The sequence below is a fragment of the Lithobates pipiens genome, unplaced genomic scaffold (genome assembly GCF_037356315.1).
Source record: "Lithobates pipiens isolate NorthernLeopardFrog02 unplaced genomic scaffold, aLitPip1_a1.2 Scaffold_10, whole genome shotgun sequence".
Classification (NCBI taxonomy): domain Eukaryota; kingdom Metazoa; phylum Chordata; class Amphibia; order Anura; family Ranidae; genus Lithobates; species Lithobates pipiens.
This window is the reverse complement of record NW_027507686.1, coordinates 107882741-107983686: the sequence shown is the minus strand read 5'-3', so window position 1 is coordinate 107983686 and position 100946 is coordinate 107882741. Positions and strand designations below refer to the sequence as shown.

Genomic DNA, 100946 nt, shown 5'->3' with positions numbered 1-100946 from the left:
CTTCGTTCTTCTAGCATTATAAATAAAGACTTCGTTCTTCTAGCATTATAAATAAAGACTTCGGAGAGATGGTGGAGTAAGGCTGTGTTTCTTGTGAGCTCCCGGTCCCGGCCTGTTTCCCGCGGCGATCCGCCATCGTATCCGGCATGCAACCAGCCAAGGGCTGCAAGACGAGAGCCGCCGTCAAGGGAGAACGATCTGGAGCTTCCTCCGGGTCCCTACACCGCTTTTTCAACCCAGCGCAGCAGCGCACGGCCGGCGCGGACTCGGCGGCGCCACGTGGTTCGCCGAGCAGGGCCCCCGCACCAGCCACTCAGCGTTCTGATCACGGCCCGGACCGAGCGGTACCGGCGAACCCACGTCTAGTCTCAGCTATCCAACCATCCGCTGCACTGACCATGGAGGCAACGGAGGGCTCCCGAACGCCTGATCGGGCGGAGCAGGATCTCAGGACTTTGATTCAAGCCCTCCCCACTAGAACGGACATCAAGGCCCTGATCCTCCGCCTAGAGGAAACACACCGCAGGGACATTCAGGAGGTGAGAGAGGATGTGTCGGCTCTGACGGAGAGGGTGACTGTGGGGGAGGCCTCATTCTCTACCTTAGAGAACCGGGTGTCAGAGCTGGAGAGAGCCAGGGACCACCACCGTGACACCGCTATCGCCCTCCAGCTCCACCTGGAGGATGTTGAAGACCGGAGTCGCAGGAATAACTTGCGGCTCCGGGGTCTGCCCGAATCTTTGGAAGGGGAGGACATGGAGGCCGCGGTGCTGGAGATTTTCCGCAACTTGTTAGAGGACCCTTCTTGTGTGGTGGAGATTGAACGGATCCATAGGACCCTGGGTCCCAGAATCGCTGACCCGGAGCGCCCGCGAGATGTGCTGTGCAAACTACTGCGTTTCCCGCAGAAGGATGAAATCCTGAGGAGGGCGTGGGAGCAAGGGCAGATGGATGTGGAAGGGGTTCCTGTCACCATCCTCCCTGACCTATCCAGGGCGACACTGAGACGCAGAGCCATGCTCCGACCCGTATTGGACCTGGCAAAGGAGAAGGGCTGTACTTACCGTTGGGGTTACCCCCTGGCCGTCATCTTCCGTAAGGAAGGGAACAGATACACCCTACAGTCGCCGGCGGACCTCCCCGGCCTATTTCGGTTCCTGGACGTGGACCAGATCCCGGTTCCGGATTGGCTTCAGATACTCCCGCGCCCGATGGGCAGAACAGGGCTCTCTATGTACCGGGGCCCGTTGCAACCTAGACTTCAGTGGATCAGGAGAAGGCCGCGGTTGGCCCAGAGGGAAAACCCAGGACACCGTGAGTAGATTCCTCCCACATGGCGCCTGAAACCCGATTTTCCTCAGCTCCCCCATGTTAACTTTTTTACCGTGCCCTGAGCACTAGGTCCCCCCATGACCTGATGGCTCCACCCCGGGAAGGTGACATTTGGAGCGTTTCCCCCCCGCGCGCCCTGGGTGCCCCCCTCCCCCCCTCTTTTGTCTCTTTTTAGGGTTTTTCCCCCTTCAGTGTTCTGGCCGAGGATTTGGGTTGATCTAACCCCACCTGGGGGGACCCCTGTGCGTTGGCCGGGGTTGATTTTGGCTACGTCGGGACGCTGGGGGCTGGGAGGGGGGGGAGGGGGGGAAGCCTTTAAGACCTACTGTATGGATAACCGGCCGGCTGGCTTACAAGCTCCCCGCATCCGATGAAGACTTGAGGCGGGGGGAGTGGTCCAAGCGATGGCGTTGTATAACAGTTACCCCCGCACGAGACATTGTTGGACCCAGCCCTTCAATTGACCCATTGCGGCATCGGATAGCCGCTGGACGTTGGTGGTAGCAGACTGGCGGGGTTTACGTGCTCCTCGGGAGGGGGCGGGTGGGATGTTTGTCGCCCCGAGGGCAGATTTCAGAGCTAATTATTGTTTTTTGAATGCACCTACGGAGCACCTGAGGGACTGGGGAATCGACATACGGCACGGAGATTGTCATTACCACTCTGGTGCGGACACGAGGGAGGGGATGGAGCACTATTTGCATATATTGTCGGGGAGTGGGGTTGGGGGCGCATTGCTGGGTTGATGTTTGTCTAGAATTGTTTCCTTGTTTATTTTTCTGCATATTTACGGTCCTATTTCTCTCTGGTTTCAGATGCGATTTGCTTTACCAATGTTTTGGCTCTTTTAGCGCAGCCTATGTTATGTTATGTGTTATGTCATATGTTATGTATACTGTTTTATAGTTCATGGGCTGTGATTGTTGCTGTGACTAATTATACTATATTTGATTGCCGGGGGTGACGGGTGGGATCGGGAGTCTCATTTCTCGGCCCTGTCCACTCACTACCCCACTTAGGCCCGCGCTCAATTCCCGGTACACAACTGGGGAGCGCTTTAGCTATATTTAGCACTGTTAGACACTTTTCGGCGCTGTTCCCCTCTTTGGACGGCGCCCTAATTCTAATTCTTTTTCTCACTACTTTTTTTTCTTTTTCTTTCTTTCTTTTGTTTCTTCTTTTTTCGAGCCGAACAAGAGGCCCACCTGCTGACTCTCCTCTTCTCTCTTCAATCCCCCCCACCCCCCCCTTTTTAACCTAAGACTTTTCCTGTCCCCCCCCGGACTCACGAACATGGCTGAACTTATTGTGATCTCACTGAACGCTAAGGGGCTGAATATCCCAGAGAAGAGACGTATGTTACTTCATGATATGAGACGCATGAAGGCGGACATTGTATTTCTGCAGGAGACCCACTTTAGGGCTAATTCCTTACCACTACTCAAGAATAGATTCTACCCTACGGTCTACCACTCCATGTATACTGAGGCTAAGTCCAGAGGTGTTTCTATCTTGATGTCGGCTTCAGTGCCATGGAAGTGTATAGACATCCAATCTGATCAGGAGGGACGGTTTTTGTTTGTGAAGGGGAAGGTAGGGGAGGCGATGATGACCTTGGCGAACATTTATGCCCCAAACGACCGTCAGGACACCTTCCTGAAACGTAGACTGACACACCTTACACGGTTCACGGAAGGACAGTTTATTGTTGGCGGGGATCTGAATGTACCCCTTACGCCTGCGGAGGATACCTCCACGGGTCTCTCTGCTACCTCTCGAGAGATGCGCAAACGAATCTCAACGTCCCTGCATGAGGCACAGCTTATCGACACATGGCGTCTTTTTCATCCCGGAGAGAGGGACTATACATTTTATTCCAATCCGCATCAGACATACTCGCGCATAGATTATTTTCTAATCCCCCACAGACATTTGCACGCAGTAAAGGGCACCACGATCGGGACGATCACTTGGTCGGATCATGCCCCGATCACCCTGCGGTACGCCGTGACGGATATATACAAAACACAGAGACCGCCCTGGCGCCTAAATGACAGCTTACTCCAAGACCCAGAGGTCCTCGCGGACGTGACTAGGGAAATCGGCCACTATTTTCAGGCTAACTCGACTACAGGGAGCGACCCCGGGGTGGTGTGGGAGGCACACAAGGCCGTGATCCGCGGAGTACTCATTAAACATGGCTCTAGGATACACAAGCATAGGACAGCGCGGCTGGAGACGTTGCTACATCAAGTGCGGACTCTCGAGTTGCGCCACAAACACTCCCCCACTCCGCAACTGGGTGCGGAGCTTGACACCGCTCGCAGACAGGTCACTGACCTACTTCATTTCAAGGCTAAGGCAATGATTCAACTCTCTCGGAAAAAAATGTATGAATCGGGAGATAAATGCGGGAGGTTTCTGGCTCGTACCCTAAAGGAACAGAAATTAGCTTCCTATATACCGCACCTAACCTCTCCACGAGGTCAGAAAGTTTCTCTGCCCCAAAAAATTTTGCAGGAATTTAGAACGTTCTACGATTCCCTGTATAACCTGAACACGCCCCCGCCCTCTGCGAATGATACCTCTCGCTACATAGCTGCCTCCCTAATACCAACCCTACCGACAGCGGATATAGAATTGCTAGAAGCGCCCATCACCTTACCAGAACTTCAGACGGCACTAGGCGCTACCAAATCGGGTAAGGCACCTGGCCCGGACGGTCTCACTGCCGCATATTATAAGACCCTACTCCCTTCTCTAGGTACCCATATGGTTAACCTATTTAATATTCTGAGCACGGGCTCACGTTTGCATCAGTCCACGTTACAGGCCCAGATATCGGTAATACCGAAAGAAGGTAAGGATTTGTCGCAGTGTGGGAGCTATCGTCCCATCTCTTTGCTGAACACGGACTTAAAACTGTTTACGAAAATTTTAGCTATTAGATTACAGCGACATTTGCCGTATCTGATCCACTTGGATCAGGTCGGCTTTGTTCCAACCAGAGAAGCGAGGGACAATACTATTAAGGTCCTGAACTTGCTCCATGTGGCAAACGATAAACGCATTCCGTGTGTGTTCCTCGGGACGGACGCTGAAAAGGCGTTCGACCGAGTGAGCTGGCAATTTATGTTCTCCACATTGGAGTATATAGGTCTGGGTAACCGGATGATGCATTGGATCTCTGCGGTGTACTCTAACCCGACGGCCAGGGTCAGAGCAAACGGCATTTTATCGGACTCATTTGGGATTGCCAATGGGACCAGGCAGGGGTGTCCACTTTCTCCCCTGCTGTTTGCCCTGACCCTGGAACCGTTTCTTTGTCACGTTAGGAACAACCCAGACATTATCGGGATCGGAACGACGGGAACACAGTACAAAGTCTCGGCATACGCGGATGATTTGATGTTTACATTGGTCAGCCCGTCCCTTTCACTCCCCAATTTAATGCGCGAATTCGACGTTTATGGCAAACTCTCCAATCTCCGTATAAATTTCGGCAAGTCGGAGGCTATGGGCATAGGTGTACCCGCGCCACAGCTGGCGACTTTACAAACTCGTTTTCCTTTGAAGTGGACAGATGGGGCCCTGAAATACCTGGGCGCCTATATCCCTTCAAGACTAAACCGTCTCTTCCAGCTTAACTTTCCGCCCCTACTCCACAAAATTAGAGCCTTGCTGAACCAATGGAACAGCGGTCTGCACTCGTGGATTGGCCGCTGTAACATTCTTAAAATGATGATACTCCCGAAATTTCTCTATTTACTCCAAGCACTCCCGATACAGATCCCAACGTCCTACTTCGCCCAAATACGCTCTGCATTTATCTCGTTCCTTTGGGCTGGGAAGAAACCCAGAATACATAGCAAGATACTGTCACTTCCAAAGCGATGCGGGGGTCTGGCAATGCCGGATGTCCACACCTATTACAAGGCGATTCACCTAGGCAGACTGGTTGATTGGTGCCGCCATGAGAAGGTTAAACTCTGGACGCAAATTGAGCAAGCCCAGAGCGAAATTCTTCTACGGGTTGTTCCGTGGTGCTCTGATGAGGTGCCGCTGGCCATTAAACGCCATCCACTCATAGGCACCACTGTTAAGATATGGGGGCGGCTGTTGTCCCGGGCTCCCGTATTCCCTCGAAATTCACCGCTACGCCCAATCCTGGATAGCCCCCGCTTCATTCCTGGTACGACTGACATAGTATTCCGAGCCCTGGGGGAATCGGGGATTTCTAGGGCGGCGCATTTCAGCATTGCGGGCAGGTGGAGAACGACTGCGGAACTGACAGACCCGACTGGATGTTATCGCCTAGACTTTTTGAGAGCGGCCCAATTGCACCATTTTTTAGATACCCTGACGCCACCCAACGCCGGGGATTCACCCTGCACGACTATGGAGGAACTGTGTTCTGGGAATGGGGCGGTGGCCCATACCTTGACCTTGACTTACGCGATGCTGAATGCACCACCGACGGACTACCAACTACCCAGCCTTTCTAAATGGGAGAGGGAATTACAATGCAATTTCACGGACCACCAGAGGCAGAAAATTATTACGTTTACACACAAATCGTCCATCTGTACCAAGATACAGGAGACGAATTACAAACTTCTCACGCGCTGGTACAGAACCCCGGAGGTGCTGCACAAGTTCTTCCCGGAGGTGGCAGAGGTATGCTGGCGCTGCCGGGAGGACAGAGGTACGCTGCTGCATATCTTCTGGTCCTGCCCCAGACTTCGGTATTTCTGGGGGGAAGTGCGCCGAATCACACAGAAGTTTACTGATCACAATATCCCTAATGACCCAGCGTTTTTTCTATTGCATGCAACCGATATACCTACACGCTCCTACAAAAAATCTTTAGTTCGGCATCTGGTGGATGCGGCAAAGGCTTGTATCCCCCTTCTCTGGAAGTCTCAGCTTCCGCCGACTCTAGATGTCTGGATTGGGAAAGTGGAAGATATTAATAAGATGGAAGACCTGATCTTGACGAGTCAGCATAGAGAAGCGTTGTACTCCAAAACATGGCAGCTCTGGAATATGTTTAAATACTCACAAGAGGGGCAGGCTCTTAGAGGGTCCATTGGTACCCCTCCGTGAGGCCACTAGCAGCAGGCTGAACCATGGAGATGGACTGCCTTTTTCGAGCATAGGCAGGACACCCATGTTCGTGAGTTCCCCTTCCCCATCCCCTCTTCCCTCACCCTTCTCTCTCATGTACCCCTAACCCCCTCCCCCCCCCCTTTTTCTTTTTTCTTCTCTTTGTTCTCCACTCTTTTTCTTTTCTGGCTTCTCTTAGCATTCCAGGGCTTACTACTAGCTCTTACTGTTTTCTATATATCCCAAAAAATATGGGGGGAGGCCCCGCCGGGCCGGGACGACTGGTCATGGACTATAGGTCCCAGGGCATAATTCCATCGATACTTTGTTATGTGATTTGTTTCCTTTTTCTTTTATTTCTTTGTATTGCTCTGGACTGTGCCTGTATGGTGTGTTATTTTATTTTATTTTGTCTGCTTCCATGTTGTGGCCTGGTTGGTCCTCTTTTCCAGTTATAAATAAAAAATTAATTAAATAAAGACTTCGTTCTTCTAGCATTATAAAGAAGATGCGCTACATTTAAACGAGCACAGAATTTGCAGCATGACGAATGTGCTACTTCCAATACGAACTCCGTCTCGTACTTGCTTCAGAGCATGCGTCGTTTTAGGTCTGTCGGAACAGCATACAGACGAGCGGACTTCTACATCGGAACTGGGTCCGACGGAGTTCCGTCGGAAAAATTTGAAGCATGTTCAATATTCTAAAGTCCGTCAGACTTTGGTGAATCAAAAGTCCGTTGCAGCCCACACACGATCGAGTAGTCTGACGGACTCAGTCCGTCGGACTTTGGATGTTGAAAAGTACGCTCGTGTGTACGCGGCATAAGTGGTTCCAGTGTCAGAATAAAAATTAGGGGAGACAGAGGGCACCCCTGCCTCGTCCCATTAGTGATGGGGAAAGAGTCCGAGCACCACTCGTTCACCCGTACCGCTGCCGACGGCGTGGAGTAAAGCGACATTACCCAGCTCATCATGTTGGAGCCAAGACCTATATGTTCCAGGGTGGCCTGCATAAAGTGCCAGGCCACCCTGTCAAAGGCCTTTTCCGCGTCCATTGACAACATAAGCAAAGGCCTTCCCTGTACATGCGCCGCATGGATTAAATTGAGGACCCGGGCCTTATTGTCTCTAGCTTCCGACTTATTTTTTATTTTTTTGCTTGTTTCCCAAGGTGACCATCTTGGCGTTTGTCAAGAGGGTTGAAAGTGCCTGAAGAAATTGCCTACGGGCACATCACCCTGAAAGCACCCGATCTCGTTTGATGTTGGAGGCTAAGAAGAGTCGGGCCTTGTTAGTACCTGGATGGGAGACTGCCTGGGAATACCAGGTGTCATAGACTTCTTTTTATGTTGTTGGCGTTGACCTGTTTTTTTTTCGCTTGTTTCCCAAAGTGACCATCTTGGTGTTTGTCAAGAGGGTTGAGAGTGCCTGAAGAGATTGCCTATGGCCACATCACTCTGAAAGCACCCAATCTCGTCTGATCTTGGAGGCTAAGAAGAGTCGGGCCTGATTAGTACCTGGATGGGAGACCACCTGGGAATACCAGTTATTGTAGGCTTCTTTTTATGTTGTTGGCGTTGATTCGTTTTTTTTTGCTTGTTTCCCAAGGTGACCATCTTGGCATTTGTCAAGAGGGTTGAGAGTGCCCAAAGAGATCGCCTACAGCAGCATCACCCTGAAAGAGCCCTATCTCTTCTCTTCTCTGAGGCTAAGAAGGGTTGGGCCTAGCTGGTACCTGGATGGGAGATGGCGTTGGAATACCAGGTGCCGTATTCTTCTTTTTATGTTGTTGACATTGACCTGTGTTTTTTCGCTTGTATCTCAAGGTGACTATCTTGGCATTTGTCAAGAGGGTTGAGAATGCCCAAAGAAATTGCCTATGGGCACATAACCCTGAAAGCGCCCGGTCTCCTCTGATCTCAGAAGCTAAACAGGGTTGGGCCTTGCTAGTACCTGGATTTGAGACCACCTGGGAATAAGGGTGCTGTAGGCTTCCTTTTATGTTGTTGGCCTTGACCTGTTTTTTTTTTCACTTGTTTCCCAAGGTGACCATCTTGGCGTTTGTCAAAAGAGATCGCTTACAGCAGCATCACCCTGAAAGAGCCCTATCTCTTCTCTTCTCTGAGGCTAAGAAGGGTTGGGCCTAGTTAGTACCTGGATGGGAGATGGCGTTGGAATACCAGGTGCCGTATTCTTCTTATTATGTTGTTGACATTGACCTGTTTTTTTTCGCTTGTATCTCAAGGTGACTATCTTGGCATTTGTCAAGAGGGTTGAGAATGCCCAAAGAGATTGCCTATGGGCACATAACCCTGAAAGCACCCGATCTCCTCTGATCTCTGAAGCTAAACAGGGTTGGGCCTTGCTAGTACCTGGATTGGAGACCACCTGGGAATTCTAGGTGCTGTAGGCTTCTTTTTATGTTGTTGGCCTTGACCTGTTTTTTTTTTCACTTGTTTCCCAAGGTGACCATCTTGGCGTTTGTCAAGAGGGTTGAGAGTGCCTGAAGAGATCACCTACGGCCCCATCACCCTGAAAGCACCCAATCTCGTCTGATCTCGGATGCTAAACAGTGTCGGGCCTGGTTAGTACCTGGATGGGAGACCGCCTGGGAATACCAGGTGCCATAGGCTTCTTTTTTTTATTTATTTTTTTATTTAGTAGTATGCGACATACAATGCAAAGGCAACTTCACAGAATGTATTATACAAATAGTTACAAACAAACGATCATATTGCATGGATATCAGAGCCAATGGTAAGGAGTCCGAGGAGAATAGCACGTGTACAGCTTTGCGGTCATATCAAGATGAGATTAAAGCTCCATCTCGTTGGGATCCTCTACCACTTAAAATATTATTGATACTAGCCCCGCTACCCTCGAAGAGTTTAGATATCCATAGATAGGGGAAGAGTATTGTGTAGTAGTCAAATGGGGTCGGAACATACCATTTTCTTTTCCCTTTTTTGAGTTAAGAAGGGAAATAGTAGAACTGAAAGGAGGGAGAAGGGGAAAGAGAAGATTGGGGAAGGAAATGGCAGAAAAGGAAAAGAAGGGGTAAGGGGGTGTCGTGGGTAGAGTGGATAGGATGAGGTCCCCTCCCAGGGAGCAAGAGACGCCCTCGGCTCACCAGCTCATCAGCTGTCCAACGTTTGGAACAGCGATCTCCAATGATCACCATGAGCTTACTATGTCTCGCGGAGGTATTCTTCCGAAAAGCGAAACTGGGTCCAGTAGAACCATCTGTTCCCATGCTCCTCCATTTTATCCCTCATTGTGGAAGTCAGGTCTTCCATTCGTTCAATATCATTTACCCTTGCGAACCACTGGGTCACCATTGGAGCAGATTGCTCTTTCCACTGACTTGGGATGCAGGCCCTAGCTGCATTGAGGAGATGTTTAAGTAAGGACTTATGATAACGCTTTCTCGACATAGGAGTTAGATTGAGAAGAACTGCTGCAGGATCATTGGCTAAGGAAATGTCTGTGAACTTGTGGATGAGTCTCAGGACAGGCTGCCAGAATGTTTGTAATTTAGGACATTCCCCGAAAATGTGGAGAATGGTGCCAGCCTGTTGCCCACAGCGACAGCAGCGGTCAGATTGACCGGGGAATATTTTGGCCAACACCACCGGTGTATGATACCAGCGTGTGATCAGCTTATATGATATCTCCTGATATTTACTGCAGAGTGACGACTTATGGGCGAAAAAGAGTATTCTGTCCTTCTGTGGTTTGGAGAATGTAGTTTGTAAGTCCCTTTTCCATTTAGCTAGGAAGGGTGGATCCGTGGAGGATTGTGCGTCTGTCAGGATTTTGTAGGACCTAGAGAGGGAACCACGAATTGGGCCATCATCCAGGCAAAGTTCCTCGAAGGGGTGGAATTGTCTAGAGAAGAACAAATGGTTAGGTAGTGATCCGAGGAAATGGATTAGCTGTCTAGCTCTCCAGCTATCCAATGCAACAGGTACTTGCTCTAGCAGTATGGTCCCCATGGGAATCAAGCCCGTGGGTCCAAGAAATAGGGCTGCTCTCAAAAGCCCTTTCGGGGCTTGCCTGGTAAAGGCCTGGTCAGACACGCCCGGAGGGAATCTAGGATGTCCAATAATTGGGGTCATAGGAGAAGGGAAGTTAGTCAGGTGGGAAAGGTGAAAAAAACTATCCATCTCGGCGAGCGAGGGGCCAATTAACGGGTGAGTAGTCACACAGGGCTCCAATGGCCTCCCCGCCCAAGGCAGACCAGCCAGTGGAACCCGCGCCATCTCCTGCGATAGCTTGACCCATAGCTTCAGTTCCCCATGCCGGTGTCTTATCACATATGGTCCCCCATCGGATAGTGTCCGCTGTGTACTGTGCATGCGCAGTACACAGCAACACAGATTCCGAAAATTGCAGAGCATGAACGGCGCCTGCGCACTGAGTCCAGGTTCTATCCTCACTATCCAAGTGGACATAGAGTAAGAATATAAAAGAGCCGAGCGCAGCGAGGCCGAGCCCGAAGCGTGGTGAGCGAAGCTCGCCTGCGAGGGGCCCTCTAATATTCACAACCCTATGTCCGCTTGGATGGTGGGGCTACCACCTCCACTCACCGCGCAGGCGCCGTTCAGCTTCAGAGATTTTCCGAAGCTTCGTCTGCTCCGTACTGCGCATGCGCAATATGGCACAGACACTATATCATGGCCGGACAGTATATGGCAGAACACCGGCACCAGTCAACCACCGGTGTCATGTGCGTCGCTGTGTAATATAGAGCAGGGTCCGGGAAGCCAATACCTCCCCGCAATTTCGGTCGCAATAGCATTGCCCTACCAATACGCATATGTTTTCCGCGCCAGAGGAACTTGATAAAGATTGAGCGAACCGCATGAAAGAAAGTCTGGGGTATTTTGATAGGTAAGGCTTGTAGTAGATACAGAAGTCCTGGCATCACGTTCATCTTCAACACATTACAGCGTCCGAACCATGACAAAGCTAGTGGGTCCCATCTTTTAAGGTTCGCTGTAAGCCCATAGGCTTCTTTTTATGTTGTTGGCTTTGAACTGTTTTTTTTGCTTGTTTCTCAAGGCGACCATCTTGGCGTTTGTCAAGAGGGTTGGGCGTGTCTTGAGGAGAACGCTTACGGGCCACATCAACCTGAAAGCACCCGATCTTGTCTGATTTCAGAGGCTAAGCAGCGTCAGGCCTGGTTAGTACCTGGATGGGAGACTGCCTGGGAAGACCAGGTGCCATAGAAGGATCTGGTCTGGTTAGTGTCTTGATTGGGAGATCGCCTGGGAATACTGGATGCCGTAGGCTTCTTTTTATGTTGTTGGCTTTGACCTGTTTCGTTTAGCTTGTTTCCCAAGGTGACCATCTTGGCCTTTGTCAAGAGGCTTCAGAGTGCCCAAAGAGAGTGCCTACGGCCAAATCAGCCTGAAAGAGTCCAATCTCATCTGATCTCGGAGGCTACGCAGCGATGGGCCTGGTTAGTACCTGGATGGTAGACAGCTTGGGAATACCAGGTGCCGTAGGCTTCTCATTATGTTGTCGGCGTTGATCTGTTTTATTTTCCCTTGTTTCCCAAGGTGACCATCTTGGCGTTTAACAAGAGGGTTGAGAGTGCCCAAAGAGATCACCTACGGCCCCATCACCCTGAAAGCGCCCAATCTCATCTGATCTCAGAGGCTAAACAGTGTCGGGCCTGATTAGTACCTGGATGGGAGACCGCCTGGGAATACCAGGTGCCATAGGCTTCTTTTTATGTTGTTGGCTTTGAACTGTTTATTTCGCTTGTTTCTCAAGGCGACCATCTTGGCATTTGTCAAGAGGGTTGGGTGGGTCTTGAAGAGAACGCTTACGGCCACATCACCCTGAAAGCACCCGATCTCGTCTGATTTCAGAGGCTTAGCAGCGTCAGGCCTGGTTAGTACCTGGATGGGAGACTGCCTGGGAAGACCAGGTGACATAGAAGGATCTGGCCTGGTTAGTGTCTTGATTGGGAGATCGCCTGGGAATACCAGATGCCGTAGGATTCTTTTTATGTGTTTGGCTTTGACCTGTTTTTTTTCCCTTGTTCCCCAAGGTGACCATCTTGGCATTTGTCAAGAGGGTTGAGAGTGCACAAAGAAATTGCCTACGGGCACAACACCCTGTAAGCGCCCAATCTCGTTTGGTCTCAGAGGGTAAGCAGGGTTGGGCCTGGTTTGTACCTGGGTGGGAGACCGCCTGGGTTTTCCCAATGCCGCAGGCTTCTTTTTATGTTGTTGGCGTTGACTTGTTTTTTTGTTTGTTTCCCAAGGTGACCATCTTGGCGTTTGTCACGAGGGTTGAGCGTGCATTTGATCTCAGAGGCTAAGCAGGGTTGGGACCTGGTTAGTACCTGGATGGGACACCGCCTGGGATTTCTCGATGCCATAGGCTATAGTTTTAAGTTGTTGGCATTGACTTATTTTTTTTATTTTTATTATTCTTTTATTAAGTAGAACAACATAAATATAACAGTCAACCATACAGCATGACCCAGGGTCACAATTACATGGTAACAAAAAATAGGCAGCCAAATAACTCTGGGTTCTCAGAGGGGAGTCCTACAGTTTCATGCAGAAAAGAGAGAAACCCCACCTCTGACATGTAGTACAGTATAACTAGTGCAGCTCCGTTCCGACAAATGTAATCATGGAGAACAACTGGGACCACAGCGAGCCAGCTTATCATGAGTAAAATATGAGCCGGTCATGTCCAGAACCCTGGTGTTCTTCTGGGTCCCGAAGGCTAGTAAGGAGACAAGGCATAGTCAAAAGGGAGGACGGGGGAAGAAGAGAGTGCAAAGACGGAGAGAGAGGAGGTGGGGGGATGGCGGCGGGGAAAAAAGAAAAATAAAGACAAAAAGGGAGGGGGGGAATGCCACCCAGGGCAGACATGGCCTACGTAGGTAAACGTTAGATGTTCAGTCGTTTTCTGGGACAGAGGCACTGCTCACCTCCCGAATGTAGTAATGCAGGCCCGGGCGGCATTCAGGAGTTGCATCGTGAGAGTTTTTTTGTATTTTCGAACAGGCTGTTCGGTCAAGTGTAGAAGGCACGCTGCTGGAAACCCAAAAGTTCCTCAAGGCCGGGCATGCCCAGAAAAGGTGTCCCATGGTCCCTGTATCTGAATTTCACCTCCAACAAACATCCGGGATTGATCTATCCATTTTATTCAGAAGGTATGGGAATCTATACCAGCGTGAGACTATCTTGTATCCTGATTCTTGATATTGGTTTGCGATGGAAGCTTTATGTACTAAGGTCAGGATCTTCCCTATCTGTTGTGGGGTAAATGTGATGCCTAAGTCCCTCTCCCATTTGTGGATAAATGGTGGGGGTCGACTCCTCTTCCTGACTACTCAATAGGTTGTACAGGAGGGAGAGGGTGTGTCGCACAGGTTCCCTTTTGTGACAGATGGATTCATAGGGTGTCAGGTCTCTAGGAGTTTAGGGGGCCCTTTGTATGGCCAGAAGAAAGTGACGAAGTTGATAAGCACTAAACAAGTCAAGCGGAGGGTCAGAAAGCTCGGCGACAGTTTGCGTGGTCGGGAGCCCTCCCGAGGGCCACACCTCTCCCAGACGCTGTTTCCCCACCACTGTCAACTGTCGCAGTTTCTTGTTGGTAAATCCCGGTGGGAAGTCTGGATTAGCTATAACCGGAGTCATTGGTGATGGCAGGGGAGCAATGTGTGTGCAGCGGAACAACCTCCGCACAACAGCCAACGTAGCTCCCACTACGGGGTGACCTGTGAGGTCTTTTGGTAGGGAGGACAGGAGCCACGGGGAGGTCAATAGGGGAATGGATCCATCCTCAATCTCCATCTCCACCCACTGCTTGTGTGGGCCATTACAATGCCAATCAACGACTCTCGCTAGCAGAGTCACTCTGTAGTATTGACTGAGATCTGGGAGACCCAGACCCCCCTTGTCCTTTGGTCTGGCAAGCAATTGCAAACGGGCTCTGGGCGGTTTGCGCGCCCAAATAAAGTCCCGGAGCAGCACCTGCAGTTGTCTGAAAAAAATTGGGGGTAACCGGATCGGTAATGTCTGGAACATGTATAAGATCCGCGGGAGGGCCATCATTTTGAATGCATTACAGCGCCCGAACCAGGTCAGTGTTAAAGCATGCCAGTTTCCCAAATCAGATTTTAGTCTATCCAGGAGAGGGACAAAATTAAGCGGGTACAATTGCGCTAAATCGGCTGCAATGTCAACGCCCAGGTAACGTATAGATTTTTCAGCCCAGTAGAATGGAAAAGCGGAGCAGAGCCTCTTGGCCTCACCATCCGGGACCGATATATTCAATACAGCCGACTTGGCGCAATTGATTTTATAGTTTGATAGGCTGCCGTATCGCTGTAGAGACGCAAGTATATTGGAAAGCAAAATGTGTGGATTGGAGACGGAAAAAATTAGATCGTCAACGTGACCATCTTGGCATTTGTCAAGAGGGTTGAGAGTGCACAAAGAAATTGCCTATGGGCACAACACCCTGAAAGCGCCCAATCTCGTTTGGTCTCAGAGGCTAAGCAGGGTTGGGCCTGGTTTGTACCTGGATGGGAGACCGCCTGGGTTTTCCAAATGCCGGAGGCTTCTTTTTATGTTGTTGGCGTTGACTTGTTTTTTTTGTTTGTTTCCCAAGGTGACCATCTTGGCGTTTGTCAAGAGTGTTGAGCGTGCATTTGATCTCAGAGGGCTAAGCAGGGTTGGGACCTGGTTAGTACCTGGATGGGAGACCGCCTGGGATTTCTCGATGCCATAGGCTTTAGTTTTAAGTTGTTGGCATTGACTTATTTTTTTTATTTTTATTATTCTTTTATTAAGTAGAACAACATAAATATAACAGTCAACCATACAGCATGACCCAGGGTCACAATTACATGGTAACAAAAAATAGGCAGCCAAATAACTCTGGGTTCTCAGAGGGGAGTCCTACAGTTTCATGCAGAAAAGAGAGAAACCCCACCTCCGACATGTAGTACAGTATAACTAGTGCAGCTCAGTTCGGACAAATGTAATCATGGAGAACAACTGGGACCACAGCGAGCCAGCTTATCATGACCTACGTGAACCAGAGTAAAATATGAGCCGGTCATGTCCAGAACCCTGGGGTTCTTCTGGGTCCCGAAGGCTAGTAAGGAGACAAGGCATAGTCAAAAGGGAGGACGGGGGAAGAAGTGAGTGCAAAGACGGAGAGAGAGGAGGTGGGGGGATGGCGGCGGGGAAAAAAAGAAAAATAAAGACAAAAAGGGAGGGGGGGAATGCCATCCAGGGCAGACATGGCCTACGTAGGTAAACGTTAGATGTTCAGTCGTTTTCTGGGACAGAGGCACTGCTCACCTCCCGAATGTAGTCTCGAGTACCAGTAAAATACCTCCAGGGCCTCCATGTAACACTAAATGCCTCTTCAGTGTTGTGAAGGGTGGCTGTCAATTCTTCTATCCGGAGAATATGATTGACTTTGGAATACCACAGCACCTTGGATGGGGGCTGAGGCTGCCTCCACAGTGCGGGAATGCAGGCCCGGGCGGCATTCAGGAGTTGCATCGTGAGGGTTTTTTTGTATTTTCGAACAGGCTGTTCGGTCAAGTGTAGAAGGCACGTTGCTGGGAACCCAAAAGTTCCTCAAGGCCGGGCATGCCCAGAAAAGGTGTCCCATGGTCCCCGTATCTGAATTTCATCTCCAACAAACATCCGGGATTGATCTATCCATTTTATTCAGAAGGTATGGGACTCTATACCAGCGTGAGACTATCTTGTATCCTGATTCTTGATATTGGTTTGCGATGGAAGCTTTATGTACTAAGGTCAGGATCTTCCTTATCTGTTGTGGGGTAAATGTGATGCCTAAGTCCCTCTCCCATGTGTGGATAAATGGTGGGGGTCGACTCCTCCTCCTGACTACTCAATAGGTTGTACAGGAGGGAGAGGGTGTGTCGCACAGGTTCCCTTTTGTGACAGATGGATTCATAGGGTGTCAGGTCTCTAGGAGTGTAGGGGGCCCTTTGTATGGCCAGAAGAAAGTGACGAAGTTGATAAGCACTAAACAAGTCAAGCGGAGGGTCAGAAAGCTCGGCGACAGTTTGCGTGGTCGGGAGCCCTCCCGAGGGCCACACCTCTCCCAGACGCTGTTTCCCCACCACTGTCAACTGTCGCAGTTTCTTGTTGGTAAATCCCGGTGGGAAGTCTGGATTACCTATAACCGGAGTCATTGGTGATGGCAGGGGAGCAATGTGTGTGCCGCGGAACAACCTCCGCACAACAGCCAACGTAGCTCCCACTACGGGGTGACCTCTGAGATCTTTTGGTAGGGAGGACAGGAGCCACAGGGAGGTCAATAGGGGAATGGATCCATCCTCAATCTCCATCTCCACCCACTGCTTGTGTGGGCCATTACAATGCCAATCAACGACTCTCGCTAGCAGAGTACTCTGTAGTATTGTCTGAGATCTGGGAGACCCAGACCCCCCTTGTCCTTTGGTCTGGCAAGCAATTGCAAATGGGCTCTGGGCGATTTGCGCGCCCAAATAAAGTCCCGGAGCAGCACCTGCAGTTGTCTGAAAAAAATTGGGGGTAACCGGATCGGTAATGTCTGGAACATGTATAAGATCCGCGGGAGGGCCGTCATTTTGAATGCATTACAGCGCCCGAACCAGGTCAGTGTTAAAGCATGCCAGTTTCCCAAATCAGATTTCAGTCTATCCAGGAGAGGGACAAAATTAAGCGGGTACAATTGCGCTAAATCCGCTGCGATGTCAACGCCCAGGTAACGTATAGATTTTTCAGCCCAGTAGAATGGAAAAGCGGAGCGGAGCCTCTTGGCCTCACCATCCGGGACGGATATATTCAATACAGCCGACTTGGCGCAATTGATTTTATAGTTTGATAGGCTGCCATATCGCTGTAGAGATGCAAGTATATTGGGAAGCAAAATGTGTGGATTGGAGACGGAAAAAATTAGATCGTCAGCGTACTCCGCAATTTTGTGGTGTGCCGATGGTTTGGCTATGCCAGTAATATTCGGGTCATTCCGAACGTGACACATAAGTGGTTCCAGTGTCAGATTAAAAATTAGGGGAGACAGAGGGCACCCCTGCCTCGTCCCATTAGTGATGGGGAAAGAGTCCGCGCATCACTCGTTCACCCGTACCGCTGCCGACGGCGTGGAGTAAAGCATGGTCTAGTTATTAAAAGATGGGACCCACTAGCTCTGTCATGGTTCGGACGCTGTAATGTGTTGAAGATGAACGCGATGCCACGAATTCTGTATCTACTACAAGCCTTACCTATCAAAATACCCCAGACTTTCTTTCATGCGGTTCGCTCAATCTTTATCAAGTTCCTCTGGCGCGGAAAACATATGCGTATTGGTAGGGCAATGCTATTGCGACCGAAATTGCGGGGAGGTATTGGCTTCCCGGACCCTGCTCTATATTACACAGCGACGCACATGACACCGGTGGTTGACTGGTGCCGGTGTTCTGCCATATACTGTCCGGCCATGATATAGTGTCCGCGCCGTACTGCGCATGCACAGTACGGAGCAGACGAAGCTTCGGAAAATCTCCGAAGCTGAACGGCGCCTGCGCGGTGAGTGGAGGTGGTAGCCCCACCATCCAAGCGGACATAGGGTTGTGAATATTAGAGGGCCCCTCGCAGGCTTTGGGCTCGGCCTCGCTGCGCTCGGCTCTTTTATATTCTTACTCTATGTCCACTTGGATAGTGGGGATAGAACCTGGACTCAGTGCGCAGGCGCCGTTCATGCTCTGCAATTTTCGGAATCTGTGTTGCTGTGTACTGCGCATGCGCAGTACACAGCGGACACTATCCGATGGGGGACCATATGTGATAAGACACCGGCATGGGGAACTGAAGCTATGGGTCAAGCTATCGCAGGAGATGGCGCGGGTTCCACTGGCTGGTCTGCCTTGGGCGGGGAGGCCATTGGAGCCCTGTGTGACTACTCACCCGTTAATTGGCCCCTCGCTCGCCGAGATGGATAGTTTTTTTCACCTTTCCCACCTGACTAACTTCCCTTCTCCTATGACCCCAATCATTGGACATCCTAGATTTCCTCCGGGCCTGTCTGACCAGGCCTTTACCAGGCAAGCCCCGAAAGGGCTTCTGAGAGCAGCCCTATTTCTTGGACCCACGGGCTTGATTCCCATGGGGACCATACTACTAGAGCAAGTACCTGTTGCATTGGATAGCTGGAGAGCTAGACAGCTAATCCATTTCCTCGGATCACTACCTAACCATTCGTTCTTCTCTAGACAATTCCACCCCTTCGAGGAACTTTGCCTGGGATGAGGGATAAAATGAGGGATAAAATGGAGGAGCATGGGAACAGATGGTTCTACTGGACCCAGTTTAGCTTTTCGGAAGAATACCTCCGCGAGACATAGTAAGCTCATGGTGATCGTTGGAGATCGCTGTTCCAAACGTTGGACAGCTGATGAGCTAGTGAGCCGAGGGCGTCTCTTGCTCCCTGGGAGGGGACCCCATCCTATCCACTCTACCCACGACACCCGCTTACCCCTTCTTTTCCTTTTCTGCCATTTCCTTCCCCAATCTTCTCTTTCCCCTTCTCCCTCATTTCAGTTCTACTATTTCCCTTCTTAACTCAAAAAAGGGAAAAGAAAATGGTATGTTCCGACCCCATTTGACTACTACACAATACTCTTCCCCTATCTATGGATATCTAAACTCTTCGAGGGTAGCAGGGCTAGTATCAATAATATTTTAAGTGGTAGAGGATCCCAACGAGATGGAGCTTTAATCTCATCTTGATATGACCGCAAAGCTGTACACGTGCTATTCTCCTCGGACTTCTTACCATTGGCTCTGATATCCATGCAATATGATCGTTTGTTTGTAACTATTTGTATCACACATTCTGTGTAGTTGCCTTTGCATTGTATGTCGCATACTACTAAATAAAAAATAAAAAAATAAGCCTATGGCTCCTGGTATTCCCAGGCGGTCTCCCATCTAGGTACTAACCAGGCCCGACTCTTCTTAGCCTCCAAGATCAGACGAGATTGGGTGCTTTCAGAGTGATATGGCCATAGGCAATCTCTTCAGGCACTCTCAACCCTCTTGACAAACGCCAAGATGGTCACCTTGGGAAACAAGTGAAAAAAAAAACAGGTCAAGGCCAACAACATAAAAGGAAGCCTACAGCACCTAGTATTCCCAGGTGGTCTCCAATCCAGGTACTAGCAAGGCCCAACCCTGTTTAGCTTCTGAGATCAGAGAAGATTGGGCGCTTTCAGGGTTATGTGCCCATAGGCAATCTCTTTGGGTATTCTCAACCCTCTTGACAAATGCCAAGATAGTCACCTTGAGATACAAGCGAAAAAAAACAGGTCAATGTCAACAACATAAAAAGAAGAATACGGCACCTGGTATTCCAACGCCATCTCCCATCCAGGTACTAACTAGGCCCAACCCTTCTTAGCCTCAGAGAAGAGAAGAGATAGGGCTCTTTCAGGGTGATGCTGCTGTAAGCGATCTCTTTGGGCACTCTCAACCCTCTTGACACATGCCAAGATGGTCACCTTGGGAAACAAGCAAAAAAAAAAAAACGAATCAACGCCAACAACATAAAAAGAAGCCTACAATAACTGGTATTCCCAGGTGGTCTCCCATCCAGGTACTAACCAGGCCCGACTCTTCTTAGCCTCCAAGATCAGACGAGATTGGGTGCTTTCAGAGTGATGTGGCCATAGGCAATCTCTTCAGGCACTCTCAACCCTCTTGACAAACACCAAGATGGTCACTTTGGGAAACAAGCGAAAAAAAAACAGGTCAACGCCAACAACATAAAAAGAAGTCTATGACACCTGGTATTCCCAGACAACCCTCTTGACAAACACCAAGATGGTCACCTTGGGAAACAAGCAAAAAAATAAAAAATAAGTCGGAAGCTAGAGACAATACGGCCCGAGTCCTCAATTTAATCCATGCGGCGCATGTACAGGGAAGGCCCTTGCTTATGTTGTCAACGGACGCGGAGAAGGTCTTTGACAGGGTGGCCTGGCACTTTATGCAGGCCACCCTGGAACATATAGGTCTTGGCCCCAACATGATGAGCTGGGTAATGTCGCTTTACTCCACGCCGTCGGCAGCGGTACGGGTGAACGCGTGGTGCTCGGACTCTTTCCCCATCACTAATGGGACGAGGCAGGGGTGCCCTCTGTCTCCCCTAATTTTTATTCTGACACTGGAACCACTTATGTGTCACGTTCGGAATGACGCGAATATTACTGGCATATCCAAACCCTCGGCACACCACAAAATTGCGGCATACACTGACGATCTAATTTTTTCCGTCTCCAATCCACACATTTTGCTTCCCAATATACTTGCGTCTCTACAGTGATACGGCAGCCTATCAAACTATCAATTGCGCCAAGTCGGCTGTATTGACTATATCGGTCCCGGATGGTGAGGCCAAGAGGCTCCGCTCCGCTTTTCCATTCTACTGGGCTGAAAAATCTATACGTTACCTGGGCGTTGACATCGCAGCGGATTTAGCGCAATTGTTCCCGCTTAATTTTGTCCCTCTGCTGGATAGACTGAAATCTGATTTGGGAAACTGGCATGCTTTAACACTGACCTGGTTCGGGCGCTGTAATGCATTCAAAATGACGGCCCTCCCACGGATCTTATACATGTTCCAGACATTACCGATCCGGTTACCCCCAATTTTTTTCAGACAACTGCAGGTGCTGGTCCGGGACTTTATTTGGGCGCGCAAACCGCCCAGAGCCCGTTTGCAATTGCTTGCCAGACCAAAGGACAAGGGGGGTCTGGGTCTCCCAGATCTCAGACAATACTACAGAGTGACTCTGCTAGCGAGAGTCGTTGATTGGCATTGTAATGGCCCACACAAGCAGTGGGTGGAGATGGAGATTGAGGATGGATCCATTCCCCTATTGACCTCCCCGTGTAGCTCCTGTCCTCCCTACCAAAAGATCTCAGAGGTCACCCCGTAGTGGGAGCTACGTAGGCTGTTGTGCGGAGGTTGTTCCGCTGCACACACATTGCTCCCCTGCCATCACCAATGACTCCGGTTATAGGTAATCCAGACTTCCCACCGGGATTTACCAACAATAAACTGCGACAGTTGACAGTGGTGGGGAAACAGCGTCTGGGAGAGGTGTGGCCCTCGGGAGGGCTCCCGACCACGCAAACTGTCGCCGAGCTTTCTGACCCTCCGCTTGACTTGTTTAGTGCTTATCAACTTCGTCACTTTCTTCTGGCCATACAAAGGGCCCCCTACACTCCTAGAGACCTGACACCCTATGAATCCATCTGTCACAAAAGGGAACCTGGGCGACACACCCTCACCCTCCTGTACAACCTATTGAGTAGTCAGGAGGAGGAGTCGACCCCCACCATTTATCCACAAATGGGAGAGGGACTTAGGCATCACATTTACCCCACAACAGATAGGGAAGATCCTGACCTTAGTACATAAAGCAGACCAATATCAAGAATCAGGATACAAGATAGTCTCACGCTGGTATAGAGTCCGATACCTTCTGAATAAAATGGATAGATCGATCCCGGATGTTTGTTGGAGGTGAAATTCAGATACGGGGACCATGGGACACCTTTTCTCGGCATGCCCGGCCTTGAGGAACTTTTGGGTTCCCAGCAGCGTGCCTTCTACACTTGACCGAACAGCCTGTTCGAAAATACAAAAAAACCCTCACGATGCAACTCCTGAATGCCGCCCGGGCCTGCATTCCCGCACTGTGGAGGCGCTGTGTGAAGGTGCTGTGGTATTCCAAAGTCAATCATATTCTCCGGATGGAAGAATTGACCGCCACCCTTCACAACACTGAAGAGGCATTTAGTGTTACATGGAGGCCCTGGAGGTATTTTACTGGTACTCGAGACTACATTCGGGAGGTGAGCAGTGCCTCTGTCCCAGAAAACGACTGAACATCTAACGTTTACCTACGTAGGCCATGTCTGCCCTGGGTGGCATTCCCCCCCTCCCTTCTTGTCTTTATTTTTCTTTTTTTCCCCGCCGCCATCCCCCCACCTCCTCTCTCTCCGTCTTTGCACTCTCTTCTTCCCACGTCCTCCCTTTTGACTATGCCTTGTCTCCTTACTAGCCTTCGGGACCCAGAAGAACCCCAGGGTTCTGGACATGACCGGCTCATATTTTACTCTGGTTCACGTAGGTCATGATAAGCTGGCTCGCTGTGGTCCCAGTTGTTCTCCATGATTACATTTGTCCGAACGGAGCTGCACTAGTTATACTGTACTACATGTCGGAGGTGGGGTTTCTCTCTTTTCTGCATGAAACTGTAGGACTCCCCTCTGAGAACCCAGAGTTATTTGGCTGCCTATTTTTTGTTACCATGTAATTGTGACCCTGGGTCATGCTGTATGGTTGACTGTTATATTTATGTTGTTCTACTTAATAAAAGAATAATAAAAATAAAAAAATAAGTCAATGCCAACAACTTAAAACTAAAGCCTATGGCATCGAGAGGTCCCAACCCTGCTTAGCCTCTGAGATCAAATGCACGCTCAACCCTCTTGACAAATGCCAAGATGGTCACCTTGGGAAACAAACAAAAAAAACAAGTCAACGCCAACAACATAAAAAGAAGCCTGCGGCATTTGGAAAACCCAGGCGGTCTCCCATCCAGGTACAAACTAGGCCCAACCCTGCTTAACCTCTGAGACCAAACGAGATTGGGCGCTTTCAGGGTGTTGTGCCCGTAGGCAATTTCTTTGTGCACTCTCAACCCTCTTGACAAATGCCAAGATGGTCACCTTGGGAAACAAGGGAAAAAAAACAGGTCAAAGCCAACAACATAAAAAGTATCCTACGGCATCCGGTATTCCCAGGCGATCTCCCAATCAAGACACTAACCAGGCCAGATCTTTCTATGTCACCTGGTCTTCCCAGGCAGTCTCCCATCCAGGTACTAACCAGGCCTGACGCTGCTAAGCCTCTGAAATCAGACGAGATCGGGTGCTTTCAGGGTGATGTGGCCCTAAGCGTTCTCTTCAAGACACGCCAAACCCTCTTGACAAACGCCAAGATGGTCGCCTTGAGAAACAAGCGAAAAAAACAGTTCAAAGCCAACAACATAAAAAGAAGCCTATGGCACGGGGCATGGCCTGGACAGCAATGGAGTAGGACGCTTGTGACCTGAGCTCCGCTCCTACCGCGATCTCCTGTAGTGATCCTGGGTGCCCTCTAACTGTTTTACCTACGATTTTACCGGTGTAATACCCGCTACCTTCTTGTGTATACATTGGGACGATGTCTCCGACGAAGAAGCAGTCTGCAGCGGCGGCATCTCTTGAAAAGTTCCGGCGGGACTATGAGGGCCAACATGGCGGACAGTCCACTCCGGCTGCAGAACCTGCTACCTCAGACACGGCGAAGGTGCTTGAGGCAATTTCTACCTGCCAGACCACACTGACAACTAAACTTGAGGAGGTTAGGGTGGATGTCTCACTTATCCGACAGGACATGGCTAAACTGCGTGACAGAGTGAAGGAAACTGAAACCCGGATCAGTCAGGCCGAAGATGACCTGTTCCCTCTGCAGCATGCCCAACAGGATGTGCAAAGGCAGCTCCAGCAGCTGGCCCAGAAACAGGACGACCTTGAGAATAGGGCCCGCAGATCTAACCTCCGCTTTATCGGCCTGCCGGAGGGCTCCGAGGGGGCTGACCCGGCGACATTTTTGGAATCTCTCCTGATTAAGGCCTACGGTAGGGAAGCGTTCTCTACCTCATTTATTATTGAAAGGGCCCACAGAATGCCCGCCCGCCCGCCGCCGGAGGGGGCACCTCCTCGCACGTGCATTGCTAAGCTGTTAAATTTCCGGGATAGGGATGCCATCCGTCGCCTTACTCGTGAAAAAGGCAACATCCCATTTCAGAACGGACATATCTCAGTGTTTCCTGACTTCTCCGCAGAAGTTCAAAAACGCCGTTCCCGATTCGTGGAAGTCAAGAGGCGTCTTAGGGCACCTCACCTCAAGTACGCCATGTTGTACCCAGCCAGCGAAGACTTAGGGGACGAATGGGGGTTTTTCTTTACTACTAATCAGGGGACGGCTCCGGTTGACTGTACCTGGGAGGCTTTTAAACTGCACGTACGCTCCAATTTAACACACCGGATTAACCGGTTGAAGCGTACCTCCAAGACTTTGCTATCTAATGCCCTACGGGAGCTGGACTCGGTGACCACTGACTTCACTACTGAACCCACAACTGCTAAGGCCCAGGTATTACGTCACCACACAAGGCTAGTAGATCACCTCCACATTGAACAGGCTAAGCAAAAGTTGTTTTTTGTTAAGCAACGGGTGTTTGAACAAGGAGAGAGGGCGGGAAAGTTGCTGGCCTACTTGACTCCAAGCCCTCGGTGGTGGTTTCGTTGACTGACAATGGGGGTGAGGAGTTGACTGGTCCACCAACAGTGGCCACCATGTTTCGTGCTTACTATGCTGCCCTTTATGAGTCGCAGGTGCATAGGCCGAGAACTGAGAAGGGGGCGTACCTCCGAGATATCTCTCTTCCCTACCTGTCTGAGGCTCAGGTTGAGTCTCTTGAGGCCCCGATATCGGCAGATGAGATTAGGCTAGCAGTGGCATCCCTTGCAACAGCTAAGGCCCCTGGACTGGATGGTATTCCCCTGGATTTCTATGCCCACTACTCTGAGACACTAGTGCCAGAATTGTTGAGATTATATACACACATATTTGACTCCGGGTCCCTACCTGATACTCTACGGCAGGCAGTTATTATAGTGATACCCAAGCCAGGAAAGGATACCCACTTCCCGGATTCCTATCGCCCCATCTCGCTGCTCCAAGCAGATATAAAAATTTTGGCTAAAGTCCGAACGGAGCTGCATTAGTTATACTGTACTACATGTCCGAGGTGGGGTTTCTCTCTTTTCTGCATGAAACTCTAGGACTCCCCTCTGAGAACCCAGAGTTATTTGGCTGCCTATTTTTTGTTACCATGTAATTGTGACCCTGGGTCATGCTGTATGGTTGACTGTTATATTTATGTTGTTCTACTTATACTTAATAAAAGAATAAAACAAAAAAAAAAATAAGTCAATGCCAACAACTTAAAAAACAAGCCTATGGCATCGAGAAATCCCAGGCAGTCTCCCATCCAGGTACTAACCAGGTCCCAACCCTGCTTAGCCTCTGAGATCAAATGAGATTTGGCTCTTTCAGGGTGATGCAGCCATAGTAGATTTTTTCAGGCACGCTCAACCCTCTTGACAAACGCCAAGATGGTCACCTTGGGAAACAAACAAAAAAAACAAGTCAACGCCAACAACATAAAAAGAAGCCTACCGCACCTAGTATTTCCAGGCGGTCTCCCATCCAGGTATTAACAAGGCGCGACCCTTTCTAGCCTCTGAGATCAGCGGAGATTGGGCGCAATCTCTTTGGGCACTCTCATCCCTCTTGAAGAATGCCAAGATAGTCACCCTGGGAAACAAGCGAAAAAAAAACAGGTCAACGCCAACAACATAAAAAGAAGAATACGGCACCTGGTATTCCAAGGCCGTCTCCCATTCAAGTACTAACTAGGCCCAACCCTTCTTAGCCTCTGAGATCAGAAGAGATAGGGTGCTTTCAGGGTGATGCGGCTGTAAGCGATCTCTTTAGGCAATCTAAACCCTCTTGACAAATGCCAAGATGATCACTTTGGGAAACAAGCGAAAAAAACAGGTCAACACCAACAACATAAAAATAAGCCTGCGGCATCTGAAAAACCCAGGTGGTCTCCCATCCAGGTACAAACCAGGCCCAACCCTGCTTAGCCTCTGAGACCAAACGAGATTGGGCGCTTTCAGGGTGTTGTGCTCGTAGGCAATTTCTTTGTGCACTCTCAGCCCTCTTGACACATGCCAAGATGGTCACTAGTGTATACAGATAGGCTAGATTATACAGAAGAACGTCCTGGGTATGCAGAGATGGAGGCTAGGGTATACAGAGAGAGAGGCTAGAGTATGCATACTTGCTAGTGTATACAGGCGGACTAGTGTATACAGAAGACCGGTTAGTTTATACAGAGAGGCAAATGTGTACAAAAGACAGGCTAGTGTATACAGATAGGCTAGATTATACAGATAGGCTAGATTATACAGAAGAACGTCCTGGGTATGCAGAGATGGAGGCTAAGGTATACAGAGAGAGAGGCTAGAGTACGCATACTTGCTAGTGTATACAGATGGACTAGTGTATACAGAGGACCGGCTAGTTTATACAGAGAGGCTAATGTGTACAGAAGAACGGCTAGTGTATACACATAGGCTAGATTATAGAGAAGAACGTCCTGGGTATGCAGAGATGGAGGCTAAGGTATACAGAGAGAGAAGTTGGGTTACAAAGAGAGGCTAGTGTATGCAGACTTGCTAGTGTATACCGGTGGACTAGTGTATACAGAAAGGCTTGGGTATACAGAGAGCTAATGTATAAAGAGATGCTAGTGTATACAAAAGACAACCAAGAGTAAACAGTGAGGCTCGTGTATACAGAAGACCGGCTACACAGAAGCTAATTTGTACAAAAGACAGGCTAGTGTATACAGATAGGCTTGATTATCCGCTTCCTGCCCGCCCTATAGCCGAATGACGGCCTTAGGGCGGGCGGCTTCCCTCGCCTGGCCGTCCCTGGACGGCCTGGTGTTTACTTCCGCAATGCGCGCCGCCGCGGGCGCGCATCGCGGAAGTTCTGTGTTTGCCGTGTCCCCCGGGGACAGGCAAACACAGATCGCTGTAAACGGCCAATCACAGCGGCCGTTTACAGCGTGATCGGCGTGTCCAATGGGAGATGATCTCATATGTAAACATATGAGATCATCTCTCAGCGCCGCTCTCCCTCCTCACACAGACAGCGTGTGAGAGGGGAGAGAAGAACGGCTGCAGCAGCCGTCAGTGTAAAAAAGAAAAAAAAAAAAAAAAAAGTTAAAAAAAAGTTAAAAAAAAAGTGCCATCCTCCCCCAGAGCCATCCTCCCCCAGTGCCACCCCCCCCAGTGCCATGCCCCCCCCAGTGCCATCCTGCCCCAGTGCCATCCTGCCCCAGTGCCATCCGCCCCAGTGCCATCCGCCCCAGTGCCATCCGCCCCAGTGCCATCCTGCCCCAGTGCCATCCGCCCCAGTGCCATCCGCCCCAGTGCCATCCACCCCAGTGCAATCCACCCCACCCCAGTGCCACCTGCCCGCAGTGCTATCTGTCCCCAGTGCCACCTGTTGTCAGTGCCATTTGTCCCCAGTGCCATCTGTCATCAGTGCCACGTATAAGTGGCATCTGTCATCAGTGCCACGTGTTATTAGTGCCACATAGTGCCATCTGTCATCAGTGCCACGTATTAGTGCCATCTGTCATCAGTGCCACGTATCAGTGGCATTTGTCATCAGTGCCACCTGTCAGTGTCACGTGCCATCTGTTGTCAGTGTCACGTGTCATCAATGCCACTTATCAGTGCCATCTGTCATCAGTGTCACGCGTCATTGGTGCCACGTATTAGTGCCATCTGTCACCGGTGGCGCGTATTAGTGCCACGTGTCATCAGTGCCACGTATTAGTGCCACGTGTCATCAGTGCCACATATTAGTGCCACGTGTCATCAGTGCCGCGTATTAGTGCCACGTGTCATCAGTGCCACGTATTAGTGCCACGTGTCATCAGTGCCACATATTAGTGTCATCTGTCATCAGTGCCACGTGTCATCAGTGCCACGTATAAGTGTCATCATTGCCACGTATCAGTGCCATCTGTCATCAGTGTCACGTGTCATTGTCCTGGTATTTCAAAAGTGTAATAAGTAGTCAACAAGTTAGATGTGTAATTTATGCTTCTAGAACACGTGATGGCGCTACCTGCATGTTGGGCCTCTCTATGTGGCCAGGCTGTGAAAAAGTCCCACACATGTGGTATTGTAATACTCAGGAGGAGTAGCAGAATTTTTTGGGGGGTGTCATTTGTGGTATACACATGCCACGTGAGAGAAATAACCTATTACAATGACAATTTTGTGGAGAAAAATAAAGAAAATGAAAAATCTTCATTTTGCAAAGAATTGTGGGAAAAAAATGACAACATCAAAAAGCTCACCATGCCTCTTACTAAATACCTTGGAATGTCTACTTTCCAAAAAGGGGTCATTTGGGGGGTATTTGTACTTTCCTGACTTGTTCGGGTCACAAGAAGCGAGATAGGCCACCAGTACATCAGATGTGATCAATTTTGTGCGATTCGCACCACAGCTTGTAGACTCTCTAACTTTCACAAAGACCAAATAATATCCACTAATTTCGGTTATTTTTACCAAAGATATGTAGCAGTATAAATTGTGGCCAAAATTTATGAAGAAAAATTAATAATTTGCATAATTCTGTCACAGAAACAAAGAAATATGCGTTTTTTTTCAAAATTTTCGGTCTTTTTTCATTTATAGCGCAAAAAATAAAAACCCCAGAGGTGATCAAATACCACCAAAAGAAAGCTCTATTTGTGGGAAAAAAAGGACACAAAATTCATTTGGGTACAGTGTTGTATGACTGAGTAATTGTCATTCAAAGTGTGAGAGCACCGAAAGCTGAAAATTGGTCTGGGCAGGAAGGGTGTTTAAGTGCCCAGTAAGCAAGTGGTTATACAGAGGAAGGTCCTGGGTATGCAGAGATGGAGGCTAGGGAATCCAGAGAGAGACTGTGTTACACAGAGAGGCTAGAGTATGCAGAAGACCGGCTATTTTTTTTTACAGATAGGCTTACACTGTACACAGAGAGATTAATGTATACAGAAAAGCTAGCGTGTAAAGAAGACAGGATTTTATGTTTTGCTAATGCAACTACTTCTGAAACACGTAAAGTGCTTTTTTCATATTTTGGTGATGTTAAAAAGTGGTGTGTTGTCAGTGGTGATATCAATGTGACAGTTAATGTGGAGAACTACAACTATACAAAATAGAGCAAAAGAGTGCTAAGTTTATTTTGTTAAGTCATTGACTGATAGACGTTAAGTAATTGGCCGTTATTGGTTTGGCAGTACATGGTTTATTTTGATGTAAGATAGTTTTATTCTCTACTTATAGCCGAGTTTTAGACGACTTTATTATTAGCATTATTATCATTATTCGCATTATTCATATATATTATGCAGAGTGTAAGTATTGCAGTGAGACGTTATTGCTTTTAAAAGATTTGTATTATTATACATAGCATTGTTAGCATACCAAAATGACAATTTACATGGCTTAATATTGCAGAGCGTAATTTATCAGGAAAGAGATCCAAAGCGTTAGTTGCAGTAGCTTCATAAAACTGAGAAATCGTTGCATTACTCTAAATTTAAAAGTTGTTCCGGTAGCATTGAAAATACGATATTAGATGAGTGATCTACACATTTCGTTTACTATTGCAGAGAGATACCGGCTAAATGTTAATATGTTAATATGTGCTGCGGGTAAGGTAGAAATTAGACGGTTTAGTGTGAGCTGGTTTACCAGGATTTAGAGATAGTAATCTGTTTATACTAATAATAAATATAGCAAAATAACTCTAAAATTAATATTGAGACAGCATATACAGGTCGGGTTTAAGTGGAAATACACGAAATAACAGCAACGACGTGTGTAGGTTTTTATCAATCAGGTTCATTACGTGTCTTTAATCATGTAGTGAAAATACCCCAAATATAGCACAAGGATGAGAAAGCATAATAACTAACAGAGGATGACATGGCAAAAAGACAAACTGCATTAGAAATGTGAATATGAATTAGAGATGAACTGCCAATCCCCAAGGCTACGTACAGCAAAGTGTGAGCTAAGCAGCTAAATATTCTGCAAAAGCAGAGCTTAAGTATTGCAGTTTAAAAGAGATCGGAAGCGTTAGTTGCAGTAGCTCCAAAATGACTGAGAAATCATTTCATTACTGTAAATGTAAACGTTATCCCGGTAGCACTGAGTGGACTGATATTAGATGAGTGATCGTTTAGTTTCCTATAGCAGAGAGATACCAGCTAAATGTGAGAAGAGCAATTAAACTGTTCACATCGGTAGCATTGTATTACTCTTAATATGTGCAGCGTGTAAAGAAGCAATAAGATGGTTTTGTATTATCCTAAAATTAGCAGTATACGTAAAAAAGGTGAGTAGGTAACCTGGATTTAGACATAGCAAACTCTATAATCTAATTTAGCAAAATTAGAAAGGATAATATTGAGACAGTATATATTGGTCGAGTTTAAGTGGAAATACACCAAAATATCTAGCTTACCTTTACATTGTTCAACAGAGCGTTGCAAAGTAATACCAAGGCAGAATGTCGGAATAGCAATTAGATGAGATAATTGCTGTAATCATGAAATATCAGCAACGACTAGGTTTCTATCGGATGAGAAAGTATAATAACTGGCAAAGTATGACATGGCAAAGAGACAAATTGCATTAGAGATGTGAGATAGACATGAAATGTCATTCCCCATTGGTTATTTACATGTAACCATTAATACAGTTAACGCGGCTACATACAGCAAAGTGTGAGCTAAGCAGCTAAATATTACTTAATATTGCACAGATTAAGTATTGCAGTTTAAAAGAGATCGGAAATGCATTAGAGATGTGAGATGGACATGAAATGTCAATCCCCATTGGTTACTTACATGTAAACGCGGCTACTTACAGCAAAGTGTGAGCTAAGCAGCCATAGGGTATTTACGAGTAAATTGACGTAGCTTGAAAATTCCAACGTGTAAATCGTTCCATTAATTTTGTTACGCACGAAGACGGCTTACACTGACTGTTTTCCGTTTACATTGGTTATCGGCTTAATGTATCAGTAACCATGAACATTAATAGTGATAGACAGGTTACATTAGGATGTATGCATGATGTGAATGTAGTTGCATGTATTAATGTATTAATGTATTATTAATGTATTAATGTATTATTGTATTAATGTATGTATTAATGTAATCAAATGAATATAATGAATGTGTTATTAATGTAATCAAACTGTATTGATATGCTTTTGCTACTGCAGCCACTTCTCAATCAAGTAAACCGTCCCACTGCTTTTCTCACATTTTGCTGCTGTTAAAAAATGTGTTGCAAGTGTTATGTGTTACAAATGGTTATCAGTGTGACAGTTAATGTGGAGAAGAAGTAATACACAAAATAGAGTCAGAAAGAGAATCCTATTGCATAGAGGTAGCGAGAGATGGTTGCATTGCTCTTAATGTGCAGTGTGTAAAAGGTTTTAAAAAGATGGTTTTGTGTGACTTTAATTTAACGTAAAATTAGCTGGAGACATTATAACTTGTTACAATGATTTAGAGATAGTAATCTCTATAAAATAATAATAATAAGTATAGGAAAACAAAATAAGAAAATTTTGAGGCAGTATGTATAGGTCGAGATATAGTGACTACACAAAAGGGATCAAGGGATAGTTGCAAAGTCAAAGGTACATTATTTAAGAGTAAATTGACGTAGCTTGCATATTCCAAAGTATAAATCGTTCCATTAATTTTGTTGCGCACGAAGACGGCTTACACTGACTGTTTTCCGTTTCCACTGGAAAGAGAATCCTATTGCATACAGGTAGCGAGAGATGGTTGCATTACTCTTAATGTGTAAATGTTTTAAAAAGATGGTTTTGTGTGAATTTTGCTTTAAGGGATAGTTGCAAAGTAATATCCTCATTAAGGCAGAATGTCGGAATAGCAATGAGATTCGATGGTTGCAACATAAAACGAAATATGAGCACGGCTAAAATACAGAACAACAGTACATAATTTAAGAGTACAGTAGACTATAGTATAAATTATTTCAGATTAAATAGACTTAGAATGAAAAAAATCTAAGTTTAAATCGTTGAGTAAATCGTTGAGTAAATCGTAAATTTATCAGCTAAGTTAACGCTGACATTATGATTAATTTCACAGTTCCATTACGCGGTCCTTTTCCACTGGTATAGTCATTATTTAATATCAGTAATTGCTATCAGTAAATATTAAAATTGTAAGACGTTTCACGGTTATGTGGAATTGATATGGATTTAAAAGCGGTACATTAATTTTCTGAAGTATATGGCAGAAAGACGGCTTACACTGCTTTTCTCACATTTTGCTGCGGTAAAAAGTAATGTTTTGTCACTGTGTTTTAACTGTGATAAGTTAAGGTGGAGAAAAAGAAGTAATACAGAAAATAGAGTCAAACAGTGGAAACGTTTATTTGTCATGACAGCTGATACTGGTTGAGCAATAAAACAGTTTTATTAAGATGTAAGACTAGTTTTATTCTCTGCATATAGGCTTTTCATAGAGTTGTATAATATAGGCGACCAATAGGACATTTAAATAGCTTAATATTGTAGGGAGGAAGTATCGCTTTTCAAAGGTAAGAGATTGAAAGCTTAGCTTGAAAATGGCCGAGAAATAGTTGCGTTAGTCTAAATTTAAAGGATATGCCGGTACCATTGAGAAAGCTTATATTAGACTAGTTGATCTTTGCATTACACAATCCTATTATTATTATTATTATTATTATTAATAAGATCATAGTGCAGAGAGATACTCAGTTAATGTCAGAGATACTCGGTTAATGTCAGAAAAGCAATAAAACTGTTAACAATAAAACTATCGTTAGCGAGCGATAGTTACATTACTCTTAGTATGTGCAGCATGTCTGGTAGCAAATGGATGGTTTTGTGAACATTATGCATTACCGTACAATTAGCGATAGAACTCATCGAAGTGAATAGATGTAACCGGATTTTGAGATAGTACTCTCTATTTCTAATAAGAAATAAAGAAAAATAAGTCAGGATGGTTTGTCAGGACTGTCACATACTCAATGTGACAGTTGATGTGGAGAATTACAAATATGCAAAATAGAGCAAAAGAGTACATGGTTTATTTATATGTATGATAGTTTTATTGCATGCTTGATGTGGATGATTAAAATCGTGTAGTGATCTATATTTAGCATAAGAATGAAAAGGCATAACATGGCAATGAGACAAACTCCATTAGAGATGTGAGCTAGATAAAACGATGAAATGTCTCTGTATAGCCCAGATTGTCTTCTGTTATCACTTAGCCTACCCTCGAAATTCACTAGCCTCTCTATATACACCAGCATGTTTACATTAGCCGATCTTCTGAATAGCCTGTCTTCGATATACACTAGCCTATGTTCTGAATACACTAGCCCGCGTTCTGTCTTCTGTATGCCCTAGCCTGTCTTCTGTATACATTAGTCTCTCTGTATAAACTAGCATCTCTGTATACCCCAAACTGTCTTCTGTAAAAACTTGTCTCTCTTTATAGCCTGTCTAGCCTTTCTTCTGTACACACTAGCTTCTCTGTATACACTAACCAGGCTTCTATATACAATAGCTTCACTCTATGCACTAGCCTCTCTGTATAATCTAGCCTCTCTATATACCCTAGATAGTGTTCTGCATACACTAGCCTCTCCGTAGAAGCCAGCCTTTATTCGGTATTCACTAGCCTTTCTTCTGTATGCTGTAGTCTTCTATATATACTAGCTTCTCTGTACACCCTTGCATCTCTGTAAACACTGTCTGAACTAGCCAGTATTATGTATACACTCACCGACTGTATGCACTAGACTCTCTGAGTACACTAAACCCTCAGTATACCACAGCCTGTCTTCTGTATACACTAGACTGTAAAAACTAGCTAGAATACACCAGCCTGTCTTCTTTACCCACTAGACTCTCTGTATGCACTACCCAGTCTTCTGTATACACTGTCAGCTTGGATGTATACACAAGCCTGTCTTCTGTATACACTAGTCTCTCTATATGCACTGTCCTAACTGTATACACTCGACTCTCTCTATACACTTAACCTCTCTATATACACTAACATCTTTGTATATATTAGCTTCTCTTTAAGCTAGCCTTTCTGTGTACCCCAGCCTCATTGTTTACTCTAGCATCTCTGTATACTCAAGCCTATCTGCATACACGAGTCTGTATTCTGTATTCACTAGCCTTTCTTCTGTATGCTGTAGTCTTCTATGTATACCAGCTTTTCTGTACACCCTTGCATCTCTGTAAACACTGTGTAAACTAGCCAGTCTTATGTATACACTCGCCGACTGTATACACTAGACTCTCTGAATACACTAAACCCATCCGGTATTCCCAGGAGATCTCCCAATCAAGACACTAACCAGGCCAGATCCTTCTATGGCACCTGGTCTTCCCAGGCAGTTTCCCATCACTCGCCGACTGTATACACTAAACTCTCTGTATACCACAGCCTGTCTTCTGTATACACTAGACTGTAAAAACTAGCTAGAATACACCAGCCTGTCTTCTGTACCCACTAGACTCTCTGTATACACTACCCAGTCTTCTGTATAGAATGTCAGCTTTGATGTATACCCAAGCCTGTCTTCTGTATACACTAGCTTCTCTATATGCACTGTCCTAACTGTATACACTCGACTCTCTCTATACACTAACCTCTCTATATACACTAACATCTTTGTATATACTAGCCTCTCTTTAAACTAGCCTCTCTGTGTACCCCAGCCTCACTGTTTACTCTAGCATCTCTGTATACTGAAGCCTATCTACATACACGAGTCTGTATTCTGTATTCACTAGCCTTTCTTCTGTATGCTGTAGTCTTCTATATATACCAGCTTCTCTGTACCCCCTAGCACTGTAACAGTGCTAGGTTCCTGTATTACAGAAACAGAATACCAGCAATAAGGTGTATACTGTGCAGGAGGCACACAATACCCACTCTAACTTCTGCACTGCAGATGCATGTATTGCAGAAATTGAACACCAGTAATAAAGGGTAGCTTCAGGTGTGTACTGTGCAGGAGGCACATAACACCCACTGTAACAGTGCCAGGTTCTCAAGCAGTAAAGACACTGTCCCTGCCTATCGTCCATTGATCGGATGTTATGAACCTCCACCAGGATGGAGGCGAAGTATTGTCTCCTGGGATTAGTTGAAGGAGTTGGAAACCCGGGAAGTAGCCAGATGGCAGTTCTGAGATGCCCATTTCAGGCAAGGAAACTGATTGCCCAACCCTGCTTAGCCTCCAATGTTGGCAATGACTTGGTTTTTTTCGCTTGTTTCCCAAGATGCCCATGTTGGCGTTTGTCAAGATGGTTGAGAGTGCCCGAAGAGATCGCCTATGGCCCCATCACCTTGAAAGTGCCTGATCTTGTCTGATCTCGGAGGCTAAGCATTGTCGGGCCTGATTAGTAACTGGATGGGAGACCATCTGGGAATACCAGGTGCAGTAGGATTCTTTTTATGTTGTTGGCGTTGACATGGTTTTTTTTTTCCGCTTGTTTCCCAAGGTGGTCATCTTGGCATTTGTCAAGAGGGCTGAGAGAGCCCAAAGAAATCTCCTACGGCCACATCCCCCTGAAAGCGTCCGATCTCATCTGATCTCAGAGGCTAAGCAGGGTCCGGCCTGGATTAAAGGTGCCGTAGGAATCTTTTTATATTGTTGGCTTTGACCTGTTTTTCTTTTGCTTGTTTCCCAAGGTGACCATTTTAGCATCAGTCAAGAGTTTTGAGTATGTCCCAAAGCGTTCGCCTGAGGTCACATCACCCTGAAAGCGCCCGATCTCAGAGGCTAAGCAGGTTCTGGATCAGATGGGAGACCGCCAGGGTCTATGTTGTTGGCATTGACCTGTTTTTTTTCACTTGTTTCCCAAGATAACCATATTGGTATTTGTCAAGAGGGTTGAGAGTGTCTAAATAGAACACCTATGGCCACATCACCCTGAAAGCGCACAATCTCATCCGATCTCGGAGGCCTAGCAGTGTACGGCCTGGTTAATACCTGTATGGGAGACCATCTGTGAATACCAGATGCCGTAGGCTTCTTTTTATGTTGTTGGCGTTTACCTGTTTATTTTCGCTTGTTTCCCAAGGTGACCACCTTGGCGTTTAACAAGAGGATTGAGAGTGCCCAAAGAGGTCACCTACGGCCCCATCACCCTGAAAGCGCCCAATCTCATCTGATCTCAGAGGCTAAACAGTGTCGGGCCTGGTTAGTACCTGGATGGGAGACCGCCTGGAAATACCAGGTGCCATAGGCTTCTTTTTATGTTGTTGGCTTTGAACTGTTTTTTTTGCTTGTTTCTCAAGGCGACCATCTTGGCGTTTGTCAAGAGGGTTGGGCGTGTCTTGAAGAGAACGCTTACAGCCACATCACCCCGAAAGCACCCGATCTCGTCTGATTTCAGAGGCTTAGCAGCGTCAGGCCTGGTTAGTGCCAGGATGGGAGACTGCCTGGGAAGACCAGGTGACATAGAAGGATCTGGCCTGGTTAGTGTCTTGATTGGGAGATCGCCTGGGAATACTGGATGCCGTAGGATTTTTTTTATGTTGTTGGCTTTGACCTGTTTTTTTTCCCTTGTTTCCCAAGGTGATCATCTTGGCATTTGTCAAGAGGGTTGAGAGTGCACAAAGAAATTGCCAAGGGCAAAACACCCTGAAAGCGCCCAATCTCATTTGGTCTCCGAGGCTAAGCAGGGTTGGGCCTGGTTTGTACCTGTATGGGAGACCGCCTGGGTTTTCCAAATGCCGCAGGCTTCTTTTTATGTTGTTGGCGTTGACTTGTTTTTTTTGTTTGTTTCCCAAGGTGACCATCTTGGCGTTTGTCAAGAGGGTTGAGCGTGCATTTGATCTCAGAGGCTAAGCAGGGTTGGCTCATGGTTAGTACCTGGATGGGAGACCACCTGGGATTTCTCGATGCCATAGGCTTTAGTTTTAAGTTGTTGGCATTGACTTATTTTTTTTATTTTTATTATTCTTTTATTAAGTAGAACAACATAAATATAACAGTCAACCATACAGCATGACCCAGGGTCACAATTACATGGTAACAAAAAATATTCATATATAACTTTGGGTTCTCAGAGGGGAGTCCTACAGTTTCATGCAGAAAAGAGAGAAACCCCACCTCCGACATGTAGTACAGTAGTACTGAGTAACGGAGTAGTGCAGCTCCGTTCAGACAAATGTAATCATGGAGAACAACTGGGACCACAGCAAGCCAGCTTATCATGACCTACGTGAACCAGAGTAAAATATGAGCCGGTCATGTCCAGAACCCTGGGGTTCTTCTGGGTCCCGGAGGCTAGTAAGGAGACAAGGCATAGTCAAAAGGGAGGACGGGGGAAGAAGAGAGTGCAAAGACGGAGAGAGAGGAGGTGGGGGGATGGCGGCGGGGAAAAAAAGAAAAATAAAGACAAAAAGGGAGGGGGGAATGCCACCCAGGGCAGACATGGCCTACGTAGGTAAACGTTAGATGTTCAGTCGTTTTCTGGTACAGAGGCACTGCTCACCTCCCGAATGTAGTCTCGAGTACCAGTAAAATACCTCCAGGGCCTCCATGTAACACTAAATGCCTCTTCAGTGTTGTGAAGGGTGGCGGTCAATTCTTCCATCCGGAGAATATGATTGACTTTGGAATACCACAGCACCTTGGATGGGGGCTGAGGCTGCCTCCACAGTGCGGGAATGCAGGCCCGGGCGGCATTCAGGAGTTGCATCGTGAGTGTCTTTTTGTATTTTCGAACAGGCTGTTCGGTCAAGTGTAGAAGGCACGCTGCTGGGAACCCAAAAGTTCCTCAAGGCCGGGCATGCCCAGAAAAGGTGTCCCATGGTCCCCGTATCTGAATTTCACCTCCAACAAACATCCGGGATCGATCTACCCATTTTATTCAGAAGGTATGGGACTCTATACCAGCGTGAGACTATCTTGTATCCTGATTCTTGATATTGGTCTGCTTTATGTACTAAGGTCAGGATCTTCCCTATCTGTTGTGGGGTAAATGTGATGTCTAAGTCCCTCTCCCATTTGTGGATAAATGGTGGGGGCGACTCCTCCTCCTGACTACTCAATAGGTTGTACAGGAGGAAGAGGGTGTGTCGCCCAGGTTCCCTTTTGTGACAGATGGATTCATAGGGTGTCGGGTCTCTAGGAGTGTAGGGGGCCCTTTGTATGGCCAGAAGAAAGTGACGAAGTTGATAAGCACTAAACAAGTCAAGCGGAGGGTCAGAAAGCTCGGCGACAGTTTGCGTGGTCGGGAGCCTTCCTGAGGACCACACCTCTCCCAGACGCTGTTTCCCCACCACTGTCAACTGTCGCAGTTTCTTGTTGGTAAATCCCGGTGGGAAATCTGGATTACCTATAACCGGAGTCATTGGTGATGGCAGGGGAGCAATGTGTGTGCAGCGGAACAACCTCCACACAACAGCCAATGTAGCTCCCACTACGGGGTGACCTCTGAGGTCTTTTGGTAGGGGGGACAGGAGCCACGGGGAGGTCAATAGGGGAATGGATCCATCCTCAATCTCCATCTCCACCCACTGCTTGTGTGGGCCATTACAATGCCAATCAACGACTCTTGCTAGCAGAGTCACTCTGTAGTATTGTATGAGATCTGGGAGACCCAGACCCCCCTTGTCCTTTGGTCTGGCAAGCAATTGCAAACGGGCTCTGGGCGGTTTGCGCGCCCAAATAAAGTCCCGGAGCAGCACCTGCAGTTGTCTGAAAAAAATTGGGGGTAACCGGATCGGTAATGTCTGGAACATGTATAAGATCCGAGGGAGGGCCGTCATTTTGAATGCATTACAGCGCCCGAACCAGGTCAGTGTTAAAGCATGCCAGTTTCCCAAATCAAATTTCGGTCTATCCAGGAGAGGGACAAAATTAAGCGAGTACAATTGCGCTAAATCCGCTGCGATGTCAACGCCCAAGTAACGTATAGATTTTTCAGCCCAGTAGAATGGAAAAGCGGAGCGGAGCCTCTTGGCCTCACCATCGGGGACCAATATATTCAATACAGCCGACTTGGCGCAATTGTTTTTATAGTTTGATAGGCTGCCGTGTCGCTGTAGAGACGCAAGTATTTTGGGAAGCAAAATGTGTGGATTGGAGACGGAAAAAATTAGATCGTCAGCGTACGCCGCAATTTTGTGGTGTGCCGAGGGTTTGGATATGCCAGTAATATTCGGGTCATTCCGAACGTGACACATAAGTGGTTCCAGTGTCAGAATTAAAATTAGGGGAGACAGAGGGCACTCCTGCCTCGTCCCATTAGTGGACTTAAAGTGCCAGGCCACCCTGTCAAAGGCCTTCTCCGCGTCCGTTGACAACATAAGCAAGGGCCTTCCCTGTACATGCGCCGCATGGATTAAATTGAGGACTCAGGCCGTATTGTCTCTAGCTTCCGACTTATTTTTATTTTTTTGCTTGTTTCCCAAGGTGACCATCTTGGCGTTTGTCAAGAGGGTTGAAAGTGCCTGAAGAGATTGCCTACGGGCACATCACCCTGAAAGCACCCGATCTCGTTTGATGTTGGAGGCTAAGAAGAATCGGGCCTTGTTAGTACCTGGATGGGAGACTGCCTGGGAATACCAGGTGTCGTAGACTCCTTTTTATGTTGTTGGCGTTGACCTGTTTTTTTTTCGCTTATTTCCCAAAGTGACCATCTTGGTGTTTGTCAAGAGGGTTGAGAGTGCCTGAAGAGATTGCCTATGGCCACATCACTCTGAAAGCACCCAATCTCGTCTGATCTTGGATGCTAAGAAGAGTCGGGCCTGGTTAGTACCTGGATGGGAGACCACCTGGGAATACCAGTTATTGTAGGCTTCTTTTTATGTTGTTGGCGTTGATTATTTTTTTTTTTTTTGCTTGTTTCCCAAGGTGACCATCTTGGCATTTGTCAAGAGGGTTGAGAGTGCCCAAAGAGATCGCTTACAGCAGCATCACCCTGAAAGAGCCCTATCTCTTCTCTTCTCTGAGGCTAAGAAGGGTTGGGCCTAGTTAGTACCTGGATGGGAGATGACGTTGGAATACCAGGTGCCGTATTCTTCTTTTTACGTTGTTGACATTGACCTGTTTTTTTTCGCTTGTATCTCAAGGTGACCATCTTGGCATTAGTCAAGAGGGTTGAGAGTGCCCGAAGAGATCACCTACGGCCCCATCACCCTGAAAGCGCCCAATCTCGTCTGATCTCGGATGCTAAACAGTGTCAGGCCTGGTTAGAACCTGGATGGGAGACCGCCTGGGAATACCAGGTGCCATAGGCTTCTTTTTTAAATTTATTTTTTTATTTAGTAGTATGCGACATACAATGCAAAGGCAACTTCACAGAATGTGTGATACAAATAGTTACAAACAAACGATCATATTGCATGGATATCAGAGCCAATGGTAAGAAGTCAGAGGAGAATAGCACGTGTACAGCTTTGCGGTCATATCAAGATGAGATTAAAGCTCCATCTCATTGGGATCCTCTACCACTGAAAATAGTATTGATACTAGCCCTGCTACCCTCGAAGAGTTTAGATATCCATAGATAGGGGAAGAGTATTGTGTAGTAGTCAAATGGGGTCGGAACATACCATTTTCTTTTCCCTTTTTTGAGTTAAGAAGGGAAATAGTAGAACTGAAAGGAGGGAGAAGGGGAAAGAGAAGATTGGGGAAGGAAATGGCAGAAAAGGAAAAGAAGGGGTAAGGGGGTGTCGTGGGTAGAGTGGATAGGATGAGGTCCCCTCCCAGGGAGCAAGAGACGCCCTCGGCTCACCAGCTCATCAGCTGTCCAACGTTTGGAACAGCGATCTCCAATGATCACCATGAGCTTACTATGTCTCGCAGAGGTATTCTTCCGAAAAGCGAAACTGGGTCCAGTAGAACCATCTGTTCCCATGCTCCTCCATTTTATCCCTCATTGTGGAAGTCAGGTCTTCCATTCGTTCAATATCATTTACCCTTGCGAACCACTGGGTCACCATTGGAGCAGATTGCTCTTTCCACTGACTTGGGATGCAGGCCCTAGCTGCATTGAGGAGATGTTTAAGTAAGGACTTATGATAACGCTTTCTCGACATAGGAGTTAGATTGAGAAGAACTGCTGCAGGATCATTGGCTAAGGAAATGTCTGTGAACTTGTGGATGAGTCTCAGGACAGGCTGCCAGAATGTTTGTAATTTAGGACATTCCCCGAAAATGTGGAGAATGGTGCCAGCCTGTTGCCCACAGCGACAGCAGCGGTCAGATTGACCGGGGAATATTTTGGCCAACACCACCGGTGTATGATACCAGCGTGTGATCAGCTTATATGAGATCTCCTGATATTTACTGCAGAGTGACGACTTATGGGCGAAAAAGAGTATTCTGTCCTTCTGTGGTTTGGAGAACGTAGTTTGTAAGTCCCTTTTCCATTTAGCTAGGAAGGGTGGATCCGTGGAGGATTGTGCGTCTGTCAGGATTTTGTAGGACCTAGAGAGGGAATCACGAATTGGGCCATCTTCCAGGCAAAGTTCCTCGAAGGGGTGGAATTGTCTAGAGAAGAACGAATGGTTAGGTAGTGATCCGAGGAAATGAATTAGCTGTCTAGCTCTCCAGCTATCCAATGCAACAGGTACTTGCTCTAGCAGTATGGTCCCCATGGGAATCAAGCCCGTGGGTCCAAGAAATAGGGCTGCTCTCAGAAGCCCTTTCGGGGCTTGCCTGGTAAAGGCCTGGTCAGACAGGCACAGAGGGAATCTAGGATGTCCAATAATTGGGGTCATAGGAGAAGGGAAGTTAGTCAGGTGGGAAAGGTGAAAAAAACTATCCATCTCCGCGAGCGAGGGGCCAATTAACGGGTGAGTAGTCACACAGGGCTCCAATGGCCTCCCAGCCCAAGGCAGACCAGCCAGTGGAACCCGCGCCATCTCCTGCGATAGCTTGACCCATAGCTTCAGTTCCCCATGCCGGTGTCTTATCACATATGGTCCCCCATCGGATAGTGTCCGCTGTGTACTGTGCATGCGCAGTACACAGCAACACAGATTCCGAAAATTGCCGAGCATGAACGGCGCCTGCGCACTGAGCCCAGGTTCTATCCTCACTATCCAAGTGGACATAGAGTAAGAATATAAAAGAGCCGAGCGCAGCGAGGCCGAGCCCGAAGCGTGGCGAGCGAAGCTCGCCTGCGAGGGGCCCTCTAATATTCACAACCCTATGTCCTCTTGGATGGTGGGGCTACCACCTCCACTCACCGCACAGGCGCCGTTAAGCTTCGGAGATTTTCCGAAGCTTCGTCTGCTCCGTACTGCGCATGCGCAGTACGGCGCAGACACTATATCATGGCCGGACAGTATATGGCAGAACACCGGCACCAGTCAACCACCGGTGTCATGTGTGTCTCTGTGTAATATAGAGCAGGGTCCGGGAAAACAATACCTCCCCGCAATTTCGGTCGCAATAGCATTGCCTTACCAATACGCATATGTTTTCCGCGCCAGAGGAACTTGATAAAGATTGAGTGAACCGCATGAAAGAAAGTCTGGGGTATTTTGATAGGTAAGGCTTGTAGTAGATACAGAAGTCGTGGCATTGCGTTCATCTTCAACACATTACAGCGTCCGAACCATGACAGAGCTAGTGGGTCCCATCTTTTAAGGTTCGCTGTAAGCCCATAGGCTTCTTTTTATGTTGTTAGCTTTGACCTGTTGTTTTTTGCTTGTTTCTCAAGGCGACCATCTTGGCATTTGTCAAGAGGGTTGGGCGTGTCTTGAGGAGAACGCTTACGGCCACATCACCCTGAAAGCACCCGATCTCGTCTGATTTCAGAGGCTTAGCAGCGTCAGGCCTGGTTAGTACCTGGATGGGAGACTGCCTGGGAAGACCAGGTGCCATAGAAGGATCTGGTCTGGTTAGTGTCTTGATTGGGAGATCGCCTGGGAATACTGGATGCCGTAGGCTTCTTTTTATGTTGTTGGCTTTGACCTGTTTTTTTTTAGCTTGTTTCCCAAGGTGACCATCTTGGCCTTTGTCAAGAGGCTTCAGAGTGCCCAAAGAGAGTGCCTACGGCCAAATCACCCTGAAAGAGCCCAATCTCATCTGATCTCGGAGGCTACGCAGCGATGGGCCTGGTTAGTACCTGGATGGGAGACAGCTTGGGAATACCAGGTGCCGTAGGCTTCTCATTATGTTGTTGGCGTTGAGCTGTTTTATTTTCCCTTGTTTCCCAAGGTGACCATCTTGGCATGTGTCAAGAGGGTTGAGAGTGCACAAAGAAATTGCCTATGAGCACAACACCCTGAAAGCGCCCAATCGTTTGGTCTCAGAGGCTAAGCAGGGTTGGGCCTGGTTTGTACCTGGATGGGAGACCGCCTGGGTTTTCCAGATGCCGCAGGATTATTTTTATGTTGTTGGTGTTGACCTGTTTTTTTCGCTTGTTTCCCAAAGTGATCATCTTGGCATTTGTCAAGAGGGTTGAGAGTGCCTAAAGAGATCGCTTACAGCCGCATCACCCTGAAAGCACCCTATCTCTTCTGATCTCAGAGGCTGAGAAGGGTTGGGCCTAGTTAGTACTTGAATGGGAGACGGCCTTGGAATACCAGGTGCCGTATTCTTCTTTTTATGTTGTTGGCGTTGACCTGTGTTTTTTCGCTTGTTTCCCAGGGTGACTATCTTGGCATTTTTCAAGAGGGATGAGAGTGCCCAAAGAGATTGCCTATGGGCACATCACCCTGAAAGCGCCCAATCTCCGCTGATCTCAGAGGCTAGAAAGGGTCGTGCCTTGTTAATACCTGGATGGGAGACCGCCTGGAAATACTAGGTGCGGTAGGCTTCTTTTTATGTTGTTGGCGTTGACTTGTTTTTTTTGTTTGATTCCCAAGGTGACCATCTTGGCGTTTGTCAAGAGGGTTGAGCGTGCCTGAAAAAATCTACTATGGCTGCATCACCCTGAAAGAGCCAAATCTCATTTGATCTCAGAGGCTAAGCAGGGTTGGGACCTGGTTAGTACCTGGATGGGAGACCGCCTGGGATTTCTCGATGCCATAGGCTTTTTTTTTAAGTTGTTGACATTGACTTATTTTTTTTTTTTTGTTTTATTCTTTTATTAAGTATAAGTAGAACAACATAAATAGAAAGGCCAGTATGGTGGCCTGAAATTATGGGAGGAGCCCGGTCGTGTATATAACCCGCCGTTCGCCCATCTTCCTCGTCGGTTCCGGTGCGCGATACCTGATACGTCAGATATCAAGGGCCGACTATCCTAGACCAGACGCAGTGAGCCCGTTCGTGAGTTCCCGCGTTGTTCGTCTCCGTCTTGACCATCTTCCCGTTCATCAGCGTCCGTGGGTTTCGCCGTCGGAGTGTCATCTTACCCATCGAATTTGTCGTTACACGTCGGGCCGGCTGTCGCAGGTAGGGCTTTGGCACCCCCTTTTTTCAGTTCATGTATTACAATGCAAACATTCCCTGAACTCACGAACCGCTCGAATGTTTTACTGTGGCTCTCGTACTCATGTCACTGTTTCTACTTTCGATGTAGTCGTTATCACCTTCGGTCGATCACGCCACGTCAGGCGATTCGTTCGCAGGTACATTCGAAACCGTTCGACTCCCCGAGCATTCTATTAGTATCGGTCGAATCGTTCGACTCACAGCCGACTGCTTGTTACGACAAAGCAAGCAGTCCGCACGTATCGGTTGGTCTGCTCCAGTTCGACATGTCTCATCATTCATGCAGTTGTGTTATGTATCTCATTTTTTCTCGTTCAAGTCATTTCAGTCCCACTCATTTCTACCGTTTCAAGTCATTTCTGTCACTAGCCGCGCTCCGGCGCGAATCTTGTCGCACCTCTGGTGCACCGATTCGCTTTGAAGTGCCCCAGGGTTCGGCCTCATTTCTGTACATGCTCCAGAGACCGAGTCACTCGCAGGATCATGCACGGTCCCTGATTCTTGTCTTTGTCATGGCATACCATTTCTGTCACTTATTACGCTCCAATTCGAATCCTGTCGCATTCTTCTATGCACCGATTCGTCCTGGTATGCCCAGCTGCTACGCCTCATTTCGGTACATGCTCCAGAGACGGATTCTTTGTAACCTACAGTCCAGTCGTTGAATCCTGTTTCTGTCATGGGATATCATTTCTGTCACTTATTACACTCCAGTTCAAATCCTGTCGCATTTTCATGCACCGATTCGTTCTGGTGTGCCCAGCTGCTACGCCTCATTTCAGTACATGCTCCAGAGTCGGATTCTTTGTTGTTACCATCAGTCCAGTCGTTGAATCTTGTCTCTGTCATGGGATATTATTTCTGTCACTTATTACGCTCCGATTCGAATCCTGTTGCACTTATTTATGCACCGATTCGTCCCGGTGTGCCCAGCTGCTATGCCTCATTTCAGTACATGCTCCAAAGACGGGATTCATCTGTTAGGTTCATGGGCTTGTCTTCTGATTCCAGTCTTTGTCATGGGTTTCATTTCATTTCACCTATCACGTTCCGGTACGAATAGTCACATTCGTGGACCAAATTCGTCCCGGCGTGCCCCAGGATTGGCCGCATTTCAGTACATGCTCCAGAATCCGTTTCGTGCTCGGTCGCAAGTTCGTGGCATGGCGATTCGGATCTCTGTCATGGCAGATTCACTCATTTCACGGTCACTCATCGCTTCCCGCTTCTAGTCCAGTTGATTCTTCAATGTTGGATTTTATCGGGGGGCCCTTGCTCATCAGCCTCATTCGCTATGGAGTTGACAAAAAAAAAAAAAAAGGGGGGAAAAAAAAAAAATATATATATATATATATAATAAAAGGGGAGAGAAAGGGGGAAAAGAAAAGGGAAGAGAAGAGAAGATTTCATTTGTTTCTTTCATTGTGTCGTTTCATCTCATGTCTAAATCTCACCTCCACTGTTAGCTAGCCGTTCGTCAGGTGGGAGTCTCAAACAAAACTTCACCTTCATCTCCTCAGGTCAGTCGAGTTTCAGTAGGTCCAGCCTGCACCTGGTCGGACGGTGCCTCCTTAGGTAAGCATTATCATCTGGTAGGAAACGCTCTTCAGCACAAGCATCCTTCTTTAAAAAAAAAAAAAAAAAAAAGAAAAAGAAGAAAAATTTATTTTTCTTTAGGAGTCTCCAACCAGTTTGTAATCCATGTCACCCCTATAGGTCCATATTAGGAGAAAACCCGGATCAGAGGGCTAGTAGCCTCACCAGACCCGCATTCTGCCACCATGTCCCAGGCTGGCAGCGAGGACCTCACGGCTCCATTGTCTCCATCTGTTGTCTCAGAAAATGGCAGCCAAAGGGCCTTCAGAGCGTGGACCATTCCCAGGCTCACAGCCGAGCTAAGACGCAGGGGCGTGCCCTTTCCAGCAACAGCCAGAAAGGCCGAGCTTTTCAGGCTCCTGTTTCCTCCCCCTGCGGCGGTTGAGGCTTGCGCCCAGCAGGCCTCCCTGGGCTCCATCGCCTCCTCAATCTCACAGCTTCACACCCTGGTGTCGTCCCTCACAACCTCAATGACAGAACTGCAGAGTCGAGTGGCCCTCCTCGAGACCCACCCCGCTGTTCCTCTGCCAGTACCAGCATCCGAGCCAGTTGTTATTCCTCCCGCAGGTATCTCCGGATGTGCACCAATAGTGTACCCGTCCCATCTGGTGTCAGCTAACATCAGGAAGGACATCTTAGAGGGCAAAGACGTCAATTTGGCTTCTCTCCTCATCTCTATTCACGAGCTGGCAGAGAACAAGGCGTATACTTGGGGGGACGTGTCAGTGGTCCTCAAAGCCAAGGATTCCAGACTGGACAGGAAACTCTCAATCACCGAGTTTACCTTGGCTTTCGGCATGATGAGGGACATCATTTGCTCAGCCTCCCCTGGCAGGAGGGAGGAGCTGGATCGGTACCTCCATGTGGTAGTTGACCTGGGTTACAAGTACGGCGGGTTTTCATTCTATGATTACCACCGCTCCTTCTCCGCTAAAGCAGCCGCCAGGCTCTCCCAGTTCCAGACACCTACGGACTGGAGCACCATGGATACCGAGCTGTTCTGCCGCCACTTCGCGGGGCTACGGTCCCCTCTGTGTGCGATCTGCCAGTCAGCAACTCATACTGTGGCTTGGTGCGCTAGCTCACTGGCAGCCCCGTCCTTAGACGGTCCATCTACCTCGGGTGCCGCTCAGGGCCTACAGGCACCAGCACGCCTGCCACAGATCGATAAGCTTGGGCGCCCAGTCAAAACCATGGGCGGCGCACCAATCTGCAACAATTACAACAGTGGGTCGTGCAATTTTAGTCAGTGTAGGCTGCTCCATGTGTGCACCCAGTGTCATAGAGCTCACCCCCGGCTGATGTGCGAGCTCAAGCAGCTCAAGAGGTCCTGACTAAGCCGGCTCAACATTTCATGGCTTAGTGTCTACCTCACCAGTCATCCTACCCCCTCACTATCCTCCTACCTCGTCCAGGGCTTCACGCAAGGTTTTCATACTGGACTTGTCTCTCTCCCTCACCTCACGCACGAATGCCAGAACCTTCGGTCAGCAGCCACGGATGAACAAGCCATCGACCTACTGCTGCAATCGGAGCTAGACCAGGACTTTATCATCGGCCCTTTCGTACAGCCCCCATTTAACACCTGGCGAGTCAGCCCTATTGGGCTTGTCAAGGGCAAGTTCTCTAATAAACTCCGATTGGTTTATGATTTGTCAGCGCCTCATTCCTCTACGGTCCCCAGCCTCAATTCCCTTATCCCCTCTGAGGAGTTCTCCCTTAAATATGCATCTGTGGACATGGCCATCCAGGCCATTCTTAAAACAGGCACAGGTACCTGGCTTTCCAAGGCCGACATCTCAAACGCCTTCAAGCTTCTTCCCATCCATCCATCCCTCTGGTGCTGGCATGGCATCAAGTGGAGGCAGCTGTACTACTTTGCCACTAAACTCACGTTCGGATCCAAGAGTAGTCCCTGGCTCTTCGACACTTTTGCGCAGGCTCTCGCATGGATCTTGCTGCACGTAGCCCAGTGTCAGGAAGTCATTTATTATCTGGATGACTTCCTGCTGATAGAGTCACCCGGCTCTCCTCCACGAGATCTGGGTAAATTGAGGGCAGTCTTCAATAATCTTAACGTCCCCATTGCCGAGCATAAGGTGGAGGGTCCATCGCAGGCCATCACCTTTCTCGGGGTCAGCCTAGACACTAACACTATGCAGGCCAGCCTTCCCCCGGATAAACTGACCCGCATCAGGTCGGTCCTGAGGGACTTCACCCGTGCCAGGACTTGTACCAAGAGACAGCTTCAATCCCTTCTTGGCATGCTTAATTTCGCCATGCGCATCATCCCCCAGGGGCGCTCGTTCGTGTCACGCCTGTTAGCCTTACTGTCCCACTCTCAGGACCCGGAGCAAGTACTCAGCCTGGATTCCGCAGCTATAGCAGACCTTGCCATGTGGGAGGAATTCCTATCTTCCTGGAATGGAGTGTCCCTGTTTGTCCCCTCCGTGTCCTCCCTTTCACCTCGGGTGGTGACCGACGCGGCGATCTTTGGCAACCTCTGGCTCGCAGCCCCCTGGCCTCCCCAGATACTGGCTATTCCTGGCTTCACTGAGACGTCCTCCCTGTTCGAGTTATATCCCATTGTAGCCGCTGCACACACGTGGGGCCGCAGCTGGTCGGGCCAGACGGTGGTTTTTTCTACAGATAACCTGGCCACTGCGGAGATCATTAATAAAGGCAGGTCCAGGTCTCTACAGATTATGTCCTTCCTGCGGCGACTGACCCAGCTCTCATTGTTGTTTCAGTTCAACCTTCATTGTTCCTTTGTCCCCGGTAAATTTAATCAGGCGGCGGATGCCCTCTCCCGCTTTAACTTTGTTTCGTTTTTTGACCAGGTGCCCGGAGCCGGACCAACATCAGCAGCTATCCCGGACTGGTCTCAACTGACCTTGGATTAGCCCCACACCTCTCAGCAGCAACTCAACTCATTGATCTCTCCCTCTCAAACAACACCCGCAAGGCCTAACAATCGGCCTGGAGGGCCTTTAGCCGCTTCGCGTCGTCTCACAGCACAGAGTCCTCCCGGGTCAAACAAGTCCTTGCCTTCATTTCTTACTGCCATTCCGAGTTAGCATTGTCCTTTAATACGATCCGGTTGTACTTGGCCGGGGTACAACATTTCACGTCCCTCCAGGACCCTACTAAGCCCTCCTTGTTCACTTACCACGCCGTCCGGGCTCTCATGCGCGGCATTCAGAAGCGTCGGCCGGTGTCCAGCACCAAACGGCTGCCTATCACAGGTGAAGTGTTCAGGGACATGTCAGATATTCTGGCCTCTTCACCTTTCGGTCTCCACGTTAGTGTCGTCCTGCAAGCAGCCATACATCTGGCCTTCTACGGCTTCTTACGACCAGGCGAGTTTACCTGCAGTAGCCCCTCGGCACGCATGCTGTGCAAGCACCATCTAGTCAGGTTCGAGGACCACTTCATCCTACACTTAGCGGTTTCCAAGACACAGCAGCTTGGCTCAGGCACGGACATTCACTTCTATAAGACCTACAACTGCTGGTGCCCGGTCACTGTTCTCACCCGCTTGTTGACCCTTTTGGCCGATCAACCAGGGACTGGCCCGCTTCTGCCCTTTCACACGAAACCTCTCAACGCAGCCCAGTTCATGGAACATGTCAGGATACTCCTGGGCATCCTTCACCTAAATCCTGCCCACTACTCTGGACATTCATTTCGTATCGGGGCAGCTTCGACGGCCTCCCGCCAAGGGGTCCCGGTCCATGTTATCAAAAAGTTGGGTAGATGGAAGTCCTCCTGTTTTGCCCGTTACATACCCAATCCGCAAGTTGAGATGGCCCAGGCCTTCGTCAAACTCACCCAGTAACAGACTTGATTCAATAAAATGCTTCCCCTACCTGAGTGTTTTTGCCCCCTTATTTTGGTATACCGTACGTTAGACCAGGGCACACTTTCAGGTCCATTTCAAGTAAGCGAGTTTATCATCCTTATCCGTATCGGTCAGAGGGCTCTACACCATAAATAGAAAGGCCAGTATGGTGGCCTGAAATTATGGGAGGAGCCCGGTCGTGTATATAACCCGCCGTTCGCCCATCTTCCTCGTCGGTTCCGGTGCGCGATACCCGCCCACCCGCCCCCTTTATCAGGGCTTTTCTCTAGCATACTCCTCATGTGAGTACTCATTTCACCATTTCATATTTATTTCATTTTAAGGTATGCCCCCTTATTTTGGTATACCGTACGTTAGACCAGGGCACACTTTCAGGTCCATTTCAAGTAAGCGAGTTTATGTTATCCTTGTTTGTCATCCTTATCCGTAGCGGTCAGAGGGCTCTACACCATAAATATAACAGTCAACCATACAGCATGACCCAGGGTCACAATTACATGGTAACAAAAAATAGGCAGCCAAATAACTCTGGGTTCTCAGAGGGGAGTCCTACAGTTTCATGCAGAAAAGAGAGAAACACCACCTCGGACATGTATTACAGTATAACTAATGCAGCTCCGTTCGGACAAATGTAATCATGGAGAACAACTGGGACCACAGCGAGCCAGCTTATCATGACCTATGTGAACCAGAGTAAAATATGAGCCGGTTGTGTCCAGAACCCTGGGGTTCTTCTGGGTCCCAAAGGCTAGTAAGTAGACAAGGCATAGTCAAAAGGGAGGACGGGGAAGAAGAGATTGCAAAGTCGGATTGAGAGAAGGTGGGGGGATGGCGGCGGGGAAAAATAGAAAAATAAAGACAATGGAGGGGGGGGGGAATGCCACCCAGGGCAGACATGGCCTACGTAGGTAAACGTTAGATGTTCAGTCGTTTTCTGGGACAGGGGCGGTGCTCACCTCCCGAATGTAGTCTCAAGTATCAGTAAAATACCTCCAGGGCCTCCATGTTACACTAAATGCCTCTTCAGTGTTGTGAAGGGTGGCGGTCAATTCCTCCATCCGGAGAATATGATTGACTTTGGAATACCACAGCACCTTGGATGGGGGCTGAGGCTGCCTCCACAGTGTGGAAATGCAGGCCCGGGCGGTGTTCAGGAGTTGCATCGTGAGGGTTTTTTTGTATTTTCGAACAGGCTGTTCGGTCAAGTGTAGAAGGCACGCTGCTGGGTTGTCTGCGATATCTAGATTTCTGAGAGTTTTTATCGTCCCGGTCACCTCCACCCAAAAGTTTCTCAAGGCCGGGCATGCCCAGAAAATGTGTCCCATGGTCCCCGTATCTGAATTGCACCTCCAACAAACATCCGGGATCGATCTATTCATTTTATTCAGAAGGTATGGAACTCTATACCAGCGTGAGACTATCTTGTATCCTGATTCTTGATATTGGTTTGCGATGGAAGCTTTATGTACTAATGTCAGGATCTTCCCTATCTGTTGTGGGGTAAATGTGATGCCTAAGTCCCTCTCCCATTTGTGGATAAATGGTGGGGGTCGACTCCTCCTCCTGACTACTCAATAGGTTGTACAGGAGGGAGAGGGTGTGTCGCACAGGTTCCCTTTTGTGACAGATGGATTCATAGGGTGTCAGGTCTCTAGGAGTGTAGGGGGCCCTTTGTATGGCCAGAAAAAAGTGACGAAGTTGATAAGCACTAAACAAGTCAAGCGGAGGGTTAGAAAGCTCGGCGACAGTTTGCGTGGTCGAGAGCCCTCCCGAGGGCCACACCTCTCCCAGACGCTGTTTCCCCACCACTGTCAACTGTCGCAGTTTCTTGTTGGTAAATCCCGATGGGAAGTCTGGATTACCTATAACCGGAGTCATTGGTGACGGCAGGGGAGCAATGTGTGTGCAGCGGAACAACCTCCGCACAACAGCCAACGTAGCTCCCACTACGGGGTGATCTCTGAGGTCTTTTGGTAGGGAGGACAGGAGCCACGGGGAGGTCAATAGGGGAATGGATCCATCCTCAATCTCCATCTCCACCCACTGCTTGTGTGGGCCATTACAATGCCAATCAACGACTCTCGCTAGCAGAGTCGCTCTGTAGTATTGTCTCAGATCTGGGAGACCCAGACCCCCCTTGTCCTTTGGTCTGGCAAGCAATTGCAAACGGGCTCTGGGCGGTTTGCGCGCCCAAATAAAGTCCCGGAGCAGCACCTGCAGTTGTCTGAAAAAAATTGGGGGTAACCGGATCGGTAATGTCTGGAGCAAGTATAAGATCCGCGGGAGGGCCGTCATTTTGAATGCATTACAGCGCCCGAACCAGGTCAGTGTTAAAGCATGCCAGTTTCTCAAATCAGATTTCAGTCTATTCAGGAGAGGGACAAAATTAAGCGGGTACAATTGCGCCAAATCCGCTGCGTTGTCAACGCCCAGGTAACGTATAGATTTTTCAGCTCAGTAGAATGGAAAAGCGGAACGTAGCCTCTTGGCCTCACCATCCGGGACCGATATATTCAATACAGCCGACGGTGCAATTGATTTTTTTTTAATTTTTTATTTATAACCGGAACAGGACCCAATCGGATCTACAGAATACAAAAAAAAAATACACACAGTACATAAGACAGAAAATAAACACCTTATGCAGAAAATACAGAGACCAACAGGTCAAGTTGTAATGTCACTGAATATAACCGTAACCTGAGACAGAGTAAAAGGGGCCAAGATATGGCAGGTTTTGGGTTATCGTCTACTCCCTTGCGACCTTATCTAATACAGATTGGTTTTGTTGGTTCAGGTGTCACTGATTGGTCAGAGCCGATTCAGGGCCCTCTGTCTCTTTCAAGGGCAAGTGTGTGTAGTAATAATTCGGTGTGAGTTGTCGAAGGTACGAGTCCAGCTCCTTCGTTTTTTGTTCTTTTATAGTGGGAGGTGGAAAGTAGCTCCCCTTATAAGGGGGGTAGCTATAAAGGGTGCCAAAGAGAAGGCAAGAGAAAGGTACAGTAAGAGGGAGGGGGTGGGGGGGGGCGGCAGGAGGCCGGTTGGAGGGAGGATGGGTGCATGAGAGATGTGGTTGCGTCACTGTGGTGATTAGAAAGGACGTAGCTGCAGGGGTTTTTTAATCTGTCCCCCGTAGAGAAGGGTAGCTATATTAATGATACTCAGGTTGGGGTTAAGGTTGGAGGGGGAACACATGAAGGGGGAGTGCGACCCCCCCCATACGATGCGTTGCCCCTCAGCATCTGGCCTTCGGCCGAGTAGATGGAGGCAATCCACTTCTGCCAGGTTCCCGAGAACGTTTCCTGTCTATGTTGCGCAGTGAGGATTAAATCCTCCATCCGTCTTATGTCTTCCACTCTAGCTATCCATGAGGCTATCGTCGGGGGCCGTGTGGACTTCCACTTTAGTGGTATACAGGCTTTAGCGGCGTCCAGTAGGTGTCTAATCAGAGATTTTTTGTATGTTTTTTCCGGGGCGTCAGAGGCATGTAGTAAGAAAAAGTTACGCTCAGTAAATTTCTGGGTGACCTCCCGCACCACTGTCCAGAAATTGCGTAGATCGGGACATGACCAGAAAATGTGTAACAACGTACCCTTATCTGCCCGGCATCGCCAGCACCTGTCCGACACCACCGGAAAAAATTTATGAAGCAATTCAGGGGTTCTGTACCATCGTGAAAGGATTTTATAGTTCGTCCCCTGAATCTTGGCACAGATAGAGGACTTATGTGTGAATTTGAGTATCCGCTGTCTCTTGGCAGTATTGAAGCGACAATTCAGTTCCGACTCCCACTTAAGGAGGCCTGGGGGCACGAAGTCAGCTTTTGGAACATTCAGTAAAGTGTAGGCTTGAGAGAGTGTGTGTGTTACGACGCCCGTGGCATTACACAATTCCTCCAGTAACGTAAGGGAGGAATTTCCTGCGGGTGGGGGTTTCAGCGAGTGGAGAAAGTGGCTTAGTTGGCGAGCCCTCAGGAAGTCCAGTCCGAACTGACCCGAGGGCTCGGAGAGTTCTGCTATTGTGTACCATCTGCCTCCAGTACTAAAGTGTGAGGATTGAAATAAACCCCTGTTTGCCAGTCTCCGGAATACCGGATCATGTATTCCCGGCAAAAAATTGGGGTTCCCCAAGATGGGAAAAAGAGGCGAGTCAGAAGACAATAAGGAGTTCTCTGTTATAAGGCGGGCGCAAATTTGCAATGTGTTGCCAATCAGTGGGTGTCTCTTGACTTCTGCGGGTAAGGACGCGTGGCACCAAGGGGCTCTGTTAAGAGGGATCTCGCTTTGGTGTTGTTCTAGTTGTGTCCAGAGCTTGGACTCAGTATGCCGGGTCCAGTCTATGAGTCTCCCTAGGTGTGTCGCTCGATAATACGTGCGGATATCTGGCAGCGCAAGTCCGCCATGGTGTTTGGGGAGGACTAAGAGTTTGTGTGAGAGTCGCGCCCTTTTCTTAGCCCAGACAAATTCCGTGAGCGTAGTTCGTACCCGTTTAAAGTAAGACGTCGGTATGTAAATGGGTAGGGCCTGCATAAGGTACAGGAATTTTGGGAGAATCATCATTTTTAATATATTGCAGCGGCCTATCCACGAGTGTAGTCCCCTGTTCCATTTGGTCAGTAGCAATCTAATCGTGTTCAGGAGGGGCGGGAAATTAAGGTCGTATAGTCTCGCGAACTTGCAGGGTATGTTTGTACCTAAATACCTCAGGGCGGTCGTTGTCCATTTCAAATTGAAGATAGATTGTAGGTGGGCAAGCTGGGCAGGCGGGATCTCCAGTCCCATGGCTTCCGATTTGGCAAAATTAATTTTTAAGTTGGAGATAGCTCCGTACGTGTTAAATTCCTGCAGGAGGTTGGGGAGGGAGATCGCAGGGGTGGTGAGTGTAAACATAAGGTCATCCGCGTAGGCGGAAACCTTGTGTTGGGTCCGATGGACCTGCACGCCCGAAATGTTGGGATTGGATCGTATATGACAGAGGAACGGTTCTAGGGATAGAGCAAACAGGAGAGGAGACAATGGGCAGCCCTGCCTCGTCCCGTTAGTGATCGGAAATGGGTCCGCGAGTACACCGTTGGCCCTAACTCTAGCCGACGGGGTCTTGTACGTTGCGGATATCCAATGTAACATATTGTCACCTAGGCTTATATGTCTCAGCGTGGCAAACATAAACGCCCAACTCACCCGGTCGAATGCTTTCTCAGCATCTGTGCTTAAGAAAACGCAGGGTGTTTTGGTGCGGGTGACCGAATAGAGCAGGTTCAGGACTTTTGTGGTGTTGTCCCTTGCCTCTCTTGTGGGCACAAAACCTACCTGGTCCAGATGTATCAGTTGGGGCAAATGGGCCTGTAATCTGGTAGCTATAATTTTGGTGAACAATTTAAGGTCTGTATTGAGAAGGGATATGGGTCTATAGCTTCCGCAGTTGGATGGGTCTTTACCCTCCTTTGGTATAACTGAAATGTGGGCTTGTAGAGTGGTGGCGTGTAAGTTGCCTCTATCTGTAAGGCCGTTGAGCATCTTAACCAGATGACCGCTCAGTGCCGGGAACAGAACCCTATAGTACTGGAGTGTGAGTCCATCAGGCCCAGGGGCCTTACCCACCTTGGTGTTCTTAATCGCCGTTTGTAATTCGGTTACCGTAATAGGAGCCTCTAATAGTGCACGCGATTCGGTGCAATTGATTTTATAGTTTGATAGGCTGCCGTATCGCCGGAGAGCCGCGAGTATATTGGGAAGCGAAATGTGTGGATTGGAGACGAAAAAAATTAGATCGTCAGTGTACGCCGCAATTCTGTGGTGTGCCGAGGGTTTGGATATGCCAGTAATATTCGGGTCATTCCGAACGTGACACATAAGTGGTTCCAGTGTCAGAATAAAAATTAGGGGAGACAGAGGGCACCCCTGCCTCGTCCCATTAGTGATGGGGAAAGAGTCCGAGCACTCTGAAAGCACCCAATCTCGTCTGATCTTGGAGGCTAAGAAGAGTCAGGCCTGGTTAGTACCTGGATGGGAGACCACCTGGGAATATCAGTTATTGTAGGCTTCTTTTTATGTTGTTGGCGTTGATTCGTTTTTGTTTTTTTTCGCTTGTTTCCCAAGGTGACCATCTTGGCATTTGTCAAGAGGGTTGAGAGTGCCACTTTGGGGGGTCTGAGTGATACCTAGTGCGCTGTACTGGAAGGCCTTGACATTCCCGCATATGTGTCCCCTCCCCCTGGTTGCGCCCCTCGTCCCCCCCTCTGGCTCCCACCTACTCTTTGCCGACATTGCCTTCTGCAGCTTTCGGGGACCCTGGATGACTTATTTATTGAGCCTATTGGTACGAGACACTGCTTCCCTCCAGGGTGACTCTGGACCCCCCTGGAGGATTTACCCCTTACTGTTTGGGCGGTCCCAGCCTCCCTCTGGATGCTCTACACAGCCCCCGATGGCGATGCAGGAGAGACACTAATTGGCGGGCCCCAGGACTGCTGCTCGGGTGAAGTCTCCCATTGAATGGAGGGATGGTGGCCCCAGCCCCTTGCCTGCCGGATTTTCCATGCACCGACCAGGGCTGCTCCTCTTATATCTTGATGTGGTGACCATGGAGGGGAGGAGTTGAAATTTATGGGGTCCGGGTGTTTGCTGGTGGGAGTGCGCTAAAGGCGCGGACACTATATCATGGCCGGACAGTATATGGCAGAACACCGGCACCAGTCAACCACCGGTGTCATGTGCGTCGCTGTGTAATATAGAGCAGGGTCCGGGAAGCCAATACCTCCCCACAATTTCGGGCGCAATAGCATTGCCCTACCAATACGCATATGTTTTCTGCGCCAGAGGAACTTAATAAAGATTGAGCGAACCGCATGAAAGAAAGTCTGGGGTATTTTGATAGGTAAGGCTTGTAGTAGATACAGAAGTCATGGCATCACGTTCATCTTCAACACGTTACAGCGTCCGAACCATGACAGAGCTAGTGGGTCCCATCTTTTAGGGTCCGCTGTAAGCCCATAGGCTTCTTTTTATGTTGTTGGCTTTGACCTGTTTTTTTTGCTTGTTTCTCAAGGCGACCATCTTGGCGTTTGTCAAGAGGGTTGGGCGTGTCTTAAAGAGAACGCTTACGGCCACATCAACCTGAAAGCACCCGATCTCATCTGATTTCAAAGGCTAAGCAGCGTCAGGCCTGGTTAGTACCTGGATGGGAGACTGCCTGGGAAGACCAGGTGCCATAGAAGGATCTGGTCTGGTTAGTGTCTTGATTGGGAGATCGCCTGGGAATACTGGATGCCGTAGGCTTCTTTTTATGTTGTTAGCTTTGACCTGTTTTTTTTAGCTTGTTTCCCAAGGTGACCATCTTGGCCTTTGTCAAGAGGCTTCAGAGTGCCCAAAGAGAGTGCCTACGGCCAAATCACCCTGAAAGAGCCCAATCTCATCTGATCTCGGAGGCTACACAGCGATGGGCCTGGTTAGTACCTGGATGGGAGACAGCTTGGGAATACCAGGTGCCGTAGGCTTCTCATTATGTTGTCGGCGTTGACCTGTTTTATTTTCCCTTGTTTCCCAAGGTGACCATCTTGGCATGTGTCAAGAGGGTTGAGAGTGCACAAAGAAATTGCCTATGAGCACAACACCCTGAAAGCGCCCAATCTCGTTTGGTCTCAGACGCTAAGCAGGGTTGGGCCTGGTTTGTACCTGGATGTGAGACCGCCTGGGTTTTCCAGATGCCGCAGGCTTATTTTTATGTTGTTGGTGTTGACCTGTTTTTTTCGCTTGTTTCCCAAAGTGATCATCTTGGCATTTGTCAAGAGGGTTGAAAGTGCCTAAAGACATCGCTTACAGCCGCATCACCCTGAAAGCACCCTATCTCTTCTGATCTCAGAGGCTAAGAAGGGTTGGGCCTAGTTAGTACTTGAATGGGAGACGGCCTTGGAATACCAGGTGCCGTATTCTTCTTTTTATGTTGTTGGCGTTGACCTGTTTTTTTTCGCTTGTTTCCCAGGGTGACTATCTTGGCATTTTTCAAGAGGGATGAGAGTGCCCAAAGAGATTGCCTATGGGCACATCACCCTGAAAGCGCCCAATCTCCGCTGATCTCAGAGGCTAGAAAGGGTCGCGCCTTGTTAATACCTGGATGGGAGACCGCCTGGAAATACTAGGTGCGGTAGGCTTCTTTTTATGTTGTTGGCGTTGACTTGTTTTTTTTGTTTGTTTCCCAAGGTGACCATCTTGGCGTTTGTCAAGAGGGTTGAGCGTGCCTGAAAAAAATCTACTATGGCTGCATCACCCTGAAAGAGCCAAATCTCATTTGATCTCAGAGGCTAAGCAGGGTTGGGACCTGGTTAGGACCTGGATGGGAGACCGCCTGGGATTTCTCGATGCCATAGGCTTTTTTTTTAAGTTGTTGGCATTGACTTATTTTTTTTTTTTTGTTTTATTCTTTTATTAAGTATAAGTAGAACAACATAAATATAACAGTCAACCATACAGCATGATCCAGGGTCACAATTACATGGTAACAAAAAATAGGCAGCCAAATAACTCTGGGTTCTCAGAGGGGAGTCCTACAGTTTCATGCAGAAAAGAGAGAAACCCCACCTCGGACATGTAGTACAGTATAACTAATGCAGCTCCGTTCGGACAAATGTAATCATGGAGAACAACTGGGACCACAGCGAGCCAGCTTATCATGACCTATGTGAACCAGAGTAAAATATGAGCCGGTCGTGTCCAGAACCCTGGGGTTCTTCTGGGTCCCAAAGGCTAGTAAGGAGACAAGGCATAGTCAAAAGGGAGGACGGGGAAGAAGAGAGTGCAAAGACGGATTGAGAGGAGGTGGGGGGATGGCGGCGGGGAAAAATAGAAAAATAAAGACAAAAAGGGAGGGGGGGGAATGCCACCCAGGGCAGACATGGCCTACGTAGGTAAACGTTAGATGTTCAGTCTTTTTCTGGGACAGGGGCGGTGCTCACCTCCCGAATGTAGTCTCAAGTATCAGTAAAATACCTCCAGGGCCTCCATGTTACACTAAATGCCTCTTCAGTGTTGTGAAGGGTGGCGGTCAATTCCTCCATCCGGAGAATATGATTGACTTTGGAATACCACAGCACCTTGGATGGGGGCTGAGGCTGCCTCCACAGTGTGGAAATGCAGGCCCGGGCGGTGTTCAGGAGTTGCATCGTGAGGGTTTTTTTGTATTTTCGAACAGGCTGTTCGGTCAAGTGTAGAAGGCACGCTGCTGGGTTGTCTGTGATATCTAGATTTCTGAGAGTTTTTATCGTCCCGGTCACCTCCACCCAAAAGTTCCTCAAAGCCGGGCATGCCCAGAAAATGTGTCCCATGGTCCCCGTATCTGAATTGCACCTCCAACAAACATCCGGGATCGATCTATTCATTTTATTCAGAAGGTATGGAACTCTATACCAGCGTGAGACTATCTTGTATCCTGATTCTTGATATTGGTTTGCGATGGAAGCTTTATGTACTAATGTCAGGATCTTCCCTATCTGTTGTGGGGTAAATGTGATGCCTAAGTCCCTCTCCCATTTGTGGATAAATGGTGGGGGTCGACTCCTCCTCCTGACTACTCAATAGGTTGTACAGGAGGGAGAGGGTGTGTCGCACAGGTTCCCTTTTGTGACAGATGGATTCATAGGGTGTCAGGTCTCTAGGAGTGTAGGGGGCCCTTTGTATGGCCAGAAGAAAGTGACGAAGTTGATAAGCACTAAACAAGTCAAGCGGAGGGTTAGAAAGCTCGGCGACAGTTTGCGTGGTCGAGAGCCCTCCCGAGGGCCACACCTCTCCCAGACGCTGTTTCCCCACCACTGTCAACTGTCGCAGTTTCTTGTTGGTAAATCCCGATGGGAAGTCTGGATTACCTATAACCGGAGTCATTGGTGACGGCAGGGGAGCAATGTGTGTGCAGCGGAACAACCTCCGCACAACAGCCAACGTAGCTCCCACTACGGGATGATCTCTGAGGTCTTTTGGTAGGGAGGACAGGAGCCACGGGGAGGTCAATAGGGGAATGGATCCATCCTCAATCTCCATCTCCACCCACTGCTTGTGTGGGCCATTACAATGCCAATCAACGACTCTCACTAGCAGAGTCGCTCTGTAGTATTGTCTCAGATCTGGGAGACCCAGACCCCCCTTGTCCTTTGGTCTGGCAAGCAATTGCAAACGGGCTCTGGGCGGTTTGCGCGCCCAAATAAAGTCCCGGAGCAGCACCTGCAGTTGTCTGAAAAAAATTGGGGGTAACCGGATCGGTAATGTCTGGAACAAGTATAAGATCCGCGGGAGGGCCGTCATTTTGTATGCATTACAGCGCCCGAACCAGGTCAGTGTTAAAGCATGCCAGTTTCCCAAATCAGATTTCAGTCTATTCAGGAGAGGGACAAAATTAAGCGGGTACAATTGCGCCAAATCCGCTGCGTTGTCAACGCCCAGGTAACGTATAGATTTTTCAGCTCAGTAGAATGGAAAAGCGGAGCGTAGCCTCTTGGCCTCCCCATCCGGGACCGATATATTCAATACAGCCGACGGTGCAATTGATTTTATAGTTTGATAGGCTGCCGTATCGCCGGAGAGCCGCGAGTATATTGGGAAGCGAAATGTGTGGATTGGAGACGAAAAAAATTAGATCGTCAGTGTACGCCGCAATTCTGTGGTGTGCCGAGGGTTTGGATATGCCAGTAATATTCGGGTCATTACGAACGTGACACATAAGTGGTTCCAGTGTCAGAATAAAAATTAGGGGAGACAGAGGGCACCCCTGCCTCGTCCCATTAGTGATGGGGAAAGAGTCCGAGCACTCTGAAAGCACCCAATCTCGTCTGATCTTGGAGGCTAAGAAGAGTCAGGCCTGGTTAGTACCTGGATGGGAGACCACCTGGGAATATCAGTTATTGTAGGCTTCTTTTTATGTTGTTGCCGTTGATTCGTTTTTTTTTTTTTTTCGCTTGTTTCCCAAGGTGACCATCTTGGCATTTGTCAAGAGGGTTGAGAGTGCCACTTTGGGGGGTCTGAGTGATACCTAGTGCGCTGTACTGGAAGGCCTTGACATTCCCGCATATGTGTCCCCTCCCCCTGGTTGCGCCCCTCGTCCCCCCCTCTGGCTCCCACCTACTCTTTGCCGACATTGCCTTCTGCAGCTTTCGGGGACCCTGGATGACTTATTTATTGAGCCTATTGGTACGAGACACTGCTTCCCTCCAGGGTGACTCTGGACCCCCCTGGAGGATTTACCCCTTACTGTTTGTGCGGTCCCAGCCTCTTCTGGATGCTCTACAAGCCCCCGATGGCGATGCAGGAGAGACAATAATTGGCGGGCCCCAGGACTGCTGCTCGGGTGAAGTCTCCCATTGAATGGAGGGATGGTGGCCCCAGCCCCTTGCCTGCCGGATTTTCCATGCACCGACCAGGGCTGCTCCTCTTATATCTTGATGTGGTGACCATGGAGGGGAGGAGTTGAAATTTATGGGGTCCGGGTGTTTGCTGGTGGGAGTGCGCTAAAGGCGCGGACACTATATCATGGCCGGACAGTATATGGCAGAACACCGGCACCAGTCAACCACCGGTGTCATGTGCGTCTGTGTGTCTGTGTCTGTGTGTCTGTGTAATATAGAGCAGGGTCCGGGAAGCCAATACCTCCCCACAATTTCGGTCGCAATAGCATTGCCCTACCAATACGCATATGTTTTCTGTGCCAGAGGAACTTGATAAAGATTGAGCGAACCGCATGAAAGAAAGTCTGGGGTATTTTGATAGGTAAGGCTTGTAGTAGATACAGAAGTCATGGCATCGCGTTCATCTTCAACACATTACAGCGTCCGAACCATGACAGAGCTAGTGGGTCCCATCATTTAGGGTCCGCTGTAAGCCCATAGGCTTCTTTTTATGTTGTTGGCTTTGACCTGTTTTTTTTGCTTGTTTCTCAAGGCGACCATCTTGGCGTTTGTCAAGAGGGTTGGGCGTGTCTTGAAGAGAACGCTTACGGCCACATCAACCTGAAAGCACCCGATCTCGTCTGATTTCAAAGGCTAAGCAGCGTCAGGCCTGGTTAGTACCTGGATGGGAGACTGCCTGGGAAGACCAGGTGCCATAGAAGGATCTGGTCTGGTTAGTGTCTTGATTGGGAGATCGCCTGGGAATACTGGATGCCGTAGGCTTCTTTTTATGTTGTTGGCTTTGACCTGTTTTTTTTAGCTTGTTTCCCAAGGTGACCATCTTGGCCTTTGTCAAGAGGCTTCAGAGTGCCCAAAGAGAGTGCCTACGGCCAAATCACCCTGAAAGAGCCCAATCTCATCTGATCTCGGAGGCTACGCAGCGATGGGCCTGGTTAGTACCTGGATGGGAGACAGCTTGGGAATACCAGGTGCCGTAGGCTTCTCATTATGTTGTTGGCGTTGACCTGTTTTATTTTCCCTTGTTTCCCAAGGTGACCATCTTGGCATGTGTCAAGAGGGTTGAGAGTGCACAAAGAAATTGCCTATGAGCACAACACCCTGAAAGCGCCCAATCGTTTGGTCTCAGAGGCTAAGCAGGGTTGGGCCTGGTTTGTACTTGGATGGGTGACCACCTGGAAATACCAGTTATTGTAGGCTTCTTTTTATGTTGTTGGCGTTGATTCGTATTTTTTTTTTTCGCTTGTTTCCCAAGGTGACCATCTTGGCATTTGTCAAGAGGGTTGAGAGTGCCACTTTGGGGGGGTCTGAGTGATACCTAGTGCGCTGTACTGGAAGGGCTTGACATTCCCGCATATGTGTCCCCTCCCCCTGGTTGCGCCCCTCGCCCCCCCCTCTGGCTCCCACCTACTCTTTGCCGACATTGCCTTCTGCAGCTTTCGGGGACCCTGGATGACTTATTTATTGAGCCTATTGGTACGAGACACTGCTTCCCTCCAGGGTGACTCTGGACCCCCCTGGAGGATTTACCCCTTACTGTTTGGGCGGTCCCAGCCTCCCTCTGGATGCTCTACACAGCCCCCGATGGCGATGCAGGAGAGACACTAATTGGCGGGCCCCAGGACTGCTGCTCGGGTGAAGTCTCCCGTTGGATGGAGGGATGGTGGCCCCAGCCCCTTGCCTGCCGGATTTTCCATGCACCGACCAGGGCTGCTCCTCTTTCATCTTGATGTGGTGACCATGGAGGGGAGGAGTTGAAATTTATGGGGTCCGGGTGTTTGCTGGTGGGAGTGCGCTAAAGGACTTGACATTTCCGCACTTTTGTCCCCTCTCCCCTGTTTCCCCCCTCCCTTCCCCCCTTCCCACCCTTCCCTTCCCTCCTTTCCCTCCCCCTTTCCCCCCTTCCCCTCCCCCTTTCCCCCCTTCCCTGCCCCTTTTCCCCCCGGGGCGTGGATGGGAGAGAGGGGGTAAGGAGTGGACAATCTGCCAAAGGGAGAAATGCATTTGTTCGGGGACTGCATGTACTTTAGGGGTATGGGACGGGGGGTGGTGGATCTCATTCTGTGATGCCTTTTCTGTTGTGACGGGCTCCCTCGTGCATGCCTACGTTTAGGGCGAGCCGAGGAGACCCCTCAGTGCTGACAGTTATATGCTCTACCTCTGTTTTGGTTATACTATTGTTTTTTGGTTCTATGATGTTACTGATTGTCTTTTATTTGCATACCGGTATCAGACGTGACATTTACCACTGCCGGGACTGGGGGGACTAGGATTCGGGGGCTCCCTCTCCGACCTGTCTACCCACCAACCCAAGTAGGACAGCGCTTTAAACCCAGTGTACATCTGGTAAGCGCTATAGCATAATTGTGCTGTTTTAGTATACCCTTCCTGTACTGTTGAGTGCGGACAACCCTGGGGTTGAGGTGCCCGGCCTCTTTATCCCTTTACCTTTCCTTCCATTTGCCCTTCCTTTCTCCCCCTTAGTTCCCGCCATGCATTACCTACCCAAAACCTACCTTGGTTCAACTTTCTTTGCTTTTCTCTGACGTCCCCCTCCCCGAGGAGCGATGGCAGACTCATTCAAGGTCACCTCTCTAAACGTTAAGGGACTGAACTCCCCTGAAAAACGGTGGATCCTCCTGTGAGAACTGAAGACTTCCTGTACTGATGTGGCCTTTATACAAGAAACACATTTTAAAAATACTAGCCTCCCCTTTCTATGGTCGAGATCCTTCCCTAAGGTCTACCACTCTACTAACCCCTCCTCTATGACCAAGGGAGTCTCCATTCTGATCTCTAGCAGGCTCCCCTGGGTTCTCCAGGATTCTCTGGTGGACCCTGGGGGCCGATATCTTTTTCTTAGGGGCCACATTGGAGAGCGCCTTTTTACATTTGCCACTGTGTACGCTCCCAATGATCACCAAGACACGTTCCTTTAGAACTACCCTGCACAGATTATGTGACTTTCGAGAGGGCCAGTTGATATTAGGTGGGGACATTAATGTCCCCTTTCGCCATCGGTTGACACTTCTGCCTCTTGCTCCTCGCTCCTCATTTCCTCTAGAGAGCGGATTACTAAGTGTTTACTGAATGACCAATTAGTTGATGTCTGGCGTCTGCAACACTCTGGGGAAAGGGACTACTCTTTTTGCTCTTCCCCTCACAAATCATACTTGAGGATAGACTTCTTCTTGATTCCACATGACCAACTGCACTTGGTGAGCTCTTCCTCCATCGGCCATATTACTTGGTCCGACCACGCTCCTGTAGCCCTTACCTACACCCTCTCTAGGAACCCCTCACCTAGGTCTCTATTCTGGCACCTTAATGAGAGCCTCCTCCAGATACCGGAAGTTTTAGCAGATGTGACCAGGGAATTGGACCTTTATTTCCAAGAAAACTAAACGCAGGACTGTGAGCCGGGGATAATTTGGGAGGATCACAAGTCAGTACTCCGCAGGGTACTTATCAGGCACGGGGCGCGCATCAAACGAACACGGAAGGAACAGCTTGCTAATCTGTTTCGTGAACTTGCCTCTGTGGAAGCGAAACATAAACATACCCCCTCACGGACCTTAGAGATTGAATTGGGGACACTCCGTACCCATATTGCTGACCTACTCCTTTATAAAGCGAAAGCGGCACTCCAGTTTTGTCGTAAACTGACGTAGGAGTCAGGGGACAAATGCGGAAAAATCTTAGCCAGGTCAGTAAAGGAGTTGAAATCTGGCTCTTACTTACCACAGTTGATAGATGAGAATGGCCAGAGGGCCTCTACCCCAACCCAAATAGCCGAAGTCTTTGAAAAATGTTACTCTGATCTCTACAACCTGTCCGATTCAGGGTCTGGACAGGACAATATAGACAGATATGTAACCGGTTCTGGTCTACCAACCCTCTCATCAGAATCACGGGAGTACTTGGAGGACCCGATCACACTGGAAGAAGTCCAGACGGCCGTGGGACCTCCGAAGGTGGGTAAGGCTCCGGGCCCTGACGGATATACCTCACAATACTTTAAGACCTTCCTCCCTATTCTCGGCCCGCGCTTGGTGAATTTATTTAATACTCTGAGCTCGAATGGGGATTTTCCTGAGGATACCCTTAGAGCCCACATCTTGTTGATACCTAAGGAGGGCAAAGACCCGGGCCTATGTGGGAGCTACAGACCCATTTCCCTCCTAAATTCGGTCCTAAAACTATTCTCTAAAATCCTCGCCACGTGATTGGCACATCACTTGCAGTCCCTTATACATATTGACCAGTTAGGTTTTATTCCCACCAGGGAAGATAGGGACAACACCATTAAGGTGCTTACCCTGATCCATAAAGCAAAGTCATCTGGGACCCCTTGTCTTTTCATGAGTACTGATCCTGAGAAGGCTTTTGATTGGGTCAAATGGACATTAATGTTCTCGGTCCTTCGCCATATAGGTCTGAGTGAACGGATGCTGGCATGGATAAGTAAGATATACTCAAGCCCTTCAGCTCAAGTCAAAGCGAATGGGGTTCTCTCATCTCCCCTTGACATCGGGAATGGGACCAGACAGGGTTGCCCCCTGTCGCCCCTATTATTTGCACTGTCATTGGAACCCTTTCTCTCCACAATTCGACAAAACTCAGACATAACGGGACTCCAAATGGGTACTATTGAGTGCAAGATATCTGCCTACGCGGATGACATGCTGTTCTCGCTTCGGGAATTCCAGATATACGGGATACTTCTTGAGATCAAAGGCCATGGGGGTTGCAGTCCCCCCGCAAACGTTAATAGACTTGCAGTCCAATTTTCGATTTAAATGGACTCATACAGCCCTTAAGTACTTAGGTACTTACATTCCACTGGACATCGTGCGTACGTTTATATTGCACTTCCCCCCCACCCCTTGTCACTAAGATTCGCAGTTTGCTTCACAGGGTGGCATTCTGGCCTCCATTCCTGGTTCAGGAGATGCAATCTCATTAAAATGAACATACTCCCTAAATTTACTTATCTTTTCCAAGCTCTCCCGATCCAGATTCCAGTCCTGTTTTTTAAGCAAGCTCAATCCTTGCTCACTCAATTTAACTGGGCCCACAAAAATCCCAGACTTAAGCGGTCACAGCTGACATTGTCTAAACAACAGGGGGGGTTGGTTCTCCCTGACTTGCGACGCTACTACCTGGCCTCCCATCTGGGGCGTGTATTGGACTGGAATCGAAACAAACTTTCTAAGCTCACTCCCGAATTCCGCTAAGAAGCGCCATGTGGTGCTATAAGTATTTACCCACAGAATTTATGTCACATCCCACTATAGGGGCTTAGTTTAAAGTCAGTCACCTGATCGCTACCCAAAACACACTCACGTCTTTGACTTCCCCCCTATTCCCTATACGTGGCCATCCAACCTTTGAACTGGGGACCCACTTAGAAATTCCAACCTAGACAATGCGTCTAAATTCGTCATTGATGGAAAATGGCCTTCTTTCTCAACCCTAACAGATCCGACAGGGCTTTTCCAACTGCCTTTTTGGAGAGCATCGCAATGACATAATTTTCTCCATTCCATCCCCAATCCTCAAACGTTCGCCCGCCCTCAGACGGAGTTTGAGACTCTATGCAGGAGCGAAGGCCCTTTGGCCCACATTCTCTCTCAAACAGATTACCCACACTTAACCTATCTGTCCAACTGGGAAAAGGACCTTAATTGCTCATTTTCCCCAGCACAGAGACAACGCATTATCACTTTGGCTCTCAAAATGTCGCTGTGCACGAAGATACAGGAGACAAATTTTAAACTTCTCACCAGGTGGTATTTGACACCATCAAAGCTGCAGAAATGTTTCCCCTCTTCCTCGAACATATGCTGGAGGTGTGGAGAAGAAGAGGGCACGTTGCTGCACATTTTTTGGTCCTGTCCCAGCTTGGTGGACTTCTGGACAGAGATCCGATGCATAACACAAAAATTCACAGACTTCTCCATCCAGGAAGAGGCTGCATTCTTTCTCTTGCACCATTCACAGATTCCCATTAAGAAGTACAAAAAAATCAATTTTACGGCATGTGATAAATGCGGCGAAATCCTGCATCCCTCTCTATTGGAAAAAATGTTCCCCCCCTTTCATTACTCACTGGCTTAGGAAAATAGAGGACATTAAAAAAAATGGAGGACTTGATCCTCACATCACAAGGTAAACAAGAATTTTTTAAACAAACCTGAGACATCTGGAATACCTTTATATTCTCGCTGGAAGGATGTCGCCTGCTATCGCCTTAGTGCTCTGAGCTTTCCTTGACTGGCCCCTTGGACAGTGGCTGCCATCGTGTCTCATCCCCTCTTCTCCTTTTCTGATCTTTCAACCCTTCTCTTTTCTGCCTTCCTCCCCTATCTCTCACCCCCTCCACCCCCTCTCTCTTTTGGAAAGAGTGGAAAATTGGGAATGACGGCCCCACACCCCCCTCTGGATGCATTATGCCGGAGGGACCTGGGGTTTGTGTGACCCTGGATCTTGGTACAGTACTTTATCCGTGCCTCGAATCATTGTGATTGATGGAAGGCAGACTCACAGTTGCGAATATACCTGTATCAAGTATTGTTCAGCTGCTTTTTGCTCTGTATTTCTCTGTTGCATTATGTACTCGGGGGACCGTCTTCCCCTATTTGGAGAAAAAATTATATTTGAAAAAAAAAAGAAGCCTACGACACCTGGTATTCCCAGGCGGTCTCCCATCCAGGCATTAACCAGGCCCAACCCTGCTTAGCCTCCAAGATCAGATGAGATGGAACAGATTCAGGGTGATGTGGCCGTAGCCAATATCTTCAAGCACTCTCAACTCTCTTGACAAACACCAAGATGGTCACCTTGGAAACAAGCGGAAAAAAATAGGTCAACGGCAACAACATAAAAAGAAGCCTACGGCATCTGGAAATCCCAGGCAGTCTCCCATCCAGGTACTACACTGGTCCCAACGCTGCTTAGCCTCTGAGATCAGATGAGATTGGGCTCTTTCAGGGTGGTGTGGCCGTAGGAGATTTCTTCAGGCACTCTGAACCTTGACTAACGCCAATATGGTCACCTTGGGAAACAAACAAAAAAATCAAGTCAACGCCAACAACATGAGAAGAAGTCTACAGCACCTAGTATTCCCAGGTGGTCTCCCATCCAGGTATTAACAAGGCCCGACCCTGTTTAGTCTCTGAGATCAGACGAGATCTGGTGCTTTCAGGGTTATGTGGCCATAGGCGAGCTTTTCAGGCACTCTCAACCCTCTTGACAAACACCAAGATGGTCACCTTGGTAAACAAACAAAAAAAAAAAACAAGTCAACGCCAACAACATAAAAAGAAGCCTTCAGCACCTAGTATTCCCAGGCGGTCTCCAATCCAGGTACTAGCAAGGCCCGACCCTGTTTAGCCTCTGAGATCAGAGGAGATCAGGCGCTTTCAGGCTTATGTGCCCATAGGCAATCTCTTTGGGCACTCTCAACCCTCTTGACAAATGCCAAGATAGTCACCTTGGGAAACAAGCGGGAAAAAAAACAGGTCAATGTCAACAACATAAAAAGAAGACTACGGCACCTGGTATTCCAAAGCCATCTCCCATCCAGGGACTAACTAGGCCCAACCCTTCTTAGCCTCAGAGGTGAGAATAGATAGGGCCCTTTCAGGGCGATGCTGCTGTAAGCGAACTCTTTGGGCACTCTCAACCCTCTTGACAAATGCCAAGATGGTCACCTTGGGAAACAAGCGAAAAAAAAAAAAAAAACGAATCAACGCCAACAACATAAAAAGAAGCCTACAATAACTTGTATTCCCAGGTGGTCTCCCATCCAGGTACTAACCAGGCCTGACTCATCTTAGCCTCCAAGATCAGACGAGATTGGGTGCTTTCAGAGTGCTCGGACTCTTTCCCCATCACTAATGAGACGAGGCAGGGGTGCCCTCTGTCTCCCCTAATTTTTATTCTGACACTGGAACCACTTATGTGTCACGTTCGGAATGACCCGAATATTACTGGCATATCCAAAATTGCGGCGTAGGCTGACGATCTAATTATTTTCGTCTCCAATCCACACATTTCGCTTCCCAATATACTCGCGGCTCTCCGGCGATACGGCAGCCTATCAAACTATAAAATCAATTGCACCGTCGGCTGTATTGAATATATCGGTCCCGGATGGTGAGGCCAAGAGGCTACGCTCCGCTTTTCCATTCTACTGAGCTGAAAAATCTATACGTTACCTGGGCGTTGACATCGCAGCGGATTTGGCGCAATTGTACCCGCTTAATTTTGTCCCTCTCCTGAATAGACTGAAATCTGATTTGGGAAACTGGCATGCTTTAACACTGACCTGGTTCGGGCGCTGTAATGCATTCAAAATGACGGCCCTCCCGCGGATCTTATACTTGTTCCAGACATTACCGATCCGGTTACCCCCAATTTTTTTCAGACAACTGCAGGTGCTGCTCCGGGACTTTATTTGGGCGCGCAAACCGCCCAGAGCCCATTTGCACTTGCTTGCCAGACCAAAGGACAAGGGGGGTCTGGGTCTCCCAGATCTGAGACAATACTACAGAGCGACTCTGCTAGCGAGAGTCGTTGATTGGCATTGCAATGGCCCACACAAGCAGTGGGTGGAGAAGGAGATTGAGGATGGATCCATTCCCCTATTGACCTCCCCGTGGCTCCTGTCCTCCCTACCAAAAGACCTCAGAGATCACCCCGTAGTGGGAGCTACGTTGGCTGTTGTGCGGAGGTTGTTCCGCTGCACACACATTGCTCCCCTGCCGTCACCAATGACTCTGGTTATAGGTAATCCAGACTTCCCACTGGGATTTACCAACAAGAAACTGCGACAGTTGACAGTGGTGGGGAAACAGCGTCTGGGAGAGGTGTGGCCCTCGGGAGGGCTCCCAACCACGCAAACTGTCGCCGAGCTTTCTGACCCTCCGCTTGACTTGTTTAGTGCTTATCAACTTCGTCACTTTCATCTGGCCATACAAAGGGCCCCCTACACTCCTAGAGACCTGACGCCCTATGAATCCATCTGTCACAAAAAGGAACCTGTGCGACACACCCTCTCCCTCCTGTACAACCTATTAAGTAGTCAGGAGGAGGAGTCGACCCACCATTTATCCACAAATGGGAGAGGGACGTTGGCATCACATTTACCCCAGAACAGATAGGGAAGATCCTGACATTAGTACATAAAGCTTCCATCGCAAACCAATATCAAGAATCAGGATACAAGATAGTCTCACGCTGATATAGAGTCCCATACCTTCTGAATAAAATGAATAGATCGATCCCGGATGTTTGTTGGAGGTGCAATTCAGATACGGGGACCATGGGACACATTTTCTGGGCATGCCCGGCCTTGAGGAACTTTTGGGTGGAGGTGACTCGGACGATAAAAACTCTCAGAAATGTAGATATCGCAGACAACCCAGCAGCGTGCCTTCTACACTTGACCGAACAGCCTGTTCGAAAATACAAAAAAACCCTCACGATGCAACTCCTGAATGCCGCCCGGGCCTGCATTCCCACACTGTGGAGGCAGCCTCAGCCCCCATCCAAGGTGCTGTGGTATTCCAAAGTCAATCATATTCTCCGGATGGAAGAATTGACCGTCACCCTTCACAACACTGAAGAGGCATTTAGTGTTACATGGAGGCCCTGGAGGTATTTTACTGGTACTTGAGACTACATTCGGGAGGTGAGCAGCGCCCCTGTCCCAGAAAAAGACTGAACATCTAACGTTTACCTACGTAGGCCATGTCTGCCCTGGGTGGCATTCCCCCCCCCCCCTCCCTTTTTGTCTTTATTTTTCTATTTTTCCCCGCCGCCACCCCCCCCTCCTCTCTCTCCGTCTTTGCACTCTCTTCTTCCCCCGTCCTCCTTTTTGACTATGCCTTGTCTCCTTACTAGCCTTTGGGACCCAGAAGAACCCCAGGGTTCTGGACACGACCGGCTCATATTTTACTCTGGTTCACATAGGTCATGATAAACTGGCTCGCTGTGGTCCCAGTTGTTCTCCATGATTACATTTGTCCGAACGGAGCTGCATTAGTTATACTGTACTACATGTCCGAGGTGGGGTTTCTCTCTTTTCTGCATGAAACTGTAGGACTCCCCTCTGAGAACCCAGAGTTATTTGGCTGCCTATTTTTTGTTACCATGTAATTCTGAGCCTGGGTCATGCTGTATGGTTGACTGTTATATTTATGTTGTTCTACTTATACTTAATAAAAGAATAAAACAAAAAAAAAAAAATAAGTCAATGCCAACAACTTAAAAAAAAAGCCTATGGCATCGAGAAATCCCAGGCGGTCTCCCATCCAGGTACTAACCAGGTCCCAACCCTGCTTAGCCTCTGAGATCAAATGAGATTTGGCTCTTTCAGGGTGATGCAGCCATAGTAGATTTTTTCAGGCACGCTCAACCCTCTTGACAAACGCCAAGATGGTCACCTTGGGAAACAAACAAAAAAAAACAAGTCAACGCCAACAACATAAAAAGAAGCCTACCGCACCTAGTATTTCCAGGCGGTCTCCCATCCAGGTATTAACAAGGCACAACCCTTTCTAGCCTCTGAGATCAGCGGAGATTGGGCGCTTTCAGGGTGATGTGCCCATAGGCAATCTCTTTGGGCACTCTCATCCCTCTTGAAAAATGCCAAGATAGTCACCCTGGGGAACAAGCGAAAAAAAACAGGTCAACGCCAACAACATAAAAAGAAAAATACGGCACCTGGTATTCCAAGGCCGTCTCCCATTCAAGTACTAACTAGGCCCAACCCTTCTTAGCCTCTGAGATCAGAAGAGATAGGGTGCTTTCAGGGTGATGCGGCTGTAAGCAATCTCTTTAGGCACTCTCAACCCTCTTGACAAATGCCAAGATGATCACTTCAGGAAACAAGCGAAAAAAACAGGTCAACACCAACAACATAAAAATAAGCCTGCGGCATCTGGGAAACCCAGGCGGTCTCCCATCCAGGTACAAACCAGGCCCAACCCCGCTTAGGCTCTGAGACCAAACGAGATTGGGCGCTTTCAGGGTGTTGTGCTCATAGGCAATTTCTTTGTGCACTCTCAACCCTCTTGACACATGCCAAGATGGTCACCTTGGGAAACAAGCGAAAATAAAACAGGTCAACGCCGACAACATAATGAGAAGCCTACGGCACCTGGTATTCCCAAGCTGTCTCCCATCCAGGTACTAACCAGGCCCATCGCTGCTTAGCCTCCGAGATCAGATGAGATTGGGCTCTTTCAGGGTGATTTGGCCGTAGGCACTCTCTTTGGGCACTCTGAAGCCTCTTGACAAAGGCCAAGATGGTCACCTTGGGAAACAAGCTAAAAAAAACAGGTCAAAGCCAACAACATAAAAAGAAGCCTACGGCATCCAGAATTCCCAGGCGATCTCCCAATCAAGACACTAACCAGACCAGATCCTTCTATGGCACCTGGTCTTCCCAGGCAGTCTCCCATCCAGGTACTAACCAGGCCTGACGCTGCTTAGCCTCTGAATTCAGACGAGATCGGGTGCTTTCAGGTTGATGTGGCCGTAAGCGTTCTCTTCAAGACACGCCCAACCCTCTTGACAAACGCCAAGATGGTCGCCTTGAGAAACAAGCAAAAAAAACAGGTCAAAGCCAACAACATAAAAAGAAGCCTATGGGCTTACAGCGGACCCTAAAAGATGGGACCCACTAGCTCTGTCATGGTTCGGACGCTGTAATGTGTTGAAGATGAACGCGATGCCACGACTTCTGTATCTACTACAAGCCTTACCTATCAAAATACCCCAGACTTTCTTTCATGCGGTTCGCTCAATCTTTATCAAGTTCCTCTGGTGCGGAAAACATATGCGTATTGGTAGGGCAATGCTATTGTGACCGAAATTGCAGGGGAGGTATTGGCTTACCGGACCCTGCTCTATATTACACAGCGACGCACATGACACCGGTGGTTGACTGGTGCCGGTGTTCTGCCATATACTGTCCGGCCATGATATAGTGTCTGCGCCGTACTGCGAATGCGCAGTACGGAGCAGACGAAGCTTCGAAAAATCTCCGAAGCTGAACGGCGCCTGCGCGGTGAGTGGAGGTGGTAGCCCCACCATCCAAGCGGACATAGGGTTGTAAATATTAGAGGGCCCCTCGCAGGCGAGCTTCGCTCACCACGCTTCGGGCTCGGCCTCGCTGCGCTCGGCTCTTTTATATTCTTACTCTATGTCCACTTGGATAGTGGGGATAGAACCTGGACTCAGTGCGCAGGCGCCGTTCATGCTCAGCAATTTTTGGAATCTGTGTTGCTGTGTACTGCGCATGCGCAGTACACAGCGGACACTATCCGATGGGGGACCATATGTGATAAGACACCGGCATGGGGAACTGAAGCTATGGGTCAAGCTATCGCAGGAGATGGCGTGGGTTTCACTGGCTGGTCTGCCTTGGGCGGGGAGGCCATTGGAGCCCTGTGTGACTACTCACCCGTTAATTGGCCCCTCGCTCGCCGAGATGGATAGTTTTTTTCACCTTTCCCACCTGACTAACTTCCCTTCTCCTATGACCCCAAATATTGGACATCCTAGATTTCCTCCGGGCCTGTCTGACCAGGCCTTTACCAGGCAAGCCCCGAAAGGGCTTCTGAGAGCAGCCCTATTTCTTGGACCCACAGGCTTGATTCCCATGGGGACCATACTGCTAGAGCAAGTACCTGTTGCATTGGATAGCTGGAGAGCTAGACAGCTAATCCATTTCCTCGGATCACTACCTAACCATTCGTTCTTCTCTAGACAATTCCACCCCTTCGAGGAACTTTGCCTGGATGATGGCCCAATTCGTGGTTCCCTCTCTAGGTCCTACCAAATCCTGACAGACGCACAATCCTCCACGGATCCACCCTTCCTAGCTAAATGGAAAAGGGACTTACAAACTTCATTCTCCAAACCACAGAAGGACAGAATACTCTTTTTCGCCCATAAGTCGTCACTCTGCAGTAAATATCAGGAGATCTCATATAAGCTGATCACACGCTGGTATCGTACACCGGTGGTGTTGGCCAAAATATTCCCCGGTCAATCTGACCGCTGCTGTCGCTGTGGGCAACAGGCTGGCACCATTCTCAACATTTTCTGGGAATGCCCTGAATTACAAACATTCTAGCAGCCTGTCCTGAGGCTCATCCACAAGTTCACAGACATTTCCTTAGCCAATGATCCCGCAGCAGTTCTTCTCAATCTAACTCCTATGTCGAGAAAGCGTTATCATAAGTCCTTACTTAAACATCTCCTCAATGCAGCTAGGGCCTGCATCCCAAGTCAGTGGAAAGAGCAATCTGCTCCAATGGTGACCCAGTGGTTCGCAAGGGTAAATGATATTGAACGAATGGAAGACCTGACTGCCACAATGAGGGATAAAACGGAGGAGCATGGGAACAGATGGTTCTACTGGACCCAGTTTCGCTTTTCGGAAGAATACCTCCACGAGACATAGTAAGCTCATGGTGATCGTTGGAGATCGCTGTTCCAAACGTTGGACAGCTGATGAGCTGGTGAGCCGAGGGCATCTCTTGCTCCCTGGGAAGGGACCCCACCCTATCCACTCTACCCACGACACCCCCTTACCCCTTCTTTTCCTTTTCTGCCATTTCCTTCCCCAATCTTCTCTTTCCCCTTCTCCCTCCTTTCAGTTCTACTATTTCCCTTCTTAACTCAAAAAAGGGAAAAGAAAATGGTATGTTCCGACCCCATTTGACTACTACACAATACTCTTCCCCTATCTATGGATATCTAAACTCTTCGAGGGTAGCAGGGCTAGTATCAATAATAAGTGAACAAAGTGAGCTGCGCTAAAAACAAAAAATATTACTAAAACCTAATCAAAAACCATATCAATAACCATGAAAAAAACAATTTTTTGTGACACAAAATGCAAGTAATGAAATTCAAATAATAGCTTATATATGTGAATAATATCTTGTCATCATATAAGTGAAAAAAATATACTAGATCAAAACCAATAATGAAATTAGCATAAATAGTATTCGAACACAACAAAGAATTTATATATATTGAAAAAAAATTGTCCAAAGAATAGTGTTAGTCCTTCCAAGGTGATATTAAGGTGTAAACACCCACAAATACCTGTGTGAAAAATAATCCAAACAATCCTCCACCAGTGAGAAGAGGGGCCGCTTACCAGAGTTATAGATCTCAGTGTTAATGAGATCAGCAAAGCAACAGCACAGAAGTTCTGGATGAACCGTCACAGGCACCACACTGCTTCTATCTCCAATACGAAGCCTCCAGTCAGGAAACGAGGGTATCGTGGATCATATAAAAAAATTCAAAAGGCACTCGCATAGCGTAAAACCACTTAGTTTAATGAAATAAAATATAAAATATTACACTCACATGTGTATAGAAGAAAACGATCGTATAAAAAAACAAGCCGGCCGGACTCGTGTGCCGCCCGCACTTCCTAGTTGGGCGTAGAACGCGGAGACGTCAGAACGCCTACCTCCCTTCTGACGTCTCCGCGTTCGACGCCCAACTAGGAAGTGCGGGCGGCACACGAGTCCGGCCGGCTCGTTTTTTTATACGATCGTTTTCTTCTATACACATGTGAGTGTAATATTTTATATTTTATTTCATTAAACTAAGTGGTTTTACGCTATGCGAGTGCCTTTTGAATTTTTTTATATGATCCACGATACCCTCGTTTCCTGACTGGAGGCTTCGTATTGGAGATAGAAGCAGTGTGGTGCCTGTGACGGTTCATCCAGAACTTCTGTGCTGTTGCTTTGCTGATCTCATTAACACTGAGATCTATAACTCTGGTAAGCGGCCCCTCTTCTCACTGGTTGAGGATTGTTTGGATTATTTTTCACACAGGAATTTGTGGGTGTTTACACCTTAATATCACCTTGGAAGAACTAACACTATTCTTTGGACAATTTTTTTTCAATATATATAAATTCTTTGTTGTTTTCGAATACTATTTATGCTAATTTCATTATTGGTTTTGATCTAGTATATTTTTTTCACTTATATGATGACAAGATATTATTCACATATATAAGCTATTATTTGAATTTCATTACTTGCATTTTTTGTCACAAAAAATTGTTTTTTTCATCGTTATTGATATGGTTTTTGATTAGGTTTTAGTAATATTTTTTGTTTTTAGCGCAGCTCACTTTGTTCACTTATTTAGCTTGATATCGGAGTATTACGATTAGGGTTGCTGCTTATAGGATTTGTTAAAAAAATTTTTGTTTGAATAGCGCGGTTTACCTTTTGTGCCGTGCTAGTATCAATAATATTTTAAGTGGTAGAGGATCCCAACGAGATGGAGCTTTAATCTCATCTTGATATGACCGCAAAGCTGTACATGTGCTATTCTCCTCGGACTTCTTACCATTGGCTCGGATATCCATGCAATATGATCGTTTGTTTGTAACTATTTGTATAACACATTCTGTGAAGTTGCCTTTGCATTGTATGTCGCATACTACTAAATAAAAAATTAAATAAAAAAAAGAAGCCTATGGCACCTGGTATTCCCAGGCGGTCTCCCATCCAGGTACTAACCAGGCCCGACACTGTTTAGCATCCGAGATCAGATGAGATTGGGTGCTTTCAGGGTGATGGGGCCGTAGGTGATCTCTTCGGGCACTCTCAACCCTCTTGACAAACGCCAAGATGGTCACCTTGGGAAACAAGTGAAAAAAAAAATAGGTCAAGGCCAACAACATAAAAAGAAGCCTACAGCATCTAGTATTCCCAGGTGGTCTCCAATCCAGGTACTAGCAAGGCCCAACCCTGTTTAGCTTCTGAGATCAGAGGAGATCGGGTGCTTTCAGGGTTATGTGCCCATAGGCAATCTCTTTGGGCATTCTCAACCCTCTTGACAAATGCCAAGATAGTCACCTTGAGATACAAGCAAAAAAAAACAGGTCAATGTCAACAACATAAAAAGAAGAATACGGCACCTGGTATTCCAACGCCATCTCCCATCCAGGTACTAACTAGGCCCAACCCTTCTTAGCCTCAGAGAAGAGAAGAGATAGGGCTCTTTCAGGGTTATGCTGCTGTAAGCGATCTCTTTGGGCACTCTCAACCCTCTTGACAAATGCCAAGATGGTCACCTTGGGAAACAAGCAAAAAAAAAAACAGGTCAACGCCAACAACATAAAAAGAAGTCTATGACACCTGGTATTCCCAGGCAGTCTCCCATCCAGGTACTAACAAGGCCTGACTCTTCTTAGCCTCCAACATCAAACGAGATCGGGGGCTTTCAGGGTGATGTGCCCGTAGGCAATCTCTTCAGGCACTTTCAACCCTCTTGACAAACGCCAAGAGTGTCACCTTGGGAAACAAGCAAAAAAAATAAAAATAAGTCAGAAGCTAGAGACAATACGGCCCGAGTCCTCAATTTAATCCATGCGGCGCATGTACAGGGAAGGCCCTTGCTTATGTTGTCAATTGACGCAGAAAAGGCCTTTGACAGGGTGGCCTGGCACTTTATGCAGGCCACCCTGGAACATATAGGTCTTGGCCCCAACATGATGAGCTGGGTAATGTCACTTTACTCCACGCCGTCGGCAGCGGTACGGGTGAACGAGTGGTGCTCGGACTCTTTCCCCATTACTAATGGGACGAGGCAGGGGTGCCCTCTGTCTACCCTAATTTTTATTCTGACACTGGAACCACTTATGTGTCACGTTCGGAATGACCCGAATATTACTGGCATATCCAAACCCTCGGCACACCACAAAACTGCGGCGTATGCTGACAATCTAATTTTTTCCGTTTCCAATCCACACATTTTGCTTCCCAATATACTTGCGTCTATACAGCGATACGGCAGCCTATCAAACTATAAAATCAATTGCGCCAAGTCAGCTGTATTGAATATATCGGTCCCGGATGGTGAGGCCAAGAGGCTCCGCTCCGCTTTTCCATTCTACTGGGCTGAAAAATCTATACGTTACCTGGGCGTTGACATCGCAGCGGATTTAGCGCAATTGTACCCGCTTAATTTTGTCCCTCTCCTGGATAGACTGAAATCTGATTTGGGAAACTGGCATGCTGACCTGGTTCGGGCGCTGTAATGCATTCAAAATGACGGCCCTCCCGCGGATCTTATACATGTTCCAGACATTACCGATCCGGTTACCCCCAATTTTTTTCAGACAACTGCAGGTGCTGCTCCGGGACTTTATTTGGGCGCGCAAACCGCCCAGAGCCCGTTTGCAATTGCTTGCCAGACCAAAGGACAAGGGGGGTCTGGGTCTCCCAGATCTCAGACAATACTACAGAGTGACTCTGCTAGCGAGAGTCATTGATTGGCATTGTAATGGCCCACACAAGCAGTGGGTGGAGATGGAGATTGAGGATGGATCCATTCCCCTATTGACCTCCCCGTGGCTCCTGTCCTCCCTACCAAAAGACCTCAGAGGTCACCCCGTAGTGGGAGCTACGCTGGCTGTTGTGCGGAGGTTGTTCCGCTGCACACACATTGCTCCCCTGCCATCACCAATGACTCCGGTTATAGCTAATCCAGACTTCCCACCGGGATTCACCAACAAGAAACTGCGACAGTTGACAGTGGTGGGGAAACAGCGTCTGGGAGAGGTGTTGCCCTCGGGAGGGCTCCCGACCACGCAAACTGTCGCCGAGCTTTCTGACCCTCCGCTTGACTTGTTTAGTGCTTATAAACTTCGTCACTTTCTTCTGGCCATACAAAGGGCCCCCTACACTCCTAGAGACCTGACACCCTATGAATCCATCTGTCACAAAAAGGAACCTGTGCGACACACCCTCTCCCTCCTGTACAACCTATTGAGTAGTCAGGAGGAGGAGTCAACCCCACCATTTATCCACAAATGGGAGAGGGACTTAGGCATCACATTTACCCCACAACAGATAGGGAAGATCCTGACCTTAGTACATAAAGCTTCCATCGCAAACCAATATCAAGAATCAGGATACAAGATAGTATCACGCTGGTATAGAGTCCCATACCTTCTGAATAAAATGGATAGATCGATCCCGGATGTTTGTTGGAGGTGAAATTCAGATACGGGGACCATGGGACACCTTTTCTGGGCATGCCCGGCCTTGAGGAACTTTTGGGTTCCCAGCAGCGTGCCTTCTACACTTGACCGAACAGCCTGTTCGAAAATACAAAAAAACCCTCACGATGCAACTCCTGAATGCCGACCGGGCCTGCATTCCCGCACTGTGGAGGCAGCCTCAGCCCCCATGTCCCAGAAAACGACTGAACATCTAATGTTTACCTACGTAGGCCATGTCTGCCCTGGGTGGCATTCCCCCCCTCCATTTTTGTCTTTATTTTTCTTTTTTTCCCCGCCGCCATCCCCCCACCTCCTCTCTCTCCGTCTTTGCACTCTCTTCTTCCCCCGTCCTCCCTTTTGACTATGCCTTGTCTCCTTACTATCCTTCGGCACCCAGAAGAACCCCAGGGTTCTGGACATGACCGGCTCATATTTTACTCTGGTTCACGTAGGTCATGATAAGCTGGCTCGCTGTGGTCCCAGTTGTTCTCCATGATTACATTTGTCTGAACGGAGCTGCACTACTCCGTTACTCAGTACTACTGTACTACATGTCGGAGGTGGGGTTTCTCTCTTTTCTGCATGAAACTGTAGGACTCCCCTCTGAGAACCCAGAGTTATTTGGCTGCCTATTTTTTGTTACCATGTAATTGTGACCCTGGGTCATGCTGTATGGTTGACTGTTATATTTATGTTGTTCTACTTAATAAAAGAATAATAAAAATAAAAAAAATAAGTCAATGCCAACAACTTAAAACTAAAGCCTATGGCATCGAGAAATCCCAGGTGGTCTCCCATTCAGGTACTAACCAGGTCCCAACCCTGCTTAGCCTCTGAGATCAAATGCATGCTCAACCCTCTTGACAAACGCCAAGATGGTCACCTTGGGAAACAAACAAAAAAAACAAGTCAACGCCAACAACATAAAAAGAAGCCTGCGGCATTTGGAAAACCCGGGCGGTCTCCAATCCAGGTACAAACCAGGGCCAACCCTGCTTAGCCTCTGAGACCAAACGAGATTGGGCGCTTTCAGGGTGTTGTGCCCGTAGGCAATTTCTTTTTGCACTCTCAACCCTCTTGACAAATGCCAAGATGGTCACCTTGGGAAACAAGGGAAAAAAAACAGGTCAAAGCCAACAACATAAAAAGAATCCTACGGCATCCGATATTCCCAGGCGATCTCCCAATCAAGACACTAATCAGGCCAGATCCTTCTATGTCACCTGGTCTTCCCAGGCAGTCTCCCATCCAGGTACTAACCAGGCCTGACGCTGCTAAGCCTCTGAAATCAGACGAGATCGGGTGCTTTCAGGGTTATGTGGCCGTAAGCCTTCTCTTCAAGAAGCGCCCAACCCTCTTGACAAACGCCAAGATGGTCGCCTTCAGAAAAAAGCGAAAAAAACAGTTCAAAGTCAACAACATAAAAAGAAGCCTATGGCACCTGGTATTTCCAGGCGGTCTCCCATCCAGGTACTAACCAGGCCCGACACTGTTTAGCCTCTGAGATCAGATGAGATTGGGCGCTTTCAGGGTGATGGGGCCATAGGTGACCTCTTTGGGCACTCTCAACCCTCTTGTGAAACGCCAAGATGGTCACCTTGGGAAACAAGCGAAAATAAACAGGTAAACGCCAACAACATAAAAAGAAGCCTACGGCACCTGGTATTCACAGATGGTCTCCCATACAGGTATTAACCAGGCCGTACACTGCTAGGCCTCCGAGATCAGATGAGATTGTGTGCTTTCAGGGTGATGTGGCCATAGGTGTGGCCATAGGTGTTCTATTTAGACACTCTCAACCCTCTTGACAAATACCAAGATGGGAAACAAGTGAAAAAAAACAGGTCAACGCCAACAACATAGACCCTGGCGGTCTCCCATCTGACCCAGAACCTGCTTAGCCTCTGAGATCGGGCGCTTTCAGGGTGATGTGACCTCAGGCGAACGCTTTGGGACATACTCAAAACTCTTGACTGATGCTAAAATGGTCACCTTGGGAAACAAGCGAAAGAAAAACAGGTCAAAGCCAACAATATAAAAAGATTCCTACGGCACCTTTAATTAGGTACTATCCAGGCCGGACCCTGCTTAGCCTCTGAGATCAGATGAGATTGGGCGCTTTCAGGGGGATGTGGCCGTAGGAGATTTCTTTGGGCTCTCTCAGCCCTCTTGACAAATGCCAAGATGATCACCTTTGGAAACAAGCGGAAAAAAAAAGCATGTCAACGCCAACAACATAAAAAGAATCCTACGACACCTGGTATTCCCAGTTGGTCTCCCATCCAGTTACTAATCAGGCCCGACAATGCTTAGCCTCCGAGATCAGACAAGATCAGGCACTTTCAAGGATATGGGGCCATAGGCGATCTCTTCGGGCACTCTCAACCATCTTGACAAATGCCAACATGGGCATCTTGGGAAGCAAGCGAAAAAAAACAAGTCATTGCCAACATTGGAGGCTAAGCAGGGTTGGGCAATCAGTTTCCTTGCCTGAAATAGGCATCTCAGAACTGCCATCTGGCTACTTCCCGGGTTTCCAACTCCTTCAACTAATCCCAGGAGACAATACTTCGCCTCCATCCTGGTGGAGGTTCCAAACACCCGATCAATGGTTCCTGTCACCTCTGTCCAGTAGCGGATCAACTTCGGGCATCTCCAAAACATGTGCATCATGTCTCCCCCCATGTTCCCGTACCGGGGGCAACTTGCGTCCGGCCGTTCGGCCAAACTGAAAAAGTTTACGAGGAGCATAATAGGTTCTATATAATAAGAACAGATGTGAAATCCTCTGTGAGGAGAGCCACAATTCACCACAGGAAGGATTCCTGTGGCCAATTATAGCTCAGGGGGGTTTAGTACACACCCCACACTATATAAGGACGCCAGCGCGGCGGCCTTGTATAGTGTGTTGCGGTGGTCAGGGAAAGAGGACGATAGGCAGGGACAGTGTCTTTACTGCTTGGGAACCTGGCACTGTTACAGTGGGTGATATGTACACACCTGAAGCTACCCTTTATTACTGGTGTTCAATTTCTGCAATACATGCATCTGCAGTGCAGAAGTTAGAATGGGTGTTGTGTGCCTCCTGCACAGTATACACCTTATTGCTGGTGTTCTGTTTCTGTAATACAGGAACCTAGCACTGTTACAGTGCTAGGGTGTACAGAGAAGCTGGTATATATAGAAGACTACAGCATACAGAAGAAAGGCTAGTGAATACAGAATACAGACTAGTGTATGTAGATAGGCTTGAGTATACAGAGATGCTAGAGTAAACAGTGAGGCTGGGGTACACAGAGAGGCTAGTTTAAAGAGAGGCTAGTATATACAAAGATGTTAGTGTATATAGAGAGGTTAGTGTATAGAGAGAGTCGAGTGTATACAGAAAGGACAGTGCATATAGAGAAGCTAGTGTATACAGAAGACAGGCTTGGGTATACATCAAAGCTGACATTCTATACAGAAGACTGGGTAGTGTATACAGAGAGTCTAGTGGGTACAGAAGACAGGCTGTTGTATTCTAGCTAGTTTTTACAGTCTAGTGTATACAGAAGACAGGCTGTGGTATACAGAGAGTTTAAAGTATTCAGAGAGTCTAGTGTATACAGTCGGCGAGTGTATATATAAGACTGGCTAGTTTACACAGTGTTTACAGAGATGCAAGGGTGTACAGAAAAGCTGGTATATATAGAAGACTACAGCATACAGAAGAAAGGCTAGTGAATACAGAATACAGACTCGTGTATGCAGATAGGCTTGAGTGTACAGAGATGCTAGAGTAAACAATGAGGCTGGGGTACACAGAGAGGCTAGCTTAAAGAGAAGCTAATATATACAAAGATGTTAGTGTATATAGAGAGGTTAGTGTATAGATAGAGTCGAGTGTATTCAGTTAGGACAGTGCATATAGAGAGACTAGTGTATACAGAAGACAGGCTTGGGTATACATCCAAGCTGACAGTGTATACAGAAGACTGGGTAGTGTATACAGAGATTCTAGTGGGTACTGAAGACAGGCTGGTGTATTCTAGCTAGTTTTTACAGTCTAGCATATACAGAAGACAGGCTGTGGTTTTAGTGTATTACAGAGATGCAAGGGTGTACAGAGAAGCTAGTATATATAGAAGACTACAGCATACAGAAGAAAGGCTAGTGAATACAGAATAAAGGCTGGCTTCTACGGAGAGGCTAGTGTATGCAGAACACTATCTAGGGTATATAGAGAGGCTAGATTATACAGAGAGGCTAGTGCATAGAGTGAAGCTATTGTATATAGAAGCCTGGTTAGTGTATACAGAGAAGCTAGTGTGTACAGAAGAAAGTCTAGACAGGCTATAAAGAGAGACAAGTTTTTACAGAAGACAGTTTGGGGTATACAGAGATGCTAGTTTATACAGAGAGACTAATGTATACAGAAGACAGGCTAGGGCATACAGAAGACAGAAGACGGGCTAGTGTATTCAGAACTTGTATGCAGAAGATATGCTAGTGTAAACATGCTGGTGTATATAGAGAGGCTAGTGAATTTAGAGGGTAGGCTAAGTGATAACAGAAGACAATCTGGGCTATACAGAGACATTTCATCATTTCATCTAGCTCACATCTCTAATGGAGTTTGTCTCATTGCCATGTTATGCCTTTTCATTCTTATGCTAAATATAGATCACTACACGATTTTAATCATCCACATCAAGCATGCAATAAAACTATCATACATATAAATAAACCATGTACTCTATTTCTCTATTGCTCTATTTTGCATATTTGTAATTCTCCACATCAACTGTCACATTGAGTATGTGACAGTCCTGACACACCATCCTGACTTATTTTTCTTTATTTCTTATTAGAAATAGAGAGTACTATCTCAAAATCCGGTTTCACCTATTCACTTCGATGAGTTCTACCGCTAATTGTACGGTAATGCAAAATGTTCACAAAACCATCCATTTGCTACGAGACATGCTGCACATACTAAGAGTAATGTAACTATCGCTCGCTAGCGATATAAACAGTTTTATTGCTTTTCTGACATTAACCGAGTATCTCAGACATTAACTGAGTATCACTCTGCACTATGATCTTAATAATAATAATAATAATAATAATAATAATAGGATTGTGTAATGCAAAGATCAACTAGTCTAATATAAGCTTTCTCATTGGAACCGGCATATCCTTTAAATTTAGACTAACGCAACTATTTCTCGGCCATTTTCAAGCTAAGCTTTCAATCTCTTACCTTTGAACAGCGATACTTCCTCCCTACAATATTAAGCCATTTAAATGTCCTATTGGTCGCCTATATTATACAACTCTCTGAAAAGCCTATATGTAGAGAATAAAAAAACTCTTTTTTTTTTTTTTTCCTTTCTAAACAATTTTTATTAGTAAAGAAAAGATAGTTACAATCCATCATAACACAACCAAAGGGCTGTTACAAAAGGCCCAAATACATGTGCAAAATTAGTGGTACAACCGTATAGCATTACAATATTGCCACTAACATATTCTATACAGAAATAATATGCTGTCAACTCAATTCAGAAAAATACAGATAAATACCTGCGGTAAGTCGGACATAAATAGGATAGGGTAACCAGGATGAACAAAAGCTCATGATGCGAGATATAGAAGTATATCTGGAGGATATATAAGTAGAGACGTAGCTTCCCCTCTCCACTTCCATACCCCAAATGGGATCACGCTGTATGGAAGGGGAGGGTAAATGAGAATTTCTTCAGAAAGTGGAAGTAATGGTCTAAATTTTTGGAGCAGTAGTGAATTCTACCTCGCAATAGCACATAAGTGTAACCTATCATCCAAGTCGTATAAGGGGATAAGCTATGCAATGAGGAAGGTAAATGACTACCTATGTGAGGGAGTTGTCCAGGGCAAGCTGGAACATAGCATTATTTGTTAATGTATATGACCATTGCAATATAAACAGTCCCTTTCCTTTAGGACCTTTGCTGGTGGAACTATCTGAAATAGAGGGAAAGGAGGGGGATAAGGAAGAATACAAAAAACAATGTCAAATAAAAGAGGCCTAAGGATAACAAGGCATGGCGGATACAGCATAGGAATTAAAATCGGCATGTGGAAGCTTTTAGGAATTTGGGGTGAGGGTAAACCCCTACATGGAAAGAGAGTTAAGTTGTGCGTAGTAACTCTCGAAATTGCGGTGACTCCCGGAAGTGTAACCAACATGCCCATGTGTTATTGTATTTTGTTGGTGAGTCTCTGGCTTGGTGGATCAAATTTTCCATCTCTGAGATATTTTCTATACGTTTGAACCAATCCTGTAAGGTAGGTAGGGTATTGCTCCTCCAATAGAAAGGTATACATTGTTTGGCTGCATTTAGGAGGTGTGGGATAATGGATTTCCTATACGTCGATCATGGTAGCTTGGTCTAATGTAAAGGGTATTGAGTTGATGTAAACTCCAAGGTATAACTGGAGATACTGGTGATCGTCTCATGTACTCCTTCCCAAAATGTTTTAAGCCGAGTGCAATCCCACCAAATATGAAGTGGGGTTCCTCTACCCAATCCACAACGCCAACATAGCGGTGAAACAGAAGAAAAGTATTTGTGGAGTTTGTCTGGAGTCCGATACCAGCGAGAATATATTTTATAGCTATTTTCCTGTGCTAAAACATTGATAGAGCTTTTATGAATATAATCATGAATTGTTTCCCAATCTTCTCTAGATAGGTCTAACTGGAGATCCTTTTCCCAATTTTTGACTGCTTCATTGTGTTTAGGATTATGATTGCTAAATATCAATGAATACTTTTCTGAGATAAGATGTTTTTGTGGGGTCGAGCTAGTACAAATCCTTTCCTGTTCTGCAGAAAAGGTCTAATTTGCAAAAATTTGTAAAATGGAATATGGTGGTCAGGGAACCGTGAAACCATGGTGTTAAATGGTAAGAGCAAATCATTCTGAAAGAAATGGAAAGCTTTAGGTGCAGAAGTGGAAGGAGTACCCTGTGGGTTACAGAGTGGAAGTCCCGGTGTGAAGTCAGGATTACCACCTAGGGGAGATAATGGACCTGGATAATTCGTCCAATTAAGCGTCTTAGAAATTGTCTGGAAAACTTGTAAAGTTGCTCCAGTTAAAGGATGTGTTACGTAAACCTTGGGCGTACCCAATTGGGACATCCAAGGTAGATGGGCCAGAGGGATTTGGACAGAAGATTCCTCTAGATCAACCCAATCCTTAGTAAATTTATGGAGGTGCCAGTCAATTACTCTTGTGAGATGACACGCTGCATGGTATCTTTTTATATCAGGTAGGCTTAAGCCCCCTTTAGTTTTCGGGATAATTAATTTTTCCCAGCTTAATCTGGGGGATTTGAAGGCCCATATGAAATTCCTGCATAATCTTTTATAAGTAGTAAAAAACGAAGTGGAAAGGTTAATAGGTACAGTCTGTAATACATATAGTATACGGGGAAGGATGTTAATTTTTAATATGGCAATGCGTCCAAACCAGGAAAATTGACCCGAATTCCATTTGAGGAGATCAATTTGTATGTTCTGCAGTATAGGTAAATAATTCATTGCATATAGGTCTTTAAGGTTAATTGATAAATTAATCCCCAAGTAAGTTAGGGCCTGAGATTCCCAGCTGAAGCGGAAATTACGTTTACATTGCGATACTAACTGTTCTGGGAGAGAGATGTTAAGGGCTTTAGATTTTGTAAAATTGATTTGTAAGTTGGATAATTTATTAAAAAGGGCAAAGTCTTTCAGCAAATTGGGAATAGAAGTTAGTGGGTCCGATAGAAAAAGGAGGATATCATCTGCATATGCAGCTAATTTATAATGCTTATTACGAATGGAAATGCCTTTAATGTCGGGATTCTCCCTAAGCTTACATAGGATGGGTTCTAGAGTAAGAATAAAAATAAGCGGGGAAAGAGGGCAACCCTGACGAGTTCCGTTCGAGACGGAGAAGGCGTCCGACAGTCGACCATTAATCCTAATTCTGGCTGTGGGGTAGGAATACAACATCAAGATCATATGGAGAAAGCGGGTAGGCAACCATGGGGCAACCATTCTGTAATGCTGCCGACATGTAGTCCCAAGCCACTCTGTCGAACGCCTTCTCCGGGTCGAGTGACAGAAAGAAGCCTTTTTGTTTGGATTCAGTGGAAAGCCAATGTTAAATTAGAAGGGCCTTTATGGTGTTATCCCTGGCTTCCCTGCCAGGGACAAAACCTACTTGATCAAGGGACAGAAGTTTTGGGATAAGTGGAAGAAGGATTTTAGCATATATTTTTATATCTACATTTAGTAGAGAGATGGGTCGATAATTTGATACTATGGTATCATCTTTGCCAGGTTTTGGAATCAATGTGATATGCGCTTCCAAGAGGTCCTTATTTAAAGGGTCAGTGGTAGTCAAGGAATTAAACATGTTCAGGAGAAGGGGACAGAGTATTTCCTGAAAGGTTTTAAAGTAACTCACTTTTACCCGGCCTGAGTTGTTGCAAGGCTTTATAAAACTACTCTTAAATCTTAATAAAACAGTTTTATTGCTCAACCAGTATCAGCTGTCATGACAAATAAACGTTTCCACTGTTTGACTCTATTTTCTGTATTACTTATTTTTCTCCACCTTAACTGTCACAGTTAAAACACAGTGACAAAACATTTCTTTTTACCGCAGCAAAATGTGAGAAAAGCAGTGTAAGCCATCTTTCTGCCATATGCTTCAGAAAATTAATTTACCACTTTTAAATCCATATCAATTCCACATAACTGTGAACCGTCTTACAATTTTAATATTTACTGTTTGTAATTACTGATATTAAATTATGACTTATACCAGTGGAAAAGGACCGCGTAACTGTGAAATTAATCATAATCTCAGCGTTAATTTAGCTGATAAATTTACGATTTACTCAACGATTTACTCAACGATTTAAACTTAGATTTTTTTCCTTCTGTCTATTTAATCTTAAATAATTTATACTATATTCTACTGTACTCTTAAATTATGTACTTTTGTTCTGTATTTTAGCAGTGCTCATATTTCGTTTTATGTTGCAACCATCGAATCTCATTGCTATTCCGACATGATAATGAGGATATTACTTTGCAACTATCCCTTGATCCCTTTTGTGTATTCACTTTATCTCGACTTATATATACTGCCTCAATATTTTCCTAATTTGTTTTGCTATACTTATTATTATTATATTATAGAGATTACTAACTCTAAATCATTGTAAACCTAACCATAGTTATAATGTCTACAGCTAATTTTACTTTAAAGCAAAATTCACACAAAACCATCTTTTTAAAACCTTTACACATTAAGAGTAATGCAAGCATCTCTCGCTACCTGTATGTAATAGGATTCTCTTTCCAGTGGAAACGGAAAACAGTCAGTGTAAGCCGTCTTCGTGCGCAACAAAATTAATGGAACGATTTACACTTTGGAATATGCAAGCTACGTCAATTTACTCTTAAATAATGTACCTTTGACTTTGCAACTATCCCTTGATATCTTTTGTGTAGTCACTATATCTCGACCTATACATACTGCCTCAAAATTTTCCTATTTTGTTTTGCTATACTTATTATTATTATTTTATAGAGATTACTATCTCTAAATCATTGTAACAAGTTATAATGTCTACAGCTAATTTTACGTTAAAGCAAAAGTCACACAAAACCATCTTTTTAAAACCTTTTACACACTGCACATTAAGAGTAATGCAACCATCTCTCGCTACCTCTATGCAGTAGGATTCTCTTTCTGACTCTATTTTGTGTATTACTTCTTCTCCACATTAACTGTCACACTTATAACCATTTGTAACACATAACACTTGCAACACATTTTTTAACAGCAGCAAAATGTGAGAAAAGCAGTGGAGCAGTTTACTTGATTGAGAAGTGGTTGCAGTAGCAAAGCTTAGCAATACAGTTTGATTACATTAATAACACATAATGCAACTACATTCACATCATGCATACATCCTAATGTAAGCTGTCTATAACTATTAATGTTCATGGTTACTGATACATTATGCCGATAACCAGTGGAAACGGAAAACAGTCAGTGTAAGCCGTCTTCGTGCGTAACAAAATTAATGGAACGATTTACACGTTGGAATTTTCAAGCTACGTCAATTTACTCTTAAATACCCTTTAGCTGCTTAGCTCACACTTTGCTGTATGTAGCCGCGTTTACATGTAAGTAACCAATGGGGATTGACATTTCATTGTCCATCTCACATCTCTAATGCAATTTATCTCTTTGCCATGTCATACTTTGCCAGTTATTATACTTTCTCACCCGATAGAAACCTAGTCGTTGCTGATATTTCATGATTACAGCAATTATCTCATCTAATTGCTATTCCGACATTCTGCCTTGGTATTACTTTGCAACGCTCTATTGAACAATGTAAAGGTAAGCTAGATATTTTGTGTATTTCCACTTAAACTCGACCAATATATACTGTCTCAATATTATCCTTTCTAATTTTGCTAAATTAGATTATAGAGTTTGCTATGTCTAAATCCAGGTTACCTTTATTACGTATACTGCTAATTTTAGGATAATACAAACATCTTATTGCTTCTTTACACGCTGCACATATTAAGAGTAATACAATGCTACCGATGTGAACAGTTTAATTGCTCTTCTCACATTTAGCTGGTATCTCTCTGCTATCAGTCCACTCAGTGCTACCGGGATAACGTTTACATTTAGAGTAATGAAATGATTTCTCAGTCATTTTGGAGCTACTGCAACTAACGCTTCCGATCTCTTTTAAACTGCAATACTTAATCTGTGCAATATTAAGTAATATTTAGCTGCTTAGCTCACACTTTGCTGTATGTAGCCGCGTTAACTGTATTAATGGTAACATGTAAATAAACAATGGGGAATGACATTTCATGTCTATCTCACATCTCTAATGCAATTTGTCTCTTTGCCATTGTCATACTTTGCCAGTTATTATACTTTCTCATCCGATAGAAACCTAGTCGTTGCTGATATTTCATGATTACAGCAATCATCTCATCTAATTGATATTCCGACATTCTGCTTTGCAACGCTCTATTGAACAATGTAAAGGTAAGCTAGATATTTTGTGTATTTCCACTTAAACTCGACTTTTATATACTGTCTCAATATTATCCGTTCTAAGTTTGCTATGTCTAAATCCAGGTTACCTACTGACCTTTATTACGTATACTGCTAATTTTATGGTAATACAAAACCATCTTATTGCTTCTTGGCACGCTGCACATATTAAGAGTAATGCAATGCTACCGTGAACAGTTTAATTGCTCGTCTCACATTTAGCTGGTATCTCTTTGCTATAAGAAACTGAATTTGTACTACAACGATCTAATATCTAATATCAGTCCACTCAGTGCTACCGGGATAAATTTCTCAGTCATTTTGGAGCTACTGCAACTAACGCTTCCGATCTCATTTCGACTGCAATACTTAATCTCTGCTATTGCCGAATATTTAGCTGCTTAGCTCACACTTTTCTGTACGTAGCCGTGGGGATTTGCATTTCATCTCTAATTCATATTCACATTTCTAATGCAGTTTGTCTTTTTGCCATGTCATCCTCTGTTAGTTATTATGCTTTCTCATCCTTGTGCTATATTTGGGGTATATTCACTACATGATTAAAGACACGTAATGAACCTGATTGATAAAAACCTACACACGTCGTTGCTGTTATTTCGTGTATTTCCACTTAAACCCGACCTGTATATACTGTCTCAATATTAATTTTAGAGTTATTTTGCTATATTTATTATTAGTATAAACAGATTACTATCTCTAAATCCTGGTAAACCAGCTCACACTAAACCATCTAATTTCTACCTTACACGCAGCACATATTAACATTTAGCCGGTATCTCTCTGCAATAGTAAACGAAATGTTTGGATCACTCATCTAATATCGTCTTTTCAGTGCTACCGGAACAACTTTTAAATTTAGAGTAATGCAACGATTTCTCAGTTTTATGAAGCTACTGCAACTAACGCTTTGGATCTCTTTCCTGATAAATTACGCTCTGCAATATTAAGCCATGTAAATTGTCCTTTTGTTCTGCTAACAATGCTATGTATAATAATACAAATCTTTCAAAAGAAATATCGTCTCACTGCAATACTTACACTCTGTATAATATATATGAATAATGCGAATAATGATAATAATGCTAATAATAAAGTCGTCTAAAACTCGGCTATAAGTAGAGAATAAAACTATCTTACATCAAAATAAACCATGTACTGCCAAACCAATAACGGCCAATTACTTAACGTCTATCAGTCAATGACTTAACAAAATAAACTTAGCACTCTTTTGCTCTATTTTGTATAGTTGTAGTTCTCCACATTAACTGTCACATTGATATCACCACTGACAACACACCACTTTTTAACAGCACCAAAATATGAAAAAAGCACTTTACTTGTTTCAGAAGTAGTTGCATTAGCAAAAAATAAAGTCCTGTCTTCTTTACACGCTAGCTTTTCTGTATTCATTAATCTCTCTGTGTACACCAGCCACTCAATATAGACTAGCCTCTCTGTCTTCTGTATACACGTGCCCGTAATCTATATACACTAGCCTGCCTTCTTTTTACAATAGTCTCGGTGTCCCAGCCACTCTGCATACACTAGCCTCACTGAATTCCCCAGACTGTCTTCTGTATACACAAGCCTATCTGTAAAAAAAAAATAGCCGGTCTTCTGCATACTCTAGCCTCTCTGTGTAACACAGTCTCTCTCTGGATTCCCTAGCCTCCATCTCTGCATACCCAGGACCTTCCTCTGTATAATCTAGCCTATCTGTATACACTAGCCTGTCTTTTGTACAAATTAGCTTCTCTGTAGCCGTTCTTCTGTATACACGAGCCTCACTGTCTACTCTTGTTTGTCTATTGTATACACTAGCATCTCTTTATACATTAGCTCTCTGTATACACAAGCCTCTCTGTATACACTAGTCCACCGGTATACACTAGCAAGTCTGCATACACTAGCCTCTCTTTGTAACCCAATTTCTCTCTCTGTATACCTTAGCCTCCATCTCTGCATACCCAGGACGTTCTTCTCTATAATCTAGCCTATGTGTATACACTAGCCGGTCTTCTGTAGACATTAGCCTCCCTGTATAAACTAGCTTGTCTACTGTATACACTAGTCCGTCTGTATACACTAGCAAACCTGCATACACTAGCCTCTTTGTGTAACCCAGCCTCCATCTCTGCATACCCAGGACGTTCTTCTCTATAATCTAGCCTATTTGTATACACTAGCCTGTCTTTTGTACACATTAGCCTCTCTGTATAAACTAGCCGGTCCTCTGTATACACTAGTCCATCTGTATACACTAGCAAGTATGCGTACTCTAGCCTCTCTCTCTGTATACCTTAGCCTCTATCTCTGCATACCCAGGACGTTCTTCTGCATAATCTAGCCTATCTGTATAATCTAGCCTATCTGTATACACTAGCCTGTCTTTTGTACACATTTGCCTCTCTGTATAAACTAACCGGTCTTCTGTATACCGTCTTATGTCCGCCTGTATACACTAGCAAGTATGCATACCCTAGCCTCCATCTCTGCATACCCAGGACGTTCTTCTGTATAATCTAGCCTATCTGTATACACTAGTGACCATCTTGGCATGTGTCAAGAGGGTTGAGAGTGCACAAAAAAATTGCCTACGAGCACAACACCCTGAAAGCACCCAATCTCGTTTGGTCTCAGAGGCTAAGCAGGGTTGGGCCTGGTTTGTACCTGGATGGGAGACCGCCTGGGTTTTCCAGATGCCGCAGGCTTATTTTTATGTTGTTGGTGTTGACCTGTTTTTTTCGCTTGTTTCCCAAAGTGATCATCTTGGCATTTGTCAAGAGGGTTGAGAGTGCCTAAAGAGATCACTTACAGCCGGATCACCCTGAAAGCACCCATTCTCTTCTGATCTCAGAGGCTAAGAAGGGTTGGGCCTAGTTAGTACTTGAATGGGAGACGGCCTTGGAATACCAGGTGCCGTATTCTTCTTTTTATGTTGTAGGCGTTGACCTGTTTTTTTTTGCTTGTTTCCCAGGGTGACTATCTTGGCATTTTTCAAGAGGGATGAGAGTGCCTAAAGAGATTGCCTATGGGCACATCACCCTGAAAGCGCCCAATCTCCGCTGATCTCAGAGGCTAGAAAGGGTCGCGCCTTGTTAATACCTGGATGGGAGACCGCCTGGAAATACTAGGTGTGGTAGGCTTCTTTTTATGTTGTTGGCGTTGACTTGTTTTTTTTGTTTGTTTCCCAAGGTGACCATCTTGGCGTTTGTCAAGAGGGTTGAGCGTGCCTGAAAAAATCTACTATGGCTGCATCACCCTGAAAGAGCCAAATCTCATTTGATCTCAAAGGCTAAGCAGGGTTGGGACCTGGTTAGTACCTGGATGGGAGACCGTCTGGGATTTCTCGATGCCATAGGTTTTTTTTTTTAAGTTGTTGGCATTGACTTATTTTTTTTTGTTTTATTCTTTTATTAAGTATAAGTAGAACAACATAAATATAACAGTCAACCATATAGCATGACCCAGGGTCACAATTACATGGTAACAAAAAATAGGCAGCCAAATAACTCTGGGTTCTCAGAGGGGAGTCCTAGAGTTTCATGCAGAAAAGAGAGAAACCCCACCTCGGACATGTAGTACAGTATAACTAATGCAGCTCCGTTTGGACTTTAGCCAAAATTTTTATATCTGCTTGGAGCAGCGAGATGGGGCGATAGGAATCCGGGGAGTGGGGATCCTTTCCTGGCTTGGGTATCACTATAATAATTGCCTGCCGTAGAGTATCAGGTAGGGACCCGGAGTCAAATATGTGTGTATATAATCTTAACAATTCTGGCACTAGTGTCTCAGAGTAGTGGGCATAGAAATCCAGGGGAATACCATCCAGTCCATGGGCCTTAGCCATTGCAAGGGATGCCACCGCTAGCCTAATCTCATCTGCCGATATCGGGGCCTCAAGAGACTCAACCTGAGCCTCAGACAGGTAGGGAAGAGAGATATCTCAGAGGCCCCTGTCTCAGTTCTCGGCTTATGCACCTGCGACTCATAAAGGGCAGCATAGTAAGCACGAAACATGGTGGCCACTGTTGGCGGATCAGTCACCTCCTCACCCCCATTGTCAGTCAACGAAACCACCACCGGGGGCTTGGAGTCCCGATGCGCCAAGTAGGCCAGCAACTTTCCCGCCCTCTCTCCTTGTTCAAACACCCGTTGCTTAACAAAAAACAACTTTTGCTTAGCCTGTTCAATGTGGAGGTGATCTACTAGCCTTGTGTGGTGACGTAATACCTGGGCCTTAGCAGGTGTGGGGTCAGTAGTGAAGTCAGTGGTCACCGAGTCCAGCTCCCGTAGGGCATTAGATAGCAAAGTCTTGGAGGTACGCTTCAACCGGTTAATCCGGTGTGTTAAATTGGAGCGTACGTGCAGTTTAAAAGCCTCCCAGGTACAGTCAACCGGAGCCGTCCCCTGATTAGTAGTAAAGAAAAACCCCCATTCGTCCCCTAAGTCTTCACTGGCCGGGTACAACATGGCGTACTTGAGGTGATGTGCCTTAAGGCGCCTCTTGACTTCCACGAATCGGGAACAACGTTTTTGAACTTCTGCGGAGAAGTCAGGAAACACTGAGATATGTCCGTTCTGAAACAGGATGTTGCCTTTTTCACGAGTAAGGCGAAGGATGGCATCCCTATCCCGGTAATTTAACAGCTTAGCAATGCACGTGCGAGGAGGTGCCCCCTCCGGCGGCGGGCGGGCAGGCATTCTGTGGGCCCTTTCAATATTAAATGAGGTAGAGAACGCTTCCCTACCGTAGGCCTTAATCAGGAGAGATTCCAAAAATGTCACCGGGTCAGCCCCCTCGGAGCCCTCCGGCAGGCCGATAAAGCGGAGGTTAGATCTGCGGGCCCTATTCTCAAGGTCGTCCTGTTTCTGGGCCAGCTGCTGGAGCTGCCTTTGCACATCCTCTTGGGCATGCTGCAGAGGGAACAGGACATCTTCGGCCTGACTGATCCGGGTTTCAGTTTCCTTCACTCTGTCACGCAGTTTAGCCATGTCCTGTCGGATAAGTGAGACATCCACCCTAACCTCCTCAAGTTTAGTTGTCAGTGTGGTCTGGCAGGTAGAAATTGCCTCAAGCACCTTCGCCGTGTCTGAGGTAGCAGGTTCTGCAGCCGGAGTGGACTGTCCACCATGTTGGCCCTCATAGTCCAGCCGGAACTTTACTAGAGATGCCGCCGCTGCAGACTGCTTCTTCGTCAGAGACATCGTCCCAATGTATACACAAGAAGGTAGCGGGTATTACACCGGTAAAATCGTAGGTAAAACAGTTAGTGGGCACCCAGGATCACTACAGGAGATCGCGGTAGGAGCGGAGCTCAGGTCACAAGCGTCCTACTCCATTGCTGTCCAGGCCACGCCCCGTGCCATAGGCTTCTTTTTATGTTGTTGGCTTTGAACTGTTTTTTTCGCTTGTTTCTCAAGGCGTTTGTCAAGAGGGTTGGGCGTGTCTTGAAGAGAACGCTTACGGCCACATCACCCTGAAAGCACCCGATCTCGTCTGATTTCAGAGGCTTAGCAGCGTCAGGCCTGGTTAGTACCTGGATGGGAGACTGCCTGGGAAGACCAGGTGACATAGAAGGGTCTGGCCTGGTTAGTGTCTTGATTGGGAGATCGCCTGGGAATACCGGATGCCGTAGGATTCTTTTTATGTTGTTGGCTTTGACCTGTTTTTTTTCCCTTGTTTCCCAAGCTGACCATCTTGGCATTTGTCAAGAGGGTTGAGAGTGCACAAAGAAATTGCCTACGGGCACAACGCCCTGAAAGCGCCCAAACTCGTTTGGTCTCAGAGGCTAAGCTGGGTTGGGCCTGGTTTGTACCTGGATGGGAGACCGCCTGGGTTTTCCAAATGCCGCAGGCTTCTTTTTATGTTGTTGACGTTGACTTGTTTTTTTTGGTTTGTTTCCCAAGGTGAACATCTTGCCGTTTGTCAAGAGGGTTGAGCGTGCATTTGATCTCAGAGGCTAAGCAGGGTTGGGGCCTGGTTAGTACCTGGATGGGAGACCGCCTGGGATTTCTCGATGCCATAGGCTTTAGTTTTAAGTTGTTGGCATTGACTTATTTTTTTTAATTTTTATTATTCTTTTATTAAGTAGAACATAAATATAACAGTCAACCATACAGCATGACCCAGGGTCACAATTACATGGTAACAAAAAATAGGCAGCCAAATAACTCTGGGTTCTCAGAGGAGAGTCCTACAGTTTCATGCAGAAAAGAGAGAAACCCCACCTCCGACATGTAGTACAGTAGTACTGAGTAACGGAGTAGTGCAGCTCCGTTCAGACAAATGTAATCATGGAGAACAACTGGAACCACACCGAGCCAGCTTATCATGACCTACGTGAAGCAGAGTAAAATATGAGCCGGTCATGTCCAGAACCCTGGGGTTCTTCTGGGTCCCGAAGGAGACAAGGCATAGTCAAAAGGGAGGACGGGGGAAGAAGAGAGTGCAAAGACGGAGAGAGAGGAGGTGGGGGGATGGCGGCGGGGAAAAAAATAAAAATAAAGACAAAAAGGGAGGGGGGAATGCCACCCAGGGCAGACATGGCCTACGTAGGTAAACGTTAGATGTTCAGTCGTTTTCTGGGACAGAGGCACTGCTCACCTCCCGAATGTAGTCTCGAGTACCAGTAAAATACCTCCACGGCCGCCATGTAACACTAAATGCCTCTTCAGTGTTGTGAAGGGTGGCGGTCAATTCTTCCATCCGGAGAATATGATTGACTTTGGAATACCACAGCACCTTGGATGGGGGCTGAGGCTGCCTCCACAGTGCGGGAATGCAGGCCCAGGCGGCATTCAGGAGTTGCATCGTGAGGGTTTTTTTGTATTTTCGAACAGGCTGTTGGGTCAAGTGGTAGAAGGCATGCTGCTGGGAACCCAAAAGTTCCTCAAGGCAGGGCATGCCCAGAAAAGGTGTCCCATGGTCCCCGTATCTGAATTTCACCTCCAACAAACATCCAGGATCGATCTATCCATTTTATTCAGAAGGTATGGGACTCTATACCAGACTCTATACCAGCGTGAGACTATCTTGTGTCCTGATTCTTGATATTGGTTTGCGATGGACGCTTTATGTACTAAGGTCAGGATCTTCCCTATCTGTTGTGGGGTAAATATGATGCCTAAGTCCCTCTCCCATTTGTGGATAAATGGTGGGGGTCGACTCCTCCTCCTGACTACTCAATAGGTTGTACAGGAGGGTGAGGGTGTGTCGCACAGGTTTCCTTTTTATGACAGATGGATTCATAGGGTGTCAGGTCTCTAGGAGTGTAGGGGGCCCTTTGTATGGCCAGAAGAAAGTGACGAAGTTGATAAGCACTAAACAAGTCAAGCGGAGGGTCAGAAAGCTCGGCGACAGTTTGCGTGGTCGGGAGCCCTCCCGAGGGCCACACCTCTCCCAGACGCTGTTTACCCACCACTGTCAACTATCGCAGTTTCTTGTTGGTAAATCCCGGTGGGAAGTCTGGATTACCTATAACCGGAGTCATTGGTGATGGCAGGGGAGCAATGTGTGTGCAGCGGAACAACCTCCGCACAACAGCCAACGTAGCTCCCACTACGGGGTGACCTCTGAGGTCTTTTGGTAGGGAGGACAGGAGCCACGGGGAGGTCAATAGGGGAATGGATCCATCCTCAATCTCCATCTCCACCCACTGCTTGTGTGGGCCATTACAATTTTAATATTTACTGATAGCAATTACTGATATTAAATTATGACTATACCAGTGGAAAAGGACCGCGTAATGGAATTGTGAAATTTATCATAATCTCAGCGTTAACTTAGCTGATAAATTTACGATTTACTCAACGATTTAAACTTAGATTTTTTTCATTCTAAGTCTATTTAATCTTAAATAATTTATACTATATTCTACTGTACTCTTAAATTATGTACTGTTGTTCTGTATTTTAGCCGTGCTCATATTTCGTTTTATGTTGCAACCATCGTATCTCATTGCTATTCCGACATTCTGCCTTAATGAGGATATTACTTTGCAACTATCCCATGATCCCTTTTGTGTTGTGTTTTGTTTCTCTTCCTCTTTCTCTTTCACTTTATCTCGACCTATATATACTGCCTCAATATTTTCCTAATTTGTTTTGCTATACTTATTATTATTATTATTATATTATAGAGATTACTAACTCTAAATCATTGTAAACCTAACCATAGTTGTAATGTCTACAGCTAATTTTACGTTAAAACAAAACCATCTTTTTAAAACCTTTACACATTAAGAGTAATGCAACCATCTCTCGCTACCTCTATGCAGTGGAAACGGAAAACAGTCAGTGTAAGCCGTCTTCGTGCACAACATAATTAATGGAACGATTTACACGTTGGAATTTGCAAGCTACGTCAATTTACTCTTAAATAATGTACCTTTGCATTTATCCCTTGACTTTGCAACTATCCCTTGATCCCCTTTGTGTATTCACTATATCTCGACCTATACATACTGCCTCAATATTTTCCTAACTTGTTTTGCTATACTTATTATTATTATTTTATAGAGATTACTATCTCTAAATCATTGTAACAAGTTATAATGTCTACAGCTAATTTTAAGCTAAAGCAAAAGTCACACAAAACCATCTTTTTAATACCTTTTACACACTGCACTTTAAGATCAATGCAACCATCTCTCGCTACCTCTATGCAATAGGATTCTTTCTGACTCTATTTTGTGTATTACTTCTTCTCCACATTAACTGTCACACTGATAACCATTTGTAACACATAACACTTGCAACACATTTTTTAACAGCAGCAAAATGTGAGAAAAGCAGTGGGACGGTTTACTTGATTGAGAAGTGGTTGCAGTAGCAAAGCATAGCAATACAGTTTGATTACATTAATAACACATATTGCAACTACATTCACCGGGATAACGTTTACATTTAGAGTAATGAAATGATTTCTCAGTCATTTTGGAGCTACTGCAACTAACGCTTCCGATCTCTTTTAAACTGCAATACTTAATCTGTGCAATATTAAGTAATATTTAGCTGCTTAGCTCACACCTTGCTGTATGTAGCCGCGTTAACTGTATTAATGGTTACATGTAAATAACCAATGGGGAATGACATTTCATATCTATCTCACATCTCTAATGCAATTTGTCTCTTTGCCATTGTCATACTTTGCCGGTTATTATACTTTCTCATCCGATAGAAACCTAGTCGTTGCTGATATTTCATGATTACAGCAATCATCTCATCTAATTGATATTCCGACATTCTGCTTTGGTATTACTTTGCAACGCTCTATTGAACAATGTAAAGGTAAGCTAGATATTTTGTGTATTTCCACTTAAACTCGACTTTTATATACTGTCTCAATATTATCCGTTCTAATTTTGCTAAATTAGATTGTAGAGTTTGCTATGTCTAAATCCAGGTTACCTACTGACCTTTATTACGTATACTGCTAATTTTAGGGTAATACAAAACCATCTTATTGCTTCTTGGCACGCTGCACATATTAAGAGTAATGCAATGCTACCGTGAACAGTTTAATTGCTCGTCTCATATTTAGCTGGTATCTCTCTGCTATAGGAAACTGAATTTGTACTACAACTTATCTAATATCAGTCCACTCAGTGCTACCGGGATAACTTTTACATTTAGAGTAATGAAATTATTTCTCAGTCACTTTGGAGCTACTGCAACTAACGCTTCCGATCTCATTTCGACTGCAATACTTAATCTCTGCTATTGCAGAATATTTAACTGCTAACGTACAGCTAATCACACTTTTGCTTTACCGTGGGGATTGGGATTTCATCTCTAATTCATATTCACATTTCTAATGCAGTTTGTCTTTTTGCCATGTCATCCTCTGTTAGTTATTATGCTTTCTCATCCTTGTGCTAACTGAATTTGTACTACAACGATCACTCATCTAATATCAGTCCACTCTGTGCTACCGGGATAACTTTTTGATCTCTTTTTAACTGCAATACTTAATCTCTGCAATATTAAGTAATATTTTGCTGCTTAGCTCACACTTTGCTGTACGTAGCCGTGTTAACTGTATTAATAGTTACCTGCAAGTAACCAATGGGGATTGACATTTCATCTCTAATTCACATTCACATTTCTAATGCAGTTTGTCTTTTTGCCATGTCATCCTATGCCAGTTATTATCCTTTCTCATCCTTATGCT

The 100946-nt window shown here is 46.8% G+C and overlaps 1 non-coding gene and 19 pseudogenes across 1 annotated transcript; 11 read left to right on the top strand and 9 right to left on the bottom strand.

The window, feature by feature from the left end:
- Positions 1-7879: 7879 nt before the first annotated feature.
- On the top strand, positions 7880-7998 carry LOC143947956 (5S ribosomal RNA; annotated as a pseudogene).
- Positions 7999-8734: 736 nt separating this feature from the next.
- On the top strand, positions 8735-8853 carry LOC143942920 (5S ribosomal RNA; annotated as a pseudogene).
- A 101-nt stretch (positions 8854-8954) lies between these two features.
- LOC143950289 (5S ribosomal RNA) lies at positions 8955-9073 on the top strand (annotated as a pseudogene).
- A 2980-nt stretch (positions 9074-12053) lies between these two features.
- On the top strand, positions 12054-12172 carry LOC143957412 (5S ribosomal RNA; annotated as a pseudogene).
- A 7226-nt stretch (positions 12173-19398) lies between these two features.
- LOC143955816 (5S ribosomal RNA) lies at positions 19399-19517 on the bottom strand. Its single transcript, XR_013269818.1, has one exon. It is a non-coding gene; the product is annotated as a 5S ribosomal RNA (ribosomal RNA).
- Positions 19518-20058: 541 nt separating this feature from the next.
- LOC143945260 (5S ribosomal RNA) lies at positions 20059-20177 on the bottom strand (annotated as a pseudogene).
- Positions 20178-35649: 15472 nt separating this feature from the next.
- LOC143953726 (5S ribosomal RNA) lies at positions 35650-35768 on the top strand (annotated as a pseudogene).
- A 685-nt stretch (positions 35769-36453) lies between these two features.
- Positions 36454-36572, top strand: LOC143944149 (5S ribosomal RNA; annotated as a pseudogene).
- A 3444-nt stretch (positions 36573-40016) lies between these two features.
- On the top strand, positions 40017-40135 carry LOC143957489 (5S ribosomal RNA; annotated as a pseudogene).
- Positions 40136-40456: 321 nt separating this feature from the next.
- LOC143949349 (5S ribosomal RNA) lies at positions 40457-40575 on the top strand (annotated as a pseudogene).
- A 2762-nt stretch (positions 40576-43337) lies between these two features.
- Positions 43338-43456, top strand: LOC143942824 (5S ribosomal RNA; annotated as a pseudogene).
- A 14106-nt stretch (positions 43457-57562) lies between these two features.
- Positions 57563-57681, top strand: LOC143943717 (5S ribosomal RNA; annotated as a pseudogene).
- Positions 57682-62433: 4752 nt separating this feature from the next.
- LOC143942812 (5S ribosomal RNA) lies at positions 62434-62552 on the top strand (annotated as a pseudogene).
- Positions 62553-68243: 5691 nt separating this feature from the next.
- Positions 68244-68362, bottom strand: LOC143946530 (5S ribosomal RNA; annotated as a pseudogene).
- Positions 68363-68675: 313 nt separating this feature from the next.
- Positions 68676-68794, bottom strand: LOC143944644 (5S ribosomal RNA; annotated as a pseudogene).
- A 3930-nt stretch (positions 68795-72724) lies between these two features.
- LOC143954375 (5S ribosomal RNA) lies at positions 72725-72843 on the bottom strand (annotated as a pseudogene).
- Positions 72844-73003: 160 nt separating this feature from the next.
- LOC143952688 (5S ribosomal RNA) lies at positions 73004-73122 on the bottom strand (annotated as a pseudogene).
- Positions 73123-77099: 3977 nt separating this feature from the next.
- On the bottom strand, positions 77100-77218 carry LOC143942817 (5S ribosomal RNA; annotated as a pseudogene).
- A 101-nt stretch (positions 77219-77319) lies between these two features.
- LOC143947248 (5S ribosomal RNA) lies at positions 77320-77438 on the bottom strand (annotated as a pseudogene).
- A 3628-nt stretch (positions 77439-81066) lies between these two features.
- LOC143942764 (5S ribosomal RNA) lies at positions 81067-81185 on the bottom strand (annotated as a pseudogene).
- Between the last annotated feature and the right edge of the window lie 19761 nt (positions 81186-100946).